The sequence below is a fragment of the Meriones unguiculatus genome, chromosome 3 (genome assembly GCF_030254825.1).
Source record: "Meriones unguiculatus strain TT.TT164.6M chromosome 3, Bangor_MerUng_6.1, whole genome shotgun sequence".
In the NCBI taxonomy this organism is placed as follows: Eukaryota; Metazoa; Chordata; class Mammalia; order Rodentia; family Muridae; genus Meriones; species Meriones unguiculatus.
In genome coordinates this window covers 147445791-147589969 of record NC_083351.1, presented here as the reverse complement: position 1 = coordinate 147589969, position 144179 = coordinate 147445791, and the positions used below count along the sequence as shown (strand labels likewise).

Here is a 144179-nt window from a genome sequence, read left to right as displayed (position 1 = left end):
GGTGCTGTGACCTGATGCAGGACACCGTGAGGTGTACAGGATGCTGTAGACTGTTGCCCGAAACTGTGACACGGTGTAGGATGCTGTGCAGTGGTTCGGGACACTGTGCGGTGGTTCAGAATGCTGTGGCATGGTGTAGAATATTGTGAGGTGGTATGGGATGCTGTGAAATAATATAAGACGCTGGGCAGTGGTGAAGGATGCTATGCAGTGGTAGAGGATGCTGTTCAGTGATGGAGGATGCTGTGCATTGGAAGAGCTAATAAAACATGAGGGACTGGATGGAAAATGTGAGTGATTGCTGGCTGGTACAGACAGACACCAAGATGGATCTCAGAAGAATGGGTTCTCTAGAAGACCTTACCACCACGGTAGGTTCAGTTCTGGATCTCAATCAAAGCAAGAGCCTAGGTATCAGAGGGAACAAACCAGCTCTGGAGGTTTCTAGAAAGAGAGGTTGTTCTGGGATAATGTATGGCTTTTACTAAAGTCGTGACATGGCAGCACTTAGATAATAGTGGGGTCCTAACCTAATGTGCCCACTTTGAGATGAACAGTGGGACTGTGGTTTTCTGCAGTTTATAGAAGGGAGGGGAACTTGTTAGCACACTGCTGCTTTATCTACTGAGGGATGGGGCCTAGGGCTGCAGAGGGCTAGATGCCTCCCTCGCTGCCATGTCCTTTAGAGTGGCTGCATCTTGAAGCCATAGGGTTCATGATCTAATATAAAATAGACAAAGACAGAGCAAACAGCTTTGTCTTGACATGGTGCATTAGTCAGTGTTCTCTAAACGACAGAATTGATAGAATTAAAATATATTACAAGGAGATTTACAAAGCAGATGGTTACAAGATTCCAGCTGTACACTAGAGAGCAGAGAACCCAGTATTTTCTCAGTCCATGAAGTTATGGACGTCAGCAGTCCCCAGTCTGGCCTGGCAGAAGTCTACTGAGTCACTGGCCTTCAGCCAATGTTAGAAGGCCAAGGAAGCTGAGTTCTGATAGCACTAAAGGATGCCATCAGCAGAGGAGGCCACTGTAGATGCATTCACCAGCAAGCCGTGAAGGGGAACAGGCAAAAAAATCAATATGGCTTTTCCCTCAACTAAAAATTCTTGTCTGTTCTGGAGAATGAATTCTCCTATCCATTAATCCTTCAGGACACTGGATAGGCATTTGGTAAAGCATGCTTTGTTTATGTCTCATCAGAAAGAGTTCACACAACAGAGCCTCAACAAAACGACTACTCAGCAGTCAAAACCACTGGCTCTGTTGCTACACAGACCGGCTTTGATCTGTGACTTCATATCTCTCAGCAGTAACCCTGAACCTCTATTTTCCACTCCTTACAATAGTGACAGGCCTGGGGATATGGCTCCATGGTGGAGCAGCTGCCAACCATGTGAAAAGCCTGAAGGACAAGCTCCTGAACCATACAGAAAGTTGATAAAGCAGATAATAATCTTATCTCCCTGACTGGTTATTGTGCTTAAGTACATGTGAGGTTGGCAGTACCTAGAACATGGTAAATTGCCAATAAGTGTTAGGTGGCATCATTTATTCCTGTGACCATTTTCTAACCCCGTTTTAGAGGGAGGCTCAGAGTCATCAAAGAAGACAGCAACATGAATATGGGCTTAATTAGGAAACAGCGATGGGACTGTGTTCTAGATCAACTCTGAGTTGCTGCGGTTGGAAGGCTAGCAGCACAGTCTGCCTAGTGACGATTTGTGAAAGCTAAGATATTGCTGAGTTACAAAAAGGCCCAGCACATCACACAGAGTCCATTTAGCTCTGACCAACCCTGTTCCAGTGACCTGGGCACAAATGAGTCAAAAACACGTGGAATAGATTTCCTTTTGAATACACATGGGCTTAACAATTAAAAGGAAGAGGTGTTTGCCAAAACGTGTTTTGTAATAATCCCTGAAATAATAAATGGCTCACTAGGACGGAAACATCAATGGGTCATCTGTGATGCTCATTAGCCTCATGAGACAGAGGTTGAAATCCTCAGGAAATACTTAGAAAGAGGCCTGTCCTGACAGTCATTTCGAGCCAAAACATGAATAGATGTGGGAAGGAAGGAGGAGTTTCTGAACTTTATTGAGATTATGCTCTAGGAAAGAGCAGAAAACATGGATAAGAAAGTGACAGGGCTGCTTCTCGGGACTAAATGAAGCAGTGCATCCTGGGAGACTGGGCCCCACTCCCAGTATTTTTCTAGTTAGCCACTGGATTTCAGGTACATCCTTCACTTTCCAGACCAGGTTCTGAACATGCAAATTGAGGGATCTCCGTGACTTGTCTTCAAAGATCCCTTGAGAGTCTAAACAATCACAGGCAATTATCAGGAGAAAATATAGATTCACACACATCTACTAGTTAGTGAGGAAAAGTTAGAATTAGTAAGTTCACCCCTAGGTGATTCGCTGGAACTCTATCAAGAAGTCTTTCACTGTATCAGGAGGTTTCTGCCTCTCTGTAAACCGAAATCCTCACAGGCAAACTCACACATGGGCTGGGCTGCTCTAGGAAGGGAGTTTTGGCCCAACCTCCTGCTATATCTGTCAGCTGCAGCTGTTATTAATTGGCTCTGACAGCATCAAAAAAATAAAATAAAGTAAATGAGAGCTGGGGTAATGGCTCCGTCAGTAAAGTGCTTGTCTACCTTATGAACACAATGACCCGAGTACAAACTCGAAAATCCACATGCAGAAAGCCAGGTGCGGCTTCTCAGGCCTGTGATCCCTGGGTTGAAGGGATGTCTGGAGCTCTCTGACCAGCCAGCCTCATTCACTTGGAGAGCCTGGGGCCAGCGAGAGTCCCCGTCAAGGAAAACAGCACATGAAAAAACGAAGAGCCCGAGGAACATTATTGTAATGGCATTAGACCTTTTAGTAGCTAAATTTACTAACTTTCCCAGTGTCACCTGACTGAATATTGGCTACACTGAATGATCATGCAGATGTGACAGACATGAAGGAGGCATTCCTGTAGATGATTTATTTTCCTCTGGCAGTTTCTTTTCTTTTTTCTTTTTCCCTTCTTTCTGTCTTTTATTTTTTATTCAAAGAGGACAATTTTATTAGATTTTAAGGGGAAAACCCCAGGGTAGACAAAGTATAAATCTCAGCTGCTGCCCAGAGGAGACTGGAGAAGAGAAGGAAACACAAAACAAGGAGTTAAGGAGGTCAGCCACACAGCAGACAAGAAGCAATGTGGTGGGGAGAGAGGCTCTGGAGAAAGGGGGAGGGAAACCAAAGAACGAGAAAAAACATGCCTAGGCACTAGCCAGCATGGGAAAGGAAGAGGCCGAAAATGGAAGGAGGAAAAGTTGTACTTTCCACTCAGAGGTGAAAAGACTCAGACAAACCTCCTCAGCCTGTAGTGACTATGCAGAGAACTCCCGTAGAAGACACGGGGAAAAGACACCTAAGTTGGCCCCAGAGGTACAATGAGCTGGGTCAGGCTCATCTGTGGGGATTCTGGGAAAGGATGGGAGCAGCATCTCATTAAAGGGATAATCATTCCACCCCTCTTCAGGTGGCTGAGGGTGATCCTACCTTCCTAGGGGTGGCCCCATCTTTTTGAGGAGTAGCCATTGGCCAGATGATTGACTCTTTCATGTTTTGAATAGCTTGGACTGTTTCACCATAGTTTATATTCTTTCTCATGTTCGAATCCAAGATCAACTGGAGGTCCTGCTGCGTGAGATAATAGAGGTTTCTTATCAAATCAAATCCTGAGACAGGAGAGTTGTTTTTCTCAAAAAGGTTTGTTATTTTTATTTTATGTGTCTGAGTGTTTTGCCTGCATGTAGGTGTGCCATTTGCATGCAGTGCCCCTGGAGGCCAGAAGAGGGCACCAGATTTCACGAAACTGGAGTTGCAGATAGTTGTGAACCACTACGAAACTGAATCTGGGTCCTCTGCAGGAAGAGCAGGAAGCACCTTTAACCACTGAGCAGTCTCTTCTCTCCAGCATTCTGCTTTTAATTCATTCATGGAAACCTGAAGTTCTTTTTCTTGAAAGAATTGTAGCCCCACTGCGATGAAGCCATTAAAAACTAAATAACATACTTTTGGTTCTTTTGTTTCAAGTCGGAGATGCCAGTGCTCAAAATTATTCCACAAAGATTCTCTATTAGTCCCCTTTTATTACCATTGTGATTTTTATAACCATCTCTTGGTTAGAAAAGGACATCATGTTCTTCTAATTGTCTAACCAATGTGTGCTCTTAATGTTCATATGAACACTAAATCAATTTCTCTATTGAGAACTTTGAAATTTTTATTGTACAGAAGAATAGTTAAAATGATTTTTGTACATTACACTAACAGCTTTTACAGTGAGCAGTAATTATTGCAATGTTATGTTTGTGTAATGAATCAGTGTACAAAGACTTCAAATAAATAATAGAATTCCTACATATAAAACACATAAAGAGATTTTTTTTTTACCCCAAAATTAAAAGAATGTACTCCTCCACTTCAAAACCAGTATTCAAACATTAATATTTTTGACTGGCAATATTTCACTCTGAATGTAGATTCTGTGGTGATTAGATATGATAGGATTGTAGCCTACCCCAACACAAACCGTGGAGCTTCAGGAGGCCAGACACTATGCAGAAGGAGACACTGGAATGTGCAGCTGCCTAAGGTGGGAAACCATTCAGCAGCCCCATGGCAGCTGTGGCCTCACCCAGCTCATAGCACCTCTGTTGCCAGGTTCAGCTGTCTTCTCTCCGGAAGAGCCTTTTGTTCAGAGTCGGGTACACAAGGGACATGAGACTGCCAGTTGCGGGACAGAGGCGTCCATCTCCTGCCTCCTCAAAGTAATTTCTCTTTTGAGACTTCAATGTGGACTTTCCTCTCCTTTGGCTTCAACCGCTCTCGTCATCTTATTTTTGAGAACATGAAAGCTGAGTCTCACTCAGATGGCAAAGAAAGCTGATGTTTCACGCTCAAGGTGGTCACATCTAAATACATCCAAAGAGCTCTTCACCAGAAACGGCAGATGTTAGAAATACTAGATTGAACTCAACAATCCCATTGCTAGTGACCTGGGCTCGGTAGAAACACTGCCAGAAATCTATGTGCACACATCTTCACTCCACCATTATTTCTAGGAACAAAGAGCCCTAAGAAACCTCCAAAAGGAACGCAGCTCTGTAAATCATGTATAAGCACAGGAGGAAATATTATGTAGATACTAAAATGATGTGCACAAAGAGCCATTTATTGGCTTGGAAATATCTTGTTCATAATGTAAGAAATTTAACAGTATAAAATTTTATGAATCCATGACATATTTTCACCAATATAAAATATATGTCTGACAGTGTTTGCTTTATGTTTTCCTGAAGGTTTCCAAGATAAAACTTGCTCAGTCAGGTGAATGAAACCGAACTTAGAGCCTCACTGACCTGCCTGTCTGTTTCTTTGCTGTCCTTGCTCTACCAGGGGACAATGACTTCTTCAGCTCACTTAAAGCAGACACTTCTGGCTTTTTAATTTTTATTTTATGTACATTGGTGTTTTGACTGCATGTATATCTGTGTGAGGGTGTCAGATCCCCTGAAACAGGGGTTACAGACAGCTGTGAGCTTCCATGTGGGTGCTGGGGATTGAACCAGGGTCCTCTGGAAGAACAGCCAGTGCTCTTAACCACTGAGCCATCTCTCCAGCCATGGCTTTCTAAAGAGGTAATTTTGCTTAGGGCACTCCATTTTTCATGGATTATTTTTAACTTTAATCATGTGTAAGTGTACAAAAGAAAGGATGTGCACATGAATGCATGTGCCCGAAGAGGCCAGAAGAGGGCGCCTGATCCAGTGGAGCTAGAACTGCAGGTGGGTGTGAGTGCTGAGAAATAAGAGCAGTTGGAGCTCTTACCTGCCAAGTCATCTCCCCAGCCCAGGATATTCAGGGGGTTTGTTTTTTGTGGGGTTTTTGGTTTGTTTTTGTTTGTTTGTTTGTTTGGTTGGTTGGTTGGTTCGTTCATTCGTTTGTGGTTTTCTGAGACAGAGTCTCATTATCGAGACCAGGCTGGCCTTGAACTCACAAAGATCCTCCTGCCTCTGCCTCCTGAGTACCGGGACTAAAGGCATGCACCTCCACTGAGCAGCCCAGATGCTCGGTTTTAAAAGATTTCAATTCCACCCTCAGTATTCTGCTCTCACTCCCTTGGCCAGGAAAGTGTAATCATGTAGACGGTAACTTTGTGCCTGCGGGTGTGTATCAGTCACTATAGCCACCCCAGGCCGTCCCCTAGGGTCCATGGCTATGTATCAGTGAGAATAAATGTAAATTCTTAGGTCCCATTCTCCCTGCCACCAGGACCTGTGTGCAGAGCAGTGACATAGGTTTAAGGAGTACTCTCGGGCAAGTTTTAACAGTGCCTGCCTGGTTTCGGTGTTATTTTTAAAGTTTTACTTCTTTACCAAATACAGTAGCTCACACATTCCCATGATACAATGCGTTGCTTTTATCCATGACTTCATTTTATAATAAATGAATCAGAGCAATGAGCTACCTCGTCTATTGTGCTCTTGAGGTAAGAATTTTCAAAACCTTTCCTTCCAGCTAGTCTGAAACGTCAGACACATCCCTGAGTGTGTTAATCCTGCTATACCACAGAACATCTGAATGTTTGCCTCACCCCTACCTGACTTCAGACCCACTGGCCCACCACCCATAACGTCCCCATTTCCCTGCCATCTCCTGCTGCAGCCTCTTATCAGCGTGGTCTAATTCTCTACCACTGTGTGATCCGTTATTCTAGACCCCACGTGTGCTGCGATCCCGGGGTACTTGTCCGTCTGGACCTGGCTTATTTCCCCATCATCGTCCTGGCCCATCCATGTTGCTCATTGGGTGAGGGCATCCATGGCGATTGCCAACTGCCACGATAGCCAATGGCTGCCCAACACATGAGCTATTTTAAGATGCTTAAAAACTATTTCATAAGTAAGCACAGGATGGTGAAGCCCATCTAATCCCCTTAGAGACTGGCATCTCCACTCTGAAATGACAGGGTTGTTCTCATCCTCCTAGAACGGCCTTTTCTGAGTTCTCCTTGGCTGGTCAGGTGTTTATGACTCTTTACTGGGGGATGCTTTAAGACACAACCCATGGAAGGCCAAGGGCTATGCTGCTGAGGCAGGCTTTCCCTTGTCCCCACTAACATTCCTCACCCTCAACTTCAATCGGAAATGATACCTTGAACGTCTACCCATCTCTCCCACTGCGCTGTGAGACCCCAAAAGCGGGAAAAGAAATTTAAATTAAAAAAAACAAAAACATGCACTGCATTTCCAGGACCTGTAACAGTGCCTAGGCCCTAGCACGTACCTAACAATAGAACCAAGCTGAAGAAGCCAATGCATCAGGTAATTCACCGTGGCCACGGGGGAGGTCACTTCTGCGCAGCCGCAGTACCGACAACAGCAGCTTTCCGGTTGGTCCTCCGATCTGCTTTCAATCTCACAAACAGGAGGCGTTTTGTAACTAGCCAGGTTTCCGTTGAAAGGGCTGACTTACAAGTTTAAAATAAACTTTGAAGATAACGATTTTTGTGGTTTAGAATTTTTAGTCTGTTCCTGCTGTCCGCCCTGCAGCGTCTTTTGTTTCTTCAGCTGTTCCTGATCTTAGCTGAAGTCCAGTTGCTCTTTGGGGACTTACAGGGTCAGGGCGTCAGCAGCAGCATTCAGGTCCTGTGCCTGTCTTTCTGGCCTGTGACCTTGGCCGAATTATAATGTGACTTGCCTCAGCCACACCAGTAAACGGAGAAACCTTGTAAAAGAAAAAGGAAATAATTCTTAATAATTAATAAAGAAATAATTCTTACCATCTAGTGATAAAGGTGGGACAAGGCGACAGATCAGCTCCACCTGCTCTTTCACCTCTAACCTTTGACCCTTAGCTGCAGCCCACCGGGAGGAATCTAAAGACAGAATCCGTTGAGCCTCTTTCTCCTCTGTTTTCTCTCCATTCGGGCGAGTGAGTAGTCACAGGGTAACTGAAGGAAGTATGGCGGTTTCGATAAAATGTTTGCCATAAGCCTTAGGCATTTGGGTAGATGGTCCCCGGGTGGTGGCTGATTGGGCGGTATGGCTTTGCTGGAGGAAGTATGTCACCGGAGACAGGAAGTATGAGGTTTCAACAGACTCATGGCGTTTCTAGTAAGTTGTCCTGCTTCCTGTTTGTGCAGGGACGTGAGCTCTCGGTTGCTGCTCCAGCACCATGCTGGCCTGCGGCCATGCTTCTGGACGTGATGCTCACGGACTCTTACCCCTCTGGAAATATAAGCCCAAATAAACAGGGAAGTGAACGCGCCAGGGAAGAAGAGGTAGACGGTGAAGTTACGTCCAGGAACCTCCCTGCTTAGCTTTGGTGCTAGCTGCGGTCCTCCACCAAGCACCCCAGCCCCTCAAGGAGAATGCTTTCAAGCTCCTTCCATGTTCTAGCACTTACTTCTTTTCAGAATCACCCCGGGATGCCCAACTTCTAGCTCGAGCTAGCCCCAGAACGTTCTAACAAAAACTCTGTTGGTTTTTCTTAACCTTCCCCAGCCTTTCACTGGAGGATCCCCACAGTTACCCTGTTTAAAGGGCCATTTCTCTCCAACTAGTTCTGCCAAGGCCCTGGCTGGTACAAAGGAAAGGGGATGAGAAAAGATATGGAGAGCACGCAGAGCTGAGCTTGCTCTTCTTTCTGCTTAGAATTATGGGGGGAGGGGGGGAGGGAGCCACCTCTGCACTGGCCATCATTCTGACAGATGCGCAGCCTCCATTGGCGACTGTTACCTGGCTTGCTTCTCTTCTTCCTCCCTTACTGTTTGTGATCATAGAAGATCGCATTCTTTCCCTCCCCAAACCCCAGTAAACATTTGTAAGAACCTGGTCTAAAAAACAGGTCCATGTCCCGTGCTCTGTCTGTGTAACTCTCTGTCCGTCTCATGGACTACCTTGAAATTTCTTTGGACTCTCACCAATCGTAAGAATCAATGATGTGTGTTAATGAAACTGTCATCTTCTATTCAGCTTGAAAAATCTGTTTTCCTTCCCATATGTTGAATGCCCAGAACTCATTTACTATCTGTATAATTTTCCAGAATGGGGTGCAGGAAGAGTCAGAGCTATAGGGATGCTTCAACCTTCACTATTTTTGAGGTTCCTCTGATTATCACTATTATCCTGGAGGGGAAAAAAAAATTCTCCTTTGTAATTCTGTAAGCTTTGTCAATAAAGTCTGAAGTCCTTAATACAATTATTTCTGGTTCAAAACATGATGGTTTTTATCATTATCATTACTATTATTAGTAGAATTAGTAGTAGTAGTCCTCAGTAAACCCAGGGCCTTCTGCATAGCAGAGAAATTCTCTTACTACAGAGTTCCATCCTCAGCCCAGAAGGGAGGGCTTAAATGGAGTCGGTACCATTAGCATCTTTTGAAAATTAGAATCTGCTCAAAAGTCATCTTGTAGATGCCATCCTGTAGGTACTAGTGCTTGGTGTAATGGTCGCTCCTAAGGAGCCTGTACGGCTGTAAGGATGGGGCGGAGGTAGAGAAGATCTCCCCACGTGGAGAATCCACACTGTAGGATGGAACTGAAAGTTACTAGGTAAGAGACACACAGAGTCCTCACAACTTCAAAAACAAGCAAAATTTCACCTAGAAAATAAAGAAACAAGGTGTGAGTGGGGGAATTCAGAGAAACATCTATTTCTAGGAAAAATAGCTGATATTCTGACTCTGTTAACATCACATTGGATATTCCAGTGCATTTATTTGCTCAATTGGACAGTAGTTATATGTACATTAACGTGATCAAGTCAAGAAACAGCAAACAGGTGTGTTATGTTGAAATCAAAGATGATTTTATGCATAAATATACGTTTTGTTTTTTCTTTAGTTTGACTTTGGTTTTAGTTGTTTTAGGTTTGTTTTGTTTGAAAGAACCTTGGGGTTGTAGCTCAAGTTAGCCTAAAACTTGAGATTCTCCTGCCTCAACTTCTAAAACACTCAAAAAATACGGTTCATAAATACAGTCTTTTAGTTTTTGTTTTGTTTTTGTTTTTCAACATTTATTTCTTTGTTTTCTGGGGGTGAGCCATGCCACGGCATATATGTGGAGGTGAAAGGCAGCTCACAGAAGCCAGTTTCCTCCTGCCATCATGCGGGTTCTGAGGACTGAACTCAGATTATCAGACTTGGCAGCAAATGCCATTCCATCTTGCCAGCCCCAAATAATTTTTATAATATATTTTTAATTAACTTTTTATTTTTTTACATTAATTACATTTTATTCTCTTTGTATTCCAGCTGTAGCCCCATCCTAGCCCCAAATATTTTAACTATCATCAAGTGAAAGATAGACACAGGAGGGTCAGTGGGGCCCACTGCTGTCCAGTCTATCCTACTTAGAAAGCTCCAGCTCAGAGAGTGCAGAGAGCCCACCTCATAAGATAAGGTGGAAAACTCCTGAGGAACCATACCTGAGACACTAGCATATGTGTACACAACAATACACATTTGCAGACATGCAGCGTATCACTGTCTGAGCCTTTACACAGCTTTATTGAGGTGTGATTCCCACAACAAACTATCTGCCCTTTTAAAGGGCGTGCTTCAGGGTATCTCCCTATAACTGAAGGAACGTTTTTATCAGAGAAATCAAGACGACTCAGCAGTCCCCTTTCTGCCACACCAAAACCCTAGCGACTGCAGTCAACATCTCCACTCAGCTGCCTGCTTGGGCCATTTCCTGGAAAAGGAATCAAAAAATATGTTTCCCCCCTCCCAAAATAAAAACAAAACAAAACAAACAAACTTGTGGCCTGACTCCTTTCAGTTAGCGTGCTTTCAAGGTCATGCAGGATGTGTGGGTTTTACACTTAGGCCCATGATCTGTTTAATTCATTTTTGCCTGTGTTAAGAGGTAAAAGGCCGAGTTCAAGTTCATTGTTCTGTGTATCGATCTGCAGGTTCATTCTCCCCTGCCGAAGTCTTACCGCTGGGCTGTGCTGATAGCAGTAAGTAGGATTCACATCTGTAATTTTGCTGATGCTCTGTATATGTGCCTTCTCTGTTTCCCTTGTCCTCCATTACAGCCTTCTTTGTGCCATTTTAATCCCCTTGTTTGTTTTGCTATATACTCTTCAGCTTTATTTGGTTGCCATAGTAGCATTTTAATTTTTTTGTATACAAAATCATTAACTCCAGTCCTCCTCCTTTGTGATTTTATTATGATAAAATTTACACCTGTATATATTATTAATCCCCAACATGATTTTTAGTTACTGATTTATGCAAATGACTTTTTAAAACTCGTTTTTAATTTACATATTACCTTACATCCTTATCATGGCCCCTGCCCTTCTCTCCTCCCGGTCTCCCTCTCATCCTTTTCACCCTATTCCCACTTCACAAACGACTTTTGAATCAGACAGGACTTCAACAGTACGTGGCATCCTTTGTTCTGTTGTGCCCGAATCGCGATACCCCAAAAGACCACCACCAGGAGCCGAGTCTGTTGCAAACCACATGAGGATCTTTTTATTACAAATTACAAGCTGCAGCTTGGGCTCACACCCCCCATTGCTGAAGCCATGAGAGCTGAGAGCCCGTGCTCAGGTTAGTTGGGTGATTTAAAGATTCTGGTCCCTCCCAGCATGCCTAAGGCAAGGGTGATTCCTGCCTGGCAAGCATCTATTGGTCAAAATGCTACATTTTGAATTGATTGGCTATAGGAAGGACCTCAAACCATTAATGATCTGGTGTCCCTCCCTAGGGGGATGGGCCAGTTTCCTAGCAACTGTATCTCTGGTGAGTGGAGAAAGAATGCAGTAAGGCAGGTTCTTCCCCTCAGGGCATTACTGGACCTCACCCAGCTAGTTCAGACCTTAAACTTTAATAATAATGGCTGATTTTTAATCTTTTGGTCTCTAAGTTCTGCCCACCTGTGAGGGCTTTGCTGGGCTTTTTTTTTTTTTTTTTTTTTTTTTTTTTTTTTTAGCTGGTGTAACTCAGAGCAGCTATCCAGGATCCTTTCATTTCAGTTTGATAGTCATGGCTCAACATCTGCTTATTTGAAAGTGTCTCAATCCCTCATTTAAAAACAGCTTTCATTTGCCAACTAGTTTCACCTTTTCCGAAAAATTAGGAAGACTTCAAGGAGCACTGCTTAGGAGCCACTCCATCCTGTGTGTCACATGTGGAGTGGCATGCTATGAATTAAGCCTCTCCTGTGGGGTGTGTGTGTGTGTGTGTGTGTGTGTGTGTGTGTGTGTGTGTTGGCACTTAAGAGGCTGATTCAGAAAGCTTGCTGCATGGCTGAGCTTCTCATCATGATATTATCTTAAAAACAACAACAACAGCAAAATTAAGTCTGTTGTGAAAGACTAGCCCAAGTCTTACAAGTTCAAAATTCCCAGAGAACAGAACACGGTGCAGACAATGGCAGGCTGAACAGCACACTCAGCCACGGCTCAGCTTCAGGCAGTGCCCACGAGAAAGATGTTGTGAGTTGAATGGGGGCCCAGACTTTGACATGGCCACAGCCTAGCTCCTACAACCCATGTGTCTAACTCTCATTTAGAAAATACATTTGATGTCTTGAGAAGAGATTGTATTAGGTCACCAGAGTAGACACTAAATATAATAACAAGTAATCTTACTGGAGTAGACCAGAGGAAAAAATAGACAGGAAGAGGAGAAGTCAATGTGAAGACAGAGATAGAGTCCGGAGCAACACAGCCGCAAGCCAAGAAATGGCAAAGCTAGCACAAAGGAGAGAAGAGAGCTTCTCCTACAGAATATTTAGAGCAGGGAATGGATTCTTCTCCCAGACATGCCTTGATTTGAACCCTGGCCCACACAGCACTGTGCCAGGGTACTTACATTTCTGATGTTTTCAGCTCCACACTTGTGGTGGTTTACTTAAGCAGTGGCAGGAAACCAACATGGAATTGCATGTAGGGGCAGCAGGACCCCCCCCCCCCCCATTCTCAACGAGAAGACAGGAATACAGAATTTCATTAATGCAATATCGCCTTACCTCCAAAGGCTGCAAACTTTGTATTTCAAAGCACTGAGCTGTCCAAACAATCTGACCCTCCTCGTTTCTTCTGGATCTCTGATACCATTTTGCTACTCCGCTCGAGAATTCTCAGATCTATGCAGTGCTTCAGGAAGCTTCAGTGCATGTTCCCAATAAGCTTTTTGTTCTTTTTTGGGATTCACTCTGGGCACAGGCTCAGTAGGCTCTAAATTCCCAGTGTAGGAAGCATAACTCTTCTGGGTGTATCATAGCTTCACAGCAAACATTTCAGGTCACCCATTTGGTCAACTTAGGGATACAAACGCACTGATTTGTTTTTCTGAGCTGGCATTGCTACATTTGATCTGTTTGTACATACATTCCTGTTCAGGTTTGCCCAGTAAGACAAGCCTTAAAACCAGTGGCTCTTTGGGGAAAATTCAGCCATGAGCTCTTCTCAGTGGCTTCCTCTGCGTCCCCAAACTCCTGGAATAACTGTTGAAATCCAAGCGACTTTAGTTTGCCGTTGCCTCATCAGCGTTTTTAGATTACAGTCTTTTTGCCTCGACCTCTAAGTATTTTGTAAGAGAAAAGAAAAACTAAGCTTCCCCACATCTGGGCCAGGACTAGCCAGCAGGATCCCTGGGCTTCAATCCCAGTTTACCCCTGGACAGCTGCATGACCTTGGCCAACCTTCTTCACCTCTCTAGGCCTCAATTTCCTGTTGCTGATCTCTGAATTTCCTTTCAGCTTTAAAAATTATTTTGACGGTGTAATTTAATTATGTAATAAAAATCTCAAATGTCTTTCAGCTTTCCTTGGGTTTACACAAGGGTGGAGAAGGCAGGCAGACGCTTTCAGTTTTTCACTGATACTCACCAGGTGTCTTTTGCGGGTCACCGTCAGAGGCTGGAGGTACAGACATGGCTGAAAGGTACACACCACAGCAAAGAATTTACAGTCACTTGGGTGTTTGTGACACAGTTCCAACAAAATCGAGGTCATGCAACTCGCATAGGAAGAGTTGAAGAAGGGTCCGTTAAGGAGGTGGGGCTTAAATTGGTTTTTGTAAGGCAAAGAAGAGAAATAACACCGCATGCAGAAAAAAAAAAGTTTTTAAAATCACCGGAAAGTATAGGGAACTCAGAGAATGTCCAAAACTATTAGCCAAATAATGAGTAAATAATAAATGATTAAAAGTAATAAACACTAAATGAGTAAATATAATGAGTGAGTAAAAGTCACCTGCTGCCTGTTGTTTGTGTACTCATTGTATCATTTCTTCACTGGTTGTATCATTTCTGCACTTGTTGCATCATTTCTTCACTGGTAGTATCATTTCTGTACTGATGTCATTCCTGCACTGGTACCATTGTGCATTCATTGTATCATTTCTGCACTCGCTGTACTGCTTTCTTGCTTCAGGTAGCAGCGGCTGCAGCTCTGCCCATTTCTGTGGCTCCCTCTAGGCTTTTCAGCACCTTGGCCAGATGGTTCTCAGCTCCATGTTGAAAGATGCCTTGCAGAACACCACCTCTTTAAGACGAGAAGTAAGTACCCCTGCAAATACAGCAACATGTCTATCCTGTCTTCCACTATGCATCCATCTCGCTTCCCAGCTCCCTGTCCTGTGACCTTCATGTTCGTACATCACATGTGAAGACAATGGTTTGAGCATAGGACACATGTACCAGGTGCATACACAAGTATGAGATATAGGTGATATATAAAAACACATTAGAGGCGAGTGAACTATGTTCCCGAATGCAAGGCTACGTACACTCACTGGCTAAGACAATGAAAAGATATGAAGGTGAAAGTTGGACTAGTTAGGATGAGGAACTGGGTCAGTGGGAATGGGAAGAGACAAGAGAATGTGATGGAAGGGGGCGAGTAGAATTAAGATGTACAATGTACACATAAAAAAAATCACAATAAAATCCATTACTGTGTAAAATTAATATATACCAACAAAGAGCTTTACAATGATCTGAACAAACGAAAGGCATATTATACGTACATCTACTGCTCTCTACGTCTGTCTGTCTGTGTTTGTGTGTGTGTGTGTGTGTGAGAGAGAGAGAGAGAGAGAGAGAGAAATTCACATTTTCTGACTGAATCCATATTGACTCAGTATTCCAGGGGGAGTCTGAGACTTTCCCCAGGACATGCAGTTTTCAGGTTCCATTAATTTCTACCCAGATTATTATCAGCAAGCCAGTTTGCATGTTTCTCTGACACACAAAAAGAATAAAAAGGTAGAGCCAGACAGTTCTAAGTAATTTCCCAAGGACTTCTAAGTGGTAACTTATCTTTAACAATTTCAAATTCCACTAGCAAATAAATAAATAAATAGATAAATAAATAAATAAAAGTTACATAGTCCCATACTGTGGGAATGTTGTTCTATAAAACTCTCCCTCTGTGATGAAAAGCCCCTGATCAGATCTTGCTTTCAGGACCCCATTTCTTCTGTAAAACGGAGCTTCAGCCATCAAATGCAGCTGTGCTGAACAAAGGTCACACAGGCAGGGGGATTAGCACAGTATTTAATGCACAATAATTGTTCAACTGAAAAAGACAAGAAAGGAAGCCATGGACTTTTTGTGAAAGAATGAGAAACTCAGCCATGCAAGGGACATAAGGCAGACACTGACCCTTTTGCATATTCTGGTGTTTTGGCCAAATAAGTGTTGCTAGGCCTCTATTTTCGGAGGGAAATTGAAGAAACAGTGAAACCTCCCAGGCCCTCTGCTTCCAGTAGCTCCAGGATGAATCCAAGAACTTCAGGTAGTAAAAAAGAAAGTACCAATTTTTCCTTTTAAAACTTAACTGCAGTTCTAAATTATAATAACAAAGCATATTTTTGTTTTAAAATTTTTATGTTTTAGGGTACATGTGCTAAATATTAGATCAGAAAGAAGTATTGATTTACAGGAATAAAGTTCTCACTGGTGCAAACAAATTACCAGTCAAGGGATACAAAGCTATAACACAGAGATATGAATTTGATTATTACAAATTATTATAATGCGCCCCATAGCAATGGAATAAATATCATGTCACAATAAAAATAAATAAAACAATATTGGTCCCTTACAGAAGTAAAACTTCAAAACCAAAATCTGAATTTGCAAAACACAGAGCCGGTGTCCTCTGGGCTCTGGGACAGTGTGTTCTCAGGTTGCCTACCCCATGCTGTTAGAGAAGTTTTTGCTGAGGGGTATAAAGCACTCTTCAGAATCTGAGGGCGGTGGTCTCACGTGGCATTCCTCTTCACAAAGGAGTCTCAGTGAGTTTTGTCTCCCGAGACAGAGGAAAACAGAGTCATTCTGCCCAACAAGCTGTGCAGTCTAGTCTTGTCCCAGATCCAATACAGAGAGGAAGGACACGGGAAGGGAGATGCTGGCAACCCTACAAAATAGAAAGGGGAAGTAGAGACAAGGGATCCCAGAAGGGATGTGGGGAAAGTCAATAGGGAGTACCACCACACTGCAGCCACAGCCTCGATGGAGGATGCCCTCCCTTCCATCCTGGTAGGAAGAAGGCCAGAGGCTCTGGCAGTGGAGAGAGTCCATCATTGGTGATTCTGGGCTTCTGAGGACCACCTCTTTTTAGTGTGTGGTTAGCAGACACCTCTTGTCACTCTTGCTGTCTGGCTCTGGGGCCTGTTTTTGGTAGTCTATATTGACTTCCTTTGGGTTCTCTCAAATCTGGGTCTGGAATGGGCCTTCAAGTTCATGGTTTTCCTCTCTAGTAGTAAAGGAGACACTCGGAAGAGGTGCAGGCCGAGGACAGGATGCAAAGGACCCACTCTTTGTTCCCCTTAGCCAATGAGAAGCCCAAAGCATCCTCAGTCCTTGCTTTTTTATTGTTTTACTCTGGGCGGGAGTGTCTCATGGACCAGGAGGAGGCATGGAGAAGGCTCTCTTCTGTACTCTAAGATATGGATCGTCCTAACGCTGACTAAGTTGCCTCATTTCGAATTCTGTTTTGTTTTTGTTTTTCTTTTTCTTTTCGTTTCGTTTGTCTGTGTTTTGAGATCATATCTCAAAAACATCCCCCACTGCTGGCAAACCCAGATCCTCCTGCCTCAGCCTTTCAAGAACTCAGCCCCCCCTTCGAATCTTCTGAGAGAACTGCCCCTTGCCGTTCCAGCTCTTCAACTTATCTTGAAGGCACTTCAGATTACACAGAACTCCAGAGAAATTTCAAGACTCGAGGAAATGGTGAATTACGCAGATGCTGTTGATCAAATGGCTCTCTAAAACCAGCTGTCTGTAGCTTTGCCAAAGCCCTGATTACAGCAAATGCTCGTTGCTGTTAGAGACAGCAGGACCCCCAGAGACCCGTGAGTACAGACAACCTTCTTTCAGGTGCAGCAAAGAGGCCGGTGCAAGTTAGTAGCTAGGCTTGGATCCTGGTCCTGGCCTCCTGACTACAGGCCCAAACAATTTCCATGAGCCACTTATTGAATGACCCTGCAAACCCAAGGGGCGCTTGCAATCATAATATTTCGTTGTGTGGATATAGTACATAAAAGACTCGCCATGCTCTGTCTTAAGCCAGACTCAGCCAAGGAAACTGTCACACGTATATAATAGGTAGACATACCGGTCTACATGCATACATCACAATCCCTAAATTACTGTGTTTGTAGCAAGTTTTGTCTACTCTTCCAGCACCAGACATTGAGATGCTTTTTATAGCCTCAAACTATGCCCCATTTTCTCATTTAAGTCAGTGACAACTGTTAACCAATGCAGAGACGCTCATTTCACAATTACATCCATTAAATTGTTCACAGGTGTTTCTTAGGCCTTAGAGCTATGGTTAATTTAACAACAAATCCTTACCATAAGGGAAACAGAAAAGTGTAGACTTTCCTTTTCTTTCTTTTTTTTTTTTTTAAAAAAAGGGGATTTTGAAGTTTATTTAGCTAATGTCATTTTTTTCCCCTTTTGCCTTAAGAAGCCTTAGTTCTAGAATGTTTATCCATCTGTACACACACCGGACAGTTCATCTTTTCTCTAAAATGTCACCAAAATTATAAGCTTGTAGAAGTTAGATACGACTAGCTTGGAGATGTCAAAGAGCACAGAGAAGCCCCATTGCTAAGAGCACTGTAGCTGGTGCTAGCTAGTTTCTGCTTCTGCTCCCCTCAGTGACAGCGGCGTTCAGCACTGGGTCTCCCACTGGGGGAAGTTAGTCTCCTCGACTCCTTAGAGAAAACAGGCACCCTTTCTGTGTCAGTTGCGATGGGCAAAACAATGAGATCACCCCCTCGGTTACTGTGATCCTCCCCACCAGGCCAGCTGCCACAGAGGATGCGTACTGTATAACTAGACCCAAGAGTCTCTCTCCCCTTCTTCTAGGAACATGTATGTAAAGTGGGTGGGTCTGTGGTTGGAGATGATGCTAAAGGCAGGTCAGCGGTCCAAGCTGTCAGCAACCTTCTCTCCGTTTGTACTATTACTACTGTCTTTTTTTTTTTTTTTTAATAGCAAGTTCAAAACAATTTATTATAAAAACTGCTGTCATGGCCTCAGGCCAGAGCTTTTTTTTAAATAAATTTGTCAAGATAGTACTACTACTACTATCTTTAATTCTTTAAAACTGAACCAATTCTTTAAAATTTTCCTATCAGTGGGTGTATAGGATTCTCGACTTCTTTAGACTTTAACAAGCCTTTGTAGTGTTCTCACAAATAGAGTTACACTTTATATCAAGATTTTTTATTGTAATGGTGAATATTTGTGGCCTTTGTGTCTGTGGCCACAGAAGAAATAAAACCAACACAATTCACATAACTGGCTCTGTGTGTGATTGTGTGATTGGTGTTGCACTTAACATTGGTCTTCATCTTCTTCTCCTTCTTCCTCTCCTTCTTCTTCTTCACATGGAAAAAGGCAGGATATGCAACTAGAGTGTGTACTTTAAATTAAAACCTATATGTACATGTTTGTAGCCACACTATGCAAAATAGTTTAAAGACAGAAGAACCCAAACACCATCAACAAATGAATGGACAGGCAATTTGTGATATCCATAAAGCCATTATTCACCCGTGAAAAGGAACTGGATACTGAGAAATGCTACAGCATGGATGATGATTAAGTGAAAGAAGTTTGATGCTGAAGGCCAGGTGTATGGTTCCACATTCATAAAATATCCAGAGTAGGCAAAGCCATAAACACAGAAAGCAGGTTAGTTATTAGCGGGGACTGTGGGAGAGAGGGATGCAGAAGAGACTGATAAATGGGCAGAGGGACAACATCCTTTGGGGTTATAAGATATCCTAGAACCAGATGAAGGTAATGATTCTACAGTATTGTGAATGAACCAGTTGTATCTTTGAAGCGGTTAATGTTGCTGCTGTCTGAAATTTAAGTCACAAGGGTCACATACATGCACCGACACATACATGCACACCCCACACACATTCACACCGTGGAAGAATGAGTAAGAGCTTGGACCCAGGGTTTCCATGGCAGCAGATCTGTTTTCCCAGAGCCAACTGCTCAGTGACTCCTTTCCTTACCAGTCGCCCATTTTAGCTCCCCTGGCCTTAGCAGCTTTGTAGCCATGACCTGATCTTCTTTTCCTAACCAGGCTACATTCCGCTCTTCTCCAAGCCTGCTCTTGAGGGACTGTCGGATCAACTTTGACGGATCCTTCAAGACCCTTCGGAACAGATCCAGAGAGGTCACAATGGCCCTTGCATTCACTGCTCCATTAAAGCGAGCATTAAAGGAAGAGTTCTTCCCTCTCCACCTCATTCAGCAGGCCATGTGGTCTCGTTCAGTAGCACAGATTGGCAGCATCTGGAGAACATGTTGAAGAGACCAGTTGCTTCTTCAGAATAATAGACCCAGCTAGGTGCCGTCAGCTCCACACACGCTATCAGCACTGAAGGGCCTCAAATCGGTCTCAGGATGGAAAGGGCTCAAAATCTCTCATGGAAGCTTCCAGATGTTCCCCCCAAAAGGAAGAGGAAAAACAGCAAAGGGACAGCTGGGTTCTGAGCTGGAGCCTCTCCCACCTTTATCTCTGGAAGCCCTGCACAAAGCAGATCTAACCCTGAAAACCCTCTGTGACACACTGTAAGCCCAGGGGAGGGGGATTGAAGCTAACAGAAAGCAAATGTCTACTTTGGCAACGTTCATGGCTGATGTCAGTTTGTTTTCCTCTCCATTGTTAATGGAAAAGAACTTATAAGACAGCCCAGTGGAAATGCTCGATGCAAAACGTTCTGTTTGGCTTTGATCATCGGTGCTTGCTGTGATAAGCGACATATGGCAGACCCTTCACTTGTGGCCATAGTAAATCAGCAATTCAAATGTCTTTTCCATAAAGGCTTACCTGCTAGGGAAGAAAATGTCAAAGGACTGAGGTAAAAAAGGAGCAATGCCAGCAAAGCTACAGATGTGGACTGTGGTAGACTTGATGTGTAAGCCTTGTGACCCTGAGTTTCATTAGGTGTCTGGTCTACCCTTCAGCACCAAGATGAAATGGCTTGAATGTCTGTCCCTGTTATAAGACAGCTACCTCTATCCACAGTTTACTGGGGAGGGGACAGGCTGCAGCATTTTTTTAAACCATTGCTTCCAGCTCCACAAATTTGGCCCTCTCTCACTGACCCATGTTTTGGCACATCCTGCATTCTTTCAAGTCCCTAGCTGAGAAACCTTCACAGAAATTTCCAAGTTCCAGAATTTCAGCTGGTGACCATTGGTTCTGTGAATGTGGGTGAATATGCACAGCACAGAGTTCATCATGTTCGTCATGCTAAATGTAAGACTCCATATGGCATTGAAATTGCCAATACTCATTGTGATGAAACCTTTGCCCCATCCATGTCCACAGCCATTAGCAGTAAGTCTTCTGGCCTCACTTCTCTTTTCCATCCCCTGCTAACTACTCCTATACTTTCTGTCTCTATTTTAAGTGTTTCACATGGGTAGAATGATACAGGAATTATTCCTTTATGCCTGGCTTATTTCACTTAGCGTATGTCTTTTGGTTTCATCTGTGTTATAGCACCTATCGCAATTTCATTCTTCTGAAAATTTAGCATAGATCCCATTGTGGGTCATACCACATTTCATTTATACACTCATCAGTTGATGGACCTCTAGATTGTACACACACTTGGAATGACGTTACTGATGCTGCTATGAGCAGCTGTTACACATCTTTGAGTTCAAGGCCTTGTTTTACATTTATTTTTGTGAGTGAAATTGTTGCTTCATATATTAATTCTGTTTAAAAATTGTGCCTTATTCACTGTCCTGTTTCTGTGAAGAGAACCCATTACCAAGGCAACTCTTGTAAAGGAAAGCATTTAACTGGGGGCTTGCTTACAGTTTTAGAGGGTTAGTTTACAATCGTCATGGTGAGAAGCAGACAGGCATGTCCATGGAGCTGAGGGCTTTGCATCCTGATCCACACAGTCTGTAGGCTGTGTAGAGAGAGAGAGACACTGGGCCTAGAATGGGCTTTTGAGACATCAAAGCCTACCCCGGTGACACGCCTTTTCCAACAAGGCCACACCTCCTAGTTCTTCTCAAACAGTTCCACAGGTGAACACCAAGCATTCAAACAGATGAGCCTATGGGAACCATTTTCATCCAAACCACCACAGCTACCATACTGTTCTCTATAGCAGCTGCAACGTTCTGCATTGCTATCAGCAATAACAAACATTTTCAAAGTTTTCATATCCTAGCCAATATTTTTTGTGGCTTTTTATTTGTTTTATTGATTTTGGGACTGGCGTATTGAAGTATGTGAAATGCAGTCTCACTGTGGTTTTTGACTGGTGTTCCCTAATGATAAGAGATGCTGAGCACTTTTTTTTTTCTGTGTTTATTGTGTACTTGTACGTCATCCTTGAAAAACTGTCTATTCAGCTTTTTGCCCACTTTAGAACAGGATTTTTGGTGTTGATGAGTTGCAGGGGCTCTTTATATATTCTAGCTATTAAGTCTTAGAAGATGCCTGATTTGATACCTGATTTCTACGCATTTTTCCATGAGTTTCTCTTCACGCTCTTGATAGTATCATCTTATGTAAAAATATTAAAAATTTGATGAAGCGCATCCTTTCTTTTGCTACCTGTGCTTTTGCTGTCATTCAAAAAGTCATTACTAGATTTGATAAGTGGTTTCTCCACCCCCATATTGCCTTCATAGAGTTTTATTATTTTTACTTAGTTGAGGTCTTTGGTTCATTTCTGTCTGTCATATAAGGTGAGGGTCCAACTTCATTCTTTCGTGTGTGGATTCCAATGTTTTCCAGTACTAAGTTTTCAAAGACAGATAGACCCTTATTCCCTTGGCTGGTCTTGGCAGTTCTGTGAAAATCATTGGTCATATGCACAAAGATTCAGTTATGCACTCTCTGATTTAGTCCACTGATCAGGAATGTGAGGATAGGACGTGGTTGGATGATAGGAGCTTATCAGGACCACACTGTTCTGATGGCCACGGATTGGCAGTGAACCTCCCAAATTCATTCTTGCCTTTTGTGGCTATTTTGACTTTCCAGGGCTTCTTGAAAGTCTTTGGGTTTATGATAGGTTTTTCTATTTCTACAAATAGCACTGGAGTTTTGGTTAGGGTTTCTTTGAATCAAAGATCTTCAAGGGTAATACCCACTTTTAAAGCTAAAACTTCCGTAAGCTTTCAGGAAAACCCCAACTCCAGGCCAAGAGGTCACACAGATTCAGCCATCAGGGTTCCCTTGCTTGAGAGTGCTTGGATCTTCCCTTTGCCATTTGTTCCTAAATTAACTTGTCTCATAGTCACAAGCCAATGACTAAAAGCAATGGGCCAGGGATTGTGCATAAAATATTTAGTACCTTTGCTAGAATAAGTCCAAATAGCGAAGTTAAAATATTCAAGGAGAATAATACTGTGCATTTGGGATGATTTGACTTAGTGAAAGCTGTGGAGTTTGTAAAAATGTTAAAGACTTTCTAAACAGATGGACCAAGCTCTGGGACAGTCAATTCAAATCAAGCAGCATGAGGTTCCTGCTTAATACTGATGGTGATACCCAAGAACCTACTCGGCACTTTCAACTTCTCAATCTACTTTCTCATGGGACCGTGCTTAATAATGTATTATAGCTGGGCACAGGGGCACATGCTATAATCCCAGCACTCAGGAGTCTGAGGCAGGAGGATCACTAAGTTGGAAAACAACCAAGACTACAGAGTGAGTCTGAGGCCAATGGGCTACATCAAGATATCTCAAACACAAATACACCCCCCCCCCGCATGACTAAAAGAATGGTTCTATTCACTTCAGTTTTTTTCACTTTCTTTTTAATGCACATTTTATGGGGACGTGCAGCTTCTCATAGTACATTCTAGGTTTAACGAGTCCTTAATCCATCCTCGGGAGGAAGAGAGGAAGCAGTCATGGCTGCCTGTCTCTAAAAGGATCAGTTAGCTGTTGTTCAGGCTCTTCCTAGAAGAATAAACTAGAACTAAGTAATCTCCTGAGAGTATTAGGCAGGATATTGTCCTCTCTCTGAAGTAGTCGATGTTCCAAAAATGTGAAGGAAATCCAAGAGAACCTTTTCGAAGCGTGGTAATATTTATTCAGACCATCTGTGCAGCAGCCAAGTTGAGAAAGAACAACAAGGCTTTGGAGGGGATATTTTTATTGTCCTGTGGACCAGGTATCCAAGTCAGACAGTGCTGTGGGCTGTCATGAGTATGCTCCTGTGGGGAGAGGATGTCAGGCCCCACCCTAGAAAAGAAGCAAAGAGGAGTCTAGTAACTCCTCAAAGGCTAAAGGTGGCTTAGATCACACAGATGTTACAGTGAGGCAGGGACAGGATGGGGAAGGGCACTAGTGAGGGGTGGGTGTTAGTCATCCAGAAGACAATTGGGACTGGGGCAGTGTGAAAATGATTCTGAGGAGGGAAAGAAAAAGCCCAAGCACGCTATTAATTAACTGCTTTAAAATTTTGTCTTTATCAATCTAAAATACCTTTATTGGGTTGAAATATAGCTAAGTCAGTGTTTTTTTATCGTTAACAAAAATCAAATTTGAATACATCAGAACTGTTGCAATGGCCCCAAAAGTTGGTTATGAAGACAAAGCCTACAAAGAGCATCATGGTTCCAAAGCTACATCACTATTATTGTTGTGATGATGATGATGATGATGATGATGATGATGATGATGATGATGATGATGTGGATGATGATGTGGATGATGATGTGGATGGGTGCTTTACCTACATGTATGCTCGTGCACCACCTGCATGCTGGGTGCCCCTCGGAGTTCAGAAGAAGGCATTGGATCCTCTTGAACTGGAGTTACAGACAGTTGTGAGCCACCATGTGTGTGCTGGGAACTGAACCTGAGTCCTCTAGGGAGGGCATTCGGTGTCCTTAACTGGCTGAGCCATCCTTCCAGCCCTGAAAGCTACTCCACTTTCAATTTGCTCTTCAGGATGTCTAAAGGAAAACCTCAGAATACTTTTTTTGTTTCCTGTGAACTACAGGAAATTCCTTACTGGTGCTATTGTACCTGTTGAAAATGTTTACCCTGAAGAAAGCCAAAATTTTCAATATGTAGAATCAAACAAAAACAGATTTGTAATGTGCTCATACAAGTTGGGCTAGCTAGACTTCAGACCTTCAATCTTTCACTGGGGCCTGTGTGTGCTATAAGCAAGTTAATATTTCTCTCACAGCGGTCATTTTGACATCTAGGATGAGCGCATCCTACTGAAGATTAGAGATGTGTTTCTCCAATGACCCCAACGAGCAAAAGCACTGCAGAGCAATTCCAGGCAGCTCGTGCTCCACTTACGTGTCCTCACAACCATCCTCTAGCTTCCTGTGGATGCTTGATTTATTACTGCTGTCAAGAAAACACCTCAGCTTCCAGGAAGATGAAGGATGGTTGAGCCACCCACTGCCCTGCCCGGTTGGCCAATGTCCCGGCCACATGGCATCTGTGAAAATATGAGTGATAAAATTTTGGTTTCCAGTTCCCAGCTCCAGTTTTAGCTTTTGGTTTTTCCAGTCTGTGTAAGGGCTGTTGTCCCTGCAAGCCTCACATTTTAAAGCTGTAATTCCAAGAACAGTAAAAACTAATGGGCCAACTGCTTTCTCTGAAAAATAAAATAATTTAAGATATTACTCTAGAAAAATAATAATTCTCTAAATACACACAAAGTGGACTTTGGAAAACAAATGAGGTTTTAAATAACTAAAAGCCTCGAGAAATAAACATCTTTTAACCAGGTGGGTTAAGGCATATCTACCAGGGGAAAAAAAAATCCACATTCAAAAGTTTTGGACAGGCGTGTGCTGTAGCAGGGTGTACATTCGTCAACTACTCTTGAATCAGTGGTAAGGTGCTCGCCAGAATTGTGGTGCAGGAGGTGGGGTGGGGGTAGAGGAAGGCTGGGTGGGGAAGAAAAAAGAAGAGTTTACAAAAGTTTAATCTGATTAATCGTAGCTAAACGAAGCCTCAGAAGTTTGTTCAGAAAACACAGTATCTAGTTATTAAAGCCATCAAACTCCCAGAAACACAGTTTTATTTACTTTCATCATTTACTTACTTGCTTGCTTACTTACATACCTACTTGACTTACTTTGTTTTTTTCCAGACAGAGTTTCTCTGTGTAGCCCTGGCTGCCCTGAAATTTGCTCTGTAGACCAGGCTTGCTTCAGACTCCGAGATCTGCTTACCTCTGCCTCCCAAGTGCTAGAATTAACGTGTGCAACACCATGCCTGGCTTCGGAATTTTAATTTGTCAGAAAATTTTCGGATTTGGATGTATGCTTAAGAATACTGAGGCACCATCTTAGTTTGGGGACATTTGTGAGATTATAGTTTGGAGCAGTGAATATGAACAGTCGGGGTCTTCACACACACTTCCCAAATTTCCACGTGTGTGTAGAGTTGACCGTTACCATCCTACACAGAACCCCACCTCTTGTCGGTTTGGTTGAGAACTCCCAGTAGCAGACACTGGGGTAAGGATGTGTAGGCCCAAGCAGCTTGCTTGAGAGGCAATCCCAGGAAACGCCTGCAGAGTCTTAAGGAAGCGGCGCAGGAAAGAGGAAGCCACGCCGAGACGCGAATGAACAGACTGTCTCTGTGGGCCATGGGGACTCAGCATCACAGGAACGCTGTAGAGATGGAGGCAAGAACACCAGGAGCTCGGAGTATCACTTCACAGCCTGCCCCACTAGAGGAAGCCCCTGTGGCCCCAGTATGTTCCAGAAACAATGCGCAGGAGAAAAAGTCAGCAATAGAGACGCACAGACACAATGAAAAATGGCTAATGGCTGGTTAAGTTAGGAGTGGGTTGTTATAAAATGAGCCTGGCATTTCTCTACAGTTCTACAGTCTTATTCTCACACACATACACACACACAGACACACACACACGGGGTGGGGGGAAGAGAGCATTCTTCCTTTGCTAACCCAGGTAGTCCTACCCTGAGGCTCTTCCTAGAAGCCAGGAGATGCAAACACAATCCTTTTAGACTACCTTTTTGCTTTTGCATCGTCCTGCCTTGGGTGATTTGTTGTAGCGACACAGTCTAAGGTAATACTCATACTCACTCCAGGATAAAACAAGGGACCAATAATGTGGAAAGTACATAAAGATGACATCAGCAAGCGGAGGAGGTAAAAAGCAGACAGAGGCACAAGGTCAAAATCTAGCGAGACTGGACTAAAGTAATTTTTCCCAGTCGGCAAGTCATCAAGACCAGAGGTGGGCCAAGAATTAAGTGTAAAAGATGAACGTTGCCCAGGATAGGGAACTTGTAAGAAGGTTTGGATCTTCCCTTCTCATAGCAAGTTGCCCATCTTGCTATGGGCATTCGCATCTGTTCATTCGCGTCTTGGCGTGGCTTCCTCTTTCCTGCGCCGCTTCCTTAAGACTCTGAGGACTGTCTCGGGCTTGCTACCTTGATGCCTTTTGAAGAGCTGAAATATATGCAGTAAATGAACCACTGGCCTTAGAAGAAAGGATGTGGATATAGGACTCTGGCCTGATCTTGACCTTATGTGTTGTCATGACACAACAGCCAAGGTTGTTCCTACATGATTAAATGCTTTGGTCACTTTTGGGTTATGTAATGTTTTTTTTTGTTTGTTTGTTTTGTTTTGTTTTTTTCCTTGATTTTATACAAAGTCAGTCAGGAGAGCTAGTGGTGGTGATAAGAGTAAATGCAGAACTGACAGGGTCCATGCTTCCCCAGTTCTGTCCTGAGCATCCTTCAAAGCACAAGCACCTTCCTGTCCAGTCTTTACCAGGGCAATTGTGTTTGGCAGCATCAGGAGTTGGAAGAGTTTTTCTTTAACGATACCAAGAGATGCTCCAAGGGACTGTCTTTAACCCTCTCTCAATGCCCAAGATCACTCCAAACTGACTTTGGTCTGATCTTGGGTCTGGATCAAGGAGAATGACCTTACACTCTGGTATGCTGGTGTCCCAAACGCAGCAAGGCCAGGTCTCCATTATCTGGGGGGCCACGCAGCCTTTCTAACCCGCCACTGCCCTCCCTTCTAAAACCACACCAAAACAAAGGACAGGATAATGCCAGAGAAGGGCATCCCTGGAGTAGAAGCACACAGTCTGGTCCACAGTTCAGAAAGGACGCCCCACTTTCTCTCCAGTTAACCATAGAGTTCAGGCTTACATCCGACCCAGGGCCATTCTCCCAGACTACCCAGGCTATGTAATTGTGAGCCACTTAAACTTACGTTTTTAATGATTACTTTTGTTCATTTGCTTATTCATGTTATCCTTGTGCACACGGATGCCTCCGTGCATGTGTGCAGGCGGGGGAGGGGGGAGAGACAGCCTATGTCATTTGATTCTTTCTTCACCATATGAGTCTGAGGGATCGAGCTCAGGTTATCAAGGTTGACAGCAATTCTTTTATCTGCTGGGTACTCTCTCACCTACCCTAAACCTCTGTTCTTTATAAATTCCTGTCTTGGATATTCTGTTATAGCACCATCATGTGGACTGAGGTTGGACTAACAGACAGACTTCTGAACTTCACATCTCCTTGTGTGGAACGTCCTACACTGTCTTTTCCTCCTGCCTGATTTGCTGGAAAATCAAATGACACGGCCTATGTAAAAAGGAGCACAAACGGCATGGCTGCAGACTTATTTTTATATCTGTATCAAGGGCACGTATGTCCCTTGGCTTCATAGTCTCAGGTCAGGGAGGAGTTGGTGAAGTAGGCCATTTGTCTTCCAGACTTGCAGGGGCCGGTACCAGCCTGGTGTCCTTGCAAATGAATCTGACTTTCCTTCAGTTGGCTTGTAAAACCTGCACCCGTGGGGAAAGACTCATTTTATTGTTTGGAAGGAAACCAAAGGAGGGGAGAAATGCCTAAATCCCACCAGAAAGCTGTGAGACTCCATCTCCCCTTGTAGCCTTGCTGCCTGCCGGGAGGGCAGGTGTGGGGTCTCCTGGGGCCCAGGAGAACACGCTGAAGCCCTTACAGAAGAGGTACAGGAACAGAGGGGAACATGAACCCCAACACGCCCCATCTGGGAAATAAAGTCGGTCAAACTAAGAGCGCTACTCCCTCACAAATCAAAGGAAAGCCGGGCTGTGGCAGGGAGAAGGAGGTCGAGAGCAGTCTGGATGCTGGCCAAGGAAAAGGGGAGGAGGACAGATTCTCTACAAGCACAAATCCACACAAGTGAGCAGATTTATTGTCTCCGATGAGGTGATGGGGTGGCAGTCTGTCTCCGTCCCTGTGAGATTGCCTCACTCCTTTCTTCCAGCGTATTTTAGAGACAACATCGTCTCGTCACACACATGCCCCGAAAACCAAATAAAATAACTCACATCCAAATGGATCAAATAACTGGAGGGCACCCGAAAGAGGTCAGCAAATAACATTTTCCTCCCAGCAGAATTCTCTGCCGTTTATTTGCTGATTTGCTTTTGCTGACCTCAAGCTGGCCGATTCCATAGCAAAAACGCCGACTGCCATGACTAAACAGTGAGAGCAGGTAAGTCACTTTAGCTTTATTCTGTATTTGACCCCTAGCAAGCCCCAAGGGTTGGGTGCCTCTTATCTGTTGGTAAAAAAAGAACCCAAGGGCATTAGGAATCCTCCCCACCTTAAGCTTCATTTCTCACTCCAGACTTTCATCCACTTTACCAAACGAGAAAAGTGTGGCCTACAGAAAACTACTGGAACTAGGATTGAAACTCAGACTGGTGCTGACTGCCAGGAGGTCTCTGCCACTGGAGAGAAGCGGATCTAGAAAAGTACTCCTCCAGGTGTTGCCTCTTCAGCTGAGACCTTCATCCAAGCAAACTGACCCACACAGAGAATCAACAGCTGGAAGTTAATGGCACCTTGCTTCTGACCTAAGGGGACCAGCAGGTCTGCCTTAGACATGTTCTAGATTCAGGGAAGGAATTTCTAGTAACCCACCTGTCTCATCTCTGCCTAAAACCCGCCCCCCTCTTAAATATCACCATCTTACCTACCTGCCATTAATTAAAGATGCCAACAGCTGATGTCCCAGAAGCTATTCCAACACCCAGGAAACAAAGTCCATGGGTGAGCATGAGTCTGTGACACTCTGAATGGGCCATTCTGCTGGGCTTTTTGACAACATTCCAACCAACTAGGAGCTGATACCAGAAGAGCAGGGGTTCTGTGGAACACGGGAAGGAGAAGTGGGCAGTGAATGGCCAAGAGTAGCAAAGGTCTACTACACCAACTAACGGCCAAGGTACATCTAAACCTCACTCCCATCACCCTGTGGAAAGGCACTTCAGACCTCAAAATGGAAATTCACAACAGAAATAGGAAAACGTTCCTCACTGAGTTGCAGGTAATCCCGTGTTGGATTGCTTTTTTGACCACCTGCAGTGTTCATGATCTCACACATACACACACACACACACACACACACACACACACACACACATATATATACACATATACATATACATATATATTTTTTCTTCAAATAGTCATGTAGACTCTTAACAGCATGTTTTCCAGTGGTCCATTCCATATGAAGAGAGTGGTCTTTAAAAAAAAAAAAAAAAAAAAAACAGATTTTGTTTCTGTTGCTTCTCACTGACAGCTTACTCCTTAAAGGATGAGGCTAAGGATTGCGATCCTGGCCCTTCTGTGTACTCATTCCTTCTGGGCAGCTAGATAAAGCGACAGATGCAGTTGGTCAGTAGGCATCCCTCTGGTTTGGGTGCGTGTGTTTCTCAAGGGTTTGTGTGCTCAAAGCTTTGTCCCCCGTATGGTGGTGCAGTGGAGCCCTTAAGAGGGAGGCCCAGAGGAAGGTTGGTACGTCCCTGAGGGCACCAATGCATGGATTACTCCAGTTCTTTCAGGATCCCACCCAGTTTTTACAAGTTCAGGTTTTCATAAAAAGGTCAAGACTGGCCCATCCCTGATCTCTGGCCTTCTGTGTCACCGTACGATTTCTTCTGTCCATGCTCTCGCTGTGACATTGTCCTCCGTGTTCTGACACATCTGGGGAGGACGTGGGTAAGGATCTGGCTCGCCAAAGCCAGAACCATGCCATTTTGGACTTTCAGCTTCTAAAATCTGGGGTGAATAAACCTCTTTTCTCTGCATAGTACTCATAATGACAGGAAGCAAGAGAGTAGCCACACACAGTTCAGAGTCGTACCAGCAGAACTGCTGCTGGGACCCTGCCCTGACTACCCCCACACTTGCTCCTTAACTGTACCCCAAGGATCCGGGTGCCCTGAATTCCATGCTCACAGACTCAAGGGGCATTTTGAAAACCTTATGGTGACCTTTCCTGTGTCCATACCTCTGGGAGTAGATAGTTCACACCCCTGTACCCAAAGGAAGGTCGAGGAACGCTAGCTGCAGGTGTGGCTTCTATTTGTGTAGCAGACTGGTGGGATCAAATAAGAGAGAGGGATGTGGTCCTGGCTGGGCTGGAGCAGAGCTGAATCTCCTCTGCTGGAAACAAAGAAGTTGAAAATTCTCATGTGTGGCTTTTTCAGCTGATTGGCAAAGCGTATTTGTCAAGAGAAGGAAACATGTTGTTTTATTTGACCTGTTGTTTGATCTGTAATTGTTTATAGCCTCTGAGTGTTTAGACACAGGATACTGTGTTTCCACTGTACTCATGACACAAGCTATGCAATTGTTGGAAGAGGGAGCTCAGCCTTCAGTGCCAGAGGCAGGAGGGCAGCCAGTCCTGGCTGCCTCATTCCACTCCTGCCTGCATGTTATGCCTGCCTCGTATTTCTGCTGCTTCTCACCTTGATGGCAGATGTTTTTGCCAACACTCTGTCTTGCTTAAATCACAGTTGATTTCTTTGCTTGCAAATGGGGGGAAAAAAGGAGGTGGGGAGAACTTCAATGGCTTTTAAATTCCCAAAATGACACATGGACTCCTCTAATCCAAACCCACGTTTTCCACTAATTGTCTCTATTTAGGCTCTTGTAAAGGATTATCTTCAACTCATGGTAAGCCAGCCTCCACGGAGCTTGCGTGACCCGGGGATGGGAAGCTGCTCTCTGTACTCACAACCATGATTAGTAAGTAGGTCCTCTGTGGATTGTAACCTGCACAGCTGCAGTGCTGGGAAGTATTGTTCTGACAGATTCCAGCCCAGGGCTTAAGCCCGAGTCACCTCTGGGACTTCCCTGTAAACCGTCATTATCTAATCATAGGTCTGGGCATTCTAGCTCTGGGGATGCAAGCAAGCCGGGAGCTGGGAGGGTCTAGATTGAGAATTATAAAACAGTTTATAAGAACAAAACATGCTCTGGCAAGGGCCCTTCCAGCCCAAGCCCAGCTAAGATAGTAGGCCTCTCCTCGTGTTCTACAAAGCACCAAGCACACTCCAGATGTTGTCTGTCTGAGGTATAAGCTGGTCTGGAACGATCATTTACCACTACCATCCCCACAACACACACACACACACACACACACACATTTTATGTAGGGAGCAGGGAGAAACCACAAAGAAAGTTGCTTGCCCATATTCACTGTTATTATTAATTGGTGATTAGATATCAGCTGATTTTTCCTCTTTCTGGTTGTTTACATTTCATAACTTTCTTTTTTTCCCTTTTATAAAATACATCTTGCCTATAGTTTCCCAGTTTCTATTCCTCCCAGTTTCTCTCCACTTCCCTTGCCATCCAAGCCCACCCCCTTCCTGTCTCTCATTAAAAAACTAAAAAACAAGCTTCAAATAGATGACAATAAAATAATATATGATAAAATAAAAATTAACACATAAGAATAGGATAAAAACAAACAAACAGAAGGAAAAGAACCCAAGAAAAGGCAAAAGAAAGATAAATACTCAAAGACCCACTCATTCACTAGGAAACCCATAAAAACACTAACCTGGAAGCTAAACACTGCTGGGTAAAAAAAGAGAAAAATAAATGAATGAAATATTTTTAAATAAAATAAAGATAAGATTTTTTAAAAAGCCGTGAAGTGGCATAGACAAAGGAACCCCAAAGACGCCGCTGAGTTTGTTTTCTGTTGGCTATCGCTGGACATTCGACCTATCCGTAAGAGTAGTTTGTGCCCACAGTGAGTCTTCCTTGAAGAAAACTAAATTTTCATTTGGTTATCAATTGGAGATGGCTTCTGGGTTAGGGAGGGGGCATGTGTCACTTCAGCCCGAGGAGCCACATCTGGTGCAGGCCCGTGCAGGCCTGTGCCTGCTGAGTCAGTCTGTGCATTCATGTGGGCACTTATCCTCTTGATTTAGAGGGAGGGTCCTGTTTCTCCAGTGTCCTCTATCCCCTTTGGCCATTACACTGCTTCTTCTGCTGTGTCCCCTGAGTCCTGAGGGGAGGGACTTGATGGAGGGTATCTCACTTTGGGCCCAACTTTTCCAAGGACTCTCGCTCTCTGTATATTGTCTGTCTGTGGGTCTCTGTATTTGTTCCCATCTGCTGCCGAAGAAAATTTTTTTGATGATGGCTGAGCAAAGCACTGATCTATGCTTGTAGCGGAAAATGACTGGAAGTCTTTTGTTTGTTTGTTTGTTTGTTTGTTTGTTTGCTACATTCTTTTAGTGGAACAGTAGTATTTGGTTTTACCCAAGGTCCCTGGGATACTATCCTCAGGTTCTCTGTCACCCAAGCAGTGATGGGTATGTATGTTTCTTACTTTTCAAAAATATATTTTACTCATATAGGTAGAATTCAACAAGAATCCATATGCAGAGAGAGAGAACGATAGTAGAAAAGTTCAAATTCTAACATTGAGTATGACATCTATCCTTGAGCATTGGATTAAGGTTTCTGCATCTCTACCCCTGATCTGACACCATCCAAACCTCTTGAATCTCTCAAGTGGTTGAGAACATCAGAATTTATCACATGTATCCCAGAGTCACTGCTACAATTATATGTTAATATTCCCTCCAAAAAGATTGGTAACAAACCACTCTTTTGCTTTTGTGTAAAATATGTTGGCTGGAGCGTCTTTCTGCCCCGTGGGGCTCTCTTGAGGATTCTTGGACGTGCCGTGAACACACACCAGCGGATCTTTCCACAGCAGAGCCCTCATGCCAGGTCTCACACTCAAGTTGGCAGTGTACCTGAAAGTTGAACCTCATTTTTCCTTCCATTCAAACTTTATGGTTGTCTTCACAGCGCTTGCAGGGAAAATGTTTTCCTTTAAAACTTTTTTTTTTCTCTTCTATTTGAAAGAAGTTGGTAATTACCTGACTGAAATGGATACGTTTGCAGTGGGGATTTATTATTGTATAAACTTTCAGCCTTCATTTGCCTCAATACACTCAGGGAGAAAAAGTCAAGGTCCCGAGTAAACTAATGCTATGTACAAAAGGAAATCTTGAAAATCAGGCTTTCCGTTGTGGAACTTATAGGATTTCTCCATTTGGCATCCAACGGGAGGAGAAGAAGTGGCCAGGGGCAGGAGAGATGGCTCGATGTGCGAAGTCCCTGCTGCAAACGCTGGAATGTCTGAGTTCAGATCCTAGCACTTACTTAAAGCCAGCCATGCTCTCAATCATCCATCCCCCCAGCACTGGTGGGGAGACTAGCAGGTCCTGGGGACTCACTGGCCAGCCATCCGACGCCATCATTGAACTCCAGGTCCAATTCTCAATTTTGTTGAGATCCTGATCCCCTCCAAAAAAAACTAAAAAATAAGGTTGGAGGTGAAAGAAGTGGACACAGGCACAGACTCCTAGTCTCCTAGTTTCCACATGTGTGTATTCACGTGCATAGGCAAGCATGCAGACACACACTCACAGAAATGCACACACACCCCCCCCCACAAACACACACACACTAAGAACTAAAAGAGTTTCCTGAAAAGGATGAGCTCCATGTTGGTGAGCCTGAGACAGAGCAATTGGTCTCTCTTTAAAGAGCCAGAGCTAAAGCTCAGAGCCACAGGAAGAGCCTGGGTAAAGAAATATATTTGGCAGCAGAGACATCTGGGTGCAAACCCCAGTCTCATGTCCTTTGCAAATATCAGACTCTGCAGAGAGCATTTAATCCTTCTGTATCCTGATGCCCTCATTTATAAAATGGGAATTATACTAGGGCATTTTATAGTTCTCTTGTTCTGTGCTTTTCCATTTATTGTATTGTGCCTAGAAACATCTAGAATACAGTTCTCAATAAACACTAGCCTTTAAAATTCAATCTGGATGATATCAACTTCCCGCCATACAATAAGGAATGTGGACCAGATTTACTTGACCACCTGGAATAACTTTAAAAACAGACAAAATTCATAAAAGCAAGCTCTTCAAGATAGCAAGTCCCAGGCTGACGAGGACAGCAATCGCTGCGAGATGAGCAACAATTAGGTTGAGTGAAATAAAACTCCTCCTTCCAAAGACCAGGGGACCCAGGCACAATGCAGTGTCTCCCTGAATTGAAGAGATGAAAGCTAAAGTCTGGGGAGGTCAAAGATGCTAGAGTTTCAGAGCCAAAAACCAAGAAAATGAAAAAATTAGTCCTAAGTAAGCCATGGTCCACTTAAGAAAGCCCAAGAGAACCAGACTGTTTACCAAGCAACTTAACATATTAGTTAATTATATAATAAACTTGCAGCGAGATTTGCAAGAAATCTGAACTAAAAAGAGAACATGTGGTTTATAAATATGAGGATTAAGAGTAGTTATATCACAAAATATTTTAGGGCTATTCAAAGAATAATAAGTGGATATTGACAACTTTGTATCAATCATTTCAACAACTAAGATGAGACAAATCACCATTTCTTAATAGGAAGTCATCTGAATAACCCTGTATCCAATATAAAATTTTTATTTGTAGTTTGAAAACATTTTCATAAGAAAAACCTAGGGCCAGATAATTTCAATGGAGAGTTTGCCTAAAGAATAATATCAATTCTATGCATCTCAGTTGGTTGTATGAGACCATCATTTATGTATTACTAAAACCAGACATAAGAAAATAATTAACTATAACTATCTTTCATGAATATAGAGGCAAAAAAATCTCAAACAAAACTTTAGGAAATCTAAATTATATGGGGAAAGAATAAAGCAACATGACAAAATGAGGTGTTTTATCCAGAAATGAAGATTTTTTTGCCATCCAAAACCATCAATATAATTCCTCATTTTTATAAACTGAACAAAAATATAGGATTGGTTCAACAGATGAAAAACTATCCTTAACAAAATTCAACATGAATACTCATTATTAACTGAAACTCTCAGCAAGTCAGAAACCTATGGAAACTTCTAAACCGTATTTACAGAAGTCCACAGCTAACATCAAACTTCCTAGTAAAATACTGTTCTCCCTCCAAGATCAGAAACAAAATAGACATGCGTAGTCTCAGGCATGTATTCGGCTTTTGTACTGAATTATAGCCAACTAAAAGAAATACCTACCATCCAGATGGAAAATGAAGTTCCTAAAACATATCATTCAGAGATAATTCAATCATGAAGTGGTATCTGAAAAACTTTTTAAGAAAAAAGTTATTATTATGCACGCCTACTATGAGGAAGACTGACTATGCCAAATGTTGGCAAAAATATGGAGACACTGGAATGCTTAAGGTAATGGTATAACACTTTGCAAAAGAATTCTTGAAGTTTTCACCATTTAGTCATTGCGTGACACTAAAGCAAGTGTCCATGAAAAACTGAATTATAGCATATTCGCACTATTTGGAAAACTATTGGTAAAACTATTCAGCAATCAGGTGGACTGCACTATAGATATATATAATACATTTAATCTCAAAATAATTATGCCGAGTAAAAAGAAGCCACACAACACCCGTGTCTATGGTATGATTCTGTTAATATAAGATTCTAGAAAGGGTAAATAAGTTTACAGTAACAGAAAATAAACAAGAGTTTTCATGAGAAGGTGGGTGTGAGGGGAGGATTATAAAGGACGAGGAACCTTCAGGTGCCTTATGGGACTGCCCATTGTCTTGATTTTGATGGTAGTCTCATGTGGTTGTACATGTGCCCCTAAGAATCAAACTTCATGCTTTCAGTGAGTACAGTCTTCTTAAGGATTCAAGTCTATTCATAGATGGAATCAGTGCAGGTACTCGAAAAGAGCTAAATAGTTCAAATGTGGTACATATGTCCAACAGAGAAGTATTGAACTGTGAAAAAGAATGAGATACAATCCCATCATTATCAGATAAAGTGAGTATAACTGGAGTATATTATGGAGTCAGATATGTAACCATTGTGCAAGAAGTTGACCTTGAGTACATTATGCAAAATGAAATAAACAGAAGCAGGAAGGCTCTCTCTCTCTCTCTCATTTGTAGAAACTTCTTTTAAAATGCCAGAAAGTAAAAAGTGGTTACTAGACAGTGGGAAGGGTACACAGATTACGATGTGAGAAAAAAATGGAGTTGATCCTGGATAGAGCCATCACACTACACCTTACGAAAATGTGCAACTAATGCCTGGTAATAAACACTCACAAAAAGAAAAATAACTACTTAAAAGGTCTTTTTTTAAGCCTAAAGTTGTTTTTTTTTTTTTAAAGAGTGCCTAGTAGAAGATATTTATGCACTTTATCCACTATCAAAGTCCTTCAATTGCTTGAGTTTGTTGTTTGGCAATTCCATACATTCTACTTACTCTCACTCCTGACTCTTATCTCTCTCCTACACTGATTGTCATCCCTCTCCTCACTACAGGTCCTTTTACCATATTAATGTCATTTTGTTTTGTTTTACACTCCCTATGTAGACCAGGTTGGTCTCATACTCACACATCTGGCCTATTTCTGACTCCCAAGTGCTGTATAATACCAGTACAGCTCACCCTGTAATTTTTAATAGCAAAAGAAAGAAAGGAAAAACACCAATTAAAACAAACAAATCATACCATTAATAATGGTTCAAATAAATATTCCATGGTGTATCAATTCAAAAGGTTGCTTCCATTTGCAAAGAGAAAAAGAGGAAACAGAAAGGATGATGGATCTCTCTCTCTCTCTCTTTTCCCTCTTTCTCTCCTCTCTCTCTTTGTATATTTGTGTGTGTGTGTGTATCTGCACTACAGAAAAACTTTCAGCATGCTCACAGAAGATTAAAAGAAGTAAGAGCCAAACCAGTATCCCAGAAGCCTGGCCTTGAAGGACCTTCGAGTTTCCTGATGCAGAGCAAATGGAGAAGTCCAGGCTCCCAGATACTGGGAAGCTACACTGAGTGCTTACTCAAAGACACCCATTCATTCCGGATGCTAGCTTTGACCTCTGATGTTTAAAGTACAATTTTGTCTTTATGCATGCGGATGAAAGGATTCCTCTGTATGCATATTTGTCGATGTATGCATAAGGCTATTCCAGAAGGATGGGCGAGTCAGTAAACAGCTAGAGAAATGGCAGGTGGGAACAGGGACAGTAATTCAACATCAGTTGAAAGTAGGTATTGAAGTCCTTCATAACATTTCAAAGTTCTTGAAACCTCTGGCCAAGGGCTCAAAGAATAAAGAATTTCTACTGATACTGCTGAGGCAATGTTCTTTTGGGATTTTGGAACTAAGACTGTCCCTGCAAGCTTGGAGCTCCTCCAACTAATGCCAACACAGCAAAGCATCACAAACTTTAAGCGTACTCTCTTTTTTAGACATTCCTTGTAACTTTTTAGGTATCTGCTGAATCTCTTTATTTCAGTTCATTTTCTAGTGTATCCTGCTGAACTTGCCACCTTATAGTAACCTTAGAATATGGATGTAAAACATTAATAATTTCATACTGCAGATTAAAATGTTTTCCTATATTCCTATACAGATAATGTGCGACTATTCAAGACATTTAAAACACACGCATCTGTTTCTTTCGCCCTCCCTCCTTCATCCCTATTTTCCTTTCTTCTAGCACAAGCATTAAACAGTGATTGTCCAAAGTCTCTGGCAGACAAATAAGAGAAATACAAAGTTGTTATTTAATATTAATCGTTTCACTCATGTGAAAATGAGCGATGAACTGTGCTTGGACTCCTTAGATGAGAAGGGAATATTGACAGCGTCATACACACATAAAGAGAATATTAAATCTCATTTTCACGCAGAAGAAATCAGTACGCTCTATCTGAGAAACATCTGCCCAGTGTTGCCTGCCTCACTGGGAATATCTGAGCCTTCAAAGGATTGCACACAATGGTAGAGGAAGAGCTTCCCAAATGTGATTTAAAATACATATTTATATGCATATACATTCATCTGTTACTTAATGATCCAGGGCATAGATCTGTTTTTTTGTCTGTGATTTAATTTCCTCTTGGTTGCCTTGATCTGTCTAATTAATTTTGAGCAACTATAGCCCGTACACACGCCCGAACTCAATGAATTTGGCAGGGAGCACACAGAACTGGCGCCTTCTTCTTCTTCCACCTTCTAGAAGCTGTTTTTTGCTGTTTGGGTCTTTGTTCATCTGCGTCATAAATCTTTCCTATTGGAAAGCCACGCATGACCCAGAGACATTCAATCCAGAATTATGACCTGGTGATTAGTAATCAAAAGTGAAAACCAGATTTCCTGGTTACTGTGGTCTTGAGTAGTGTTTGGGGAGATCCTCACCCTCACTAGGAAAGTAAAGGGGACCCTGGACTAGTCAGCTCTGCACTGACACCCGAGTTTTGGTTCTCCTTGCTAATGGAGTGCAGTTGCTACATTCCACCAGATATATCCCGAAATTAAGTTCCGTGATGGTCCATTCTGGAAACATTTCCTTAGAATGGTTTAGTCTTCTTAAGTGGCTTGTGCCCTGCTTTTTCCAGAAAAGAAAGGTAATCAGCTTGCCCAGACTTATTTTGTGAATGGACTGCTTCTAAAATCTTCTGCTTTTTGTAATTCATCTCCAGGACCAGTCTCCTGGATGTATGGTCTATATCCTGTAGGAGCTCTCAGAGAAGAGGCAGGTTCCTTGGTGCTCTGGTATTGCCATCTTGAAAATTATTTTTTTATTGAGCAAGGGGACTCAAATTGTCCTTTTAAGTGGGAATCCCCTCCTCCAACTCTGTGGCAAATCCTGCTCAGTGGATGTAATCAGTCACTGAAGTTCAGGGTTGGAGTGATGGCTTGCCATGATCGTCAACTTTCTTAATGTTGTCAGCCTTTAATAGAGTTCCTCAGGTTGTGGTGACCCCCCAACAACAAAATTATTTTGTTGCTACCTCAGAACTATAATTTTCTGTGGTTGTGAATTGTAATGTAAACATCTGATATAAAGACTATCTGATATGCAACCCCCTTGGGTCTTTCAACCCCTCCCCCAAAGGGGGTCACAACCCACAGGCTGAGAACCGCTAAAGGTTAAGAGCACTTGTTGTTCTTGTATAGGACCTGGGTTCACTTCCCAACACCCACATGGCAGCTAAGAACCAAGTATAACTCCAGTTCCAGGGAATCCGTTGTCTTCCTCTGGCCTCCAAGGGCATACATGTGGTACACATACAAACATGGAATCACTCACACATACATATAAAATAAGAACAAATAAATCTTAAGAGTTCATTAGACCCCACCCACCCAGGGCAGCCAGAATAAAGATACCTAATCACCTACCGAGAGTTGCCACTGTGATGGACAAATGTGTGATGAAAAGAAGGAAAAAACGGAGTACATGGTGGAGAGACAGAAGAGAAGCTGAAACTGAGGGTTTGTACATTGTAGAGAAAAGTGGAACTAGAGACCCAATGGTAGTGAGGAACAGACAGATGGAAGGAGGCTGTGGCGAGGTCCTCTCTCGGGCTGTCACCAAAGGTCATGTCTGGGCCCATGGTCCCGTTGCAGCTGGGGTCTGTGTTGATGTCTGTGGTCCCAGTTACTACCAAAGGCCAAGCGGATGACCATGGCCTGGGCTGCCACCAGAGACTATGTGGATGTCTGAGAACCATGATGATGAAGATCTGAGGGGCGTGCACTGCCACCTGAGGCCATGGGGACAGCCCAGCCCATGTTACTGCCAGGCCATGTCTGGGTCTCTGGTCCTATGGCAGCCAGGCTCTGTGTCAATGTCCCAGACCACACAGATGTTCCTGGTCTGGACTCCTGCCTGAGGCACTGTGCTGAGATGGCCCCCGCCCCTCACCAGCCACCACACTCAAGAGAGCTGGCTCCTCCTCTCCCTCTCCTGGAGAGCACAGTAGAGCTGACCCTGATGCCAAGTAAGCTGGCCCTGAGGACATAAGCCAGGGAGAGCTGGGTTTGCACCTTGTCTGCCATTGTATTGCTTGGGTGAGGGAGTGAAGCCTTCTCCTTGCCCGCCATTGAATGCCTGCAGCAGGGGGGAGAGCTGGCCCTGCCCCTCACTGGCTACAGCCCTGGGTGAGTTAGCCAGGGCAGTGCTTGAGAGCTTGCCCCAACCAACTCAGCTGTACCCTCAGAACCAGATCCAGGTCTTTGGGTTGGCCCACCCCAACATCTACCCCATCTATGAACTGCTGGAGCTCCTAGAAGGGCCTGTCCTGAAGAGCCAAAGCTTCAAGATCTTCATGACACCGGACAACAACAGGATTTCCTAGAGGGGTCCTAGTGAGGATCCAGTATTGACAAGCCTTGAAACCGACCAATGACTCATTACAATGAATATTTGCAAGTAAAAATGTGTGGACAAAAGGGTGTGCTGTGTGATACACTAATGGTTTTGGGTTGTTTGTTTGTTTGTTTGATCTTCTTTGGGGGGAGCTGCAAGGGTGGAGGGCAGATACAAAGGGACAGGGTGATAAGTGGGATCAAAGTATGTGATGTCAAATTCACAAAGAGTCAATAAAAAGTTTTTTAAAACTTATAGAGTTTAAATGAAATCGTGCCTATGCCTCATAGGGGGTATTCATGGCGACACTTTTGAGTAGCACATATTAAAACACCACAAATTTTATAGTCATTGATTAATTGGAACCTTGAACAAAACCACGACAAGGTAAGGACTGCGATAAGGTTGCTAAATGGGGAAACTGAAATGCAAGGTGGATAATGTGATTACCTGGGAACCCCGTTAGCTGTGGAGCCAGAGCTAGATGGCAGACTGCCCAGCTTAGACTGTTGTTCTAAGACTCTGTGACTCACTCACACAAAGCCCCAAATTACCCAGCTTTTGCAATGCAGCTCCTACCCTGCTCCACCACCCCCCCCCCGAGCCCCGAAACTTAGAAAGCTGCACTTGTTTTGTGCCTGTGTTTCTCTCACTTGCACCCAAGTTTCAGACTCTATACAACAGATAAGCTACGGGTGCTTTAGGCAGCAAAGCTTATAAGGTCTCCTGTTTCCTCGGTCTATGAAGCATGCCACCTGCTGCAGCCTGTCTCTAAACTGAAGGATTACCCTCGACGCTTCTGGGAGTCTCCATGCTACCTTCGATGCCTTTGGTGGTAGAGGGAAAGGTGGGGGCTGAAGGTGGGTGTGGGGGAAGGGGGAGGTTCTGGTTGATTTCCTCATTCGTGCACTTGCAAACCCAAGAGACACACTCTCTTTTTACTCTTTATTTAATGTAGGCTCAGGTCCCCCGGCTGCTCTAAAATGTGTTTTGCCTCATAAAACTTGCCCTGGAGACGTCTAATCATTTTGCCTTCTGTCAGAAATGGGAAGCTGGCTTCTGAAGACAGTATTTTTAGACCGAGATGGTAATAAAATCTGGCAGTCAGCATCCATGGACCAAAACAAAGAAGGCAGAAAGGGATTCCCATCTTGTAAGACAAGGTAATAACTCAAGGCCAAAGCACCTAGGCCCTTGGCAATTTTTTCAAAGCACTTTTAAGGGACAGGTGATCCATGCTACCTCACAGGAAGTGCTGGAATGGACTGCCAATACAGGTCCATAAGTAGAGCGGACATAGAATGGGTTCTATCACAAATCTATAGTTCTAGCTTTGAGTAATTTCATATTATAACTCTTAATCGAGTGATACCAGAAAAGTCTGATTCGATCTGGGCTGTCTCCTCGGGATCCCATGATAGCTGCCCTGAGATGCTCACTGCTAGCTTCTGAGCCCTCCATTTCAATGGCAGGCAGACTCGCTCTTTGCTTAGGCAACCGTTAGGAAGTGCTCGCTTCTTTCCAATATTTTCCGCAAACAGCTGACCCTGTCTTTGTGATGCTGCCATCGGGGGTTCTACCGCACAGGGCATCCGGATCCTCCCCAGATAGAGGGTTGAAGGACAGCACTTGCAGAGTCCTGAACAAACGTGAAAGGGCAGCAGAGTCAGTCTTCACTCATGCTGTGAAGCATGATGCTGCGATGTGCAAATACGCCCCCTTCTGGTCAGTGCCACAGTGGCCTCAACAACGGTAGGAATAAATGATTGGCTTTGTGCCCAACTTCAGGTGTCTCCTAGCAACATAAGGTGCGTCACAGTACAGGGAGCCTCAGATGCTCTGCCTAAAGCCTAAAGCATCAGCAATGTCAGGGGAAATCTATGTGGGATTTTTTTTTATCTTCCATGTGTGAATCTGGATTGTCGAAGTGATCATTTGTATTGATGCGGAGTAAAGAAACCTTCAGGTGTTCCCCCTGGCGTGCACCTGACCTGCTAGGTGTCTTCAGTTCAGCCTAGATCCTTAAAAAGTTCCCTTGACATCAGTTGGACAAGCAGGAACTGGGTTTGGCTTTTAAAACAAAGCAAATCTCTCGCTACTTTAAAAGACTGTTCTCTGCCATGCTCAGAGCTTAGCAAGGCTGCTGCATTAAGACTGCGTAGCAGTTATCTCCATGGCTAACAAAGCCATGCCATGAGAGTCCTGAGTCCTGAGGGTCCGTGTTATTTGTGCACACATTCGCACACGACAAGAAGATTCAAAACTAGAAGGTCCAGCATGCAAGAAACCTTGGGACCAATCTCAGTCACCTGCAAATCTTCAAGCTGTGTAACCGACACAAAAGTTAGGAAAGGTCTGTGGAGAAGAACTCAGCCTCCCCCGCCTCCATCCCACTGCCGTAGCCCCCTTCCGTGCCACCACACCATTGGAATCTCCCTTCACCCTATCATTACATGTCCAGGAAGAATTCATTTAGGAAAAGAAGGTGGCTGGGGTTGAGCTGGGTGTGGGGGTGGGCATCTGTAATCGCAGCCCCCCCACGGTGAGATGGGAGGTCGACTCTGCCAGAAGCTCACAGGTCACAGGTCACAGCTGGCCCAGACCATGAACAGGAGAAGAAACAAAAGCCACACACAGAGAGACACACATACATCATATACACACAGTCACAATAAGACCCTTTTTAAAAAAGGTTCTTAGGTCAGGAGAGTTTGAAAATTCTTGATCTGAGTCGGCTTTTTTTTTTTTTAATATGATTCTGTTCCCACCCATTCTGCCTTGCCTTGGAGCCATCAGTTGGCTGTGAACCCTCTGACACAGATAGAGAGAACCAAGTTCCCGCCTCTGAGAGAGCAGCAAGCACTTTTAACTGCTGAGCCATCTTTCCACCCTTGCCCCCAGAACTCTTTAACAAGCACTATGACTAATTTGAAATGGAGTGAATTCTAAAAACATAATTCTTGTGGAATGTATACAGTTAACCCTTGTTCATTCCAATGCTGATTCCTCTACCCCAATATCTGGTTTCAATCTGGACATTGCATTGTGATGTTTATTCTAAGCATCACCTGTCTCATTTGTTCTCTGTATTGTCAATAAAACAACTAGCCAATGCTGAGCAATGGAGAAAACAGGGTGGGACATTCTGGTCCAGAGGGGAGGAGAAGGAGTCAAGAGGAGAGATCAGCAGGAGAGCACTTGGAACCATGAGGAGAGATGAACTGGACCTAAGATAAGACTAAAAGCTAGCACAATGTGGGAAATCTGAATGGGAGGAAACTGTGGATTTGGAGGTTTAGGATGGAGTAACTATTGCCCAGTATTGTGCTCTCAGTTAACTAAATAAATCCTAGTCTCTGTATGGTGATTTGGGTATTCAGCTGCTTTAGGAATAACCACTGTTTAACTAAAAGATAAATCAATAATAAATATTAATATTCAACAACATTGTTTCAATGTGTGTAGTTTTTGAGGATTAGGGAGCAGCACTCAACAGCTTCCTCAGGAAGCCACCACCTCCCACCTGGCCTTTCCTTCCTTGAGAAGGGCCCAGCACCCTCCCATGCTCCAAACACCATGGGCTCTAGACTCAACATGGCCTCCTCACCTGTGCGTTTCCCTGAACCTCCTTCATCCCTATGCCACGTTCACGCTTTTCATTACACCCACCTACCAATTGCTCTTTCGTTTACTTAATATTTGGTTTAACCTAGCTCATGTTTTAATCCTAGGGATGCTGTAAACAGTGATAGCCCTGAGAACATAAGATGGCGTGTACTTTTTAAATGTAACTTAATTATAAAATGTTGAGGCAAAAATCTTGCATCCAAGTCAAATCGGTTAATGCAATTTTTTACAAACAAGGAACCAGTTCAGTCACTCAGGAACCAGTCTCTGAACCTCCTCCTCCTTCTAGAAAAAGGCAATAATTACAAAAATAAGAGTGGATTATGGTGAGTTTATTTCTGGCTCAGGTGATATGGATGGTGGATGTTGCGGTATCAGGTGCCAAAAGTGGTTTATTGCACCTCTCCCACTATACACCAGATGAAAACGTGTGTGAGAGGATCCATTTCAGTTCTCTCTCTCTCTCTCTCTCTCTCTCTCTCTCTCTCTCTCTCTCTCTCTCTGTGTGTGTGTGTGTGTGTGTGTTGGGGGGCAAGAATTTTGTTCTGAATTCTGACCATACCACGTTGCCACCATTCATAGCCCGGTCATTACCCCTAGATCTCTGACCTGAAATGAAAAGTGTTATAGTCACTATATCTTTTGTGAGATGAGAGATAGCTCATGATCCATGGCACAGGTCCTTCAGTGGCCAGAATGCTCCTCCACTCCCTGCTCTACATCATTGTATGACAGGATTGCCCAGAGTGTTTAAGAAAAGTTGTTGTTTAGAATGGTTATTCTTCGGGAGCTCTAAGCAAGTGTGGAAGACTGGAATGTAAATGGAGATGCATTTCTTTTCAGAGAATCTTGAATCTTTCCTTGCTGGTTTGCATAGCAGCTTTCCAAGAACACAGTTACCGTTTCCAGCATTCCTCAGAGTTCTCTAACGCTGGAGCATTTTCTTCTGGGACATTTTACTGGATCTGTCCTTCACGGGTACACTTTGGGAAACATTCTGAAAACATTTACAGTGTGACATCAGCCGAGGCTGAGTGACTCAGGAAAGGAAAGGCAGAAACTGTCTCTTTTCCATTTGGCCGGGACCCTGGCTAGCAGAAAGCCTTTCTACAACCAGCTCCTTGGTGTTGGAGAAATGGAATTTCATTAAGAATGACTGATTCTCAAGCATAACGTCAGAACCAAGATAAGCAGAGGGGAATAAGCTCTAAGGAATAGCACGTCCCTTCTCTAGGAAACATGTTCCCTCAGACATGCGTCCTAGACACCAGAGGCAGGAGGGGACAGACAGACAGCACGTGGTGTCTGGGGCAGGGATAAGGTCAATGCTCACGTACATTCAACAGCTGATGGTGTTTGGGACTCTTTCCTCAAAACATCTGATGTTCCACACCGAGACCATGATGACGAACCCAAGTATTTTCCTCCAACTAAAAATGTAAGTCATATAGCGAAGTGGAAAGTTTTCAACCCCATTTCTTCATAATGTGGGTGGATGTTTTCTTAATACTCTTCCAGTAAAACTGCACAGTGTTTCTCCACAGTTGTCAGGGGCAGCCCAAGGGCGGCTGGTGAAAACCGTGGCAACCAGACCATGAGTTGGAGCATTTCTCCACCAAACATCATGAAATGTCTAGAGTGGCATTGAGCCCGATGTGTTATTCCCAGGGCAACTGTTCATCCATTGCAGCAAAGGTTGTAGGTTGTGTTTGAGTTTCTTGGGTTTCATAACTTGTGGTTAAATAAAAATCCCTTTTTTTCCCTCTTTTTCCCAATATAAATGAGCAACTGAGATCACTGCTCTTGATAACAACAAGATGTAATCTTGTTGACATTGTAAGCGCAATAGTGACAGGCTTGTTGACATGTGTTTTCAGGGCCTGTGACAGGCTTTAAGCCCCTTTCACAAAAGCCAAAGTGCTTTAAGGTCAAAGTGTACTTGAGTGTCTACTGGAGTGAGTTTTCTTTCCCTTTCTCTTTCTGGATTAAGACCCTAAGCTTTGGTAAATGTCAAGTTTAAAAACCCAAACCCTCCGATTTAGATAAAAGAAAAAGTTCCAGAAATTTGGTAAGCTGGGTCTGAAGGGCCTAAGGCCCCCATGGAAATCTCAAATAGAGAGATAAGCAGAAACTTCTGTTATCCTTTTGGTAGGTTATCTGAATAAAGATGGCTGCAACTGAGACCAGGTCCATTGCTGTGCAGACAGCACCTCCTGCCATCAGGAAGTGTATTTTGCTTCCCTGGTCCTAGGCTTACTCCCTCAGCTAACAGAACATGTAAGAACCGACATGTCCTGCACTGTACCCTGTACTCCGTCATCTTCGTCAACAGCACTGGCCTAGCGCTGGCCTATATTTTTCCATATAAACCTCCCCTCTCACCCCTGCTTCTCATTCCTGACATTTTGCATTACTGCAGTAGCTTCAGGACACGCGTCGGTTTAATAGTGAACACTGTTAATAACTGAAGTCCACGGTCATATCAGGGTCCGCTATGTTTCACACTGGGTAGGCGTCAACAGCTGTATCTGTCCTTATACTGTCAGCAAGGCGCTCTACCGATTGTCCTTATCCTCCTAATCCCTGGCAGTCACTGATCAAAATTATATCATTTAACCCCAGAAGTTGTTCTTGTGCTCAGTTTATTGAGAGAGAACTGAGATTAGATGAGATAAGTTAAAATGATGGAGGACAAACAGGCACTAGAGCCTAGGGAACTCTTTAAGACCTAAATTTTTTAAATTCATTTTTATCCACAAACTATTTTATTAAAATTTCATAGATGAATATATTATACTTTATCATTTTTATCCCTCTTTATCTCTCTCCAACTCTTCCTATGTCCCCACTACCATACTCTCCTCTCAAGTTTCTGCCCTATTCTTCTCTGATTATTATTTTATTATATACACACATTGAGTCCAGCTGGTTTGCTCATATGCACAGATTTATCATTGATCACTTAATCTTGAGTGACCTATCAGAGGGCCATCCCTCTGATAGGAGAAAATTGACTCTTCTCTCTCTCTCTCTGCCCTGTCTCTCAGAAGCTATTGACAACTTTAGCCTTTCTTTGTTTTGATTTTTATTTTTCGTTATGGGGGGAAGGCAGGTACATGCCTGTGAGGGTATTTTGCCTGCAGAAACCAAAGATCTCTCTGGAGCTGAGGTTCCAGGCGTTTGTGTGTCACCTGATGTCGGGGATGGGGACTGAACTCAGGTCCCCTGGAAGAGCAGTATGCGCTCTGCACCGATAAGCCATCTTTCCAGACCTCTGCCTTCAGCTTTTGACTAAGGTTGGAGCCCTGTGAGCCTTTTCCCCATCTGCTTTGGCTTGTTGACTGGTGAAATCTTGCTCGGGCAGCCATGTTGTTGAAAGATCATGGAAGACATGTTCTTGCAACAGTTTGCCTGGCCCTCTGCAGAGCTTGAAAGGTACAAAATGGTGAGTGAGGGGCTACATTATGAAGAAGGGCTGGAGAAGACTATGGAACCCTGGGAGATTAGTGCAAATGCAGGAAGAATGAAATTAAGACAAAAGAGCTAGTAAGGGGACAAGAAGGCCAGGCATCACTCTGTCACTTGGTGGCCTGTGACAGAGCAGGGGAGACACCTGATAGACCTAGGTGCCTTAAAAAACTGCTGGGTAAAATGATTTAAGATAAAATTTTGTGCTGGTTATTTTACAGGGTGGTGAAACAGATCTCCCTGTAGGACCAACAGACAACCGTTGACAAGTTCACACAGTCCACACCTGTGTAATCGTGATTGTTAGGACGGGAGGCTCCGAGAAGACATCTCTAAGCCTGGAGTCACATGGGGCAGAAACCTTGGGGTGGCTTCAAGAATGCAAAATAAGACCTTAAGGAAAGGGACGACCAACCCAGAGGTAAAAGCAAACTTCTGAGTCTGAGGTGGGTACTAATCTTTGAGGTTTGATCCGGCTGCTCCCATTTCCATCATAAGACTTCAGAAGTTCGCTGATGATATCCAAGTTACAGAACCATCAGTTTCAGTCAAGAATTTCCCACTGAAATCTCCCAGATGGTTCCATTCAACCTGTCCCAGGAGAATGGAAACAAACTCAGTGTTTGATTGTAAGTGAGGGGCAGGGTGGACAAGCAGAATAAATGTGTGGGCCATTGTTGGCATATTTTTAAAATATATTTTATTGGGTTCTTATGCCTCTACCTCCCTTCTAACCCTTATTCCACCCTAATTCTTTCAAACCCCCCCCAACACTAGGTAGGAGAGAAAGAAGGTAAGAGGGGAAAGGAGGTCTAGGCCTCTACAGGCTACTTTGGGCTGACTAGGGATGTAGAGTTCCTTGAGGCAACTCCAATCTTCATCATCAGAATATCCAGCAGTCCAGCAAACGCAACAGCAAATGCAGCAGCAGGACAAACCAGCAGCAGAGACAGCAGTGGAAGGGGGTGCAACAAGGCCCACAGGCCACCTCGGGGCTCTCCCATTTATAACCTTTCCAGAGTCCCCAGAATTAAACTATCTGCAGCTGGCAAAGATCACGCCCCTGCTAGTGCATGAGGCAAATCATAATTACCTGCTGTGAAGCAGCCTCTTACCCCACACCTGGGATTAAAACAGAAACATATCCAAACAACAGAACCAGGTTTTTAAAGAAACCAAAACCTCACTACAGGCCGTGGTGGGTGTATGCTCCCAGTTGCCTTTGCAATGAGGAAAAAGAAAAAAATGTAATTCCAAGATTTGTATAGTAGTTATATTAGAGGCAAAATCCACTGTAGCTTCAAGATGGGTGTGAAAATGTGGTCCCTCCAGCTGCACTAACCCAGCTTCTGTACACACATCTTCAGAGTACAGGACATTTGAATTTCAAGTTCTTGTCACTAGGTACTTACTATTTATTATGTATCTTTAATCAGAATGGTATCTATATTGATGAATTTTTGTAATTCACTTCTGACAGCAAATACTATTAAGCCAATATTGGAGGTAGGAATTATATTCAACCGTGAGTAATCTGATATATGAAAAGAATAATGAATTGATCACATAAGAGTTTATTCTTTCATGTGAAAGAAATCTGGAGATGGAAGGGCCTTCTGGGGATGCTGATGTCTTTCTAGGAAGTCCCCACGCCTCTGCTCCATCCTCAGCGGTGGCTTGCATCTTTAATGGCTCCACTCCTTCCTGGAGACCGCTGGAAATGCAGCTAGGACAGGAGGAGGAAAGAAAAGAGAAAGGAAGGGGAGAAAAAAGAGGGGGAAGGAGAGGGAAAGGAACTGGACCTGACTGAACCTCTTCAGAAATCCTCCCAGTTCTGTAACAGATCCCTGGCCAGGGCACAGATATCAGGCTGCAGCCATAGCAAAGGAGACTTCACCGTGGAGCTCAGGGTTCAGCTGAAAAAGTTGGAGAAGCAGAACAGCAGATACCCCACTCTCACCTCCCCACTGTGGCTTCTGAGTTCATTTCCTGCTAGCACTTTTTACTATGTTATTTTACCTTTTCCATTTCACTGATGTTATCCATCCTCCATTTTACTGACGTTATTCAGTATCAGTATCACTTCCCTTTCACTTAAAGTTTATGAGGAGGTGTTAAAGAAGAGCTAAGTGAGTAGAGTGTGCTTGCCTAGCAAGCACGAGGAGAGTGACCCCAGCACCATATGCAAGGCATGATTGTGTGATTGTGTGAGCCTCCAATCCCAAAACTGGGAGCAGGCAGGAGGACCAAGGATTCAAAGTTGCTACACGTTGAGCTCAAGCCAGTGTAAGCTGCATGTGACCCTGACACAGAAAAAAAATAATTAATTATAATTATCAGGATTTAATCACTGCCACATTTTAGACCATCAAATTTGACAAGCATTTAGTTTCTGCCACTGTGAAACGGATTTTGAGCGCATTGTCTATGGTAAAGTTGAGTTTTCTGCCGTCAAATGTTGAACTTTAAAATCATTTTTAAAAAGATGCTCCACCGTATTGAACATCGACTTGCTGTTGGGATGCTGACCGTCCATATGTCTAAGGTTTCACACCCCAGATGAGGCTATAGGGAAGTGCTGTGTGACTTTAGGAAGAGCAACTGTGTGAAAGGTCATCAGGTCTTTGGAGGGTGTCTCCAAAGTGGACTATTGAACCCCAGCCAATCCCTTTTTTCTTTTTTGCCGGCCATGGTATAGGCATTGCCACCATTGCCGTCCAACACTCAGCCTGAGGCTTCCCACCACGAGTCGGCCCACTCTTAGGACAGATCCTCCAAAAGTGTGATCCAAAATAAACCTTTGTTCTTTATAAGTTAATTATCTCAGGTATTTGGTTGTAAGGATGAAAAGTTGACTAACATACGCACCATATGTGGCCAGAAAGTAAAAATAATATTTCACAGGATTTGAAAATTCAAACACCCCAGAGTATGACAATTAAAATAAAACTTACACTTCCACTGGAGTGGAAGTCATCACACTAGAATGCTTCTTACTGTGCCCTTCTTAGAAAAAAAAAAAAAAAAAAAAAAAGGAAGGGGGCGCTGATGTATATATCTTATTCCTTAGGTGGTCCATGAGAAAGAAGAGTAATGTGTTAGGGAAGAATGAGAATGAAGCAGAGAGGGAAGCCTGCAACAGAAGGTCCAGAGACACATCTTAATGGGGGGGACACTTACCTAGCATGTGCAAAATCCACAACTCAAGTTTTCAAAAAAGCCATAGGAGAGCTCTGCTGTTTTGACTGAGGAAGCCCAAGTTGAATAGAAGGACAAGTAAAAGAAAATCCATCTGTCTTAGAAGAGTGACAACGTGGGACAAGGAAGAGGCCACAGCTGGGAGACAGGAGGTCAGAGATGTACCCATCTTCCTACCTTGAGTGTCCAGAAAGCAGCAGCTAAAAATCCGTCTTGCCTTACATCTTGATTAGAACCCCGTGAGGTGACTTTGAAAGACAGTGTGTAGAATGTTTAGTCCTTCCGGAGTTCAGCTTGCCTTCTGAGGTCCCTGATTCTTGTGAGTTGGGTTAAAAAAAAAAAAAATAAGACTTTGGGCCTTTAAGGCACTCGCCCTCTTAGAAAACAAACAAAAAAATACATCCATGCTCCTTTGTACAGGGTAGACAATCAGGTGGGAACTGGCCTGAGTCCTGGCAAGGAAGATGGAGGGAACTCGGGAGGACGCTCAGCTCAGTGTCAAGAAAGACTAGAACTCACACGTGTAGCCCACAAACCTCGGCCAATATTCCAGCATGCAAGAGCCAAGCTAGTCAAGCCTCAGAATCACGATTTGTGCATCCCAAATGATAGGTATCCAGACTCACGTTGCCAAGCCTGTACTCACTTGAGGACCATCTTGAAGAAGAGTTGGGAAAGGAAGTTTTTTAAAATACTAAGAAACCAGAGACTGGATCAAACTTATACCCACAGGTTTAACCCATGGGTATAAACTGGATTAGGGTCAATCCACTCCCCAGTGATAGGACTAAGAAGGCCCTGGAAGAGTGTTTATAGGTTCTATGTCAATAGAGACACCTTCCTTATTCCTCTGATTAGAGAGAGGACATTTGTGGATTTTCCGGAACACGAAATTCTAATAACCAACGGGGGCCACACATCCTGGTACTTTCGTAACAGTTGTCCTGGGGGTCTCACGTAAAATGCATCTGGTTGACCTTTCTATCCCCATTGTACAAACAATAAGTGAAGGGACCTGAGTCATACGCTGGGGAGGGACAGGGCTAGAAGGAAGGATTCAATGTCTCCAGCCAGTTCTCCGTGCACCAGACAAGTGAATGGAACAGATCCAGCTGTTTCCACCAAGGACTACAAAGCCACCCTGCCACAGGCAACGGGTACTGCTCTCTAGACACACTGCCACCCCTCTCTCCTCCCGAGTAAATGCTGGCCTGAGAGGGTCATTGGCCAAGCCCGTCTGCCTCTCCTCCAGTCTTCTCCCCAAGCATCCGAGAAGCTCCAGGCCCAATTCCTCATTTCATTTCATGCCAAGGACACTTAATTGGCAGTTTTCTCCATCCCGCAAAGCTTCCCTGTGGCCGCAGTGATGTGACTCAACTAAAATCAATTTTTGAAAAGACACACACCAACTTGACCTATAAGAATGCTCATTGCTTTCTTGCTATTTACTGGAAAACAGTATTCAAACCCTTATTGAAGCCAAATGACTACAGATATTGTCCCTGCCTCCCCCCCAAAAAAAAAGAGAGAGAGAGAGAGAGAGAGACTTCTGTCATTTCCTAAACTAGTTACAAGCCAAGTTCAGGTTCACAGGAAGCTCCCAAGGTCAGACAGTGTTTACAAGGTTCCAAGATATGAGCCACGTTCGCTTTAAGGTGGACTGGAAATCTAGACTCAAAATGATGGTTTCTAAACCCACTCCCCCTGGCCCTCAGGCTCCATGTGCTCCAGTTTCATTGGGGTGACTTCTCAAGGCCTTCAGATCTTATTTCCCATCAGGCCGAGTCTGGTGCTGATTAAGGCTGTGGTGAGAGCATCTGGCAGTAGGAGAGCTGGCTGCTGGGTAACAAGCCCCCGCAGGTTTGTGCTGAAATAAAGAGCCCACGATCTGCCTGTGAGTTCTCCGAGTCAGGCTCCATATAAAACCCAAGCTTGTGCCCTGCCTGTGTTCAAATATTCAAGTTAATTGAATTTTTAATTGTTAAAAGTGAGAGCAGCCAGACAATTTACCAAACTGTGAATAGTGTTCAGGCTCTGCTGCTGCTATTGCTTTAATAGCAAAACTGGGGGAGGGAGGCGTGGCTGTGACCATTCCTATTTTGCTAGACTTTTACATCTGCAGAATAGAAATCCTTCAGCTTTTGACTTCCATTAGACAAGACAAAATACTTGTGTTTGGAAATACTCCCATCCCACCTCAAAACTGGCTGCTCCAGGAAGAAACGAAGCCGAACTTCCCTTCTCAGAACCTCAGGACAGAGCAGATCAGAAATTATACCTGTCACATGGCTCTTGTAGGATGGGGATTCTGCAAAAAACAGTCTCATTACTGAAGAAAGAGGCGGTGCACGAATTTTTGTTCCTGGTACTCGTGAGTTCACCATGACGAAAACAAAGGTGAAGAATCCTTACCTCATAGTTTTCAGGTTTCTTCCTTTGTAAGTACCTTGCAAAGTACTTGAAAATAGGGTGATGGAAAAATAGGGAGATGGAATACAGCGACTGCCTTGGGAATTTTCAGCTGGCATCCACTCCACTCTAAAGCCACCCTGAGGGGCCTGGGTGGCTTCAAGAATCATGGCTGAACAGATTCCAAACCCTCCCTTTTTGACACAAACTTCTCTACCAGGGTACTTCACACATTCAAGGCAAAAGCACCCAGAGCAGTCTCCAGCTTGTGTCCTGCCAGAGTCTGAGGTGGGCGCTGTGTTCCTGTGCTTTCAAAGAAAGGACCAAATCCCATCCTGCTTGAGCTGGTCTAAGTCAAGGGAGAACCAACCCTGAGGACAGGCAATGGCTTCATCCCAGCGCACGCTACCCTCCCAAGTTTTTTGGAACCCCGTGTTCCCTGGGGAGCCCAAGTGGTCTGCTGTTCGTAAAGCCCTGAAAGAGGGGAAGTGATGAAGTCATGCTCAGCTGTCTCTCTCAACAAAGCTTGGAGACTGTTCTGTTTCATGTCACACTGACCCTATTCCTCCCTGTGTGTGTTGTGCCTCCCTCCTGGGCTCTGGGACTTCAGAGCTCAAAGGCCTACAGTGAGGCAGAGCCCTGGGCCTGGGGCTGACAGTGCAGACAGGACTGTGGGAAACTGGGGTCATCGTGGAGCACCTCCGCACCCCACCCCCAGGGTTATGGCTACATGTGAATGTTTAAAAGGAACAAAGGGAACACAAGACACAGGGGTGATTGTTTGGAGGGTCTGAAAATAAAAAGCGGGCCTCATACCTATCGGAAATTTTTTGAGAAAGGCCATGAAGAGTGTGAGGACAGCACAAGTGGACAGATTGTTATAAAAGGCTCATCCAACAGTCTGGATTCATGCCCTGTTCCCATACATGTTATTTTATATGTAAAGGCTTAAAAAAAACACTAAGGCGTAGCCTCACACACACACACACACACACACATACATACCCATACACACTCTAATTTACAAGTCAGGCATATGCCTTTTATTTGAGCACTTGGGATGCAGAGACGGTAGATATCTGTGAGTTAAAGGCCAGCCTGGTCTACATAGTAAGTTCCAAGTCAGCTGGGGTCATCATGACTTTGTCTTTAAAAGAAAAAAGAAAGGAAAGAAGGAGAAAGAAAGAAAGAAAGAAAGAAAGAAAGAAAGAAAGAAAGAAAGAAAGAAAGAGAGAGAAAGAAAAAAAGAAAAAGAAAGCAGGAAGGAAAGAAGGAAGAAGAAAGTAGGAAAAGGAAAATAAGAATGGGTTTGTTTTATTGTCTAAAAGCTTCAAGTACAACAAAATTTTGATATTTCCCTCTAAATCACTGAACTACATTTATACTTACGAACGCACAGTTAGTGCATGACTGACTTTTATCTGGGTGGAAGCTATCCTGGTTCATTTAAAGTCAGACCAGGCAGCCCAAGATTGGGCCTTGGTTTTCTTTATTCTAATTTTTAAGTTTTAGGATTGTTTGGTTTTTGTTGTTGTTGTTTGTTTGTTTGTTTGTTTGTTATGTATATGGGTGTTTTCCCAGTACCAGGGGGATGCCTGGTGTCCACGGAGGCCAGAAGAAATCATCAGATCCCCCAGAACTGGAGTCATAGATGGTTATAAGCCACCATATGGATGCTGGGAATGGAACCCAAACCCTCCTCGAGATCAGCCAGTGCTTCCGATTGCTGAGTGCTCCCTCTAGCCCTTTTTTCCAACATTAGAAGTCAAGGTAGAAGCTTGCCGGTGGTCTGGTGGTTGGCACTGTGCGTGGAGCCTGGGTTTGTGAAAAGGAAGGCTTCTTTGGTTCCCACAGCTTTACTGCCATCGTCAGCATATTTAGAAATTAATGACTGTTTTTAAATGCATTTAATTCTCTGGCAAAGAGGATCTTCACAGAGAAGTGGCTTAGTGGGGTCTCTCTCAGCAAAATCTGAGTACTCCTTCGTTTTCAGAGACCACAGAGTGTTGGTGTTGGGTTAATTTTGTTAGAGGCAGCTCTCCAACAGAAAGTCAGAAAGATATACAACGCAGAACACCCAGCCAAGGAATGTACAGTAGACCTGCAGCAGCCGTCAGCGGGCCTCAGTTAGCTGTCAGGATCTGTGTGTTTTCCACCACAAGATGGTCTCTTTCAATATGAGGGAAGATATTTTACTCAAATAACGTGGCCTCTGGCTGCCAAAGCCCTTCAGTTTTATCCACTGTCCCCTTGAAAGATTAGGCATGCTGGTTTTAGAGCAGCCGACAATGACATCTATATGTCAGACTGGAGAGTCACCTCCATGATCCGGGTGGGGCCTGGATACTCCTCCCGGAATAAGGAGGAAGTGGGCTGGCAGAACTCACACCCATGGCCGCATCAGCAGACACGGAAATTGAGCGAGTCCTTACTTCTCACACACACACACCACTCTTCCCACTCTTCGATTCCAAGACAACAGAGATAAGTTACTGACAAAAGTTATTTTATCTGGAAGGAGAAAGTCGCTCCTTGGGTCTGATTTTATTTCTAGCAGGACTTAAGGAACAGACACAAATCACCATGGGTCTCCACCAGCCCAGCCGAGTTGTTTGGCAGACAACCGGTACGTCCGGAGCTTGGAGAATGCATTCCCATCCTCCCTTAAGATGCTGACGCAGTTCATCGAGGATTTATTCCTGAATCTGCACTAAAACGTTATTACTGAGTCATTGGCATCCAAAGCAACTGCTTAAATTACATTTGAATTAAAATGCTGGTCCAAAAAAAAGTCGGGGGAGAGAAATCCCTGTTGAAAATTTGGCTTAATTAGGGGTTGGGGGAGTCTCTTCTTAGATGAGGCTTTTCAAGAACTTTGAAGTCATGTAATCACTTAAACCTGAAGCTCCCTCAGCCCAGGTTCGCCGCAGGCTGTCGGCACTGCAGTTCCAGGGCCACACTGTTCTCAGCATGGTCTGTCTTGAGCAATAAGGAATGCGACTACAGCTGTCACGCTTTGGCTGTCGAATCTCCTCAGCGAGAAACTTTATTCCCAGTATAAATCAGCTGTGTCCCTGCTCACATTGGTTTAGGACCATGTTGCTTCAGTTTGCAGGGATTTGTTTTGTTTTTTATTTGGGGTTTAATTTTTTTCAATTTCAGTAAGACTTCTTTTTTTAGTGTAACCTTTTTTTTTTAACACTCTCTGAGAATTTATACAAGCAAACAATGGGTTTTGATTCTGTTGACCTCAGCTCCTCCCCCTAAACTCCTCCCAGATCTAGTCCCCATTTTCTCCCCACTCCATACCAACAATGTCTTTTTTTAAAGATCTACCATGTTCACCTGTGCAGCCACCATGGAAATCATTGTGGCAGTGCCTTAGAAAACCAGAAGTGGGTCTCCAACATGCTCCATATACTCATATGCACGGTATGGGGCCATCCACTGATTGCGGTCAATCTGCCAGTCCCACACTCCTGAAGAAATCAGACTTTTCCTCCCCCCTAGAAGCTGTCAACTCTCACTAGCTCTTCAGTGGTCGGTACCCACGAGCCCTCCCTATCCACACTAGACATGGCTGGCTTGACCTTGTGGGTATTTCTGCAGGAAACTGCTGCTGCTGCGAGACAGCACTGTACCTGACAAAAGAAAATCCATGTCTAGAATACACAAAGACCTGAAAACGTGAGACATTAAGAAAGGGCTAGGAAACTGAACAGAGCATGTCAGAAGAACAAATGCAAACAGCTGAGAGGTATTTTTGTAAATGTTCGCCATCCTTAACCGTCGGAGGAATGCAAGTTACAACTGCTTTTAGGTTTCCTCTTACCTCAGTCAGAATGGCTAATGTTAGCAGAAGGCAAGTATTGTCAAGGCTGTGGAGGATGGGGAACTTTATTCCCTGTTGGTTGGAGTGCAAACTTGTACAGCCACTATAAAAATCAGCGTGGCAGTTCCTTTGAAAACCAGAAGTAGGTCTCCAACCTGACCCAGCTTTACCCTGGACATAGACCCAAAGCATTCCCCAACCTACTAGAGAGACATGCTCATCCACCTTCATTTCAGCTCTGTTCATGGTGGATATGACTTGGAAACAGCGTCCAGGAACTGGTGAGTGGATAATGAAACTCTACCTATACACAGTGTGATTTTACTCAGCTGTAAAGAAAAATGAAATTTGTGCCTAAATGAGTGGAACTGGGAAACTGAGCAGGTAACCTAGCCCCAGAAAGACAAATGTCACATACTCTCACCCATATACAGGAAGGCAAGAAAAATAACACTAACACCAAGTGACTGTGTGTGTGCTTTTCTGTTTGTGTGTGTATGTGCCTTCCTGCTCTCAGAAGCACCACATACACGAAGATGTCTTTGGAGGATGGAAAAGGGCGTCAGATCCTCTGGAACTGGGGTCAAGGCAGTTGTTCATGATTCAAGTGCCAGGGAATGCAGCCCGGGTCTTCCGCCAGAACATCAAGAGCAAAAACTGATAACCCGAACATTTCATTGCACTGCACCTCAGTAAGAACTCTAGGTTGACACAATGATGATGTTAGAGTGAATTCTTAAAATACCAAGACAGACAGACAGACAGACAAATATTACCCCCACCCTCACCCCTATTGTTTAAGAAATTGTTTCTTGAGCCTTAAGACAATCAAATTCATACATCTTTTATCGGGTTAGTTATGGCATAGTTTTTCAGCCAATTTTCTGACACTCTATGTTTTCATACTGACTATTCGCTATCCATATAAGATATTGTTTAAGTTGATAGTGAGCAGTTGCCCCAGTAATGAAGTTGTAGATACATTCTCAGGGCTTTCTATCCAAAACCATTTTTCTACAGCAAGAGCATGGCTCTCATTTCCTAAGCAACATTGCCATCTAGTGGCTCCTCTCATATATTTCCCAGGGATAGTCTGGGTCACAGGCCTGGCTCCAGTGTCCCAAAATAAGAGTTGCCAATAGACCTGACTCATACATAGTGTGACACCTGAGCTCTTCTGACAATTGCCCAATGACTAAGTAGCCGTTCTAGCACATTTTACAGCATATTCTAATACATCACTTTACTGAAATTTAAAAGCACTGTAACCCAATTTGTAATTAAATCCGCAGTACACGCACTTGCCACTCTCCTCTGTCATTCTTACCCAGTTAGAAGGACAAATAAATGCCCAGTTTTGATAGATAATTGTTGATGACGCTATGGAAAGTGTGTTCATGCTGACCTCTGCTGGGAGGCTCTTCAAGTGTGAAATTGTCCAGTTACATTTCATTTGAGACAAGAAATCTAGTTCCTATCTTCTCACGGCCCCTGTTTATTCCCGTATTAAGGCACACATGCCATTCTAAATTTCACTTATTCATATGGCTCCTGAGAGCTCCTTGTTCCATGACCTAATGCAGTTTGTAAATGCTAGTTTCTTTAAGGTTCCATAACATCTTACCCTTAATTATAGGCATGAGATTATTCAAAGCAACACCACTAAGAAATCTTCCACTGACTCTATTTTTCCCAGAAGGATGCTGACAGTGCTCTGCCTACTACAGGATGTATGGCATGCTTAAAAGCAAATTGGAATGGTCAGCAGATGCCCTGTAACTTAAGCATGGGTGGAGCAAACAGATGCACTAATGGGGCATGTTCATAGAGATGCCCTATGGACCGCCTCTTCCTTCTCATACTAGCTTCATTAACAATGCCAGAGTTACAGATTCTAACATCGAGTTCTATCCTCTGGCATACTTTACCACACTAGTCTATCTTTCCCTTCTGTAGCACTCATCCTCCTCTCCCACTGCCCCTGTGCGTGTATGTGTGTGCGCACGCGCGTGTTCATCTATATGTGCATACGGAGATGGGTGCACGTATTTATGAGTTGAATGAGGAGGCTAGATATCTTCCTCAATTCTCCTCCACCTTTGTTTTTGAGAAAACCTCCCCTTCCCTACCTGAGCTTGCCTGTTTATCTAGATCGGCTTGACCAGGCGCTCCTGTCTCTCCCTTCCCAGCTTTGGGGTGAGAAACATGCTGTCATGCTCAGCCTTATGGGTGCTGGGATCCAAACTTGTATCTTTGCATTTGCACAGCAAGCATTTTCTTGAACACGCTGTCTTCCTCAGCCTCCCCGTAGCTTTGTTTTATCTAGAGATATTTTCATAATAGTACTTTTTAATCCTTCCATTGAAACATAGCCTTTGACTTGCTATTTTTACTGAGACTTTGTGTGTGTGTGTGTGTGTGTGTGTGTGTGTGTGTGTGTGTGTGTGTGTGTTGCTTTTGGTTTGTTGAGACAAGGCCACCCCTATGTGGCTCAGGCTGGCCTAGAACTCACCAAATAGCCCAGACTGATGTTAAACTTTTGGCAATCCTCCTGCCACAAGCCTAGCTTTCGTCAGCTCCATTTTCTTATGTATTCATATCTGTTCTTCATGACAGGAAAATGGGGCATACAGCTAGACAGGAAATTAAACTCCATAAAATCCAGCTCTTTCTATACATAACTATCCTCAGTACTATAGGACACACTCAGGAAATACACATATTCCCTGAAAACAAGCAAGCAAGCAAAGACACAGTGCTGTGTGCCAAGAGAAAAAGAAGATGAGACTGGGTCTTATTCTAAAGGGAAAGACATCGAGACCAGATTGTAGAGCACGCTAAATGAAAAAGCCATACATTCCCACATGCCTCGATTCTGGTTCATCTTTTATTACTCAACATTACTCTATCTGTAGTATGTTGCCAGTATACAAGGTGTTTAGTTTGTTAATTGATTAAGCTTGACTGTTAATTAATATTAACTGAGTTCACTAATTGATTGTGTATCTTATAAGAAAAAAGTGTAAAGGTGGAAAAATATGAGGGAGTTAGATCTCAGATGCTGGAAGCTATAGCTTCCAAATATGAACTGATTAAGTGGCACCTGTACACAAAAAAAGAGAGAAAGAAAGAACGAAAGGAAGGAAGAAGGAAGTAAGGAAAGAATGGAAGGAAGGAAGGAAGGAAGGAAGGAAGGAAGGAAGGAAGGAAGGAAGGAAGGAAGGGAAGCAAGGAAGAGAAAATAGAAAAGAGAAAATGCAAAAGCTTTGATAAAAAGAGAAGCAAGCTAACTAATTCTGCCCTTTTAAATTAATGTCTTATCACAGTCTCCATTTACCCTGAAATAAGTGGCACTGGGGTGAATTTCCCAGCCTGAAACTAAGGCTGCCTTTGAAACTTTATAAGGGGATTAGAACACCTAACTATGGTCTCTGGAAGTTAAAAGCTGACAATAGCAGCATTTATGACTGATCTATAAACTAAGATCACTAGTCCTTTCTTTGGGACTCAGCTGGGTAATGACTTCTGTTTTCAGTCCTAGAGTTTCTGTGAAAGAGTCTAGTAGTTTGGGAGGGAAGTCTGTATCTTTGTAATGGACTATGTTCAAATGAATATGATCCTATATGCCTATATAATCTTTTTATGAAATTAATGGGATTTGCTCCTATAAAATGGAATGGAACTGCTATGTACCTAGAGTTACAAAGGCACTGAACCAAAGCATTTAACTCTGTGCAGAGTGAGACACAAAATTGCCGTTTCATTTCATGTTAAGAGGTCGGAGGCAGACAGGGCAGGTGGGTGGAAGCCCTGAGGAAGTTGGCTGTTCCAATGGACCATGGCGAACAAACGTGGCTGGTGGTTTTAATACCCTAGGGAGAGAAACAAACAGATCATTGCCATGATCACTATTTTTGCACATTATTCAGAAGTGCCTAAGTGAAAAGGGATGGCCAATCTTGGGTCAAAGCAGTTAAATCTCTCCATGGAGGTTGCTCTGTCTGTAATCTATGAGACCAGCCCAGGCACCATCAAGGAGAGGGCCCAGATGAAATGAATGGTGTGAATTGGAGAGAAAAGATAGTCCCCAAGACTAAACATGTGGCATGCTCCAGAAGATATTTTAAAAAAGAGAAAACTCTCTCCATCTTAACTATCCCACTTACTTGACACTGTACATCTTATTGGAGACGGACTCCGACTTCGAGATATCTGAAAATATAAAAGAACAACGTGAATTATACAGTATACAGAGTTCAGAAGATGGCTTGCTTGGACATGGTTAATTCTTAAAACCAGCCAGGTAGCTGCTCTGGGGCACTGACCAGCATGAGTCTTCCTAAGCTTCTTAAGTAAATGCACATCTATAATTTGGTTTAAATTATGTTGTTGACTGGAAGTTGGGTTCAATGGCTTAAGAGGAAAGAAAGTTTTAACACAGTTAACTAATCAGAGCTAAAGTGATGACATAAGCTCAAAGACTGTATAAACGTTTTCATGTGTCCAATTTCTGCCCTCTACAGGAAGAGCCCTGAACATCAACAAAGGAAGAATGTCCAAATCTCACCTGCACTAAGCAGAAACTAGCACACTGGCAGTTCAAGTCTGACACGAGCTACAAGCCTCTTTCCTATCCTGAACGCTCAAACATGTTCAAAGGACACTGTCCAGGGTGGAGTCTGTTCTGTGGAAATCAAGGCCTTAGTTAAACCCAAAAGAAAGACCAACTGAAGTATTTACATTTCATCTTGTAGGCTCCTAGCTTTGTTGAAGGGAGAGACAGATGAGCAGAGAAGGGAAGCTGGCTCAGTTTCATCTTTGAGAACATAGTTGATGTCCTCACCTACACTTGAAGCTATGTTGTTCTCTGATAAGAGAGGTGGGTTCAGACATGTCTGAGGACTCAGTGTGGGGGACACTCCCTTGAATAAAACTTCCACTGAGAGTAGAGAGTTCAAGCCTCCAGGGCCTAGAGAACCATCTCCTAATACTATTCTGAAAACTGCTCTGTCCTCTGATTCATGGTTTCCTCTTGGGATAGGGAGAGATCCATCATGATGCTCCCCAGGTTCCTTTTATTCATCAGGTCTAAATGCATGATCCCTTTTTTTAACCTACTGTACTTTCTTATTCCTGAATAGAGGTGTTTAAGTTTTGCAAAATCCCCAAGATCAAAAGGACTGTGCCCATTTTGTGAGTTTTTTTTTCCACTTCCCTAGCATTTCTTATATTCTTATGTGATTTTCTTCCTCTGTGACATTTGTCCATTCTAAAAAGCCAAATCAAATACCAACTTCCATTCCCACACGTTGCAGACCATATCACATCAAGTCAACCCATGGATCTCTCAACTTGATCTGCGCCGTCATCAGCCACCTAAGTCGTTCAGATTCCATGAATCTTCCCACATGGTGACCCACTCAGAGAGAACACCGCCGTCGGCCATTTTGCATCCCTCCCACGTCTGGCTTTTGAGCTGTGTTTGAGAAGGAGCCCATTGTTTTACAAGCAAAATGTAGTGGCGGGTGCTTGCTAAAGTCAGTGAAGATGGTCAGTCTGAGTAACTAACAGGGATGTTCTCCTGTGAGATATGGGGTTTGCCGCCTGTAGTTCTCTTTGAGAACAAGGCCAAATGCACACATAAAGAACCTCCCTTTGAAGGACTAGTAGATATGAGTCTTAGTCCAGCCCCTACATTCAACAGATGTTGACTAAATGTTATTTGGTGAGTAATAAACAGAGTTCAATCATGTGGTGTTTTAGGGCTGCAAATGCTGAGTCTTCAGAAGGATTTTTATGGGTTTTTTTTTTCTAATTCAAATAGAAGTTTGAAGGACTAATATGCAAAGAAACAAATTCTGTCTTTCCTACTTTGAATTTGGGGACAAATTAATGTTTTAACTGCCCTTTAGGAAGTATTTCAATCTAGGATCATTCTCTGATTCCTCCAAATCCATGTACTAATTTCTAAAAAAAAAAAAAAAAAAAAAAAAAAAACCCAGGGACCTGTGTTCAGATCTGTGACTTGAATGTCCCATCTCTACATGTCCAACTGTCTAACACCTGTTCAGGATAAAAAGAATAAAACTAGTAAATTAGAAAAGCCTGTTATTCCTTGAAATAACTATAAAAAATTGAAAAAAAAAAAACAAAAACAAGCACTTCATTTCTTTCTAGAATGCTAAATTTCTTAGCCATAGTGGTGTTGAGAAAAAAAAAATCACTAGGGGTTTATGTCAAGGCAAGAATTTCTTTTTCTACCTCTAGATTTTTAATTATCCCTTTCATGGGAAAGCATCACTGTAGGAGGTTTTCTGCTAGAACGGTCAGATAAACATGTACCGTGCTTAGTCCAATTCGGGTACGAGGACAGATGGGACTTAAGCTCCTGCTACGGCACCGCGTTACAGGTCGCACAGAGCTCCACTGTGAAAAGAAAAACAGATGGAGAGAGACTCATGAGCCTGTGGAAGTGGAGAGGGCTCGCCACAGCTTTACTGACAAGGCATCACTTTTCCCTTGTCGCCGGTGTGAGCGACCCTCCTACTGTTTCCTGCAGCACCCGGTATTTGACAAGAACACCTACAGTAAAATCCCATTATAATGAACTTGAGGGTAGCCGCATTCTGGTGCTCAGGGAAGGGTTTCTCATTAAACACAGTAAAAGGCCTCTGCTGGCTAGTTACAGAGGCAGTATGAGGAGAATTCTACACCCGGTTAATGGTAGAAGTGTGTCAATAATTCATTAAATAATTAATAATTAATTGTGTGTCAATAAAAATGGGCAAATGTGGGTGAGGTACTTGATGAAACAAGAAATCAATAGGCAGTAACTATTTGGCTTGAGCATAAAAATTGTGGCCAAGTTCCCTCCCTCCCTTCCAAACTGCACTCCATTTGTAAAAATTTCCAAACAGAGGACTATAAGGACAAGAATCCCGTCTTATGAAAAAAATGCACAATAGAGCATGTGTATTGTCAGATAGAAAAAATCCAATTTTGATAGGCTCGAGCTTTTGAAGCATAAAGCTTTTTATGAAGATAGTTTTCACTACAATGGGATTTTGCTTGTAAAACAAAAAATATCCTAAAATTAAAAAAAAAAAATTACTGCTCTATTCCCATACTATGTGGAGCCTCAAAGCACCTCTCTGCTACCCAGTATGCTCTAGACCAAGAGGATCCTTTCAAAATACAACTAATTCTCTCTAGGAAAGGCTCAAGTAAATCCTATATCACGGAATATGAGGATCCAAGGTCCCTGGGGCCAAAAATCCCAGCATACAAATCCCTCCCCCCATTCTCACACATGCTTGCCTGCACGCACATACACACACATGTACACACACACTCCAAAGACTTCATCTGGAAGGCTGTTCATTTTTTCAAGATGTTCAAACCATCTATAAACAAGAACTATAAGAAGCACCCTTCCAAAGCCAAATAGCTCCTTTCTCTCCATTTTCTCTGCCCCATTTTCTCCCATCCTCCCCTTCCCTACATATCATACCAAGGAGAAAAAAACAGGATACATGCATAATTTCCCTCAAGTGGAGAATTAGGAATTTCAAACTATCTCCAAGATAGAGGAGATAAATGAGTCATGGCTAGCACCATCCTCAGACAGAACAGCAGCAATGAAGTCACTGCAAGGGAATTACAAAGAATTGTGGGAGAGTACAAAAACAGGCAGCTATTCCCCCTTCTCCTTTGTATGAAATCTTATGAAATAAGTCTATCAACTTCTTTTATAGAATCTTTGGGTTTATAAATGTTCTCGAACTTGTAAATCAAACATGGGGGATGAATTGTCACTATGCAAGGCCACCGTACAAAAGCCCCTCTCTTGGTGACAGCTTCTCCCTTCATAACGACACAGTCATTCTCCATGAGAGCAGGCCACACGTGATAAAAGACCAAGGGAGCCGTGAAATCCGAATCATAGCTGCGGCGGTACCTGTGGGAATACACAAGAGAGCAAAGACCATAAGAAACTGTTCTTCCATACTCTGGATCAAACCCAGAGCGCTGTGCATCTTGCGAACACACTCTACCATTGTGCTCTGGCTGCTAGCAGGAAGTTAAGTGCTTTGTAGCGTAAGTAGGGGAAACCCATTGAAAAGTTCATTTTAACTAGGCTTAGAACTAAACAGTGATTGTGATTCTCAGTCTGTGCTTAAGGAGATGGGCATGTGCTCTCCTGCTATCCTATTTCTCATGCTGGGCAATATTTCTCATGCTGTGTCTGTGGACAAAACAAAAGAAAACCAGGAGAAGGTTTACATAGGTTGAAATGTGACTCAGTGGTCATATCCAAAGAGTACTAATTAACAGAACAATGCATATCTAAATGAAGATGTTGGGAACTCTCTTTCTCTCTCGATTTTTTATGTATATGGATATTTTTGTTGCATGCATGCCTGGGCTCTATGTCCATTCAGTGCCTGGGAATGTCAGATCGCATGAAGCTAGAGTTACAGAGAGTTGTGAAGTGCTGGGAATTGAACCTGGGTCCTTCAGAAGAGCAGCCAGTGCTCTTAACCACTGAGTCATCTCTTCAGCCCTTTCTGTCAATATGGCAACAAGTCAACATATTTGTCAGTGACTTGGTTAAAATATAGAAAAATTACTCAAAGGCAAGCAAAAAAGAAAGACAGTAACCATTAAGATAGCTCAGAAGGCTGGAGCAATAATCTAGAAGAAAATATGCAGTGTGAATCTCCATGAGGACCTCTGTATTCATGACTGTCCCCTTGTGTCCACAGGGAATGTGGAGTGTGGAAAGTATATTAAACATAAAAACAGAGGAAATATATGATCTAGTCAACACACAAACAGCAAAAAATAATAGCAAGCTTAGTTTTACCTGAAATTAGCTAATGGTGTTCTACGGCTAATTAAAAAAAAAAAAAAAAACTTTTATAACTTAGCCCAGGTGCCTACACCCAATTCTTTGACCCTTCCAATAAAAGGAAACCTCAGCTGAGTGTGGCGCCAGGCCAAGGAGCAGAGCAATTTGTCAACGAGTCTCCAGCGCACTTCACAGGAAAAACCATGACGCATGAGGCCAAGGAAAGAGTCTCAGTGATGGCTTCCTGGGAAAGGGAGCCAAGAACTAAAGGCTTTGGTGTGTTCTGTGACTCCTTAAAGCACAGTCCCCTAAACCACAGGGGATCTCTTCAGGACCCAGCATACACCATGACTGGCAGATGTTCACATAACTTGTATAAAATGGTCTCATAGGCTGGGTTGTGAGGTGAATACATGTAATTCTAACACAAGAGAGGCTGAGGCAGAAGGGTTGAGTTTAAAGTCCGTGTGACCTAAGTGATGAGCTCCAGGCTAGTTTGAGTTACATAGTAAGATAAATATATAAATAAATATAACATACATACATACATAGATATGTAATGTTGTTACATTTTTATATAACCTATGGGCCTCCTCCTGCATACTTTAAGTAACATTTAGATTACTTACAATACCTGATGCAATGTAAATAGAATATGACAATTACTATTCTGTACTGTTTAAGGAATGACAAGAAAAATAGTTTATACATGTTCAAATTTTTCCCTAATATTTTCAACTCCTGAATTGTTGACTCAACAAATAGGGACCCTGTTGTGGGTTATTAATATTTATAACTGGTTTATCTTTTAGTTAGGCAGCAGTTATTCCTAAAGCAGCTGTATACCCAAATCACCACACAGAGACTAGAATTTATTTAATTAACCTAGAGCACAATGCTGGGCAATAGTTATTCCATCCCATCCTAAACCTCCAAGCCTGCAGAGTTTCCTACCATTCAGATTCCACCCATTATACTTGCTTTTAGTCATATCTTAGGTCCGGTTCATCTCTCCTCATGGTTTGAAGTCCTGTCCTGCCAATCTCTCTCTCCTACTCCCACTCACTTCCTTCTTCTCCCCTCCGAACCATTATGTCCCACCCTATTGTCTCCATTAAACAGCAGTATGGTTGGCTGTTTAATTGACAATTACAGAGAACAAATGGTGGCATGTTTACACAAACTTGAGACAGGTGATGCTTAGGATAAGCATCACAATGCAATGTCCAGATATAAACCAGACAGTGGGGTAGAGAAATCAGCAATTGAATGAACAAGGGTAAATTGTATACATTCCATAAGAACAGTATACCAAGAGGATCTCTAGACACAGAAAGACAACGATAGAATCAAAGTCAGTCATAGTTAGGGATTCTAGCTTCAACTACCCAACCATTGGGTACACAAGCCAGTAGGTTTCCTCTGGTTAAAGGCATGTGATGGAAATGCCCAACAGTGGTCCACAAAACACGCAGACTACACGAACCAAAATGGGTGACCAACTGCTCCTGTGCCTCTTACTTGCAATCATTAAAGACTTCTCCATCTGCCCCAAATGCAATGTCGAGGGGTGGTTCCAAGGACTGCATCGCAAAGGCTATGCAGCAGATCTCCTGGATGAAGTCAGTGAGGAGGCAGAAGTCAACTTCAGGGGGGAATGAGATCTTAGGGTTGACGTTCATGGCACGGATCACATCCTGGAAAACAAAAGGTGGCATCAGTTGGCTGCCAAAATGTGACAAGAAGCTCCAGCTTCCACAGAATCCCAACACCATCTGTGACTGAAGGGAGGTGGGAAAAAAGATGTGAGTGAAGGAAGGTACATCGATCCAGAAAGGGGCAGATGTGCTGCAGGGGGAGGGTGTTCTGCTCAGTAGGAGAGAAAGATGAGAGAAGACAGCAGAAATGACAAGCAAACAGCAAGAAAACCCTCTCCTAAAAAAACTAAAGGAAGAGGCTCAAAGTGCGTGTTTATTAGTTCATGGGGGTGTTCATATACGCGTGCAGGTACGTGTGGAGCCCAGAGGTTAACGACGGATGTCTCCCTGTATCGTTCAATCTTGGTTTTTTTAAGACAGGGTCTCCCCCTGAACTTGGAGCACACTGATTTAGGTAGGCTGGCAGGCCAACCAAAGAGTCCCAAATGCCTGTCCCTCATCCCTCGTGCTGTTATGTGTACCACCACACCCACGTTTTCTGTATGTGCCTGGGATATTTGTGCTTTTTTTTTTTTATAGAAGGCATTCTACAATTGAGTTATCTTCTTCTCCTCACTTTTCTTTTGTGAGTACATGTATGAGACACTTATTAAGTGTTAACTACGCACCAAGTCTTGTTCAAGACAAATGGCTTGCCTCCTTTCAGAGAACCTCTCCCAGCTACTCTGTACAACAATCATCTCTGATATTCCCTTTTAGAGATTAGAAAACCAGAGCCCTGGAAGTTTAAATTAATGTGGAAGGCAGCCATTTGGCAAAGTCGAGGTCAAACATGAGCCGCCCTTGCTCTTAATAAGGTAGTTCAGAGAGATGGAGAGATTGTTCAGCGCTGGGTGCTCTTCCAGAGGGCCTGGGTTCAATTCCCAGCACCCACATAAATTCAGGGTGGGCATGGCAGTCCAACTGCCTCGGCACTAAAGAGGCAGAAACTGGAGATTCCCTGGTCAACCTGGGATGCTAAAGTACCCCAACCAGCAAGCTCAAATTCAACAAGAGACCTTGCCTTAGTAGTTAAAATGGAAGGTGATCAAAGAACATGCCCAGTGTCAACCTCTGGCCTTCACAGATGTGTGCCCACCCTCACAGACACATGTAACACACATGACACATACCACACTTGCATACACATGCAAAAGAGAAACGCAGCCAATAGAGACCAGTGTTTCAGGGTAAATTGAATGTCGTTTCTCTCCTCCGTCACATTCACGTGACAACAAATACACAGATGGATTCTCGAGTTCTCAGTGTTCGGTATGTTACATTCGGTATGTCACCGGCCACATGCTACTCCTCACAGGAGACCCCAAACTTACATTAACACTGCTCTGAGAGTCATATAGATCAAGATGACAAACGATATAGTCAGAGACTGAGTTCTCAAAGTCATTCGGGCCCACATGGGATGGTGTTAGCATCTTCCTGACCCGGATCTTGAAATGCCTGAATGCCATTTTAGCTACGTGAAATGCTTCCTGCACATAAAAACACAACAAGTTTATCTGATGAGGAGAGGAGATTAAAAAAAAAAAAATCCAAAGAAAAGAATTGAGAAGAATTCAAATTGCACCATGATACCAGTGTTCAGATAACTAAACATGGTTGGCTAAACATAGTTTTGACCTGTGAGATAATAGACCTGTGAGATAATATGACTCTCGATTTTAAAAAGTATGTAGAAATATACATGATAACCCACTAATTTTAAGACAAGTGGGCGTTGTGTTGGCAACTCTGAGTGCCAAAATGTATAGTGCAGACCCAAGGATGGAAGTCCTGTGCTGTGGGTCCACAGCAATGCCGTGGTAGCGGCCAAGGTTAAGAGAAAACAGTTGGTCCCAGATTTCTTTTACAAACTCGGTAAGCCTTTGTCTCATATCTGTTACACAGCGTTTACTGGCAGGACTTGGTTTTCCAAGAAAGGCGTGTTCCCGAAGCTTATACAGCTTTGACTAAACCAGGAAGTGACTTAGTTACACAAACCAGGGCCCGTTAACCTTCTTAGAAAGAGCCAAACAGTCAATGCTTTAGACCTCACTGGCTGCCATCTCTGTCACTGATGTTTTGGGGTTTTTTTTGTTTTTTTTTTTTTTAATAGTGCCCCTTTGAAAACATAAAACCATTCTTCATTCTCAGTTCTTATGCAGTGTTTTAGGAACAAGGCAGATGTGACCCATACACATTTGTTAACGGTTGGCATGAACAGAGGCGGGATCTCTAGAATGTCTGCTCTTATTAACATTTTTCTCTCACGTGAACGTGTTTCTTCATGCTTAGTCTTATAATGGGATCTCAAGGTGGCACTCAGCCATAGGACAAGGATTATATTTACGTATCTTTTAAATGTTCAGTACTCAAATAGCTGACACATTGGTCGCTTCAGTAACTCATAAATAACTTAAGCAGAAGAGAGTTAACCTGTCCTCTAGTTTTCTAACACTGGCAGAACAGCAACAAGTAATAATCATTTACAGCAATAACCCTACTGTGTGTGCTCATGGGGTCATATGCTGAAAAAGGCGTGGTTTCAGTTAATTTAACTTGCACACATTTGAGATAGTCGTGTGTTGAATGACAGGCACTGCAGCCAATGTCTGATCAACATAAATGTTAGTATATGTGGTATGTCTATGGTCATGAAAAACAAAGAGCTCCCAAATACGTATGATGACAGCATGGGAGGGAAGATGCGGGAGACGGGGAACGGTCAGGAGACTCGAATCTCCCTCCACATTGACTTCAGGATGCACCAGCTTCTTAAGGCTGCACAGTTCACTTGGTGATTTCCCACCGCCCCAAAGGTCTCAAGTCCAGCTGCAGATACCGCATTTACCACTGTGGCGATGTAAATGATCCTCTGGACGGTCTCAGCCCTGTCGATGCAACGCCTCAGCAAGCACTGCGCGTCCAGACGGGCCTGGGAATAGGCATCGCTGAATCGGGACAGGAGAGCAGCTTTGCGAGCCAAGCTGGACGTTTTGGCCCGGTTTGGGGACGGGCTTCTGGCCTTGACCACGTCGGTGCAGGGGCTGTTGGACCTGCTGTGGCTGCGGCTGCGGCTGTGGGTGCGGCTGTGGCCGCGGCTGTGGCCGCGGCTGCGGCTCCGGCTGTGGCTGCCGCTGTGGCTGCCGCTGCGGCTGTGGGTGCGGCTGTGGCTGCGGCTGTGGCTGCGGCTGTGGTGGTTGCTGCAGTGGCGGTTAGGGCTAGGAGACCGGCTAAAGGCTGGCCTGCGGGTGAGCAAGAATAAGCAGGGCAAGACTGATTCACTCTTCCCTGAAGAGTTTCCTGAACTTCCTGAACTCTGATTCTTCTCCCAACACACTTCACACAACCTCTCACACACGGGTCGGGGGAGGAGCCTGCGGGGATGGCCTCCCCAGCAGGCCTTTGGAAGGTAAGGGGAGGCATTTTTGTCTCCAGCCCTTTCATGATGAGCACCTCAATTTACATCTTAGTCAGCCTGTGTCTCCAGCTTTGACTGACAGTCATTTCACAAAGGGAGAACCAGACACCTTCAAGGACCATCTGGGGGTCACTCTGCCAACAAGGGCCACAGTTAGAACACAAGTCAGATGTTGGAGTTTCTTAAACACAGCATCCAAGTATTTCTGGGACGTTGTGATTAAAACTGGACTGCTCTCAAGAGCAAACTAAACTGTTAGGCTATCAGACCAGCCAGCTCCACAGGGAAGTCCTAGAGAAGGAACTATGCAAACAACAGGCAAAGCGGTCAGCTAATCAATCAGTCATCAGACTGTTTGTGGAGAATGCCACCTGCCTTCCTGGTGTTGCCAATTCCCACGGTGCAAATAATACTACCATATTCACTGGCCGTTATACCAGTCAACATAATAGAGGAAAGCCTCCGCAAATGAAGGACTCGGGAAATGCCTAAGGGATGGTTAGGGGCCAGTGCTTCAATAACCTCAATTAGGAGAAGCTGTAGGGGTGAGGATACTAGAGCAAGAAAAGAAATGCAGAGTTGGAGACACATCTGCCTTGTCTTCACCTAACACCTAACTCATCGACCCCATCTGCCACGTTGAAAGGGAGGGATCTCATGAAAACTACCTACACAGGGACTTCAACAGAGAACAGAGAAAAAGAAGAAATGCCAGCCAGGGGTCTCACGCCTGCAATCCCACGAGCCAAGATGCTGAGGCAGGAGAGTTGAAATCTCAAGCTAATCCTGGCTGTAATAGTGAGCTGCAGGCCAATCATGGCTACAAAATGAGACTCTGTCTCAAGAAAGCAAAACAAAACAAAAATAGCAAACAGATGAACAAACAACAATAACAACAAAAAAGATACAAACAAAAAAAAATACAGTGCAGTAAATGCACAATGGTCTCCAATCACTGGACTCCTAGGCTTCCAGGGACAGATCTTCTCTTATGGAACCTTTTTTCAACTTGTACTGTTCATCAAAGAGCCAGCTCACACACGCCTGGTTTCAAGGCCAAGACACCTGTTTCCTAGCTCTCAGCTATTTTTCCTGGAGAGAAAAATAGAGTTCAAGAAAATCACCTCTGTACGAACCGAAGCTTCCCAGGCCATTGGGGTTTTGATTTTACCCTGTCACCCTCTCCCACTGTCCAGCCTTTTACCACTAGCTCAGTAAGAAACAAAAACAAAAGGCAAATGAAAGGATCTGTGAGAGTTTGTCAGACCTGCTCTGGACACTGGATTTTTCAGCAGACAAGACAGCTATCTCATCCTTCAGATTTTGCAGATGTTTCTCATAGTCGGAGATCACCTCTTGGCTCCGTACATCTGGGACCCGTGGCTCTGATTTCCATTTGCTTGAAGGTCGACGCTCAGATTTTACGGTCTCAGAGAGTCGGCGCTCTGTTTGTCTGTGGCGGGCATCCTCCTGGGCTTGAAGAGATTTAAGCCTAACAACAATGAAGAGACAGGAGTGAAAAGGAAAGGAAATAGAAGAGAAGGGGGGGGGATAAATTTTTAAGAGGTAGAGAGGGGAAGAAGAAAAGGGAGTGGACAAGAAGGAAGGAATCAATTGGCACCACTCACATGCCATTATTACATAGAGAAACTCTCAAGGTTTAGAGTTCACAAGGCTAAGACTATTGTATGTGAAACGCATACAATAAGCAAAGAGCAAGAGATCCAACCCACTTCTACAGCTTACAGGGGGGAGGCTTTCTGAAGAAAGGCTATTTACGTGAATCCCCTGAGATCAGTAGAGTGTTTTACAACTAGACTCATCTTTACTGAACAAAACTCCCACAGTGGTATAATCCCCTACCCTCACTAGTTCATCTCTTGAACAGACAGAGTATGAAGAAAGACTCTGCAAAGCTGGCTGGAGACAGAGACTTCTTAAAATAATGCAGCACAAAAATAAAATTTAAAAAAAAATGTTAGAAATAAAATGGGCATCCTCATTAAGATCTAAAGAAGGCTAGACACTGTAAAACAGAAGCAAAAGCCCCAAGGACCTGTGGTGATGAAGATGACAACAGTGGAAGAGGAAAAGATGAACGGTTGATCAGGATGTAAAGTGCTGAAGGGCTTAAGGGTGTACTAGGAAGGGCAGAAGACCGCTCTGTCATATCAGCCATGAATCCAAGGTGCTATACCAACCAGGATGGAAGAGATCAACATGAAGCTGGGGTAGAAAGAAGTGGAAAACACGGCAGCACCCTGATACATGTCAGGAGTGTTCTAGAAGGAAACACTCTGCAACATATGTGAGGGCTAAATTAAGCTAAAATATGTGTGAAAAGTACAAAAGGTGTGTGCATGTATGCGAATAAAATATATTCCCCACCTGCTCCTTTGGGTGAAAATAAGGGACATAAAAACTAAAAGAAGATAGAGGACCTATCTTCTTTTGTTTCCCTCATTGTTTCCCTCTAGAAACAATCATTAGGAGCTAGTCTAAATTAAGATTTAACACAAGTTTATCCCAATGTTGCATCCAGGTTAAAAGCTGGTATCCAAAAATAAACACTCAACATGAAGAAAATTCTAAAAACAATTTAAGGTGATGAACCTCTTTGAAATTGACTTCTATGTTATAGTGTGTGTGTGTGTGTGTGTGTGTGTGTGTGTGTGTGTGTGTGTGTGTGTCAGTGATAGAATAAAATAATATAAAATGAAGAGGTGGCTTTCAGAACCATGAAGACTCCATACTGCTCTTCGCTCACTGGAAGAAACAGCAGGTGGAAACAGTGCCACTGGAATGAGGTTTTTAGAGTCCTCAATACTGTGCTGCATTGAAAAAAATTCCTGTAGTCAGTGAAAAATTCTTGTGGTGAGAAAAAAGAAGAGAAATAGTCATGAAAGCACCACTGCCTTCCTCTTCCTTGGGGAATTCTCATATTGGAATAAGTGACTGAAAAACAAAGCTCAAGAACTCAGCAGCAGCTGCAGGAATTCGGAGTTGTTTTTTGTTTTGTTTTGTTTTTCCTTACTGCTTTTTTAGCTGGTTTATCTCTTCCTCTGCAGCCATGAGGGATATGGTTGATCTGTTCTTGGTTCCATCAAGACTCTTTCCACTCTCTGTCAGACTGTAAGAGAAATCAATAACTAAAACCAGATTTTTCCAAATGGGCAGACTTTCCAACTTGAGGCATAGATTTTTCTAGGAATCTTTTAACCTGTGTTATAAATTCACCGTAAACATCAGACTGCATCGCAGACATTGTGACAGACTCGGACAGGAACATGCTAACATCCCTTGTTTAGTCAGAGGCAGAGAAATTACAGAGCTAGTCCTTAAAACGCTGTGGTAACTCTCAGCCTCAGACGATAATGGATAAAGAAGCCTCTATGGTATTGCTCCTTTAAGAGCTGGTCTGTGAAGTTGCTTCCAGAGAGAAGTAACTGAGAGAGAAAGACATTCTCCAATGTGGACACCATCAAATACTCCTGGGGAAAGTAGGAAGTGCAGGAAAGCCAGCCCAAGGCCGATATTCCCATTTCTCTGCTTTGATCCCCCGGAATGTGTGAACTGGCAGCCTTCTGCTGCCACAGGCAGAAAGCTGGCCCTGCTACCATGCATTCCCTGTCAAGGTGGACTATATGGCCTGAACCACCTTAACTCTCTTATGTTGCTTTTTGCTAGATATTTGGTCATAGCAATAAGAAGAGTAGCTCATATGCGCCCATATCTTGTGCTTTTTGTGCCACCGATTTTCATCCTTTACTAAGCACAGTTTTCCAAATAGCTTGGTCAGAATTACCATCCAGAACCCTCTTGACTTTGGTCAAACCACATCATCTTTCTCTGACTAGAGAATATAAATTTAGTGAGAGAAAGTGAGATGAACAACGTTGGATGGAAGATCAGTGGTTCTCAACGGAGCTTCCCTGATACGGGAAGACATGACAGGTTCGCAGAGTGTCAATGACATCTCTGAGATATCTAGGCTGTTTCATCACAGTAGTCCTAAGGCTAGAGTGTGCAAAGTGTTTTAGTGAAAGACTAACAGGGGATAAAACATTGCGATGCTGCGGTGATTTAGATCTTAAATGTGTGCCCAGAGCTCAAGTGTTGGCAGGCTTGATGCCTGGGTAGAAAGGCTATTGGGAGCATGTCCAGCATACTTGGAAGATACAGGCCACTGAAGCATGGCCTTTAAGGGGTCATGGAGACCCTCTTCATTGCTCACCCACTAGGAAGCCTGAGATTTTACTTCATTGTGCCCTTCCTGTCATGATCTTCTGCCTCATCACAGTCCTAGAGTCAAGAGGCCCAGAGACTATCAACCGAACTCTAAAACTGTGACTCTGAAACTTTGAGCCGAATTAACCGCCCCTCCCCTTAAGTTATATACCTCAGGCATTTTGTCAGAGCTGTGGACAATCTGACAAGCACAGACCTTGACCTCGACAATGAAGCAGGCTGGGAACGAAAAGGATAAAGAATCCCCACCAACCCCACATTTCCCAGGTCACTACCTACATGTGAGCCCACCTCCCACCTGCACTCTACCTGCTGCCTGACAGGACCCTCAGGCTCAGCGTCTCCTCTTCCACTGAGGGCCATTCACACTCGTCTCCTAGTCATACCATAAACTACAAAATACAGTATTCAGCTTTCCCTGCAGTGCCTAAAGCAGTGCCCATCACACACATCTTTGTGAAAGAGGAAATACGAAATGAATGAATAAAAAGGAAATGCCTAAAGTCTAAAAGAATGCTGGGGGAGAAATGTCTTAATAGGGCTGTTGCAGGTTTAAAGGAAATTAGTTTGTTCTAATAAAATTGGAGTCTGTTACAGGTTTTAAGGGTAAATATCAAAAACTTATTTTTTTAATCAAGAGAGGCCTGAAGAAAATGAAAAGTAGCCAAGAAAATAGAGCCGGAAGAAAAGCACAGACAAAGATGGGGATTTGCTTCCCTGTCCTTACACACAGTTGAGTGTTTGTACAAAACTGTGCACACAAGGTACATGTACTAACTTTACTTTTGGATGACATAAGAGATAGAGATACATTTTTGAACTAGAAACTGCTTTAGTCGGGTTAATGTATTTTATTTAAATGTTTTGTGATTGGTTTGATGGGTTTGATTCTTTGAGCAAATTTCTGAGATAAAGGACATACTGATGCCATCATTTGGGAGATTTTAAGTAAAAAAAAAAAAAAAATGGACCATAGGAGTGTTAAAACTAAGCAAAAAGAAACATGAAAGCAAGTATCTCCATGGGAGCGTGAATGCTTCTGGAAAGAAAGCAAGGTATTCAAAAGTGATAAAGTAAATAGGACACATGACATGAAAGGGTGTGTGGGTGTTGTGGGCATGATTCTTACAAATTTCCATCTTTGAAGCATTTTCTTAAAAAAAAAAAAAAGCTTTTTTAAATATGTGCACCCACCAATGTGGTGGTTTGAGTAAGAATGGCCCCCATAAGCGCTTGTCTTTGAATGCTTAGTTGTCAGGGAGTGGCACTATTTGGAAAGATTAGGGGTGTGGCCTTGATGAAATAGGTGTGGGCTTGTTGGAGGAAGTGTGTCACTGCAGGTTCAAATTGAGGTTTCAAAAGCCCGAGCCAGTCCTAGTGTCTTTCTCTTCCTTCTGCCTGTGGATCCCGTTACAACATCTGCCTGCATGTCATCATGTTCTCCACTACAATGACAATGGACTAAATCTCTGAAATTGTAAGCAAACCACAATTAAATGTTTCCCTTTATAAGAGTTGCTGTGGTCATGGTGTCTCTTCACCACAGAACACTGACTAAGACAACCAAGTTTTCTGGTCCTGTCACCCCTCAAAAGCTAGTGCCATGAGACTGTACTCACAAAGGAGAGGTAGGAAATCCCAACCCCATCTTTGCTGGCAGACATCCAGCCAATTCTCAAAGCTTTTCTTTATAACTAGAGAAATCAGAGAGCCCTTATCATCTTAAGCAGGTGCCAGCTAACATTCCAGAAAACTGAACCAGACAAGCCCCAACTCAGAAGCCACCAGCATAAAACACTAGTGTCTAGGGGGAACCATAGCCAGCAAGGACCACAGGCATTACAAGACCCCCAGAGACTCACCTTCAGGATGCCTAAGAATAGAGCAAGGGAAGAGTCCCAACAAAGGGCAAACCAGCTCAGAAGGAAAATGGCCCTTGGAATTTAGTAGACACTTGGCACAAAGAGGACTTTGATAAACAAGAAAAGCCCATGCCACCTGGAGGTGTTGAATAGAAGAGCCAGGTAATGTGGACTGAAACAGGTTAGACTGCTGTTAGACTACTCAGAGGAGCTCAGCTTTTACGTGTGTACGTTTGGCAGGTACGTGGCTGCTGGGTAGATGTGTTTTTGAAAAAAAGCACACGCAAGTATGTCTGGAGTAAAGTACATCAGAAACTTGACAGAGTGAGCTAACATGACTTCCACCTTTGCATTTCTACTTCTCTGTATTTGAGAAGAAAATTTGTATTGTTTTTACTAATCAATTGGGATAAAAGATTTTTGGGATAAAATAAATTCCATCAGAGAACAAGACAGAGAGATTCATGCTACTCCGGTCCTGATTTCCTTGCTGTCTGGTCCATGGCAGGAATGAAGCTGAGGCAGATGCTGGGGACTGAGTGTTAACATGTCAAATGATGTCTCTAATGATCTGTCTACCTTTTTCAGGTTCAGACCCAAAGCCTGAAATTTCTTTGCAGTGTTTCCAGAAGCTTAGCCTGGCTCTGTTATTCCTGTTGCCTGACATTGCCTAACTTTATATATATATATATATATATATATATATATATATATATATATATATATATTCCAAGATTTAAGTGTTCCCCTAAAAGAGGATAATAGATATATACTGTAAATGGCCAATATTGTTTATCATCTTTACAGGACCTAGGAAATAGTTCATACGGACAGTGGCATATGCCTTTTTGCCCTTAATCCTACCTCTCAGAAGGCAGAGGTAGATGGATCTCTGTGAATGTGAGGCCAGCCCTGGCTACATCTTGTCAACAAACAAACAAAACCCCAAAGCCCCTAGAATCTAAGCCTCTGCGCACGCGCATGAGAGCTTTTCTAGATTAGGGTAAACAGAATAGGAAGCATGGGAACTGCCATGCTAGACAGACAGGGAAGGAATACTGACCCTAACAGCCATCACTCTGCCACCAGGCCTCCTCTGCCAGGATGGGCTGTATTTCCTCAAACTGAGTCAAAATAAACCCATTCTCCCTTAAACTGATTCAGCTGCTCCTTGTCAGATAGTCTGTCTCACAGCACTGAGAAAAGTGACTGCTCTGCCTGTGTTCCTCATCACCCTTCACCCGCCTTAATCCTTCTCCTTCTGTGTACTGTCTGACAACGAACAGATTGTTATCTAATAATCTTTATTTAAAATGCATGCTATTGAAGGCTCAACACAGATGGAGTGAAGAACCAAGGGTCACAGACTGTGGATATCCAGGCCTCAACTCAGTCGCTAAGTTTCCCCCTCACATCTCCTCCTTCCTCTCCCTCCCGCCCGTTCTCTGTCCTCTCTCCCTCCTCTCTCTCTCTCTGTCTCTCTCTCTCTCTCTCTCACCCTCTCTCTCTTTCTTTTCCTCTCTCTCTCTCAAACACACACTTTACTTATTTGCAAGTGCACACATTTTACATGACCCATTATTCTCTTTCCACACTTAAAAAGTTATTAATCTTAGAACAATTCTGTTTGAAAAAAAGATAACTTGCATTCCTCTTACTCGTCTTGAACCTGGTTTTGTTGATTGTCTGGGTTCAGTTCACCATCTGATAGCTGTTCTTCCTGATCCCGGGAAACGCCCACTCTGTTTTTGTCCTTCAACTGCGGGTCCTGGAAAGAGCATATAAAAGTAATATGGACATGGGACATGACATGGCCAAAAACACTGCGCTAAGCAAAAGAAGCTGTACACAAAAGAGCATGGCTCCGTTTGTGTGAACCTCTACCATGGGAACCCTTAATTCGGAAGGACAGAAACCAGAACATTAGCTGCTCTGAAGGTGGCATAAGGCAGGCTAAGGTCAGGTTGTGGGGCGCGCATGCATGCGCACACACACGCACACACACACACACACGGCATGGTTTATGTATCTGTTCAGAAATGGGTTTTGTGTGTTTGCTCCTTGTTGTTCCTTGTTCCAAACTCATCTTCTGTGGACTCCACTACATATAGATTATAACTTGTTTATACATGAAGACTTTAAAAACATCATCCTATATAATCTCTATACCCAGAATAAAGAGTTTAAAGCATAATCCTAATGTCTGCACCCAGAATTAACACCCTCAGGAAGCAAAACTCTGGCCAGCATATGCCCTCAAAAAATACTAACGACAACTGGCATCTCTAGGTAGAGAGAGATCTTTCCATGTGCCAGGCTCTCTGCAAAGAGAGAGAATTGTTTTGTTTTTGTTTTCAGGATCCTACCATCAGATTGGCAAAATTATTGTCCCCATTTGGGGAGTAAGTACTCAGAATCATAAAAGTTTACAACTTCCCATGGGATCTGCAGAGTGTGGGTTTCTGTCCAGTTTGGCTCTCACCTAAGCAGAAATCTTTGAGCTCCTGGTTCTTGTTCAGAACATCCCACTTTGACTACTTCCATTTTTATAAGGAATCTATGTAAGCCCATTTAAATATCTGGAAGCAACCATACTCACTGCCATGGTGCACAATATAGCTACACTGTCTCTCTCAAGAGTGGGTGGGTCGGAAGCTTGAGCCCTGGGTGTGACAAAGGGATAAGTAGGGCCTGACGGGAGAAGCCTTTAGATCATGGAAGGTCAGAAGTTCTCACCAGACTCTGACTAGTTTTCAGTGAAGAAGCGAGCCTGGCTCCTCCCATGTTTTCATTTGCTTCCTGTCCTGCTGTGTGATCACGATTTCCCACACACACTCCTATCAATGAAATGTGTTCCCCTGTGGTCCCCTGCGTAGTCTGTACCATGCTGCTTGGGCTTTCAGACTCTAAAAGTGTAAAGTTAATAAACTTACGTGGACATTATCTAGCCTGGGGAAGCTTGCAATGGCAACAGGAAATGTAATGAGATGGACACCTTAATTATGGCTCATTATTTTCTTTCCAGTCTGGTTTCTAAATGTCTAACAACTCACACTGACCTAGGAAAGGAACTAGTCCCAGGCCTAGGGGAGGACAGCACTTAGTTTTCTGTCTTGGAAGTCCCAGTTTCATTGTGCCGCATCATTTTTGGGGGTCCCTACCTGCTTGTTCTCCATAAGTTTTATCATGTTTATATTACTGAAAGTGGTCTCCAGCATAGGCAGAAGCCGAGTCTTGATTGTTTCCACGCCTTCATTGTGCCCTCCTAATACAACGAAGAGGGCAGATCAGCACGGTGGGGAAGGGATCTCAGCCAGAGGACATAGAAAAGCATAGAGCAAACGCGACAGGGAGACGGTCTTGGGGTTGGGGGTAGGGGGTAGAGACACAGAAGATGCTCTCACCTTCTTGAGCTGTCACGGTGAGGATCCCAAAGAGTTGCGCTTGTATTTTGCCAACTTGTTCGATGAGTCCGATGCAATAATTTAGATTTTGATCACAGGAGTTTGTCTGTAAAGTCATTAACAGAAGATATAAGTACAATTCCTACAATTCCTAGTTTCTGGTAACCACTGCACATAGACACGAGCCTGTGTCATCCAGAGGCTTACAAGGTTCTGACAGGCACCGTTGGGCACCACCAAAATCTATTCCCCAGGACACATGGCTGGGATTGAGCTGTGTGGCCTATGTGACTCTATGAGTTCAACTCATGGTCGGGAAAATGGTGTGCACCATGACCAGGACTGGCTGAGCAAGCCTGCTTCTGGATTTCCAAATCTGCCAACTAAATGCAGAGGAAGCAGCGGAAATCTCTAGGGGGAAAAGAAGAGTGTGGAACCACAAGACCCCCAAGGCTGTTGACCTGACAAATACTGATGTGATAAGTGGCTGAGAAAGTTTTTTTATAGATGTTTAAGCCACTGAGGTTTGGGAAGTTGTTTTCATGGCAATGATTCTACTCAGCAGAATCCTGAAAGAAAGGAAGAAAAAAAATCCCCTCATGAACTGAAGAGACTGTTTATACTGCAAAATATATTGCTGGCTCATTTATGTTTCATCATTCAGCTTGTACATAATTTTTTTTTTTAGTATGATACGTGCAGAGTTTACGATTCCTCCTTTAACAGAGGAAGATACTGTCCTGGGCCTGGGATACAATGGGGAGCAAAACAAAAGGAGGCAGAAAGACTGTAAGTGGCATCCACTGATGAGCTGCTGTCTTGTAAAGCTGGGGAAGGCTTCTGAAGCCTGAGAATAAATTAAGCCCACTAGATGGTTTGGGGAAACAGGTGGCCATACTGGATATGGAATGCTTTCCGTGATAAGGATGGAACACTAGAAGGTTGTATGGGCCTCTTGGTTTATATTCTGCTTTGATCAATATTTAATTATTTAATTCATACTTAAGCCTCAAGCTGAGTCAAATACTGAAAGAACGGACAGAACTTTAAGGAAGCAATAGATTGCATGAGTGTAATTATATAGGTTTATGTCAGGACCAGGCATAAGGGAGCCAACCTTGCTGAATGAGCCTATCTCCCATTTCTTAGGAACATGCATCAAACATACATATCACCCCCATACAGTGGGAGCGGCAACACGTGGTAGAAAGAAGCTAAACAAACCACACCCAGCCCTTCAAGAAACAGAAGGTAGCTATGAGGTGGTATGTAGCATCAAAAGGAGTCAGGGCTTAGGAATCAGGCAGCCCTGGGTTCAAATCCCATTCTCCACTAATGAGATGAATTCCTTTTAGGAAAAACATTTAAATGAGACCCTCTGTATCCTCAGATTTAGGAAGTAATTGACTTTTCGAGCTAACTAACTTAAGTGTAGATATTAAATCAGAAGCATGTCTGTGGTATCCCACGACCTGCCTGGTGCCCAAGGGAGCCATTTGTGTACACCCAAGACATGTTACAACATGCTCAGCTCGCCACACAAAGCATTGCATAAGATGCTTGAGTTATAATAGGATCTCATTATCCAATTAGCTCCATCATCTGACAAACAGAGAAAAGATAGCACTTAATGCATTCTGTCCAGAACAGCGTCTCCAGATTCATTCATTCATAAGCTCCAGACTTCCGAGTCTGTTTAGAGACTTGGATTGGCAGCCCCCATACCAAAGGCATTTTTTCTTAAGTTTTTATTTTATTTTATTTTATTTTATTTTATTTTATTTTATTTTATTTCATGTACATTGGTGTGACGGGGTCGGATCCCCTGGAACAGGAGTCACTGACAGTTTCGAGCTGCCATGTGGGTGCTGGGAACTGGACCCAGGTCCTCTGGAAGAGCAACCAGAGTTTTTAACCACTGACCCATCTCTCCAGCCCTGCCAAAGTTACTTGTAAGTGAAATGTGTTGACTGCTTTGGAGCTCAGCAGCTGGGAAAGTGGATGCAGGATGAGAACTAAGTAGGCTATAAATGATAATCCCGGACTACATTAAGTGTTTTCTGTGTAGGCAGTAAACTAGAGGTTGGACAAAGCAAGCTCTGGGTGTGAAGCGAGAAAAGGAGAAGGGGAGAGGGAGGGGAGAGCATTTCAAGGGAAGGAGTGACAAGCAACAGCAGGGTGCTTCTAGAGAATGTGCCTCCTTTACCCAAAGACCCACAGAAAGTTCAATCTGCCACTAGAAGGATTCTGGGATTGAACCATCTGTGAAAACACTAACAAGGCAAGCAAGGGCAAGTTAGCACCCGACAGGGTCAGATCTTGTAGCGTTCACATCAGAGAGCGACTCCGGAGGAGAGGTGGAAGGTACAGGACAGTGACTGGGGGAGGGACGTGGTAAGAGAGTAAGTCTGAAGGGGAGGTCAGGTGTCCCCAGTCACTGATCACACCTACATCAGCCAAGATCCCATTGATACCCGCATTAGCTGAGGGTAGTGAGTTTTGGCTTGGGCAGTCCAGGGTGCCTGCAGAACCCTCAGATGGAAACAGGAGTGTCTAATGAGAGTCTCTAGCTGAGCCTCTGCTCCCTCTCAGCACACCTACCTTGCAGGATGATCTTCAAAACCACCCTCTACTTTGGCTACCGTTGCCACAGAAGACCCAGCAACTCGGGAAAGTAAAGTCAGTCATGAGAGAATGGTTGAGCTGAGCTCTGCACTGCTTCCCGAAACCCAGGCATGCGAGACACGCTTCGGACCGCAGGTAAGAAAGTGCATCTGCAGCTCTAAAGAGAGGTGGGAATGGGGTTGTGGCTTTGGATGGGAGAGAGTGGAAGCCCATAGATCACAGGGAAGATACAAGATGGGGAAAGAAGGAGGGCCGTTGTTGCTGTGCCAGAAGTGGGCTGAGGAAGAAAGGACCATAGAGAGCAAAACTGATGGCAACGACAACGCAAAGATGAAGAACTGAGATGGTAAAGCAGAGGGTCGCTCCAAGAAAAGAAGAGCATGTTTCTACACTGCTGTGCTGCGCTTACACTCCCAGCCACTCTTTAGCCACCTGGCAAGCAGACTGGAGCCACAGAACTACGGTCACATGACATTTCTGTTAATAGCAGCCATATGCAAGACAGCATCCTTCAGTTTGGGTAAGTATACCCGCGGGGCTCACACAACCACAGAACCGCCCAAGGATGCCTTTCTGAAGAGATAGGCCCATCATTAAGTGATGCACAGTCATGCTTCTGGAAAAGGCATGATGGGCAAGAGCAATGTGCCACTGAAGGGCAGTACAAGTTTGCTCCCTTCCCCTGCAGCGCTCTCAGGTGGCATGATAGGACAGCAGCTACAGCCATCCCCAGGGCCTCCGAACCAGAAGTGAAGAGCTGCCCTGTGACTTTTCAAGAGAAAATTCTCCTTCCCATTGAGACCTTAAGATTCAAAGGCTTGTTTATCCCTGCAGCTGGATCTGGCAGTGAAGAGATGCAAAGAAAGACAGTGTTCTCTACAAATTTCCTGCTTAGACTGCATCTGGAGAATGTGCTAATCTGTTGATTCAGGAGTGGTTACGAAGGAAGGAGTCTATTTGAATACACCATAGCAACATTGACAGACCTCTATCCCCCCTCCCCCAATACCGTTCTAAACCAAACAGGAGGTACACCTCACTAAGCTCTCCTTCTTGTGTGTTGATATTTAACAGCATGTGTTCAGCTATTATCTTTAATGCAAGGGAAGAGTAACGTAGAGAGAACTCCTCCTTCAGAATCCAGCTCTGCATATAAGGTGATTCGTAACTTTTGCAGAAGAGGCCAATAAAATATACAGATGTTGCACCATAAATTTCAAGTATTTAAACTGTATGCTCTCACATGACCCTTAAGAGACATTCTTGCTGTCTTTCATCTTGTCTGCTAAATATGTCAGACTGATACACTCATACAGCGTCTTGCTTCAAGTATCACCTAGCCCCAAACCCTCTTTCTAGAGATCCCCATTTCTCTATCACAACACAACTAGAACAACATACATAAAACCTAAATCCAAATGGTCTTCTTCATGTGTTATGCTTTCAGAGGTTCCCTCTGACCTCCAGCAGAGGCTACACTCCCAAACACATCCATATAGACTCTCTGACATCTGTCCCCAACCTTCCACCCATTCTGCCTCATCTCATTGCCATCCTCCAATTGAACCAGTCCCAGCACCCACCAGTTCCGTCAGGCTTTCCCTACTTCTTACACAGAGAGTTGCCTCTACCCTCTTTCTCTCCTGCAGACTGAGGCTCATCATTAAGATGCAGCTCCATTAAGGATGGAGAGGTGGATTAGCAGTTAAGAGCACTGGCCGCTCCTCTGAGGATGCTGGTTCAGTTTTCAGCACTGACATGCAGCTCACAACCATCTAACTCTGTCTTTAAGAGACCTGGCGCCCTCTTTCTGGTCTCTGCAAGCGCTGCACAAGTGATGCACGTTAGAAACACCCATGCACACACACAAAAATAAATGTTTAATTAAAAACATACAGCTCCCACTGCTAATTCCAGGGCCTAGCACAGGCACAGGCAGGCACAGCATGTGCTCTGAAAAAATTGTTGACTATGTAAGCAAAGATGCCTTGCAAAAGTTAGTGTCAAACCCGCTGATTTGATGGCCAATAACTCTTTGTTGGGTGAGTTATTGAGCTTTTGAACAATGAAAGTAAGCAACTTCTAGAAGTCATGTTTTCAAACCAAGCTATCCTTGAACTTAAGAAGAGACCCATCTTTGAAGGCACTTGAGACTATGTGTACACTAAAGTCAGTATCACCAGAATGGCAAAGAATGGCAGGACTGTTTGCTGTCGGTTACAGTCCCGTCCCCTTTGGGAAATGGCTGGAAAACATTCTTTTCCTGGAATTTTCATAACACTTCATTACATTTCTTTACAGGTAGGAGGTGCGCACGTGGGAATCAGAAGGCAACTTGTGGGAGTCAGTCTTCCAGCATGTGCATTCTGGGGATGGAACATGGATCAAGGCCTTGGCAACAGATGACATTATCTAATGAGCCCTAGAAATATTTTGTCGAAATCAACAAGGAGTAGTGTCTTGCATGACCCACAAGACTACCAGATGTTTTCAGATTAAAAACAAGCCAACCTTTTTAAGGCTTTAGGGCACAAATTGGTGTTTTTAAAGAACGCCCGCCGTCCTTTTGGAAACTGAGGCAGCGGCTCTCCGTGTGTAGTGTATTGCTGGCTCATGTATATCCCAGACAACTTTGGGCAAGAAATGAATCAACACCCGGTTGAGATTTCATCACTCTGCTCCTCACACAATCTCAAACATAGCAACGGCTTTTGTTAGAAAGTCTGATATTTTCAGACCATAGTGACTGTAGGGAACAGACAGAGAGGAAGGTGAAACCAGGAATAAAGGGAAGCTAAGGCACAGTATACAATGAAGCCAGTCTTAAGAGTACAGCTATCAGAGTGTGGGTGCAAGTGTAGGGCTTTCAGAATCAGGGTGGAGATTGAGGTGACGGAGAAGGGAAGGGAAAAAGGAAAGCCCAATCGGGCGTTAGCCCAAATAATCATTAGTTGGAAGAAAATTGAAATTGTGCATTATGTTTAGGGTTAATCTGAGCCATTTGTTCATTTTCCTTTAAAATAACTTTCCCCCTGGGGGTGGGCTTAATTGTGTTCATGCTTCTAAAGGATTATGCATGGCTTGTTTTTTAAAGTTAATTCCAACTAAGCCAGTATGAGTACACTCTGCAAAGTCAGCCTTCCAAAGCAAACAGTTTACAACTTTTTTAACGAATGTAGTTTTCTACAACCAGCATTTGAACAACTAGAGTTTGCTGTAGGGCATATTCATCTTAAAGTTTAAGTCAAAATTCCCTGGTACTAACGAAACCACTTTCAGGATTCACAAGTCAGCGCTTAGCAACTGACCCAAATCCAAACTACACATAACAAGATAAGGCTACGTCTAGATGTAAATTCAGAAACAAGCTGATCTAGCTTTCTTTTTAAATTGAGATCTAGAAAGTATCATTATCTGATCCAGTTCCCACCGGGGGACAGATAACGTGCTGAGACCCAGAGTGGCTAGAAAACGTTGTTAGGCTAGCTCTATCTACACACAGCTGGAGAACGCAGGTCAAGGTCGAAATTCTACTGATAGCTCTCCGAAGCTGGGTAAAACCCAGTGCCTCCCATTCAAGGCACTTTAATCGAAAGTGAGGCGAATTCAACATGGAGCTGTTGGAGCCAGGGTGCAGTGGTTTGGAGTGTGCTTCTGGGACTGCCAGAATGCTGGTGAGGCAGTGGTTCCTTACAAAAGCCTTGGCAACACCTTCTGGAAGCTGCCTGTGGAACCTCTGTAATCGCCATGCCTACCGACAGGCAAACAAAAGGTGTGATCTTTACGAGCGTCCCTTTTTTAGTAAAACTCCCGGGGGTAAATTTAGAAAAGCTCACTCTGGTACGATCCTGGGTATCCCGAAAAGTGAGAACCTTGAGGAAAGGCTAGGGGGGAGCGGGGGGGAGGGAGCAGGGGAAAACAATTCCAAAGCAAGCAATGCAGGCGAGCCGCCGACCCCGTCTTTCTGTTGCTAGGGCCGCCGGCGTCCATGGTTACCGAACGCTGGGAAGCCCAGTACCGCTGGAGGGGAACAGCCCACCCCGAGGGGAAAGGTTCCGACAGACGCGGGATTTCCTCCTTCGATCGAGTCCGAGATTCCCCGTTGGGGTCTCAAGAACGGTAGCTTTGGGGAGCGACACCCCCAGACGCCAGCCCGGGTCGAGGCTGTGCAGAGGAACTAGGCAGGGAGAGCCCTGGGGCCTCCCACCCTGACTCACGTTGTAATCCTTCACCCAGTAGGTGACTTTATTCTGCAGTTCACGGAAAGACTCGCTTCTGGCCAGCTTCTTCAGGTTGTCCGCCATCGCGCGCTCTTTTTTTCGCGCTTCCGACTTCGGGAGATCGAGTAGGGGTTGGGGGGAGGTGAGGGGGTGGCCTAGGCTGGACGGTGGTGTGCTGCAGCTACAAGGGGTCTTATCTTCTGCGCAGGCTCAGAACGCGGCTGGAGTGTCCATCCTCCCCCTCGGGTCGCACCGGGCAGGTTCGGGAAGCCCAGGGGGGAGGCGCCCTGAGCCACTGGCGCCGCGCCTCATCCACTGCCCGGCGCGCTGTTCTGGCTCCCCTTGCAGCCGCCCGCCCGCCAGGCCATAAATACCCCGGCGATTATTAAACAAACCTTGACGTGGCGGCCGGCTGCCAGGGACCCGCGGCTAGCGTCGGAGCAACGCCCCTCCCCCCGCTCCGCTCGCGCCTAACTCGGGGGACCTTGGGGACCTGCCGCTGCCGCGACACACACACACACCGCGCTGGAGGATGTCCAGGCCCCGGGGTGCTGCTGGCCTTAAACCTGCCGGGAGAAGGGGGCTGGGGGACCGCGGCACACCTAACCTGAGGCTGCCCCTGGCTCCAGGTGACAGTGCGCTCCGAGGAAAGCAGTTAACTCTATGGAAATTTTGAGTAGTCTCTGCTGCAGCCGCTTACTTGGCCCTTTCTTTATTCCTCCCCCTCTGGTGCCTTCAAGTGTCCACCTGGCCTTTGCGGCACTTAGACTAAAATGTTCGTTTTTACCGCTTTTCATCTTTGGCTTTGTTTTCCTCCCACTCGGTGGGATCCTCGCGCTGACTTCCAGGTACAAGCCTGTGTTGTGTGGGAACTTAAGGGGCCCTCCTACGAGCCATGCCACCACCCTTGTCCTATTGCTTTCTGTGTCAGGATCTTGTTTGGGGAGGTCAGGACCTGTATTGCTTTTCAAAGGAAACTTAGCTTTTGTTCCTTACAAGAAATTGCCTTTAAAACGGAGTTTCCGCAGTGATAAGATTTCCTAGCTGGAGAATTGTCATGCTAGCACTAGGACCTGAATTTGGATCCCCAGTATTGACGTAAAATAAATAAATAAATAAATAAATAAATAAATAAATAAATAAATAAACAAAAACAGCCAAGGGACTCCCTGGGACTGCTGGTCAATAATTACTTAGCTTCAAGTTCAGGGAAAGGATCCTGTCTCAAAAAATAACGTGAAGAGATTGAAAGAACATCTGGACATCTGGCCTTCTACATATAAGTACACACAGAGAGAGAGAGAGAGAGACAGAGAAAGAGGCCAAGAGACACGCAGAGAGAGCAGCGTTTACTGGTGGCATGCTAAAACACTTTGTTCTCTTAAGTGGCAAAGCACTTCCTTGTCCATTTACTCAGCATCTGCTAACCCAAGTAGTCTTTGCTCTCATATCTGGACACTGAAGGCAGGTTCCTACACTAGGAAGCAGTGAGGCCAGGCTTGCCTGTGCCCGTGCCAATACCAGCATGCATTCTCTCTGGGCAGACCAAAATTATTTTCCTGTACAAGTGCTTCATGTCCAGTTTGCCTAAAACACACAGAAAATGCAGAAATCCTCACAATTCTATCAACTTATAAATAAACGTAACAAACTCAAATACAGAATAGAAGAGGAAAAGCAAGGTGGATATATTGTATTGAGCCAGATTTCCCCCTAATCCCAACCAAGGTTTTAGTTATACTTACTTCAACACAAAGGGGATCGCGACCCTCAACTTTTTCGGCACTACTAGCTCAGTGCGGTAACACCTACACGGTATCATGACCATGGCTATTGCAGGGGAGGGCTCAGCACACACTGAGACACCGCGGAAGAGCGAGGTATGGTCCGTCCTGGCAGCTACCCTCCCGCATCTCAGAAGAATGACATCGTACAGCATGAGTGATGTGGAAATGGACCCTTTTCATACCTTAATAGCATTTACTGGATTTCCACAGTGACCCACCCATGCACTTCAAGCATAAGGTGAAGTCAGGCCAGCTTCCTGCTCCCTAGGATCACACAATATGCAAGAGACAGACATAGCAACCACATCTCAGGTAAAGCAGCAATAGGACAACAATACAACTATGGATACAGCGGTTCCCCCCCCCTTACCTCCTTCCTTGTCTTCTTGGAAGAAGGTGACATCCAGAGCCATCTCTGTAAGGATGGAGGAGTCTACCAGGAAGAGACAAGAAAGTGGATGCACAGAAACGCAGCCACAGGGTGAGAAATGGTAGAGTCCACTGTGAGTACAGAGTCAGGGACAAGCCAAGAATAGTCCTGGGTTTGGTCATGGTCAAGAGATGAATGTTTATTTCATAGGCAGTGGGAAGGTAGCCAGGGCTATAAACAGAACTGGATCTCTTACACATCATATGGGAGGTCCTACAGGAGGTGGGACTGGCCCTGGGGAGAACACTTGGGAGGCACAGAGTGATGGAAACGTGGTCCTTTTCTAGGGTATTGTACAGTGAGTGTTAAAGCAGATCTATGTCAGAGGCATTTTATATTCAGTGGGAAAAAAGTATCCAGTCATCAAAGCTATATGGTATTTATTATTTGGTTCCTACTGTGATCAGGACTTGAAGAAATATGTAATGATAAACTTCACTCCATTTGTAAGGAGCATACAGTCTACTTAGGAGAAAACTATGTTAAAAGCAAAATAATGCAAGATAAAATATTAGGTATCAAGTAGGTATGGGTATCATAGTGAGTTAAAATAAAAGACATTGCCAAGCACACAGCTCCCTTCAAATATTTCAGAAGGGGTAAAAAAGGCTTCAAAATAATAGCATTAGACATTTCTCACACCAGCCAGGCGGTTGTGGTGCACTCCTCAGGAAGCAGAGGCAGGTGGATCTCTGAGTTGGAGGCCAGCCTGGATTATTGGATTACACAGTGAATTCCAGGACAGGCAGGGCTACACAGAGAAATTCTGTCTCAAAAAAAAAAAAAAAAAAAAAAAAGACTCACACTACCATTATGGTTAAACGAATGACTCGGTTCTCTTTCTTAAAAGACAGATTGGGGGTTGCCGTAATTGTTAAGAAGTTAAGAACATTGGCTGCTCTTGCAGAGGACCTGAGTTCTGTTCCCTGCAACCGTTTGGTGGTTCATAATTGTAACCCCAGCCACAGGGAATCGAACACCCTCTTCTGCCCTCCACGAGCACCACACATGCAGGTGGTGCACATACGTATCTGCAGGCAAAATATTCATAATAGCAAACCTTTAAAAAGGAAGAAAACAAGACCAGCAACAAGCAAACAAACTGGCAATGAACAGCTGGGCGTCCTGTCAGTAACGCGTCAGCAATGAGGAGTCCAAGGGAAGTAGATCTTCAGAAACATCAGTTACAAAGTACCTGTGTGAAGACAGGTTTAGGAAAGCAAGGTGGGGCTTCTTCTCATCTTAGAGCCTGAAATGTCAGGAGCTCTGGAAGACAAGTGTCACTGTTGTGTGTGATTGAGACACAGCCCTTCAACACGCTGCAAACTGAAACAGGGCACACGATTAGAACCAGTACCTCACACTACCGGCCAGAACGTCAGAAGCCTCTGAAGTAAAATGTGACATTTGATGAGTTCTTGGGGACACAAAAGAATATATCAGGGAAAAAATAAAAAGAGATCAGAGCACAGTGAACAGTTAAGCACAGGAATCCGGGATCAGTCAAAGCCGTGTTCTCAAAGTTGATAAATGGGGCCAGAGCCAAGCTATCAAACACAGACACTGTCCTGTGGATTGTAATTTGTTCTAGAGATGAAGCCAAGGCGGTTTCAGCAGTTGGAGAAGACAGGAGCAGGCAAATGACCACACGGGTACAGCACAAAATCAGACGTGAGAAGGGGGAAAGATTAAGAGACTTTTGTTATGTGACGGCGCATTTAAATTTCACAGCCATCCTCAGAAGTGGGCGGAGCAGCCAAGTGACAGTTGGGTGAGTTACAAAAGCAAAACGACCCAGCACCTGGAGAAAAAAGGCTCAGTCAAAAATCCCCCTGAGGTGGGCACGGTACTTCCTAGAAGCTGTTTGCGACCCGAGGAACAGTTCTTGGAAGTTGGAGGCTACTCTCTCTATTGTAGTTTTCTTTTCAACCTAACGGCTTGTCGGACCACAGAGCAACCAGCGTGCACCGGCTACCTGCAACTCTTGAGCTGTCTCCCTGGTGCTCGCTGCTTGTCAAGTTAGGCTCCCAAGGACCAATAAAGTCAGCCCATCTCCAGCTGGACCGACCATCTGCCTTAAAGAAGGGGCGCCAAGCTTGACCTCCCAGTCCTCCTGGGGGACTGGTTTGGTTTAAGCTGCCTAACTTCTGTCCATTGGTCTGCACCCACGCCTCGCCCACGAGTCCTCTCCATGACACTGCTCCCTCGCAATTCCAAACAGCTCGGAATGCGGCAGCATCCCAAGATGGGGGGGGTGGGAGGGCTGGTGGAAGGGAAAGGCATGTTTTGGATTCTGAGCGCATCCTTTCCAAAAAAAAAAAAAAAAGACTTAAGGAAGTCCCAGAGCGCGTGCGAGCTCTGCCGCATCCACCCAACCCGAAGTCGCTCGCCCTCGCGAGTGACCCGCCCGGGTGGATCTGATTCTGCAGACAACTTTACCCACTCTGGAATTCTTGGTGGGGAGGGAGGGGAGTGACGGGGGCGTGGCCGGGCGTGGCCAGCGAGGGCATGAGCCCCACCCCCGTGCCATAGCGCAAGCGCGGGCTGCGGCGGGCCAAGATGGCGGCAGCGGCGGCGGCGGCGGCGGCAACCGAGCAGGTCTGTGAGCCCGCGGCGGCCGAGGGCTGCTGGGGAAGCAGGGCGACCGGGTCGACCCCACGGAGGGCGGGCACGAGGGCTAGGGGCCGGCCGGCGGCGGGGTGGGGCGGGGTGGGGCGGGGTGGGGCGGGGCGGGGCGGCGGGAGCTGTCCGCCGCGGAGATGCTGGCGGAGGCCGGGCGGGGACCCCGGGCAAGCCGCTCCGGGCCGGCGAGGGGAGCTGTCCCCTTCGGCGGGAGCGACGCGGGCCACCGGCCTGCGGAGCCTGCGCCTGGACGTGCCTCTCCGCGGCCAGAAACCACGCGGATAAAAATAACGTCAGCTGGACGTTACCAGCCAAGTCGCGGTCAGCTGTTGCCTGGAGTGGATCATGGCCAGGTCTTTTTTTTTTCCTGCCGTGCCCCCGTGTGCGGACAGCCCAGATTTCCCCGCCCACTTTGGATGCGCGGAGATTTAGACACCGATATAAAACTGACTGGACTCGTGTCTAGCGGGTGTAAGGTTACTTCTAAGAAATGCATCATCGAACGTTTGCTGGTCTTCCTTGTAAGCCTAAGCACAGCTGAAAGGCTTCCCCTCAGATATCAAGCTGTTCTTGACATGCACACACATGTGTATGTGTGTGGAATGTGTGACTAACATCCCCGTGCATGTACTTGCCCAAAGTGACCCATTCTAATAAAAAACTATTTTTAGTCACTTCTTAAATATTTCCTTTAAAAATAACCGGTAAGATGGTTTCCTTAGAAGCCCCATTCTTCACCATCATTGGGGTCGGGGGTGAGCGAAGTTGGCAATATTCAATTGACTTTAGGGGATATTTTCTCAGGTGGCTATAACATTTTAGAGACAGACCTGTTAGGTCTATGTTCCTGGATGGCTCATTCTAAGGGATTACAAAAAGATATCTGCTAAACAGACATCGGAAGTCAACTGTGACAACCGGCAAAGCCCAGACTCACAACAAAATAAAGAGGAATAAGTGAAGCTGAAAGGAGACAAAGTGGGCCTGTTGGGACTGAAGCCGTTCCTTGGCTTTCCTAGTTTACCTCTTAACTAAATCAGCCTCTGAGTTAGAGGAGGGGTTCTCCTGTGCATGGGTCTTGATGCTCTGAGGTTCCATTCTGACCACTAAAAGTCAGTCACCTGCTCACTTGGCTGCCCTAAGCAGAGCAGGACTGACTGAAGAGAGCTAAGGAGAAACACACTTTGGGCTTAATGACCTGCTTTTCCTCAACCTTATGTTTGAACAGGAAGAGTTGCTTTTGTGCTTGGGGTCCCACTAATTATGTAATCTCTTCTGTTTGGGAGTCATTGTCGACCCCGCTGTGTCACAATCACTGGGTCCTGGCAGTTCTGCCTCTTAAAGCTTCTCCCCACAGCCTCATCTCCGAAGGAGCATGTCCGTATCTTCCTCCCCCGCTCTTCTATTCCAGCTCTTCTCACTTGGGGCGTAGTCTTGCTTCAGCATAAATGTCTTCAGTAGGGGTGTCCTGGCAAGATGGTGCAGTGGGTAAAGGTGCTGGATATACGCAGCCTGGCAACTTCAGTTCCTTCAATTCAATCCTGAGAACCCACCTGGTGAAATGAGAGGGCCGACTCCCAGAAGCTGTCCTCTGACCACACACACACACACCATGGTGCATATGCCCCCACATACATACATGCACACTCACTAAACAGAAAAATAAAGAAGAGGACAAGGGGAAAGGTTAGAAGGAGATTTGGGGGAAGGAGGAGGAAGAGAAAGAGAAGGAAGATTAGGAAGAGGAAGGGGAGGAGGTAAGGGATGAAGAGGAAGATGGGGCCCATTGCTACCAACAACAACATCGTACTTCTCCAGTGAACCCAGGATAAAGTCCATCTTCCATACAGTAGTGCTTTTATTGTTTGCCACATTTCCACTTCATTTTCCTTCGCCTTCTGTATAACCTATCCCACCTTGGTTTGTTTCCTCATTACCTCAAACCTCCATTGCTACATTATCTACAGGAGCCTGCTTACATCTGTACCGCATTCATATAACACTTAGCATGAGACACATGTCATTTGTACCCAGAAACGTCCTCTGTCATCCAGTTAAACAGAATGTAAGACTAAAGCCTATGCCCTGCTAAGAACTATCTTGACCTGGCTCTACTTTTCACCTTTCTGCTCCCCCGTTACCAGCTATGGCCCTCCTGCTGCTCCCATTTTCTAATCTCCAGAGTGTCTCCCCTCTCCCATTTGAACTCTGCAGCATGTGTTACCTAGACTACAGATCTGGGTACCCTGACATACAGATCACGTGTACTACATAACACACAATGTGGGTCTGTAACCTGCAAAGTAGGATTATGTCATTCTTCCTTATGTTCCAACTTACTGTGACAGCGTTTGGGCATATAGCTCTTAGTACGTGCCTTCTACAATAAGTGAACTGTCTCAGAGCTCTGGAAAAATAGTGAAATGTAGTCAGTAACCATTTCTGTTGATGATTGTTTCATGTCATTTACCCATAATCATGGTCAGAAGTTCTCAAGTTTTATTTATCCCAGATTCTATTTACACTCTTAACTATCTGTTGTATTTACCATCTTAGAAATCAAAACTGAGAAATTGTGAAAAGATAGGAAAGCCTGAGCAAGCATTTTATTAACTCTTAGAATGATGATATCATCATAAATGGTAACATGGCCTCTGAAAACACCATATTCATTCAAAAGAGTAAAAAAAAAAAATCTTATTGTTATTTTTACAATGTGTCCGACATTTCAGACCCTAAAGAGAGTTCAGTTGACATTCTCCTGAAACAAACAAATTCATGCAACTTCCCTGGGCACTTTGAAGATTACTGATCTAGAATAATATTGGTTTTAATCTGTAACTGTGATGATCATTCCAAATTCTTTCTGTATAGATAAAAAATGTATAAGTAAAGACTTAATATGTCATTGCTAAAAATGTTATCACCCACTGCAATATATATGTGCGCATGTGTGTTCACCAACTCTGCCCAGACATGAGCTGTACCCACATCAACAATAGGAGGGGCTGAAAGTGGAGAGAAGATGTGCTACATGACAGCAATCCGGCACCTGCAACTCAACATGGCTTGCACTCATTTGCAGAGCATCTACCAACAACCAGCTCAGCTTTCTTTAATCATGGATTTGCATTTAATGGGTGCAGCAAAAGACAGCATAGCTGTTCCAACCTGTTTTGTTTTTTTGTTTTAAGCAAAGTTCCAATGGGCCAGTGAAGAAATCCATGCGGGAGAAGGCTGTAGAGCGAAGGAACGTCAACAAAGAACACAATAGCAACTTTAAAGCTGGGTATATTCCTATTGATGAAGACCGTCTCCATAAGACTGGGTTGAGAGGGAGAAAGGGCAACTTGGCCATCTGCGTGATTGTCCTCCTCTTTATCCTGGCTGTCATCAACCTGCTGGTGAGTATGCGGGGCCGAGTATTTCCTGTTAAACTACCTTGGGGGATTTTCTATCTTCTCAGTGAGATCACAGATTTTGCTTATGTACTGTGTTCTCGGATAGTCTTGTCTTCTGCTTTTCCATAGGTTTTACCTTCCATTGGACTTTTGTTAGTTCTTTAACATAAAAAAAAAAAAAACTAATAGGCTTCTCTTTCCAGCCTCACAAAAATACAGGAATGAAACTGAAGAAAGCCTAGAAAGATAATATACCCATATAGTAATCTCATCTAGCAAACACTGATGATTGTCCCTTTAAAGGAGCTATATTCAATAAAGGGTCCGTAAGCTCAGTGGAGGAGAGCTTCATGGTGACTTTACTGACCTTTCTCTCCCTCCCAAAATAGTTTCATTCAATGTTTTCTACATGTTGCTTGTACAGCGTAAGTGTTCTGATGGCACTGAAAGTCTGTCTTATAGTCTCAGCCCCCAGTGTCAAGCTGATGGCTGTGTCGGACTGCCAGGACTGCGAAGTGAGGCCCTGTCTCGGAAGGAAGGAAGGAAGGAAGGAAGGAAGGAAGGAAGGAAGGAAGGAAGGAAGGAAGGAAAGAAGGAAGGAAGGAAGGAAGGAAGGAAGGAAGGAAGGAAGGAGGAGAGAGGGAAAGAAAGAAAGAAAGAAAGAAAGAAAGAAAGAAAGAAAGAAAGAAAGAAAAAGAAAGGAAGGAAGAAAAGGGAAGAAAGGAAAATAGAAAGAAAGATAGGAAGGAAGGAAAGGAAAATTCTCTAGAAAAAACTGAAACCATTCTGGGTTCAGTGTGATATATTTTAAGAGAAGGCAGCAGAATAAGGGAGAGACAGACAGACAGATCACACTTAATTTTCTTAAATTTTGCAGTGATCGTGTATAAATAAAGAAAAGATTCAGAACTTTTCTAAAGGGGTGAAAAATGTGCTGTGTAGGAAAAATGTAATCACAGAGTGACCCTGGACCTGTTGCAAGCATTAGAAACATGAAGACAATAAGGCCATTCCCTTCAGAGGTCATGTCTCAGAAACATGTATCTACACAGACTGTCCCGCAACATGAGGGATATAGAGAATGTCTTACCATACGCATGCGCCGAACATGTTTGCTTCCAAGGGAGCCTCTGCCCTACCAAAAGAAAGAACTGAAGCTAGAACTGCCAAGATGGGGATACAGGAAGCCCGGGCATCTCGTGTGGGAGAAGGCATCTCGTGTGAGAGGGAAGGAAAGTTCACAGGTCCATTGTGGAGGTGGCCCAGAGGCTGCCCGGATGGGGCAGGAAGACCAGGGCCAGGAAAACTAAGCAGAAGAGAAAAACAGAGCTGACACTGTCTGAGCAGCTCGAGTTGCGGAACATTTATTTCCTGAGAGATTTGCAGAAATATAGAACTGTTCAAGATTTAGTTCAATTATCAAATGAAAGAAAATATTGAACTATGAAAACATAAACACTTAAAAAAGAATTAATAGTGTTTGGTATGATGGCAAATAATACTTACATAGTCATATTCAGTAACTACTGAACACAGATTTAACCAAATCTGTTTGGAGTTGGAAGAGAAAAGACAAAACAGCTCAAATTCTTATCTGCTAAAATAGGAAATAAGCAGATAAAACCTTCAATCGGTAAAGGAGGAAATACAATATACATTACTTAGAAATAGGGAGATCGGCTCCAGATGGAATGGCTAAAATTGCTGAATGTGGCTGATTGTCCTTAGGGAACAAGACGAGGCAAGAACAGGAAAAAGTAACACTTCTGTTTATTATGGACCTTCTATCACATTTGGTTCTTGACTGTGTTTAGTACTTTAAGATATATGTGTGTGTGTGTGTGTGTGTGTGTGTGTGTGTGTGTATATATATATTTCTCTAAGAAGACCACCAATGGTGTGCTTTTCTCACTGATTAAACTTGTCAAGAGACCTTACACATTTGCACATGATCATCCCTGTTTGCCTCCATGTGTATCTAGTGTGTGCCCAGTAACGGCAGACATGTCTCTCTTTCAGATTACACTTGTCATCTGGGCTGTGATCCGCATTGGGCCAAATGGCTGTGACAGCATGGAGTTTCACGAGAGCGGTCTGCTGCGGTTCAAGCAAGTGTCTGACATGGGCGTCATCCATCCGCTTTATAAGAGCACGGTGGGAGGAAGGCGGAATGAAAACCTGGTCATCACTGGCAACAACCAGCCAGTAAGTTCTCATTCTTCAGGACGCATGTGGATGGTAGAAGAGTGTGGACAACAAACCTGCAATTGAGTGCTAGAAATTGCTACCCTCTTTTTAAAAATTGAGCACTATATACACAAACGTATCCACATTCATAAACACTCAACAGTCAATAATATTGTTGTCCTCATAATCTTACTAGAGTTAGGCCCTCATTAGTCTAGACATTTTCCCTATAGAAGCACTGGCTGACATTAAGATTATGTAGATCACTCTTTTCTCTTTCCTGTGACAATGTCATTGTAAAGGCCCCTTTTTAGGTCAGAAAGCCCAGATTCCGGGAATCAGGAAGAGAAGTGCTTGCTCGGTGGCAGACAAGACCCAGTAGCTTTTAACTGAATGAAGCCTCAAGGATGTTTCCTACCTCCCCCCCATGGCCATCTCAGGCCCCAGCCACATTCCAACTCTGACCTGTGTTGTTGGACAGTGGTTGCTGTACAAGCAGAGGAGTGTACAAACCTTCATTTTAAAGTTATGTTATCCAAAGTCTGATTGATGGCCAGGTACAGTTCAAAGAATTTAAAATTTGGCTCTTACTGCCGTTTTAGCTTTTTACCCTTACTGTGTCCTAGTGTTCTTAAAAATAATAGTCCTTATGAATTTCTTGTAGCATTCTGTGAAAACATACTCATAATAAAGCATTTTTTTTAGATTGTTTTTCAGCAAGGGACAACCAAGCTGAGTGTGGAAAAGAACAAAACCTCCATCACCAGTGACATTGGGATGCAATTTTTTGACCCAAGGACACAAAATGTGTTATTCAGCACAGACTATGAGACTCATGAGTTTCATCTGCCAAGTGGAGTGAAAAGTTTGAATGTTCAGAAAGCATCAACTGAAAGGGTATGAGTCATTCCTTCAGCATCCTTAACAGGGAATTTGTGAGCAGCTACTCCCTGGGGGTGGGGGGTGGATTTGGGCCCCCTGAAAACATGACCTCCAGACCATCAGAAGGCTGCTTCTTGCCTTGACCTTATGCACGCTCACACGTCAATAAGCCCTCTCTTTATAAAACTGCCCTTTATAGTCCAGAGTTGAAACTTCCACTTCTCTGCGGATTCTCTCATTAACCAACAAACTCTTTTCAGCGTGTGCTTTCATTTTTAGATTACCAGCAATGCCACCAGTGACTTAAATATCAAAGTGGACGGGCGTGCAATTGTGCGTGGCAATGAAGGTGTGTTCATCATGGGCAAAGCCATTGAATTTCGCATGGGTGGTAACGTGGAGTTAAAGGCTGTGAGTATTCTTTTCTGTGTGGATTTAAGATAATTACTTTGGCATACAATATAATTTCATATGAAATAATATGTAACTATTGAAAATTACTTGTCAAGATTAGATGATCCAAATGGATAGTGAAATGAAAGAAAGTTATACAACAATGTGTAAAAATATCTCATTTCCTTCAGAACACTTATAAAATATCATTTATTTCAGAAAAGCTTATAAAATCTGGAAGGATGTAGTAAAAGATTAACAATATTTAGCTAAAAGTGATAGAAAAATGGGTGATTTGATTTTTACTTCTGCTTGTTTATGTGTTCTATGTTGTTTTAAAAGGAGACAAAATAAAACCCAAACAGACCCTCCCAGAGAGTTTTAGGAGATGAAAACATTTGTCCCCAGAAGTAGCTGCTATTGGTGAAGTTAAGTCATTGCTATTTGTTTCTGAGTTTTGTGTCCAAGGCTATGAGGAGAACAGTAAGTGAATGGGGACACGTGTTTTCATCTGACACGTGTGAGCTGCAAAAGAGAAAGAGTCAGTCTTCACCGTGACATTTGCCTCACCTTCACGGATTTTATATGAGCTTCAGTCTCCTACTTCACTCTGAGGGGCCATAGCCTGCACCCATCTTACTAGCTCGAAGTTCCAGCCAGAGTCAGATGCTCCCATGTGCCTCTGGGCACTTGGCCTGTGCTGTGTGCCTAGGGCTAAGAAAATTTGTGTAACCAGGAACCACATGACAAAAGCAGCCTTAAGTCTGAGCGCTTAGCGGTCATTCTCCCCTTTAAGAAAAATCACCTTTATAGTTCTTAGAAGTAATAAACTTTAGAAAGAAAAGTAGCTGTTTCACTTTGACAGTTTTCCCCGAAAACTGCTTAATCCATCTCCAGATGATAAAGATGAATGTGAGCTATAGCTCTTGCCAAAGGCATCACAGCTACCCTGAGGAGTTTCCCCCTGTACTGTGACAGGGGTTCTCAGAGCAATGACAAGCAGCCACTGCTAAAGATTGCAGTTGGCATGAAAGGTCAGAGGAAGGAGGTCCAAGCCCTTTGGGTAGAAAACATGTGTAAGTTACTTGAACTTTTCATTCTGCCCACCAGGAAATTCTAGTCCCATTCTGCCTTGTCAATGGGACAAATCTTACATTACTCTGAGATAGATACATACTAATTTCTAGTATTGAAAAGATATTCAGCTTTGTACATCAGATGATACCAGTAGTTTGATTCCAAGCATAAGCTAATAATTAGCAATAATTTTATCAAACTGCTTTTTAAATTTTATTTATAATTGACATGTGATACTCATGTTTATAGGGTACATCGTAAGCTTTGACATATGTGCACATGATCAGATTTGAGCGATCAACATGCACATTATCTCAGGCTTCTACCAATGCTCTTAGGTTAGGAACATTCAAAATTACCTCTCCTATCTATTTTTAAATATACAAATTCTGTTAACTTTAGTCACCTGATGCTACAATGTATTGAACACTGTTTAAGAAATATGTTCAAGAAAGTAAAATCAAATGACCACAAGATGGCAGCATAGAAACAAAATTTGAAACCAATCCCTTAACACTGCATTCCTTACATGCAACCTGTTTTTCCAAATAATGTTGAGTGCTTTATTCTGAAGATTTGGTTGTTTGCCAGAAAAATCTACATAGAGATTCCAAAATAAATAAGCTCAGAAATATGAATTGGTTCTGTTCCTAGCTTTTCAGACAAAAATCCCTGTTGAGCCTGTACATGGCAGCAGCCATTTCTGGCACTTCACGTCGAGCCTCCGCTGCTTTGAGCCCCTCCCTAAAGTGGTGCTCCCCGTGCTCACAGCCTCTGCATGGGCCATTCCTGTTAACTAGGAGTCCCTAATCCAGCTGCCTGCTTCCCTTCCCCACCTCCACACCCACAGGCACCTGACGTCTAACAAGTGTAAAATCTTGACGCCCTAGCTCCTCAACAAACATGCATTTCTGTCGGAGCTCTGCCCAACACCCGCTGACAAAGCTCCGCTCCACCTGCGGGGCCTGGTTCCTCCTTACCACCTTGGCATGCGTGCTGAGACTGTGGGACTGCCTGGATTGTTGCAGCAGCCTGTTGCCCACCCCCACTTTGCTCTTTATCCATTAGAGATGAGCCACTTCTCTACCCACAAGCCAGTAGCCAGTGACATTTTTTACAAGACAGGGTCTCACCAGTACCCCAGGCTAGCCCGGACTCAAATGTTACTGCTTCTCAAGTGCTGGGTCAGAATGCTGGGGTGTAGATTCATGTCACAGCACCTGCCTCAGAGGGACCTTTTAAAAAAGACCCTACCATTTACCACTCCGTGTGCTTCCCTTCTAATTTCAGATAAAACCTAAGACTGCTCCCCAGTCCTACAGGCCTGTCCCTCATTATTTCTTTGTCTCACATCCTACTGGCACCCCCTTCCCTTAGCCTCCGGGCTTCTACCCTGCACTCCTTCTATAAGGCTTCACCGAGGGCCCTTTCGGTCAGTGTCCTCCCCCTGGGTACCCTTCCCCGGTGACCTGCGTGCCCCACTCCCTCCCTCCTCCATTTCGGTTGGAACGCAGCATCTTCAGGGAGACCTTCTCTGGCCACCTTGTGTAAAATACAGTCCTCAACCACATACCCTCTGCTTCCCTGCTTGTCTTCCCTTGTAACATTCACCCCTCCCATGCCCTATAGACTTTCCTGTTTGCTGGTTTAGCATCTGCCTCACTCTGCTAAATGGCACTATAGAGGAATGTGCCCATTGCCCATTTGTTTACAGTCATATCCCCAGCACCTAGGATGGTGTCTGGCATGGGACAGTCTTTAGTAATGATTTGTTAAATAGGAAGGAAGGAGAGACAGGAGGAGGGAGATAAGCAGAAACTTACTGGTCCCTTGGGAGGTCAAGATGGCTTAGTTGGAGAAAAGCTTCCAAACAAGTGTGAGGACCTGAGTTCAGAACCCTCGCACCTACATAAAGAGCCAGACTTGGCAGCACCTGCCTATAATCCTGGTACTGAGAATGTAGAGGCAGGTGGATCAGATAGCTCATGTTCTGAGCTCCAGATTTAGTGAGAGAGAGAGAGAGCTCTCCACAAAAGCTATGAGAGAGCTGTTGACAAGGACACACGTTTGACCTCAAGCTCTGCATGTGCGTAGGCGTGCATGCTCTCACACATACTCAGGGTCTTAAGGGCCTACAATATAAGAATGAATCTGTAGCTATGACTTTAAATAAGAAACCCTCAGGTTCTTTGAAAGCCTGGTCTAACAAACTATATAGTTTTAATATTTAATTGAATTTCTATTAATTAAAATTAGTTTCCTGTAAGAGAAAAATACTTGTCTTTTTTCCCCACAATAACAACATCAATCAGTAACCAAAATTCTCTGGAGCCAAAGAGTGAAAATCATCCAAGACTTTGTCACCATCAGCCACACTGTGTGCAGGATGTGGTTTTGACTAATGGCTGCAAGCTCTGTTGCAGGCTTGTTGATGCATAAGCCTCAGTGGAGGCTGACTAATGGAGGAGTCGCCTCTGGAATCCTTGTGTGTGCTTTGGTTTTGCTGTGGCCACAGTTGTTTTACTGGCAACTTTACTCTCTCACTGCCGCCGCTTTCTCTTTATATTTCATCAGACTTGTCTGGTTTTATAACTTTCTTCTGTGTCCGTTTGCAGTGGTAACATAACCCTATTCCTGTCCTCACAGGAAAACAGCATCATCCTTAATGGCACCGTGATGGTCAGCCCAACACGCCTGCCCAGTTCCTCCAGCGGCGACCAGTCAGGGAGTGGTGACTGGGTACGCTACAAGCTTTGCATGTGTGCAGACGGCACGCTCTTCAAAGTGCAAGTAACAGGCCACAACATGGGCTGCCAGGTCGCAGACAACCCCTGTGGAAACACTCACTAGAAGGTCCATCCTCAGGGCTCGGTGTGTTCAGATCTCAGCTGGACCTTTCCTTTGTAAGAATGCATGTGAACCATGTTTTTACAGGGTTTGCCATAACTTGTAATTCTTTTATCTGGGGAGCACCACTGTCTCGATTACATACTCTCCATACTTAAGGGGTTTTTGAGTGCCTAAATCCTAATGTTTTATTAAGTTGCACTGATACTCAAGTGACAGTCCTCTAAAATGATTAAGAGAAGTTAATAAAGTCAAAACTATTTGAAGTGTTTTTAACATTCTACCATCTCTTGTCTAAAGGACAAGGGCTGAAGCAGTTAGGCCTCACCGTAAGCATTGGCCGTTTCTGATGGGGAAAGATCCTCTAGAGATGTTTGGAGGCACAGCATCACTGCTTGTGCTCTGTCTTTTCAAGGGGAAGGCACAGATTTTTAATGCATTAACCCAAAGCCACATTTTCACAAACAAGTCATTAAAAACTTTCCATTTACGAGCTTATAAGAAACTATGTTTCCTTAGTTTTGCACTAAAGAAAATACTCTTTCATGGTATGTTTACTTGAAATAATAATATGTATAAGTATTTGCAGTGTGTAGACCTAAAAACCATAATCACAGCTCTTATGGTTAGCAGTAACAGGAGCTGTCATCTTGCCATGCTGTCCTGGGCACTTTATGCTGATCTCTGTAATTCCAAGTGCATCTCTTCAAGTAAGGGCTTCGCTCCCAGCCTCACCCATGAGGAAACCAAAGGACAGAGAAATCAAGGAAGCTGCTCCATACCGCATAGTGAAGGATAGACTCTGAGTTGGAAGTCGTGTATGTGTCCAACCCAGGTGAACCCGATTCCAAGTGTGTTTCTGCCTTTTTTATTATCTACACTGAATTTTCAACTACTTAAAACTCTCAATGGATGGAAAAAGCCTAATTGTACTTTACCTAATAGGTAAGAATCAAGCATGTGTGCTACTCTAGTTAAAATACTAATCTGTCAGCAAAACATGACCAATCACTGTCAGTTCTTAAACTGTCTTGAGCTAGTTCCAAGCTGTCATTCACTAGACAAATCTGCTTGGTCTGCTTGTCACACGGGAGCATCTGAGTGAGTTACAGAGAGGCTGGAATACTTTTCCCTAAGCTCTGTGAAGTTCAGTGAAAAGTGGGAGGGTAGGCCTCCATAGGCCCTGCCGCCCCTATGTGTTTCCCCTAGTGCCCCCCACCAGCAGCACCCTTTGCAAGTGTCCTGTGCCTAGAAACTAGCGTACACTGGAATAAAGAGTGCTAATGCAGGACATGACGCAGGTCATTTTAGCTAGGTATAAAACTTTTATCTCTGCCCCCCTCATCTCACTGTCTCATTTTAATTATTTACAGCTGACTCTTAGCATATTTTATACTTGATTTGAAACGAATTTCCTGGCATTACTAAAACACACAAGATCAGAGACCCACAACACATAGCTCTAAAGTAGACAGTTGGAGATATCATGGGCCTAGCTACACAGAAGGACATTTGTCTTCTGTCATGGTCACTTAGAAATGTGTGCATAAGAAAAATCAATGTATAAAACAATTTGTGTTCAGTATTCTCACAGTTCTGTTAAAGGGAAGAACTAAATACTGTATAGATTGTGCACTAAGTTAAGAATTAACTTGAGACCTGAAACTAAGTGCAGATTTTAGATGTAAAGAAAGTGATTTATACCTTATATATTCAAGTATCATTTAATAACTAAATAGTGCTCAGAAAAAAAAAATCAAGTTTGGAATTCTCATTTCCACACTGTGTATTTTTAAATTGTACACTTGTTACGTGTTTTATTTAAACTTGTTTTGAGAATTTCTTTAAATAAATATTTTTACTAATCTACAGAACACTATATTACAAATTATTATTTCCTAAATACAATTCATGAAAAAAATGTATTTTTACATTTTCTTGAGAAGCACTTGTGTTTGATACATCTCCACCGAGCGCTTTGATGCTTTATGAAACTGGTGGTTACCAGGTACGGCATGTTAGAGCTGGTTACCAGGTGTAGCATGTTAGAGCGCCGGCAAGCAGACCCACTGACACACTGACCTGGAAGCTGTGCCGAGCAGCAGAGCTTGGTGCACAGTGAAGCCGCACTGCTCACGAAGGCCGCCAGGGGGCGACCCCCTGCTCCTGTGTTCATTCCTGTTCTGAATGTACCATACTGAGAGGACTTACAGCAGCCCCGGGGAACACACCCAGGCAGGAAAACAGAGGCACATTTATTTAAGCAAAGACAGTATTCTAGAGGTGGACACCAGTGCAAAGAGACAGAAGAAATAAACATAAGATTCCTCAGAGACAAGACAGCAGGGAAAATGCACCATCCGAAGCAGGAGCTGGTCGCTGTTACATGCAGTCTTTCAAAACATGGTTTATTGGCAATCTTTTTGCATTGTGACAGAAGTAAAGTAAACTTTGTGTGGTGGTTTTGATGATGGAAGGTAGAATTTCTGCGTGGTTTTTATGACTTTTTTAAGGGGGTTAGAATTACTGTGGTAAACTTGAAGAGGAGACCATTGGCGTGTTCATTGTAATCTTCTGAGTGATGTTCAATAGGGTCAAAGGTTACAAGTTGTGCCACACAAAAATGAACCTATAATGTGTTTCAGATTGATGACCTCTGTTTACAATAAAATTCTGTGAGCTCTGCTGTCAGTTTCTTGATGACTCTGTTAATGAGCTTCTTCTATGTTAGCACAAGCACACAGATTCTAAATACGGCTGGAGACTGGGGGCATCGGACCTGTGGGTATGAGAGGATATGAGAAGTAGAAAGCTGTGCATTCCCAGGTTAGATAGTCTCACCTTCTGTGCCTTACAAAAGCTTCTCCCCAATGGCCCGGGGAAGAGTGTGCACTCACTAAGGAAGGAGCCAGGAGATGAAAGGGTGGGGGCTGGCTGCAGAGCTGAGTAGGAGGGGCGGAGCCTCAAGGGCACAGACCTCAAGTCCCCACATAGCTGGATCAGCTGGAGACAGACCAGCTAGGAACTAGCCAAGGACCCTAAGGTAGGCCTCAGGAGCAGTCCTGTCCTCTCCAGTACTCCTTACTGGAAGAGCCTCACTGTTTTTGTTCCCTTTTTCCTACTTCTTATGGAAGAATTAATCATCTTTTTTCTACTTCAGTTTTTCCTATTACCATCTCTGTCTCGCTCTGATATCCTCACGTCCCCAGTTATTTCTAAGTGCTTCCTCACACTTCAACTTGAATAAATCTAGTGAAAGGCTTACGTTATGCTCAATTATTTGTACTTTCCTCTGGAGTTCTCTGGTTTGTTTTTGTTTTTATGAGGGTTTTTTTTTGGGGGGGGTGTCACACAGACATTTGTTTGTAATCTAAATAATGTTTCTTAAACATTAATACTTTTAATTTTAGATATAAAATTATCCTAATCTGCCTGTTTGCATGCAAATCTATTCATATACCAATGTCTTCACTTTGGAAAGGGCCAGACTATAAAAATATTTCATTTATATCACTCTTTTAGAATGTATCTTTCCACCACATTTTTCTTCACTGTAACAAAGGAATGTACATATTTATGATTGCTGTATTTTTTTGTTACTATTACATTAGCTTGGCATCCAGTTGTATATACACTGATCACAGCTTTAGAGTCAAAACAAATATCACTCTGACTAGGAAAACTAATTCAGTTTCTGGTATTCCATAAGGGACATGTTATAAATTACTCCTTGCTGTAGGTAGGGCACCTTTGCAGTTTACGTACCTAAATTTAAATGCCCTCTGAGATATGGGAGAAATGACCTTGCATAAAGCAAAAGTTTAGAAGTTGCCGTGTGAATGGCCTTCATTCTGTGCACTCATTCGTGCAGAAAGCATAGCCCAGTGACGGACTCCAGAGCGTTAAGACTATGAGACATGGGAGAGGGGAGATAGTTGCCCTCTGGTTTGCTCTGTGTTTGGAATACCCAAAGCAGGGCACTAACAGTGTGTGACGGCACTGACATTCCGTCAAACAGAATGGTACTAAATCCATCCATTCGCTGTTTAGTGAAAGCAAAGACAAAGTATTGGCTAATGTAAGAAAGGAAGAGAGGTTCAGACTGTAGGAATTGAGATGAGGCTTGATGAATGTGCAAGATTCAGACTGAAGAGGGGGAAGGCACTGATCATGCTGAGGAAAAGCTCATTGTACCATGAGGTAGACAGACACACAGCCCTAGCCCAGTTAACCCACGTGAATTTACCAAACGTAGCTCATCAGGCTAGCTACATTAGAGGAAGTTTTAAATGCAACCTTGGGAATTTGCACTGGACAATTAAAGGAACACTTCAAAACTTCAAAGGAGAAAAATGCATAAGGGAAATAGCAATGGAGCGAGGAGGAGAGGGGAAGCAAGGGAGGGAAGCTCAGGAAAGCTATTCTAGTACTTCAGCCTTAACAGTAACTCAGATAGGTGGCTTGAGGCCAGGAAGGAATGGATGATGTGAGGCTGAGGAAGCTTGTCGTTTGTACTCTGGTTTTGTCTTCACAGAATTTAGCATAAAGTAAATCTCAAGAATCCATGTTCCCACCTGTTATAGCTGCTTTCCTGTGTGCATGCAGCCTTTGTAACTTGAACACCTTTGTTTCAAAACCTACAGTTGCTCAAGAGTGAGGTGAAAATGACTCGGGGTTTCTGTATTCTGTGGCATCTTCATAGCTTGAGGGCAAACGTCCTTCTCATGATCATTTTTATTTATTTTGAGCATAATTAAAAGCTTTCAAAATTATGTGAAAAGTAGCATATGCCATGCAGATCTAAAGAAAAAAAAAACCATGTAGATAAAGCTTATGGTTCTAGTCAAGTTTATGTCTGTTCTGTGAGTTGCACTTTCTATTCATATTAGAGGTTCACAATTTAATTTGAGTGTCATAAACCCATGGCAAGGTTCTAGATAAGCATAGCAGACTTTGCCCCATGCTGGTGTCTGGCGACGGAAGCAGAAAAAAAAGGGCTTTTACATAAGTAAGTTGGACTCACTAGAAAGCAGACCGCAGGCTGGAGGGTACTGGAGATCAGAGGTGAGGCTCTGGCAAGTGTGTATTTTATGAATCCTGAGGGAGGTCTTTCTACAAAATGTACATACATGCTGTTTTAGTCTACAGTTACAACTTTTGGGTAGCTTCCTTAGAAACCCAGTTTCTAAGGAGCCAAATGTTCATGTCAGTGGATAATTAAGGATGTGTTCTAAATCTTCAATTGGAAACGAAATTTCCTGCTTTTGATTTGCTGTTTGCTTTTGCGTGTTATGTTGAACGAGTCAATTTGTTTACCTTTTCCAGGCATTATGAAAGACCTCTACGTCAGAGTTACTATCATAGTTGTAAGTCTTTGCTTTGCAAGAACAGCGACAAACCCATCAAGAAAAAGCAGTATATCTCTCAGTTCCGAGTACCAGTGGGACGGGTATCTCCTGGCAAACTGTTGGCCTTCTCCAAGACACTCCTCACAGAGAGCAGACACCGAGGAGGTGAGCCTCCATTTCCTTCAAATCCTCTCCCAGTCTTACACAAAAGGAGGGTGGCAAATGAGACATCTGGACCTCAGGAACCACCGCCTATCAAAAAGGACCCTCGGGCCTCGGGCCCATGTACGTGCTCTGGAGACGCTCACGCTCAGCGACAATACCATCCGTTGCCTCTCGCTGGGTCTGCCCCTGCCCCGCTCCTCCCAGCAAAAGCGCCCCAGAAGCGGCTCCCACCGCGGATGCCCCCGGGGAAAGGTGCTGATTCTTCAAAGAAATCCACTCAGTGCTACTCCTAAAGGTGAGCACTTTTACAGAACGGGGGGGGGGGGGGGGGGGGAGACAGAGAAACAGGGTGTGGGGAACTGGTGTCTTATGTCAACAAGAGTTCTGTGCTGTGTTCAGTTTCAAGGGAGAGGCTGAAAAAGCAAAGCGGTTTGACCGAGCAAACACAAAAAAAGGCGGTTCCGGGTGGCATTGCCTGCCAGAGCAGAATTTGCACTTAGGGCAGCGAAACGTCCCTCTTGTGTCGTTCACATTAATATTGTATGAGTTTGTCAAGAAACACCAGGATTTATCTAGGTGCTAGATAATAATCTGATATATTTAGTTTTTTTGAATTGGTTGGTTGGTTGGTTGGTTCTTTGGTTGTTTGGTTTATGTTTTGTTTTTTGAGATAGGGTCTCACTTTGTAGCCCGGGCTGGTCTGGAATTCTCTATGTAAACTAGGCTACTCTCAAAGATCTGTCTGCCTCTGCCTCCCAAGTGCTGGGATTAAACATGAGTGCCACCACGCCTGGCTAAGCTATCTCTTTTGTTATATATATTTGTTAATATGGGAAAGCACTGAGAAATAATGGATACAGATATTTTAAATATATAACATAATTTAAATTAAGCATGTTACTGTAGTTATAATTTTTTTCTTCTTGGAACACATTTTGCCTTTTTAGTTGTCCCCAAAATGTAGACCAGGAACATCCCTACATTATATATTCTGTATATAAGACTTCCTACTATGAAACCAAAAATCCGAATTCCTTGCTGCAGCTGGGCCCTGGAGATGCCACCTCCAGTTTTCTGGAACAGGGGAGTTTCTGACTCTGAGCCCCAAGAAGGGTGTTTGCATGCGGTGCATACAGCATTCTTATACTGGCCCTCCTTTTCCCCGTTCTCCTCGTTCCCCGGCTGGCGTGTCAGAGCAGCAGGGTGTGTGTACGCGTCCCTCACCCTCTGCTACTCAGAATATCCCTTCACAGTCCTTCAGTTTGGAGAAAATCCCTTCCCCTCTGTGGGTCTTCAAAGAAGTGAGGAGAAATCTGATTCTCCCCCCTGAGGACAGACATGTTCTCCAGAGGGCTGATTCCAGTGTAATTTCACTCCAGGGCCAAAGGCCCAGTATGGAGACAGGCTTCGTCCTTCTGAGGTTAAACTTCTGCCTTCAAGAATGTAAGGAGGGAAATGGTAAAGTTGCAGAGGAAACCACAGAAAACAAAATGAGCCAGGCCTGCATCTGGAATTCTGTTAGAACTCTGGCAAATGATGCCATCCAAAGAGGAAGGGTGTGGACATCGAAAGTTCAGGTAACGTGTGGATCTGATTTGATATCGCAGTCATTTTGTCCAGTTTGTGTTGTTGTTGTGTGTGTGATCTGAGCTCACTGTTTACAGCCAATGTACATTTGAAGTTTGCCCCAGTTTGGATGCCCTACAATACTCCCTTGCCATTCTGTGATTCAAGCTATGGCTGGGGACACAACCTTGAACTCCTTTTGGGAAGGAAGGAGTTGGTGAGAGTTGCTGCCTGGGACATGCCCCAACTTCTGACCTGTCCTTCCCTCTTTGACTCTCCTGCTCAAGCCTGTCTAAGGATACTGTTTAGGTGATGCAGGCACTCCCTGACCTATACTCATAAACCCATCACAGGTCACATACCATAAGTCAGAAGTGCATTTCAATACACCTGCTGGAGTTTCGGTATTAAATGATGCCCTGGCAAAGGCTCATGCATTTGAACACTCGGCCCTTAGCTGATGTCACTGCTTGGGGAAGTTCCAGGAACTTTTGAAGAAGAAAAAATCTTACTGGAGGATGCACGGCACTGGGGGCAGACACTGGCCCCCTTGCCGTCCTCTCTCTGTTTCTAAGCTTGGATACAATGAAATCTGCCAGCTGCCTGCTCCTGCACCACACCTTCCCTGCCTGCGGCCACGCCTTCCCAGCCACAATGGAACTGCGAGCCAAACTCCTTTTTTCCGAAGGTATTTTATCCCAACAGAAGAGACACTAAACCCAGCACCTGCTCTGCTAGGCTCAGCCCACCCCCACACAGACGTTCTCAGAACACATTAGCTGGCAGCTAGAAGAAAACCATGGAACACAAAGTCCACTTGCTGATAAAATGTTGGGTAGGTGGGAGCCAGTTGTTGTGTGAGTACTCTTTCATACCACTGTGAAGGAAAAAACAAAGTAACTCACTCCATCATGAATCAAAGACTCCATGTGCTTTATTCCAATTGTGAAGCTTCAATGGGAAAAGTCCCTCGTGTCACTGCATTGCAGTAAGTCACGCAAGGTATGTGGTGGCAATTCAAAGATGTAAAAGTAGTTTGGAAGCCTGGAAGTGATTTGCAAATATTAGTTTTTATTTGCTCTCTTGGACCAAATTGAGAACAACAGCATACTTAGAAACAAATGATTAATTTGCTTCCCTCTAAATCTCAAGCTGTCTTTTAAAATGTTAAATGGTTATTGCCATGGATGGGATCCATAACCCAGCATAAATCATGAGCAGAGTCTTGTGCATCTACTTAGAGCTGCTTTACTCCTCTGGAACAATAATAAACTAGAAACAGCCCAGAAGGCAGCTCCCAGGCAGCTAGCCATCCAGCACACCCAGCTTCACAACTCACGGCTGTGTCTTTAAACACTGGCCGTTTATACGACGCCCGGAGAAGCCTACGTTTATAAAAGTGAAATGTCACGTTGACAAATCCACTGTCAGGAAATCTCGTGTGTTGAGTCAGCGGTGACGTCGCCAATAAGCTTTGTGTTGAGGAAACGCCCTTGTTGGGTGCTGGTCAAGACAACAAGAAGCAGGATGTGAATCTCATCTTAATGACAGCTCTGCCTCCCACCCATAACTTTGGAATATTAGTAGCTTTAAATCAGAATATACATACATACATATATATATATATATATATATATATATATATATATATATATATATAATTGCAACATAGTACCCGAGATGAACAACTTAAAAAGAGGAAAGTTTTCAGTCATAGTTTCAGTCTGTGGCAGTTGGCTCTTGCTTTGGGGCCTGTTCGAGCTGTACCTCATGACAGGAGCATGTCATCTAACCTCATGGTATCGGGCAGTGAGAGAGCAAGAATTCCCAGTCCAACAGTCCCTGTCAAGGCATTCCCGGTGGCCTCAGACCTCCTGGTGGGCACCAGCTCTTCAGGGTCTCACTGCTCCAAACTGGGGACTAAGCCTTGTAACACATGTCATCTTGGGGACACATCCCCAGGCCACAGCAGTCAGTACTTCAGACGTCTAAAGCAATGGGATCACCTCTAAGTTCTTCATCAAGCAGTAGTTCAGTATTTCACAGAGAACCTGGAAATGTCCTGGGACAAACGCCTTGCTGTGCTTCTGCTCAGGTCGACAGGTCAGACTGGCATCCTCACGTGAACCCACCGAGTTTCAGAAGCCAGAGGGATGCGTTAGAGACGAGGTCAAATGATATCTGACATTCGAAATGAACAGAATTGAGAAAGAAAGAAAATCCAGTGTCTTATTAAACAAAGTTTTTTTTTCTTAATTCTTTTACCCACAGGGATTGCCGTTGGACCATAGAAATACAAATGACCACTGTTCTCAAAATCAATTCATTTTAGAAAATGAATTGAAATAAAATGTATAGATGACATTAACTTAAGAGCCAAGACTTTAAGTCACACGCCTTGATCCCAATAAGGGATAGCATTTTGAATAAAATGTCTCACCCTGGACCATTTTTTGGGGAGGAGGGAGAGGGTTCAAGACGGGGTTTCTCTGTGCAGCCTTGGCTGTCCTGGATTCACTCTGTAGACCAGGCTGGCCTCAAACTTACAGAAATCCACCTGCCTCTGCCTCCCTGAGTGCTGGGATTATAGGCATTCACCACTGTCTTAATACTCAGAACTTGAAGCCGTAACTCCAGAATGACATTGTGCTAGGTTATCTGATGACCACCGTTGGGAAGGCATGCAGACGTTCATAGTTCAAAGACAGTGTTTACTAAGGTGGTGGCTGGGTGGACTCTCTCTGCCCTTTTTACTTATGTAAAATATGATAATCCCAATATGATAATTTCTGGGAAATAATAGACTGGCTCTGACCTTTAAAATATTGGATAATTAAATTCCCTTCATAGCCTATGTGAGCCTGAAAATGAAGTTCCATAGTTAATTCTATTTCCACAAAGTCACTGCAGAATTTTCCTTTCAGCACTGGATTCTCCTCTTTTGAAACATAGAATTTAACGCCGTGGGATGTCCCAGGGCCAACCAGAACAGCACAACTTAGGTCTACTTGGCTACTCATCATCAGTGGCTCAAATAAGAAACACCCCATTTAGTAGTCTGGAAACATCAATGGGCCACTCAAATCCCCCAATTCCATCTTGGGAGACTTAAGTAGTCCTGGTCATTTGTAAAGATCATACCAGGACCCTGGTAAAACAAAATTTTAGTCTTCTAAAGTTGGAAGAAGTTCATGCTACTAAGTTCCACATATAGAAAAAAAGTTTACCCTTCTTGGAAAATCTTGTGTTGGCTTGAGGGAAGTTGATAAAATGTCTTACATTACTCTGTTTCCCTTAAACAACTCACTTAACATTAAGAAAGTCTTATCTCCAAGAATAATGAGTATACAGGATCAGCAAAGATCACAGACGCCGTGTAAAGGCCAGAATACACAGTGATGTCATAGAAAGTCCCTCAGCTGTTACTTCCCTTTGGTGCTGTTGGATCAACCTGCAACTCTTACTGTGGGGCCCGCCCCATTCTTTTTCTTCATTGTCACTTCTCTGATTTCACATACAGTAGAATAAAAGTCACTCTGATTGTCTGCAAATGTTTAGAGTCTGTATGACAGTCAGCATTTGTCAACTGGCATGTTGCCATGTTCACATTTGTGCGGGTCTTTAGAGGCTCCTGCCCTTCCCTGTTCTCAGCAATCTTGGACCTGTACTCAGATCCCGTGGAGCAAGCCATCACCAATATCCAAGGTATGATGTAGCCATCACCGCTGGTGTTTCTCCATGCCCTTTGTGTACTCATCTTTCCCATTCATCTCAGCATCCCCTCAACCCCGGCAACACTGGCTTCTCTCCTGGCATTGTAAGCTCACTTGAGCTTTCTGTACATTCATATGAACTGGATCATATAACACAGATGGTCCTTGACTTATGGTGGTTCAAAGTCAATGACTCTTCAGTTTTACAATGGTGACAAAACAATGCACATTCAGTAGAAACTGTACTTTGCATTTTGTTCTCGGTCCCCTGGTGCCTTTGATACATAGATCTGCATGATACTGGACAGTGGTAGAGTTACTGCCAGGCAGTCCCTTAGTCATGAGGATAAACACCCAATGACTCTGTATTTGGCATTATTAAGCTAGGATATTTGGTAGGTTGTATGAAAGGCATTTTTAACATTTATTTTCAGTCAATGAAAGATTTGTTGAAATGTAAAAGTATTTGCACACCAGGGAGCATCTATATGTACTTTTTTGTTTTAGTCCAGCATCTTTATTTCATTTTGATGTTTACTTACAATGTTATATATATTAAACCTCTGTAACTTTTTATTGCTGAGTATAAGTCCATCATTTACCTTTTGATTGATAGGCTATTATGGGAGAGGGGTTAAATGCTGCAGTGAAGTTGGATGGAGAGAGATAAGCTACTAGGTAAACAGTAACTAAAAGAAAAGCATGTATGTGTGTGTTTGTGTGTGTGTTATGCATATGCTGACTCCAGGTATTTTCATCTATTGCTTTTCATCTTAATGTGTTATTTGTATATGCATGTGGTGTGCATGCATGTATGTGAATGCATGCTCATATTATATGTACACACATGCATGAGTCCATATGCACATGTATGAGTGTGCAGGTAAAGACCAAAGTTTGACACGGTCGTTCTAGTTTTGTTGTTGTTGCTTTGATAAAATAGTCTGAACAAAAGTAACCTGGGAAAACGGGTTTATTTGTCTTCCAAGTCACATTCCATCATTGAAGAAAGTCTGGGTAGGAACTCGAGACAGAAATCTGAATGAAGGAACCGTGGAGGAATGCTGCTTGCTGGCTCGCTTGAGGGCTCTCATACTTCGCTAGCTTTCTTACACATCCCAAAATCACCTACCCAGAATATGGTGCTGCCCAGAATGGGCTGGACCATCCTCTATCAATCAAGATGCTCCTTCATAGACCTGTCCCCCACCAACCTGACACGCTGTGGGTTATCAGTATTTATTATTGATTTATCTTTTAGTTAAGCAGTGGTTATTCCTAAACCAGCTGTATACCCAAATCACCACACAGAGACTAGGATTTATTTAATTAACCTAGAGCACAATGCTGGGAAATAGTTATTCCATCCTAAACCTCCAAGCCGCATAGCTTTCTCTCATTCAGATTTCACCCATTATACTTGCTTTTAGGTGCTATCTTGGATTCAGTTTATCTCTCATGACTCTAAGTCCTCTCCTGCCAATCCCTGATCTCTGACCCCCCCCCCCCCACTTGCTTCATTCTCCTCCCCTCTGGACCTGGATGTCCCACCCAATTCTCTCCATTGCTCAGCATTGGTTGGTTTTTTTATTGAAAATACAGAGAACAAAATGGTGGCATGTTTACACAAACATGAGACAGGTGAGGCTTAGAATAAGCATCACAAGGCAATGTCTGGATTGAAACCAGATAGTGGGGGAGAGAAATCAGCATGTGAATGAACAAGGGTAAATTGTGTACATTCCACAAGAACATTATACCAACACTGATACATCATTAATCAGTTAAAACCTTTCTAGGATGTGTCAAGTGGACAGTTACTGCTAAATATGACAGGTGATTTTCTTGAATGATTTCCACCTTACATTAAGGCAGGCCTACTCACTGAACCTGCAGCTTGCTATTTTGGTTGACATAGTTAGCCAGCCTGCTCCAGACATTCTGTCTCTGCCTCCAAGTTGCTAAGTGATGGCAGCTTATAACCATCTGTAAGTCCAGTCCCAGGGGCCCAACACCTTCTTCTGACTTCACAGGCATCAGGAATGCACAGGATGTATATACATACATACAGGCAAAACATTTCATACATATAAAATAATAAGACAGACGCTGGTACCAGGGACTGAGGTGTTGCTGTGACACGCCTGACCGTGCTGTGTTAGAGGACCATGGATGACTCTGGGACTTTGGCGCTAGGTGACCTACCACCACCCTGTCTGGCTTCTTTTATATGAGGGCCAAAGGCTGGTTTTCAATGCTTGTATGATAAACACTTTGCCCACTGAGCCATCTCTCCAGCCCTTCACCTTATTGTTTGAGTCACCTAGAGTTCACCATTTTGGCAAGACTGGCGGGCCCGTGAGCTCCTGGGACCACCCTGACCCGTCTCTGCCTCCTCAGCAATGGGGTTACGGACACTCACTATTACGCTTTGCTTTTATGAGAGTGCTGAGGATCTGAACCCAGGTCTTCGTGCCTTCACAGCAAACAGTTTATCCACTGAGCAACCTCCCAGCCCAGAGAAGTTATATTAATTCCAGACAAAAACTTCAGAACAAGAAAAATTATCAGGATAAAGAAGAGTGCTACATAGTGATAAGGCTAATTCTTTTTTTCTTTATTATTATTGGTTATCACAATTTATTTACTTTGTATTCTGGCTGTGGTCCCCTCCCTCATCTCTTCCCAGTCCCACCCTTCCTCCCTCTTTACCCCTATATCCTTCCCTAGTCCACTGACAGGAGAGGTCCTCCTCCTCTACTATCTGACCCTAGCCTATCAGGTCTCATCAGGACTGTCTGGTTACTCTTTCTCTGTGGCCTAGTTAGAGGCAGGTGATCAAAGAGCCAGCCACTGAGTCCATGTCAGTCCCTGCTCCCCTTACTAGGGAACCCACATGGAGACTGAACTGTCTGTCAGCTACATCTGAGCAGGGGGTCTAGGTCCTTTCCATGCATGGTTCTTGGTTGATTCATGAATCTCTGCAGGACCCCCTGAGCCCAGGTTTTTGGTTCTGTCGCTCTTGTTGTGGATCTCTGGTCCCCTCCAGGTCTTTCTATCTCCCTCTTCTTTCATAAGATTCCCTATACTCTGCCCAAAGTTTGGCTATGAGTCTCAGAATCTGCTTTGATACCCTGCTGGGTAGTCTTTCAGAGACCCTCTGTGGTGGGCTCCTGTCCTGTTTCCTGCCTTCTCCTACTTCCGATGCCTATCCTGTTTGCTCTTCTGAATAAGGATTAAGCATCTTGCCTAGGGTCCTCCTTGTTGTTTAGCTTCTTTAGGACTATAGATTTTAGTATATCTATTCTATATTTTATGACTAATATCCACTTGTAAGTGAATATATACCATGTATGTCTTTCTGCTCTGGGTCACCGCACTCAACCTAATGTTTTTCTGGTTCAGAAGGCTAATTCTTTAATAATAATAATAACCTGTAATAATCCTAGACATAAGTGAACTCAACAATGTAACATAAGAATTCTTGAAAAACAATGATAGTTCAACATCCCTTATCTATAAATCTAGGAGACAAGCAATCAGTAAGAATCTAGCTAAAGTGATAATCTAATATATAAAAATAAAGCTTGATCCAATTGCATATATTAAATGATCCACCCAGGACTTGAGTTAAGGCTCATAGGTTAAGAGCACTTGTTGCTCTCACAGAGGACCCAAGCTCAATTACCAGCACCCACATGGCAGCTTATAACCATCTGTAAGTCCAGTCCCAGGGGCCCAACACCTTCTTGTGACTTCACAGGCATCAGGAATGCACAGGATGTATATACATACATACAGGCAAAACATTTCATACATATAAAATAATAAGACAGACGCTGGTACCAGGGACTGAGGTATTGCTGTCACATGCCTGACCGTGCTGTGTTAGAGGACCATGGATGACTCTAGGACTTTGCACTAGGAAAGCAGTTGGACCCTTTAAATGGGGCTTAATTGGAAATCCCAGGAGAAGCATGGAAGACAGTGCTGAGGGAAACTAGAACTGTGGGGGCCCAGTTTAAGTAGTTTCAGAGGGGAAGAATGTTAATAAGTGGCCTGGAGACCATTCTTGTGACATTTTGGCAAATATGTGACTGCTTTTTGCCCTTGTCCTAGAAATCTGCCTTAGGCTAAACTGCAGCATTTTGGATTAACAGCATTGGCAGAAAAGATTTCAAGGCAGCCTAGCATTAACTGTGTCACACAGTCACTAATGGTCACTCGTACACAGATCTACACTGAATAGGAGCATATGGAACACGGAGAAGTACAAAATGTACAGTTTGAGAAGACAGAGAGAGAGAGTGCACCAGGAAATGTGAAAGAGCTAAATCCAGTGCTCAAGGCAACACAAAGTTTAAAGAAAAGCCTGATGCTAAATGGAACAAAGAGAGTGGTGAGCTCAGGGCAAGACTCCACCCAGCTAAGCTTCCAACATGTGACAAGGAATTTTTAAAAAGCTTGGGCAGTGAGGAAAACCATCTACAACAGAAAGCTGCTGCAGATGTAATGGAAAAGGGGGCCAAGTTCCATCCCCATCAAGCAGCAGAACTTGTCAACTTTGGCCACATGGTTCTGGCTTTAAGAGCCAAGGATATAAGAAAAGGGTTGTTGAATCTCCCTCTCTGGCTAAGTAAAAGTTCCTGTGTGCCGGGGATGTCCCTGTGTGGAGGCCCAGAGAAGATATGATGTGAAGCTGTGAAAACAAAGCCTTAATTTTATTACAGACCCCAAGATGTTGGTGAGGTCAGAGCCGTGGGATACCTTCCAAGGAGATCTGCTAACAGGATATAGAATCAGCCAAAGAGAAGTGTGTTACAGTCAACAAAGATGAAAGGAGATGGAGATCTGAAGGGCCTTTTGACATCAGACATGGAGATGAAAATTTGCAGTTTTTTCAGGCTGGTTTTAGGTCTAAGTCTGGTCCATTATTTCCTCACTATGCTCCCTTTTCTCTCTTTTGGAATGGTAATGTATATCCTGTGCCATAGTATGTTGGAAGTCTGTGATCTGCTTTTTCATTTTGATTTTACAGGGCTTACAGTTAAGAGACTGCCATGATTCTTGAAGAGACTTTGAACTCTGGAATTGTAAACAGTATTCAGACTGTGACAGACTATGGGGATTCTGAAGCTGAATGTAGTTTTGCACTGTGATGTGGCTCTAATCCTATAGGGACTGGGGAGTAGACTGTGGGGGGTTGAGTAAGAATGGGCCCCATAGTCTCATATATTTGACTGCCTGGTCTCCAGGGAGTGACACTATATGAAGGATTAGAAGGTGCAGCCCTGTTGGAGGAAATATGTCACTGGGAGGCTTTAGAAGCCCAAGCCAGACCCCGCCTCTCTTTCTCTCTGAGCAGATCTGGATGTAGAACTCTCAGCTACTTCTCCAGCACTATGCCGCTTGCAGGCTGCTATGCTCCCCGCCATGATAATACAGGACTAAACCTCTGAAACTATAAACAAGCCTCCAATTAAATGCTTTATTTTATAAGAGCTGCCTTGGTCATGGTGTTTCCTCACAATAACAGACCAGTGACTAAGACACCCAGGGAGTTCTTGGGAGAATCCTGCCTGATTCTCCCCCTTTCTATATTCTTTACAGTTCTTTCAGTAGCTGCTGCTCATGTCTGTTTTGTGGTTGTATTTAGTTTTGAGGCACAGTCACAGTGAAAGGCTAATAGTAATGGATGGCTAAGAGATCTGGGCTTTGATCAAGCTCCTTCCTCTCTGTCACTGGAAAAGTTCTTGCCTTGGTGTTTTGTGTATGAATGGCAAGAACCCCAGGACTTTGTGATCACTAAATATGAAAGATTTGTGAAGTGCTTAGAACATAAAGAGTGCATGATTAGCCAGGTGGTGATGGTGCACGCCTTTAGTCCCAACACTCAGGAGGCAGAGGTAAGCAGATCTCTGAGTTCCGGGCCAGCCTCTCCTACAGAGTGAGTTCCAGGATAGCCAAGGCTACACAGAGAAACCCTGGCTTGAAAAACCAAAAGAGAAAAAGAAAAAAAGAGTACACAATTAAAAAGGAGCTTCAAATAGTTGTTTCCCTGCCCTTCAAAGCTAGTGTGTGGTCTCCCTCTACTGAGCTCCTCAAAACTTAGTCAATTCAGTTAAACATTAGGATATTTTGGGAAGCAAGAATTCATGAGAAAACATCAGAAACCCTGTAGCGCTTTTCCCATTGCTGTCTTATATGCCCCGCCTAGTCCCCTACGCTTGCACATTTAAACAGGAAAGATATCCTCTGCACAAAGAAATGCATTTTCTTTAGAGGTTGTGTTCAACTCTAGAGATCCAACTGGCCTTCCTCCCAAACCCCCATTTGGATGGCTCCTGGCACTAGTGATAGAGCAGAGAAAGAGGGGAGGGAAGAATTGAACAGAGTTGGGAGGAGCTATGGGAGTGCCAGGACAGTAGGGCAGCATACAGGGACTCTAGGTACAGAGCTTTACAAAGTAACATCAAGTACTTCAACACACGTCTGCTAAATGAATATCAGCTTTGGCCCTCCCTCATGCTTTTTAAATATAGTTTCCTAAAGCAGGCAGCCTTCATTCAGCTCCAGCCAAATGCCTTACACCAGCTGGAACTTCTAATCTTTCCAGAGAAGCCAGAGATGCAGATTTCCGTACTGACTCCTTAACGCTGGCTCAGTGATTTTGGATCTCTGATAGGCCAAACACTATATCCCAAGCGTCACAAGGGCTCACATCATTCTGCTCAGAAAAGATTTGATCATTTGATAGTCTAGAGGACAGACAAATAGCCAGTTGTATAGAGAGCTTGTATGCATGGTGATCCAGTTAGTCTAAAGTAATGTTTCTTGTCTACGTGTTTCATCATTTCACCCTACCAGGCTTCCAGCGTGAGGATTTGTCATCCTCACCAACCGTCTCCATCATCGTCTTTTGACTGATTCATTGCTTTAAAGCTCTCTTGATTGATCTCTGCAACTCAAGTGAACATATGACCATCTACATGCTGTACCCACTTCAGCTACGTTACCCTCTCTCCTTATCATCAGTCCTGTCGCCCATACCTTGCAGACAGTAGGGAAGAAATAAACCCTTCTGGAACTGAACCAACTTGATCTGCTACAGAGAAGTTAAAGACCCAGTCCCACGTTGGAGAACAGCGCTGACCAAAACATGAACTTGCAAGCACCTCCTTGGGAGACCCATCTGGGAATTAAGTTCGCAAGTCTGCTGTGGCTGGCACATCGCTCTCCATTTATTTACCTTCTCAGTGCCAACGGGATCTTTTGCATACTTCCCAGATCAAAGAGAAACACAAAGGCAGAGGCTAAAATTCCATCTGATTCTTGTGCTGGGAGGCAAACTCTACCTGTCATCTCTTTACCTTAAAAAAAAAAATCCAACAGTACTTAAAAAATAGTTATAATACCAATAGTAAACAGTTATGAGACTGGATATAGCTAAAAATAAATGAATGCATATGGGTGACATGGAAGGAGAATCAGAATGGTCCAACAGAACAAAGGGGACAAGTGGGGTGGGGGAGGGGCTGGAAACATCAATGTAAACTTACACAAAAATATTCTTATACAATATAGGACCACATAGACTGAACAAAAACAATGAGAACCTTTTATTTAAAAAAAAAAAGCTGTAAAAACTGAATAGTAAAACTTCATAATCAGAAGAATTCGTTTATATAATAATAAACGATGACTTTTTCCTGTTCTATCATAGGGATATCATTCAGTTTTAGTCACAGTTAATCAAATTAACAAACATCTGTTCGTCACCTCCCTTAATCATGGTTAGATTTTTTTAATTGATTCTTTAATTTAAATAAAGGACACACACTAGACTAGTGAGACAGTTGAGCAGGTTAAAGAAAAAAAAAAAAGGCGGCGGCCCATGGTGGAAGGACAGAATAACACCTCTGCCCTCCACACAGGCACTGTGCCGCCATGCACACAGAAACACACAACAGATACAGAAATTAACAAGTGAATGTGTGACAGAAGTAGCGGTGCTCATTTGTAAAGAACCAGTGTACATAAAGTTGAAAGAAAGCTTTCTTCATGTTCCTCTTCCCCTTCCTCAGCCATCCTATACCGAACTGCAATGACTGTTAAAATGTTGACTCACCTTATTTCTGCCCACTCGAAATACATACCTACCCACGTTTGTACGTGCATCACAACCAAGAACATTGTGCTCATATCCTACACTGCTTTGACTTTATTTTTCCCCTTCCTGTTCAATAAGTTCACATGCTGATTGGGCCTAGTCTCTCTTAAGACCACTCATGTGTTTTCATAGTGTTAATACACCCTAACAACTTCCCACTCGAGAGCCATTAATATCGCCGGTTTTCCGCCACACACTACGCAGCAGCAAATAACACCAGTTTAGGTTTTAATCTGCTTTTCCTTTTCACAGGACGGTGGAAGCTGATGTCATTGCGGAGTCCGGATCTGTCATTCAACGGGATAGTTCATGTCGGGCTGTCTGATTTCCGTGGCTGCCTGCAGCTGGAGACCATCTATTTAAAGAAAAACAAGATACGCACGATCCACCCAGATGCCTTCAAAGGGCTCAAAAAATTACAGGTTCTAAAATCTTTCTTATAACTGTCTTTAATATACAGGCTCGTGGCCAACTAGATTAGAAGGCTCTTTCCTCTGTGTGCAGGGGTACAGGCTGTGTGCAAGTAGTCTATTTAAGACCTCCTAAAACAACTGAAGTCTATTGCTCAAAAATTAAAGACCACAACAATGGACATAAACTCAATAAGAATTCTCAGCTGCCAGAATTCACATATTAGGCTGGATATGGCTACGTTGATATAGTGCCTGAAAAATAATGCACGCACTAGGATTCCATCCCTAGCATTAAGCTCTGTTCTGGGGTGGGGAGTGGGGATGGGGAGGGTCATTAAGTTCAAGGCCATCTTCAGCTACATATCAGGTTCAAGGCCAGCTGGCATGCTAGAGACCCTGTCTATAAAAGGAAGGAAGGAAAGAAGGAAGGAAGGAAGAAAAAAATGGCATATTATCAATCTAAATCAAATTAATTCAACCCCAAGTCTCTATTTTCCAGTTGGCAGGAAAGTAAATATGTTATTTAAGAGTTTGAAACCAGCCTGGTCTACGTAAGGAGTTCCAGGCCATCCAGGGTTACAGAATGAGACACTGTCATAAACAAACAAACAAACAAACAACCACCTACCTAGGCTGCAAGTTCAGTCAGAGGCACCAGGACTCTTGCACAAACTGGAGCACTGGGGGGTCTTTCTGAGCCACTGTGGCCAACGCTGAGACGTCATCACCATGTGGGCTGCTGCTGGCCAGGACCCTGCAGTTTTCATGTCCAAAGCCTCCACGGGCAGTAAAAACAACAGTGATAATAGTGCACGCATGTAAGCCACTCACCACATGCCACGTCTATTCTAAACACCACTGACAGTCATACTGGGGCAACCATGTCACACCCCAGAGCTGTGAACCTTGCAAGTTGTCTCCCTGACGGGGCTGGAGTTGCGGAACCCCGCAGTCCCATTCTGGCAAGCACTCTTCTCCTCAATGGGGAACGTGCGATGGCACCCGTTAGTGGCCCTCGGCTCGGACACGGCTGAGGGGCCACCAGTGCCTCCTCAGCCCCCATCTCCGTAACCTCCATCACACACACCCATCCTCTTCTAGGTCACCCCTGTTCACTACAAACGAGTGGGGCACAAGTGCAGTTTCAAATGCTCCAGTGGCCAGACTTTAAACATGAAAGCGAGGGGCTGGATTGAGGGCTCAGCAGCTAAAAGCACACACCGCTCCTCCAGAGGACAGAAGTTCAGTTCCCAGCACCCATGTCAGGTGACTCACAACCAGCTGTAGCACTAGCTCAGGGGCCAGAGACTCTGTGGTCACTGCACTCATGTGCACATACTTACACATAATTAAAAATAATAAAACATGAATCCTTTTTAAAAGGGGGAAGAGTTTCCCTTTAATACTGTACATTATTTAACCCATTATAGTATCTTTTACATGTATAATTAGTATAAAATTATTATGGCAATAGTTTACATTCCATTTTTTTTTTCAAACAAAGCCTTCAAGCTTTATTGTTTTTTATCTCTGTATTTTAACGCTCAGTGGCCGTAGGTGGCCAATGGCTATCATGTTAGGCAGCCTGGACAAGGAGAGCAGGCACTTCCCCAGCATCGCATAAAGTATAATTAAAGAGGAGCCTCTGCCTCTCATTTCCAACCATAATGGCTACGGGAACCCTGGTGGAGTGGAGACTGGGGAAGCAGTGATGAGGTGGGGCTCTCACCGCCTGGAATCCAGCCCACTAGACTCCACCACTTTCAGCCTCATCATGGGCAAGTTACCACATCTCCGGCTCGTAGGCCCCCGTTTGTGTAACGGCGCCCTGTGAGAATGAGAAGCTTAACTCTGTGCACAGCACACAGAACACAACCTGGGGCGACACAAGCTCTCCTCTAGTATACAAGTCTGCCTGTGCCCCTCCTCTTGCTTAGAACCCGTTCAAGGTTTCACAGCCAAAGCCTGAGCCCCGCATGCCTCTCCGGCCCCAGTTCAAGCTGCTCTCCCTTGGTGTACTGCTGTCCCCTTGCGCGCTCCTGTCCTGCCTGTTTGCACTCCGGTCTCCTCTGCCCCCCACTTGCTCCTCCCCTTTACCAGAAAGAACCAGGGCTATGTGCCCTTCCAGCTTTGGTTGACTGGCCCTTCCTGGAAGAGGTTTTGCTTAGTCTCTCGGTTCACAAGCCTTCAACGTGGCTGCAAGTTTCCTCACTACGGTGGTGCTGGCAGGGTTGAAACAAAGGGATAGATACTGGGGGAGGCTCCTGAGTAGCTGTGTTAGTTGTCAATCATGACTGCCACAGCTCTGTAGCTTAAAACCACATACATCCATCACCTCACAATGTCTGTGGGGCAGGGATGCAGACATGGCTTAGCTGGGAGGCCTCCGCCTCATGGTCACTCGAGAGACTGCCCTGGCGTCGTGGCCGGAGTGTCACCTGAAAGCCACGCTAAAGGGAGAATGGTCACCTAAGCAAGGTGGGCAAAACTTCCTTAGGGGGCAGTTGGACTGAGGGTTCAGCTCTTACCAAAGCTATCTGCCCTCAGGCTTCTGCCCTTCTCCAGTCTCTCCATGATATAGCATCTTGCTTTGGAGGCAGTGGTCTCGCTGGCAATCTCTGCCCTGTGTTAAGAAAAGTATCTCAGTTTCATGGAATGCCGCCAAGAAGGTGGCATCCCATTGCTGCCGCTGGAGTCAGCTGGCTGGAAAACAAACCGCATATTGCACCTACACTGGAGAGAAGAAATTGCTTAAGGGCCTGCATGCCAGAAGGTGGCGTCAAGGGAGACCGCTCTGGAGTCTGTCTGCCATGGCAGTTATTAGAGCAAAAGAGCCCACTTCGCTTGGCTGTGCTCCCCATTTCAATGGCAAGATCCTTGCCTTAACTAGTGTGTACTGGGCTGTGGGTGGTGGGTACTTCTGTATGTGGAACTTGTCCTGCGTGTTCCTCTCTTGTGCCTTTTATTGTACCTTGTGAGTCTTTGAGGCTCGAGGGTAAAAAAAAAAAAAAAAATAGCATAGGCAAGCTATAAATGAGCTCTGAGCATGCGTGGAACACAGCCGTAACCCTCAACTCACCAGAAGTGGGAATACTCACCCAGTCCCCTGCTCCGGCGTCTCCCTTCTGTGTGGTTGGCAATAACTCCAAACTCTGGCTGTGGACCACGATGAAGACGTTTGCTTCCGGGAAGCTGAATACCACAGCGGTTGCCTTTCTCCCTCCAGAAGACGAATTTCACATTTGCACCGTTGTGTCTGTCTTCCCGTGGCGGCACCTTCCCAGAAGCCGAATCGATTTTTAAAACATAAATCCATCAGTGTACCTAAACTGGACGAAATAAACTTCACTGACATTTCAAATTAGCTTTTCTTTTCTTAATCTTATCTCGTTCTTCTTGGATATGGTGATTTGTGCTGCAATACACTGCCTGTCTCCCAGGCTTCCTGGAATATACGTCCCTTTCAGACGCTGCAGGATGGGAATTTCTTTCGCTAAGTTACAATTCTGTTTTCTTCTTTTCTTAGACGTTATTCTTCCTGAATTATTTCTTTCATTTTCTTTCCTCCAGACTGGCTTTCTGTTCCATGCTTTGTAATTTAAAAGTGCTAAGATGCAGCCGGGCGTGATGCCACACTCCTGTGATCCCAGCATGAAGGGCAGTCAGAGGCAGGTGGATCTCTGTGAGTCTGAGGTCAGCCTGGTCCACAAAGTGAATCCAGGACAGCAAAGGCTACAGAGAGAAACTGTGTCTCAGAAAACTACACACACACACACACACACACACACACACACACACACAAGTCTACTCAGAAAACATGATAACTCAGTGTGATGCTGAGACAGGGCACCCAAGGGAGAAGCTTTTGACCCTGAGCAACAACAGGCCAAACAAGAGTCTCTAAATACCTCCTTCACACCAATGTGATAGCTCAGAGAGGGAGTGCTCTGAAGTGAAGACACAGAGCTCCAAGGTCAGAAAACACTGCAATTCTGAAATTTAATTATTCAGCATTTCCATTCGTTGTTGTTGTTGTTTGAGACAGTCTTATGCAGCTCAGAATGGTCTCAAATTTGGCATTTTATCTAACCTTTATCTTCCAATCCTCCTGCCTCTCCCTCGGAAGTGCTGGGATGACAGCTGTGTGCCACCACACCAGATTGACGCTTTCTGTTCTGTACCGTGCGCCTGTTCTGATACCGACCCCTATGCCAAGCATGTCCTGTGTGGGATACGCTGTGCGGCTTAGCCAAACTTCTTCCTCTGTGAAGGGAACTGTGGGAGTTGTTGGGAGAGTGAGATGCTGGATACACAGCACCCAGCAGGTAGTATACGGCATACCAGAGTAGCGGTAGCCACAGTCACACCCACCGTGACTTTCCCTGCTGTCTCACGCACTGCCGTGTCCAGCCTGTCACTGGCGCCACTGGATCATTTCTGGCCCCTGGTTCTCCATGCATTTCTAACTCTGCAGAATGAGTCATCTTGCAGATGCTCAACAGCCAGCCAGAAAGGCACAAAAAAAAAAAAAAAAAAAAAAAAAGTATGCTACTATCTGAGTTAACACAACCACAATTCTCCCGGGGTTCCGTGGCCTCGTCATTCGCCATCCTTTGCTATTTCCAAGATGACCATGTCTTGAGAAATCCTTGACCTGGCTCCAAGTCTGAATGATAATAGCATGTGAGTCTGGGTTTTTGTCATACGTTATAACTCATAAGAAACAAAGAAGATGAAATGTCTGGAAAGCTTTTTACAAGCATCTAACCCATGTAGCAGCTCTGGGCTCACAGAGAGCAAACAATTGCCAAGACACAGAGGCTCTGTGGACAGAGCAGGGATTCAAGCCCAGTGCTCACTGACTTTCCTGCCAGACCTGAATTTGTATTGCTTTTATAGAGTTAGAAGTATCTCTGTGTAACGCCATATATGTGTACAGATATACATATACACATATACACACATATATATGCATATGTGTATATATACTTATATATGTGTACATATGTATCTATGTATATGTATATATACATATGTGTATGTATGTACAGACATATGGACTTACATATATATATGCAGCTATAAAATATATATTTTTTAACCTTATTGTCTTTGTGAACAGACTGACCTACATTTGTTTCTTTTCAAGCAGGCGGTAGGCCTCAGAAGCAATGCGCTGACCACCCCTGTACCAGTTGTGGCCATTGTTCTAGAAGTGCCCCACCTGGAACTTGACTTGACTGATAACCAGTCACTATGTGGTGAGAACAATGCCAGCTTCCAAAACATCACCTCTGTGTCCTGGAGGGAAGAGTGGAATGCCATCTGCAATATGTCTGTGGGTGAGTGCCCTCTCTCTCTCTCTCTCTCTCTTTCTCTCTCTGAAATGGTTACATTTGACCTGTAAAGTGCTATAAAAAGACACTTAAAAGTAGCAGTCCCCTGAAAAACAAGGCTATTGGTATCCACTGTCTTAGTTGTTGTTCTATTGTTGTGAAGAGATACAAATGACCACAGCAACTCTTCTAGGGGAAAACCTTTCACTGGGGCCAGCTTACAGTTTCAGAAGTTTAGTCCATTGTCATCATGGTAGGAAAGAAACATGGTGGAGTACAGGCAGACACCGGAGGAGCTAAGAGTTCCACATCGGGATCCGCAGGCCACTGGAAGAGAATTCCACACTGGGCCTGGCTTGACACCTGAGACCTTAAAGCCTTTCCCCAGTAATACACTACCTCCACCAAGGCCACACCTATTCTAACAAGGCCATACCTCCTAGACGCACCACTCCCTATGAGCCTACGGAGGCCATTTTCTTTAAAAAATCTCACCACCTCAGCCAGCACTGGGCTGAGTCACAGGACCATAACTGGCACTCTACTGTTTTCCTTGGCTCCTGACAGTTTTCTTCACATGGTCAAAGAGACATACACACGAAACAGCTCTTTAGCTAGAAAAGAATTTTGCCTGGAAGCTCCCAATGTACCACACGTTCATCCCAGTTCTTGATGATCTAGTAAAGAAAGGGCTGTAGAATCCGAAACATTATTCCAAATGCTTCCTAACCTCTACAGCATGACTTCCATGTAGAATACATGCACACAGATTTTCAAAGTAAAGTTTCATCTGATTTGATCCTTACCCCTCTCCCACAAGCAGATTATACCACTGAGGGAGACAAACTGAGAAGCATTTATCCCCTGCTATCCTGAGAACAATGTTTAGGACAAAGGACCTGGGCTCTGACCTTTTTGGGTCTGCCCTGAAAGCAGAGTCATGGCCATGGCTACCCAGTCTAGAAGACATAGTCATGAAGAATAGAGAAGTCATCAGCCAGGACTGGCACTCTGAGCGTATAGCGCAGAAGAGAAGGCTGGGTGTTTTGCCGTTTTCCAGAACTGGAGAATAATATAATCTAATGATACTACAAGCCTACAACAAGTAAGGCAGAAGCAGACACAATAGAGGGTTAATAGAATGTTCTAGCAAGTTTGAAATAGTTAAAGAGTGTGGAGGAAGGAGAAGACAGGTGTTAACCTTCTCATCTGGCTTCTTTCTCCCATGGGTACCAAGCAGACAGGAGACCTCAAAAATATAACCTCTGGGCCTGTGAGTAGCAGACCTATGTCTAACAGTCTTATGAAGATGCATATCATATGCACACTATGGGTATTGAATAGAAATGAATGAATGAGTGAGTGAGTGAGTGAATGAATGAATAACATTACTTTTCACCTGATTGTCTGCTTGAAAATATAGCTAGATGAAGATTGAGGAGAGCTCACAGAAGTCCTGAAAGCCTGGCATCTTATTCCAAGCTCTAGTCGGTGTGTTTTTTCATCTCCCTCTTGCAGGGATGGAGAAACCTCATCTGGAGACTCCTCGGATCCGAATCTCCAGGGACACACACCTTCCTCACAGGAGCGACTTGAAAAGCCTCATCCAGAGCACAGCAGAGAGGCCCCGGGAAGGGACGCACATGCACCGCTCTACCCTGGGAAAGGAGGCACGGGTTGGCTATGATGAGTTCGAGGAGATACGGCCACAGCCCTCCGCAGAACTCAGAGACTCCCAGGACGAACATGTCACTGACGGAGAGGACAGCAATCCCCCGAACCTTGTCCTGGCCGTCTGCCTGTCAGTGTTCATCACGTTTGTGGTGGCTTTCCTCCTGGGGGTTTTTGCTAGGCCCTATATTGACAGATTACGGTCACAAGGAGGCCTGAAGAAAAGGCCTGGCTCAGATAACGCCTATTCCAACGAGGGCTTCTATGACGACATCGAAGCTGCCCAACATGTCCAGCACCAAGGGACAGAGCTGCGCCAAGCTTCCCACCACCTAAACCTTTACGAGAACCAGAACCCTCCCTGGCTGACAGAGCCAGTCCCACATGGTGCTGTCGTGGCGCAAAGGATGCTGGGCAGCAGCGGAGTGGCCCTCAGTAGTCAGCAGAGCCCAGTGCCATGCGAGAACAACCCTGGGCCGAGAAGTGGAGATGGCAGCGTGTTCCCAAATGGCCATGCCATCCACGCTGCGCTCCGTGGCCTTCCAAACACTGATACTCACCAGCCAAGGTCAGCAGGGCAAGATCGCTACGACGTTCTCGAAGAATCACATTATGACACGGTGGCCCAGGAGTATTCGTCCCTTGACGATGTGACAGATGGATCTTCCATTGCTAGCCCTCTGAGAGCTTTCCCCAGCTCCACCCACAATGGCTGGGGTGAACTGCAACCGTCACGGTCAAGAGACGCTGTAGCCTCCTTCTCTAACACTCAAGGGGCTGGGAACAGTAAGGAAAGGGGGTGCCCCGAACCTCCAGAAGCCATGGGCTCACAGATGGAATCTTCTGAGGAAAGGCAGGCGAGCAGTTCCATTAGGGAGCTGGCCAGACAGCAGCCATGCCTCCAGGAAGCTGATGCTGAGGAAAGGCTTTCCAGTGTCTACAGTAAGGTCCTATACGACGACCCAGGAGATATAGACCTGCGCTCCCTTATGCCGCGATGGGGCGCTGGCCTTCGTGTCGCTCCTGCTCTAGAAGAGCCTGTGCAGGGAGACGCTCCTTTTGACCCTCATTATGATTTGGAGGCCAACTATGAGTCTGACTCAGACGAGGGCTCTTTGTTCACCCTCAGTTCCGAGGGTTCGGAGGACATGAGGGGCTTGACGGAAGAACAGGCATCTGTTGAGAATGGTGGGTCCAGTCAGACCCTCCCCAGCAGGATTTTGGGAGAATACAAGGACAATGTGACAGCAGCAGAAAGTGCTGAGGACGTCGCTTCACAAAGGAATCTAGAGAAATGTGAAACTGGGGAAGCTCGGTTTGGAAATCCTCTCATTTCTGGTCCAGACTCTTGTTTGTGTGAGACACACCTGGAAAGTGGCTCTAACTCCCTTGGCCCTGAGAATACATCAACCTGGATCCAACCCTCAGGCCATAAGCCGTCACAGTGTGAGACTCAAGGCACACTTAGACATGATGGTGACATGGGGACCCAGTCTGAGTCGGCAAACTGGCACTACTCCCTTAGAGACCTGGAATTCCCAAATGTGGACAGTTTGCCATCACCATCGTACTGTGATGGCGACTCCTCAGATTCTGAGGAGCACTCCACCAGTGAAAAGTAAACACTTGTAAGTGGCAAGCTCCCATGGCCTGGGGATAGAGCTCTGTTGGTAGAGCATTTGCTCGCCATGCATAAAGCCCTGGCTTCAATCCACAGCACTATATAAATAATATAAACTGGGCACAGTGGCACATACTGGCATCCCAGTACTTGGGAGACAGAGGCAGGAAACAGGCAGTGCTGTGCCCAGTTCACAACCCCCAAAAGACCAGGAATAGACTCTGCTGTAAATACGTTTTTGTTTTTTTTTTAATTGTATACACCTTTGAATACAGGATGCAAACAGGATGTGGAAACAGGAGAAGAATGCGGACCCTCGGTCTAGGGGAACAAAGTTTTTATAGGGCAAAACCACAAGCAGGGACTTACATGCTTTGGCGTTACATGATTGGGTAAGGGAGATTGACTTTTGAAATGATTGGTCCACTTTAGGCGCCAAGACAACAGACAGTTCTGGCCTGGTCATATGGGTCGGTTTCCTAGCAACTGTATAACTAGTGGGCGAGGAAAGATTGCATTAAGCTAGTTTCTTTTCCCAGGTGGCTGGACATATCTCCACTTGGCTGACCTTAGTTCAGCCTTGTGCTTTAAACTTTAAAATAACAGCCACTGATTTTGAATCCTTTGGTCTCTCAGCAGGGACCGAAACAACTTCTGCGGGGTGGGCAATAGAATGTTCTGGCAAATGTGGGCCCTACTGCTCCAACAATCAGCTCAAGATAGATGTCAGACATCTACATGACAGGACCCAGCCTCCCACTCGGATTCCAGGGTCACATCCTCAACTGCAGTTACCCAAATCTGCACAGTCATCCTGGAGCCTAAACGCCATCGCTTTTCTTCACAATTATGAGCTCCAAAATCCACCTGTTAGTCAACAGTATCCTGGTGTCAGTCCATTAAACCCATTTTACAGTCTTTCGTCTTGACTTCTCTTTCATCTCCTTCGTCTGGATAGCCTCTAACCCAGTGGCTCCCAGCCTTCCTAAGGCTGCGACCCTTTACTACCATGCCTCGTGGCGTGGCGACCCCTGCCAACCATAAAATCATTTCATTGTTACTTCATAACTGTAATTTTGCTACTGTTATGAATCATAATGCAGACATCTGATCTGCAGGGTACTAATATCTGACCCCTGTGAAAAGTCATTCAAGCCCCCCCTGCCATGGGTCACAACCCATGGGTTGAGAACCACCATCCTGTGCTTTGAAAACACAAGTGCAGTGTGAGTTCCTGGCCAGCTGTGTGCAGACGGTTGGTATGCGGCCTGGATCTGGGCTAGACAATTTGCATTGCATTCGGCTTTGCATAGAAGATGGAAAGTCATGGAGTTTGGGGGAGGGGCACTAAGCGTCTCCCAGGCCAGCCCATGGTGTCACTGCTAGTCCTTAATCACTCTTGAAAAGGCTCTGGCCTGGCTTTTCCTGTCTTCTCACTCACACTCCTTTGTGAGAATTCTAAGGTGTCTGGGCTTCAGCCACCACCACCTCTCTGCTAGCATTTCCTATTTCTGTAACTCTAGCTCGGAAATCTTTTCAGGGTTTAATGCTCACATCCAGGGGCCTATCCAATTTCAAGGTAAATATAGCCACAGGCAAGCTTATTCTCTCCCCTAATCCCCGCCACCCACCAAATCTGGTCCTCTGTGTCCTCATCTCACCATTCACACAAGGTCTCCATCCAGATACCTAGTTTATTCTTTGCCATTTCTCTCCACGATTCCCACATTTAACTTAGCTGTCATGAGTTCAGACCCTAAACATTTTTCAAGTCTATTCCATGGTCCCTGTCCATTCTGCCACAATTTTAGCGCTCTCTTTGTCACTCCCACCAGATCTGTCACAACAGTACACAAACTGCCTACACATTCCGCATTAGCCAAGAGTCTCCAAGGAAGTAGAACCAGCAGTGTGCCTAGAGATATACAAGGAAAGGTTTACTGTGGGAAACTGGCAAACATGATGATATGGGACACAGGAGTTCCTTGAGCTGTTCTTTCCAAGCTGGTGCCCGTGTAAGGCACTGTTACAGTCCCATCCAAACAACGAAAGTTAAGAGCAGGTAGACCTGGTACTGTAAATCTGTCTGCGTTCACAGCCTTAAGAACCAGGATCACTGATGTCCAAGTGAAGTGGGAAAATGGTGGTCCCTAAAGATGGTGGCAACTTTCTAGTCTTAAGTGGGCCTAACTCAGTGGTCAGGGTCACTGTCACCAAAACCTTTACCAAATCAGTGATATTCCAGGTTCCTCATGTTACAAACTGGAACAATGAATTTCACAGTGAAGAGCAAGTTCAACAAGGACCTTTATTATATAGAGAAAGCAAGTATAGACAATAGAAGAGGTCTGAGGAGAGGGCTACAGGTAGGGGGCTTAATAAGACTTTTTACTAAAGAAGTAAGTAAGTCTTTGAAATGTCTGGGTTGAGAAATAGAGAGAGATGGTCTGGTCAGCTTAGCCAGCCCAACCACAGGCTATCCATGTGCCTCTCCATCCTGGTGACTGGGCTGGGATTCCGGCACAAGTCTTTAAGGACCAGTGAAGTACGTCTTTATGCATAGCTTCCAGACAGCTGTGTTCATTAGGTTTCTACACAATAGAAGAAAGATTAGGTGCATAAATAACCTAGGACGTGAACCAAAGCAGTGCCTCCTGGCCAAAACATTACTGACATTTCTGTCATTTCCAGCCGGGACAAAACAGCCATAGAACCAAGAGCATTGCTGACTCCTGGCCAGGACAGAGCAGGTTGATTTTGGCCTGTCAAGTTTCTCCTCATCACAAAGGCAAAAGGAAGTTCCACCAGGAAGTGAGAGCAACTCCTTCCTTCCTTCTTCCTTGCTGTTCTTCTTGGTCCCTTGGTGTGCTTGATGAGGCTGAATACCCCTGGGAGGGTGGTGTTCTTCACTAGGTCTATTGAATCAATTGCTAGCCTCTTCCAAAGACAGCCACTGGACACACCCAGAAGTAAAGCTTTGCCTGCAATCCCACCATCCCTTTGCCCTCGAAACATAAAATCAGTCGCTTTTCTTCACAATTATGAGCTCCTACCTTCCATCTTGCACCCCTCACAGTGCAGACAGCATTGGTTGCTGAGTTCCCACCTGCCTGTTTCTATAAAACTCCACCTGACTCAGTTTCCAGACCATGCCCATGTCACATCTGCCCAAATCCTCTTTCCAAACCCTCCAAATGAGACTGTTTTAGCTGCCTGGTACCTACACAGTAATCAGCTTTCTTGTTACCTCCTTGGAGAACTCCTGAGCCCTAGACTACATTAGATTTCCCCATTACAAATCTCTTTAATACATCATTAATTTTCAAATAGAAGGCACTTACTGTGTGTACAATTAATTATATGATCATCAGCTTAATGTCTGCCTGCCCCGTTTATACTAAAAGCTCCATGAGAGCAAAAAGCCCCAACATATCTGTCTCCCTGAGACTTCACATTTAGCAGGTTCTTAATATATGTGTTTACGGAATAAATAGTGAAAGGGTAATCTCTGTAGCACAGACTGGGGAATTCTGTGATCGGCCCCCTTCTCATGCGGCTGGCTTATTATTGCATCCTGCCTGCTTCCAACAACTAGAACCAAGCCAGCTAGCCATACCAAGCTTGCAGCCTACTTTTCTGTTGTTTGTCTGGTGTTTCCAACCCCTGACATCTATCTACCTACTCTTCCAGACAACTCTCCATAAGCCGCCGCCGCCTCCTCCTCCTCCTCCTCCTCCTCTTCCTCCTCCTCCTCCTCCTCCTCCTCCTCCTCCTCCTCCTCCCCCCCCTCCTCCTCCTCCTCCTCCTCCTCCTCCTCTTCTTCTTCTTCTTCTTCTTCTTCTTCTTCTCACCCATCCAGGTAGAAATGGCCATTTCATCCCCAACTTGGGCCACCATTGTACCATTCATGCCTGGTGGAAGCAACGAGGTTTAATGTGGCTTAGTTAGAACCCACCAGACTTTCCTATTAGCCAATTTCCAGCTGTTGGTGGATCCTGGATCCAGGGAATGTTCACTGGGGTTTCCAAATTCTTACACCCCAGAACCAGAACCTGGACAGAGCCCCCTGAGGAGCAGCAGAAGCAGTGGCCATTTATGGAGAAACAATGCGTCCAAGAACAGAAAGTAGCCATTGCTGGGAGGAAGTTTAGAGGTTCAACAGCAAACACTGTACAAACTGCTGGCAGTTTTTAGAGCCTGGGCTTTGGGGTCATTCACACAGCATGGGCCTTTTCTGTTCATGCTCTATTTGTTCCGTGTTGGCCGTGGTGGCAAAGAGCCTCCAGTCTGTGCCAACTGTTTCTTTAATATGCTAATGTTGACCTCACTCTGGGTGCTCCTCTCCTGCCTCACAACAGTTGGGGAGAATTCAGCTTCAATATGGAGTCGATGAGGAGGACAATGATCTCGGAGACTACAGTTATTCATAAGGTGAAAACCCGCCTTCCATTCCATGAGCACGTAGAAAGTTGTATATGGGGCTTGGGCTCCTTTCATTCGTTCTCTCGTTTTCTTTCAGGCTTCCAAAGGAAGCCCTCAGAGTGTGACAGGAACAGCATGGGCACCACAGCTCAGCAGCTCAATTTCTCAGCAAGCCCCTCGTCTTTTGTGAAAACACATTTAGCCCCCTCTCAGTGTGCCTGCTGTCAGCTTGGCCGAAACTGCCTGATGCCGAGACTAGAAGCCTACAATTCCAGATTTTGAAACTCCCAAATCGCTGCCTGATTTGGGTGGAGCCATTTCTCTCGGCTTCCCCTCTGTTTATTTTCTCTAAGATTGCATCTCTATTTCTGCTATTCCACAAATGATTTAAACATCCTGATTTTATTCAAAGTGCCCTTTTGCATTTCTACGGCAGAACAACAAATTTGCTTCGACCTTACAGTCACATACTGTCACAGCTTAGTCCAAGAAAAGCTTTAAAGAAAAATCCTTGTTATAATTCACCTCTCTCTGTTTCCAAAACCATTAAATCAATAAGTCTTGGCCCTGGGCAGAAGCCCCAAACATGAAGCATTGCAATCTAACTCTTTTTGAAGGTGGGTGGGTGTCGTAAATCACGTGTCCTTTTCTGTCACCCCCCAGGAATCTTTTGGGATCTGACTGACAGCATTTTTCTCCTCAACCTCTAGAAAGGACCAGGTGTGAGGTCTGGGGCTCCATGCTGCTGGTTATGGGCATTTTTTGTTTGTTTGGTTTTTTTGTTTGTTTGAGCAACCACACAGGGACAGGACAAAGTCACGGGAGTAACCAGGAGGCCCAGGAATGGCTGCTAGAAACACAAAACGGTAAATAAGTGCAAAGCAGCAGACGCTCACATGTCAAATGGAAAGCCCACTCCTCCAAAGAGCAGACACTCGCATGTAAAATGGAAAGCCCACTCTTCTCTGGGCTACAGGTTGTCCTTAAAGCACATTTAGATCCAACGGGGACAAAGGCAGGAGGGTCAGCGGTTCCCACACATTATCAATAACAATGTTTGCTGAGGGTCCTAGTGCTCACAGTAGACCCTGATGCCAAGCACAGACAAGCGGCAGGCTCACACCAGGTGCTCTCAGGGGCCTGTCTGCCAGGATGCAAGAGACAAAAGGACCCCGGCGTTTCTGAGAGTCTCCTATTTCCTAGGGTTCAGAAGAGACCTACGGCTGGCTATACCCAGTTTCTGCACAACCCTTGTCCAGATATTATTTCCAGGCTCCACCTGAAGGTTCCTCGGATAGCTGAGAATTCTAGGCGATGCAGGCAATGGCGGGGTTGCTGTGTCTGAAGGCTTCACAGACTCCCCTAATAACTTATAAGTGGCAAATGCTCTTTGGCCACCATAGTGGCCACGGACATCCCAAATACAGTCATGAAACTAGTTCAGTCTGTGACTATTTCCTCTGCCTCTGTGTGTGTGTGGGGGGGGTATGCATGTACAGGAGGATGAGTATGTACCTGTGTGAGTGTGTGTCGTGTGTGCATGTTAGTGTGTGTGTATTCATAGTATTAAATCTGAATAGCATCTTTGAGTAAATGCAACCCAGATAAAAGTCTTGCTAGAAAATTCTCATCATTTTCCTTTTTCTATCACTACTCACTTGCTTTTTACAGCTCAACACAATTTTAATTAACCATAATTTTCATCTCATCTTTAGATGTTCAAATGTTCACAAGTGGACTGACTGGGTTTCCCCTTTCAGCTGCTATTTTCTGTGTCTCTGTTCTTCCTAAAGTATTATTGCCTGTTTGGTAATAAATATATGGAAATCACTCTCACTCCAGGGAGTTATGCTTTCTTTTAGTGGAGAATAATAGCTGGGTTTTTCTGCTATGAAAATTGCATCACCGAAAAGGTTCACATCCTATAAATCACACATTACAAGCCAAGGGCAGAGCAAGTAGAGGAGACCACTGTCACTGAACAGCCTCAAGCAGAGTACTAGGCTCAGTAAAAGTCACTGGTCTCTTAGGAATCATCCGGGACTAGCAAACGGCTAGTCATGACTAGAGGATGCGGCCATAGGGATTTCAAATGCACGTGGATGGGAGCAGGCGAGATGGCTCAGTCGGTAAAACGCTTTCTGCACAAATAGGCCTGTAGGCCCAGCGCTGGGTGGGAAGAGAGTGTGGCTCCTAGGGCTTGCTGTTAAGCCAGTGTGGATGAAATGGTGAGGTTCAGTGAGAAACCATCTCAGAAAGTACAGTGGGAAGCAATCAAGGGAGATGCCAGATGTCAACCTCTGGCCTAACACACACACACATTGAATTCACATAAGCCACAGAATGGAATACTGATGCAGTTGAAGCAGAGATGTAGGATGATGTACACTGCAGACAATGTACACTGCAAGGCTTCGTAGAGGGACTCCTTAGGCACAGGACCCAAGTGGCCTGGCATGGACATACCTCTGTGGGTTTCCCTTGGGTAGATGCTTCTGAACTAATTAGTATTGTGGAAACATGATTTGTGAGGCTATCAATCTCCCCCTTCTCTACAGGCAAAGCATGCCTGCTCTTCCTGAGCCTGAACTGAGCTGACCTGCTTTGACCAGTGGAGAACAGATGCGCTGACACTGTGCAGCTTCTGAGAACGCCTGGAGACACTTTGCAGCCTTGGCTGGGGGTCTTGGAATGTTCCAGATGAAACCAGCCACTGTATAAGGGGTCATGGGACTCCAAGACAAGCAAGCTATAAGGAAGGACAAATTAGCTCAGTGGTGGTGGTGGGGACGGGGCAGGGCGGTGGGGTATGAAAAGAGATCCTGCCTCACCGGCTCTCGATCCAAACAGCCTAACTGGGTACCCAAGATCTAAATTATGACAATGGTTTCTTCCATGGCCACAGCTGACTATAAACATGATAAGGTTTATAATAAGAATAAAGTAGTGTCAGTGTAAAACATAGTTGTCACCTCAGAGGGAATAAAATATAGTTCATTCTGAGCCAAATATAAGTGACTATGGCCCACAAGCCCAGATTCATGTTGCCCTAGACAGCATGTTACAATGCGGAAGTGGTTACGCAAACTTTTATAGTCACAGAACATAAGAAAGTCATAGATCTAGGAATCTGTCAAACACTCAAGAGGGTAGATTTGGCAGCTTACATTTGGCAACGCAGAGAAATCCCTGCATAGGTTTCAGAGGTTGGCTGACGACATGCTTAGCTTTGGGGTTGGTGCTCTGCTAAATGAATACATTCTTTTACCTAATAGTTGGAAGGTTGTCAGACACAGGGTTATGATGGCTACTCAACAGAGCGCAAAAGCTCCATCCTTCAGCCCATTCTGGATGTGTAACATTGGTCTTCCCACAGTCACAAAGTTCTGGTTAGTCCACCGGTCTTGTGGCGTATCCAGTTAAGTGTGCCTTTCTGTTTTATTTTTCCTCCTGGGAACTTCGGTTTGCACCCCATCAACCTCTAAGCTCTGACAAATAAGGGTGAGTCAGTCTTTGGAGCCACTTGGTTTGTTTGGGCACCGTTCACAGGAAAAATAAATGGGTCAGCATTGTTCTGGTTGATCTTGATTTTCAGCTTGACTGGACTGAGAGTTGCCATGGAGATTAATGAGGCACATCTCAGATCTCGGATGTGACTGCGGAAGGGTCTCCAGAGATGAGTCAGTCCCTGATCACGAGGGTTCTAACCTCGTGATCTTATTCCACGACGGATGAAAACGTCTTGGCATGTTGAGCAGAGGAGAAAGATGAGAGGTGGAATCTTGTTGGCGTCAGCAGGCCATTGGGGGTCATCCTTGGGTTTAGATCTTGCCCTGATCCATTGCTGTATTCCTCCTCTGTACTTTCTATCATGAAATGGTCTGAACTCTCCAAGACCATGAGCCAAAGCAAACACTCCATTCTTGGTAGCCGTTTAAGTCAGGTTTTTTGTTTGTTTGTTTAATCAAAGCAATGCATAAAGTAGCTAAGGTAAATGCACAGCACTAGAGTATCAGGGATGAGGGCACAGTAGGCGAGTGCCGAGTTGGGGGCTGGGCTTTCAACAGAGGTACAGCTGGAAATGATCTCCTTGGCCTGCATTTCAGTACACATGAACATCTACTTTAGTCTCAGGTTTGCTGTGATATACCTAATACTAAACGTCGTTCCCACACCCCAGACCCTGATTTTGATTCCCTTCCTTTCACAGTTTGCTGAGCCACTGAAAATGAAGGCTCCTGAAAAGTCTGCGCCTCTCACTGAGCCTCCTGCAAGGCTGTTTAACTAATTGGAACTTCCTTGTGGAGAGGGGAGAATGTTGCCTGTCCAGAGCCCCTTTACCTGGGAGCATCTTTAGACCTTGGAATTCAGTCACTGACTGCCCTCCTCTGTACGAGGCAGAGCATCTTTGTGAACAATAAGTAAATCCTGTGGAATGCATAAATAAACCCCTAGTTTCCAATAGCAGCTGAGGCCTATAGTGAGTGGATTACTATTGATAAGAGAGCTGTGTGCTGTCAGTTTTATGACAATTTGACATGAGAGTCATGTAAGAGGAAGAAACCTCAACTGAGAAAATCACCCCATAAGATCTGGCTGTAGGCAACCTGTAGGGCATTTTCTTCGCGATTGATGGGATAGGGCCCAGCACATTGTGGGTGGCGCCACCCTTGGCTGGTGGTCCTGGCTTCTATAAGAAAGCCATGGGGAGCAAGCCAGTAAGCAGCACTCCTCTGTGACCTCTATATCAGCTCCTCCCTCCAGGTTTCTGCTCTACTCAAATTCCTGCCCAGACTTTCTTCAGTGACAGCCTGCGATATGGAAGAGTAATAAGAAATAAACCTTTCCTCCCCAAGTTGCTTTTGGTAGTGCCATAGAAACCCACAACAGAAACCCTAACTAAGGTTATATAGCCCAAAGTTTTCCCAAGATCAGCTGCCAGGTCCTTAGAAACCACTGGGGCTGTGGTCCAAGGGGCCCCAGATACCGCCCCTTAGCAGCTGACATCAGCATTAGCCTATGATGCTGGTTTCGTAGGTATACAGAGAGAATTACAGGATCATGAAAGATACTGGTGACATGGGGCAAAGTTGAGGTCCTTGCAGCTAGGAGTCATGAGAGCATGAGGCAGAAGCCCAAACTGCAACAGAGACCTCATAGCATTGGATGCCAAAAATGTGAATGAGGAGGAACGCTACAGGCAATGAGGAGAGGAGAGAGACCAGGTGGAGTGCCTCTGCTCCTTGGAACTCATCCTGTTGCCATATGCCCAGGTAATGGGCACGAAGCTACAGGACTGAATGTCTGCACTAATGGGTTTGGGTCTTGCTTTTGTTCAATTCTTCTTTCCTGTTCTCCCATCCCTCCTCTTTTGGGATGGGAGTTTTTACATAGTATTCTGGAGGTATTTTATAAAGACCCACAGCTAAAATTTTGTCTTAAGTCTCAGAAGAAACTGAATCTGGATTTTTTTTTTCCAGAAATATTAGAACTATGAAGGTTTTGGGTAAAGTTTTAAAGATGGCCTCGATGCATTTTACATTATGAGATGACTAAGAGCCTCTGGTGACTGGTAGCCAGATGGATTATGACTTGACTACAGAATGTGTCCCCTGTGTTTTTGGATGCTTATTCTCCAGCTGTCAACACACTTTGGGGAGGTAATGGAAATGTGAGAAGTATGGCCTAGGAGAGGTAGGTCATTAGAGGTGTGCTTTTGAAAGCCCATCAGGTTCCCAGTCTCCTTACTCTTGGCTTCTTATTTGTGATGAGATGGAGACGCATCTCCATCCCCTGCTTCTGTCGCCATAGCATTCTACCGCACCAATAACCAGGGCTGAACCTCTGAACCGGGAACCAAAGTACCCTAGACCCTTGAGTCCCTTCCATCCGGGGCTTTGGTCAAGGCAAAAGTAACTAATATAGATCCCAAAGTATCAGTAAAACCTCCCACCCCTTTTCTAGCATATTCTGTGCTATACTCAGAAAAGATGAAAAAAAAATAAGCTGGGGGAGGGGGAGGTGGTTCCTGTTCCTTACAAAACTGTATAGAGATCCTATATTTAGTGAGTTCAAGGTCATCCCTGGAACTAGAAAGGTGACCCTGACACTCACTGCAATCTGTGTCCTGGAGCCTCTAGATATGAAACTCACTGGGTGCCCTGGGTAGTTGTTTTGTTTTGTTTTGTTTTGATCAACTTGACACAAACCTAGATGTATTGGGGAAGAGGAAAATGCTTAATAAAAAAGCATGACCTGTAGGTAAATGGGTAGGGACGTTTTCTGGAGTGGTGTTTGAGGTTTGAGCCCACCGTGGGGTGGGGACGGTGCTGCCCCTAGGCAGGTGGTCCTGGGTTGTTAGGAAAGTGGGCAGAGAAAGCCATGAGAACTAAGCAGTGCTCCTCTGTGGTCTGCCCAGGATGCTGCCTAGGGTTCCCAGTTTCTGCCCTGAGGCCTCCCATCCTCAGTGATGGAGTGTGACCTGAAAAGTTAAGTTAGATAAATAAGCCCTTTCCTCCCCTGGGTGGTTCTGTACAGTGTTTCATCACAGCGTGAGAAACCCTGACTAAGAACCGGGTGAGGATCAAGTTGGACACCTTTCTCTCGCCCACTGTAGGCCAATGCCACATCCAGAGCAGAATTTCATGGACTCAGTGCTGTGACTTGGTGCTTTCAACTGAGGTAAAGAGTTGACTACTCAGTTTTACTGAAAAGCGGTTACAATCTTTCTTTAAGTAGACAAAGAGAGCCTGAGGCACTTCCTCCAATGCTCTGCTCATTAACCCCTTTATCATAATCCAGTCAGTGAAGAGTAGGATGGGAAGAACAGATCCAGGAGTTCTCAAAATATCAAATTAAGGTTTGGCACAGAGCTTAGAAATGCTTCCAAATCAGATGGAAAGTTCCAATATATAGATATATAGATATATAGATATATGTAAAAGAATGGCTGCTTATGAGTACTTGACATTTTCGGTAAGTTCTTTATTTTCATGTGAAATTAAGACTTCCTCCACGAGAGGTGCCTTTGGTACACAGCACGAATATTGCTGCCATTTTTTTTTTTTTTTTTTTACATCTCAGTAATGAATTTTCAAGTTTGATTATTTGATCACTTGGTACTTACCTAAATGCACCTATAAAGAAAACCTGGAGTTACACCTTCACTGACCGTGGCCATGCATTATGACAAAAATATCACTGCCATTCTAAGAGCTCTAACTTTTGCTGGACCACACAGCCAGAGTTAATAATACACCTTGAGGTCACGTAGGATTGCTCTCCAACTGTGCGCTCAGCCTGTTTGTTTAACCTGTCTCGAAGAGAACAAAGTAACAGCCAACCCTACTTGCCTTGGATTTCCCATGTAATCAACTTTCACAACCTAAGCTAACACCTAGCTGCGGCTTAAATTACTTATTCTTCCATGCCCCTGGCCCAACAGTGATGCGTGTGTGTGTGTGTGTGTGTGTGTGTGTCTGTGTGTGAATGTGTTATGATCATGATTTCCTGAAAACAGCAAATACAGATTGAGAACAACCTTATAAAACAAATGCCCACCGTACATGTTGACTGAAACATACAGATATTTCTTGATAAACGATGATGTTAACTATACTGTTTGTTACTTAGGTCAGCTATGGTCAGTTGAAGTCCGTAATTCAATCCCCTGTAAAAACTCTTTTAAATATTTCTGGAAAGCATTCCTTATTCCTTCCCTCATGTGATGCTTTCTGTACTCATCAATAAAAGAAAGAGCAAAGCCCTTTGCTAGTGACAGACACACAAGGACAGATTCACATCACAGCTTTCAGGCAGGCACAGATTCCGACTCATAACAGACAGCCAGGGATGATGGAAGACGCAGGAAGAGCCAAGACACTTCCAATCTTCATTACCCTTGACGCTAAGGGGGAAGCGCTTTGATTTATTTCCTTAATGAGACACTAATGCATTATTGGTGACTCTGCAGTTATTATAAATGTGTTCAAAGTAACCACAATTGACCATTGTAGGGTTTGTTGTTGTTGTTGTTGTTTAAGTTATAGCCGTTGTGTCACTGATGATGAAAGTCAGGCCCTTCAGGATGCAAGGCTAGCAATGAACTTCTGAGTAATATCCCCAGGACTACATACAGGTTTAAGATTTTTCCAATTAGCATTTTCCAGAACTTGTTTTCTTT

At 44.3% G+C, this 144179-nt stretch overlaps 3 protein-coding genes and 1 long non-coding RNA gene across 6 annotated transcripts; 2 read left to right on the top strand and 2 right to left on the bottom strand.

Moving 5' to 3' along the window:
- Positions 1–56328: 56328 nt before the first annotated feature.
- Positions 56329–88303, bottom strand: Spata18 (spermatogenesis associated 18). The gene is made up of 13 exons (XM_060380759.1): positions 87944–88303; positions 81102–81207; positions 80859–80962; positions 79356–79465; positions 74622–74717; positions 72855–73079; positions 71018–71411; positions 69501–69659; positions 67991–68166; positions 65452–65575; positions 63961–64044; positions 61785–61830; positions 56329–61490 (listed from the first exon to the last, which is right to left on the bottom strand). The coding sequence occupies exons 1-13, from the start codon at positions 88028–88030 to the stop codon at positions 61483–61485; spliced, it is 1719 nt and encodes a 572-aa protein (XP_060236742.1). The 5' UTR covers positions 88031–88303; the 3' UTR covers positions 56329–61482.
- Positions 88304–92671: 4368 nt separating this feature from the next.
- On the top strand, positions 92672–106258 carry Sgcb (sarcoglycan beta). Its single transcript, XM_021645919.2, has 6 exons — positions 92672–92761; positions 95980–96189; positions 98206–98391; positions 99079–99270; positions 99535–99666; positions 103372–106258. Exons 1-6 carry the CDS (start codon positions 92723–92725, stop codon positions 103573–103575), a joined length of 963 nt encoding a protein of 320 aa, XP_021501594.1. The 5' UTR covers positions 92672–92722; the 3' UTR covers positions 103576–106258.
- Positions 106259–106281: 23 nt separating this feature from the next.
- Positions 106282–132493, top strand: Lrrc66 (leucine rich repeat containing 66). Of its 3 annotated transcripts, none has more exons than XM_021645901.2 (5): positions 106282–106615; positions 108898–109380; positions 122787–122956; positions 128100–128289; positions 129802–132493. In XM_021645901.2, exons 2-5 carry the CDS (start codon positions 108903–108905, stop codon positions 131574–131576), a joined length of 2613 nt encoding a protein of 870 aa, XP_021501576.1. In that variant the 5' UTR covers positions 106282–106615; positions 108898–108902; the 3' UTR covers positions 131577–132493. The 3 variants fall into 3 exon arrangements, with proteins under 3 accessions (XP_021501576.1, XP_021501574.1, XP_060236740.1); XM_021645899.2 differs by having other exon boundaries at positions 128097–128289; XM_060380757.1 differs by lacking the exon at positions 106282–106615 and adding an exon at positions 108591–108636 and having other exon boundaries at positions 128097–128289.
- LOC132653171 (uncharacterized) lies at positions 122757–126604 on the bottom strand. Its single transcript, XR_009590917.1, has 4 exons — positions 126046–126604; positions 125476–125570; positions 123576–123723; positions 122757–122889 (listed from the first exon to the last, which is right to left on the bottom strand). It is a non-coding gene; the product is annotated as an uncharacterized LOC132653171 (long non-coding RNA).
- Positions 132494–144179: the final 11686 nt, after the last annotated feature.

Excerpts from the sequence above, each read along its gene's own strand:
- Sgcb (XM_021645919.2), top strand. The coding sequence starts at position 92,723 with ATGGCGGCAGCGGCGGCGGCGGCGGCGGCAACCGAGCAG. Across the intron at positions 99,271-99,534 it reads AGAAAGCATCAACTGAAAGG|ATTACCAGCAATGCCACCAG; the intron begins GTATGAGTCATT and ends TTTCATTTTTAG. Across the intron at positions 99,667-103,371 it reads GTAACGTGGAGTTAAAGGCT|GAAAACAGCATCATCCTTAA; the intron begins GTGAGTATTCTT and ends CTGTCCTCACAG.
- Lrrc66 (XM_021645899.2), top strand. The coding sequence starts at position 108,903 with ATGAAAGACCTCTACGTCAGAGTTACTATCATAGTTGTAAGTCTTTGC. Across the intron at positions 109,381-122,786 it reads ACTCAGTGCTACTCCTAAAG|GACGGTGGAAGCTGATGTCA; the intron begins GTGAGCACTTTT and ends TCCTTTTCACAG. Across the intron at positions 122,957-128,096 it reads AAGGGCTCAAAAAATTACAG|CAGGCGGTAGGCCTCAGAAG; the intron begins GTTCTAAAATCT and ends TTTCTTTTCAAG.
- Spata18 (XM_060380759.1), bottom strand. The coding sequence starts at position 88,030 with ATGGCGGACAACCTGAAGAAGCTGGCCAGAAGCGAGTCTTTCCGTGAA. Across the intron at positions 81,208-87,943 it reads ACTGGGTGAAGGATTACAAC|ACAAACTCCTGTGATCAAAA; the intron begins GTGAGTCAGGGT and ends ATGACTTTACAG. Across the intron at positions 68,167-69,500 it reads ACTCTCAGAGCAGTGTTAAT|GATGTGATCCGTGCCATGAA; the intron begins GTAAGTTTGGGG and ends TTTGTTTTCCAG.